General features: G+C 53.3%; 6 protein-coding genes across 6 annotated transcripts in view; 1 reads left to right on the top strand and 5 right to left on the bottom strand.

Moving 5' to 3' along the window:
* The first annotated feature begins 16,956 nt into the window (after positions 1-16,956).
* LOC126651487 (keratin, type II cytoskeletal cochleal-like) lies at positions 16,957-38,081 on the top strand. Its single transcript, XM_050337408.1, is given in 10 exon segments — positions 16,957-17,379; positions 21,362-21,570; positions 26,779-26,839; positions 29,007-29,102; positions 30,094-30,258; positions 31,295-31,420; positions 34,952-34,988; positions 34,991-35,171; positions 35,638-35,672; positions 37,681-38,081. Coding segments are annotated over 10 exon segments (1,461 nt in total). The 5' UTR covers positions 16,957-17,010; the 3' UTR covers positions 37,863-38,081.
* Positions 38,082-43,300: 5,219 nt separating this feature from the next.
* Positions 43,301-52,293, bottom strand: LOC126651495 (keratin, type II cytoskeletal 6A-like). Its single transcript, XM_050337417.1, has 9 exons — positions 51,847-52,293; positions 50,852-51,066; positions 49,448-49,508; positions 49,113-49,208; positions 47,436-47,600; positions 47,048-47,173; positions 45,217-45,437; positions 43,771-43,802; positions 43,301-43,462 (listed from the first exon to the last, which is right to left on the bottom strand). The coding sequence occupies exons 1-9, from the start codon at positions 52,291-52,293 to the stop codon at positions 43,323-43,325; spliced, it is 1,503 nt and encodes a 500-aa protein (XP_050193374.1). The 3' UTR covers positions 43,301-43,322.
* Positions 52,294-59,543: 7,250 nt separating this feature from the next.
* On the bottom strand, positions 59,544-73,158 carry LOC126651491 (keratin, type II cytoskeletal 6A-like). Its single transcript, XM_050337412.1, is given in 10 exon segments — positions 59,544-59,821; positions 60,459-60,493; positions 60,779-60,999; positions 61,748-61,873; positions 63,694-63,858; positions 66,454-66,549; positions 67,102-67,162; positions 71,704-71,918; positions 72,578-72,894; positions 72,897-73,158. Coding segments are annotated over 10 exon segments (1,776 nt in total).
* Positions 73,159-80,034: 6,876 nt separating this feature from the next.
* Positions 80,035-92,919, bottom strand: LOC126651489 (keratin, type II cytoskeletal 5-like). The gene is made up of 10 exons (XM_050337410.1): positions 92,513-92,919; positions 92,192-92,372; positions 90,493-90,713; positions 89,771-89,831; positions 88,548-88,643; positions 88,278-88,442; positions 83,866-83,991; positions 82,650-82,870; positions 82,493-82,527; positions 80,035-80,531 (listed from the first exon to the last, which is right to left on the bottom strand). The coding sequence occupies exons 1-10, from the start codon at positions 92,917-92,919 to the stop codon at positions 80,065-80,067; spliced, it is 1,980 nt and encodes a 659-aa protein (XP_050193367.1). The 3' UTR covers positions 80,035-80,064.
* Positions 92,920-100,918: 7,999 nt separating this feature from the next.
* Positions 100,919-119,763, bottom strand: LOC126651490 (keratin, type II cytoskeletal 4-like). The gene is made up of 9 exons (XM_050337411.1): positions 119,085-119,763; positions 116,196-116,410; positions 112,131-112,191; positions 110,403-110,498; positions 107,912-108,076; positions 105,108-105,233; positions 103,603-103,823; positions 102,665-102,693; positions 100,919-101,400 (listed from the first exon to the last, which is right to left on the bottom strand). The coding sequence occupies exons 1-9, from the start codon at positions 119,625-119,627 to the stop codon at positions 100,919-100,921; spliced, it is 1,938 nt and encodes a 645-aa protein (XP_050193368.1). The 5' UTR covers positions 119,628-119,763.
* Positions 119,764-135,394: 15,631 nt separating this feature from the next.
* LOC126651492 (keratin, type II cytoskeletal 4-like) overlaps positions 135,395-138,586 on the bottom strand; it is a 10,233-nt gene continuing 7,041 nt past the window's right edge. Inside the window, exons 5-9 of the mRNA XM_050337413.1 lie at positions 138,073-138,237; positions 137,855-137,980; positions 136,743-136,963; positions 136,567-136,595; positions 135,395-135,894 (exon numbers count right to left, since the gene is read on the bottom strand). Coding sequence (XP_050193370.1) covers positions 135,395-135,894; positions 136,567-136,595; positions 136,743-136,963; positions 137,855-137,980; positions 138,073-138,237 — 1,041 coding nt within the window. The remainder of the gene's footprint in view (positions 135,895-136,566; positions 136,596-136,742; positions 136,964-137,854; positions 137,981-138,072; positions 138,238-138,586) is intronic.

Raw genomic sequence — 138,586 nt, 5'->3', positions numbered from 1 at the left:
GACCTGTCCTCCCTAAAACCAGACCTGTCCCCCCCAAACGAGACCAAACACCCCTAAAACCAGACCTGCCCTCCCTAAAATCAGATTTATCCCCCCTAAACCCACACCTGTCACCCCTAAACGAGACCAAACACCCCTAAAACCAGACCTGTCCTCCCCAAAAATCAGATTTATCCTCCCTAAACCCGGACCTACCCTCTCTAAACGAGACCAAACACCCCCAAAACCAGCCCTGTCCTCCCCAAAAATCAGATTTATCCTCCCTAAACCCGCACCTGTCCCCCCTAAATGAATCATAACACCCCTAAACCCAGCCCTATCACCCCTAAACCCGCACCTGTCCCCCTTAAATGGGACCTAAAACCAGACCTGCCCTCCCTAAAATCAGATTTATCCCCCCTAAAACCAGACCTGTCCCCCCTAAACGAGACTAAACACCCCTAAAACCAGCCCTGCCCTCCCCAAAACCAGCCCTGCCCTCCCTAAAATCAGATTTATCCCCCCTAAACCCGGACCTACCCTCTATAAACGAGACCAAACACCCCTAAAACCAGCCCTGCCCTCCCCAAAAATCAGATTTATCCCCCCTAAACCCGCACCTGTCCCCCCTAAACGAGACCAAACACCCCCAAACCCAGCCCTGCCCTCCCCAAAAATCAGATTTATCCTCCCTAAAACCAGATCTACCCTCTATAAACGAGACCAAACACCCCTAAAACCAGACCTGCCCTCCCCAAAAATCAGATTTATCCTCCCTAAAATCAGATTTATCCTCCCTAAAACCAGCCCTGCCCTCCCCAAAAATCAGATTTATCCCCCCTAAACGAGACCAAACACCCCCAAAACCAGCCCTGCCCTCCCTAAAATCAGATTTATCCCCCCTAAACCCGCACCTACCCTCTCTAAACGAGACCAAACACCCCCAAACCCAGACCTGCCCTCCCCAAAATCAGATTTATCCTCCCTAAAACCAGCCCTGCCCTCCCCAAAAATCAGATTTATCCTCCCTAAAACCGGATCTACCCTCTATAAATGATATTAAACACCCCTAAAACCAGCCCTGCCCTCCCCAAAAAATCAGATTTCTCCCCCCTGAGCCCGGCCCGGCCCCGGCTCTGCCGCTCGCACCTTCTCGATGAGCGTCACGAAGTGGTTGTTGAGCTCTTTGATCTCGTCCTTCTCCCTCCGCCGCAGCTCCCGCAGCTCGGGCTCGACCTCCCGGCTCGGGGGGTCCCTCAGGAGCGACCCCAATTTAGGGGGGCTCTCGGGGGTCCCCCCAAATCCGGCCGGGTCCCGGCTCATCCCTTGGGAAGAGCTCCCCAGGGAGCCGCTGGAAAAGGCCGAGCTGGGGTTCGTCATTCCCGGGATTGGGAATGAGGGGGGGAAGGAAAATAAAAAATTAGGGGGAAAAAATAAAATAAAATAAAATTAAAATCCACCACCACCACCACAACAACAAGAAGAGAGGGATGGATTTTTGGGAGGGGAGGGAATTCCAGAGGCGGCCGAACCCCTGGGCCGGGCAAGGGCGGGGACACCCGCGGGGAGATCCCGATCCCGATCCCTCCTCCGCTCCTTCTTCCCTCCCTCCCTTCTCCCTCCTCCCCTCGGGAGCCGCTCTGGGAATGCGGAGGCTCCCAAATCCCAGCGGATCCCAGCGAATTCCAGCGGGGAGCGCGCGGGAGCTGCTGCTGCGCGTCCAGAGGGGAGGAGAGAGGGGAGGGAAGAGAGAAAAACTCCCTGCCCTGCTTTAGTCCTTTTCCTTTCCTTCCTTTTCCTTCCCTCCTCTTCTTTCCCTCCTTCTCCTTCCCTCATTTTCCTTCTCTCCTTTTCCTTTCCTTCCTTTTCCTTCCCTCCTGTTCTTTCCCTCTTTCCCCCCCCCATCTTTTCTTTCCCCTCTTTTCCTTCCCTCCTTTTCCCTCTCTCCTTTCCCCCCCTCTTTTCTTTCCCTCCTTTTCTTTCCCTCCTTTTCTTCCCCTACTTTATCTTCCCTCTTTTCCCTTCCCCTCCTTTTCTTTCCCTCCTTTTCCCCCCTCTTTTCTTTCCCTCCTTTTCCCTCCCTCCTTTTCCCCTCTCTTTTCTTTCCCTCCTTTTCCTTCCCTCCTTTTTCCCTCCTTTTCCCTCCCTCCTTTTCCCCTCTCTTTTCTTTCCCTCCTTTTCCTCCCCTCCTTTTCCTTCCCTTTTTTTCCCTCCCTCCTTTTCCCCTCTTTTCTTTCCCTCCTTTTCCTTCCCTCTTTTCCTTCCCTTCTTTTTCCCCCTCTTTTTTCCCCTCCTTTTCTTTCCCTCCTTTTTTTCCCTCCTTTTCTTCCTCCCCTTTTCTTCCCCTACTTTTCCCTCCCTCCTTTTTTCCTCCTTTTCCTTCCCTCCTTTTTTTCCCCCCTCCTTTTTTCCCTCCTTTCCCCCCCCCCTTTTTCTTTCCCTCCTTTTCTTCCCCTACTTTTCCTTCCCTCTTTTTTCCTCCCTTTCCCCCCTCTTTTCTTTCCCTCCTTTCCCTTCCCTCCTTTTCCCTTCCCTCCTTTTTTCCTCCTTTTTCTTCCCTCCTTTTCTTTCCCTACTTTTCCTTCTCTTCCTCTTCCTCCCCTCCTTTTCTTTCCCTTCCTTTTCCTCCCCTCCTTTTTCCTTCCCTTACTTTTTCCCTCCCTCCTTTTTTCCCCTCTTTTCTTTCCCTTCCCTCCTTTTCCCCCCCTCTTTTCTTCCCCTCCTTTTTTCCTTCCCTCCTTTTTTTCCTTTCCTTTTCCTCCCTCTTCTTTCTTTCCCTCTCTTTTCTTCCCCTCCTTTTCCTTCCCTCTCTTTTTCTTCCCTACTTTTCCTTCCCTCCTTTTCTTTCCCTCCTTTTCCTTCCCTCCTTTTTCCTTCCTCCTTTCTTTCCCTCCTTTTTTCCTTCCCTCCTTTTTTCCTCCTTTTTCTTCCCTTCTTTTCTTTCTCTCCTTTCCCTTCCCTCTTTTTCTTTCCCTCCTTTTCTTCCCCTCCTTTTCCTTCCCTCTTTTTTTCCTCCTTTCCCCCCCCTTTTTTTCCCCTCTTTTCTTTCCCTTCCCTCCTTTTCCCTTCCCTCCTTTTCTTTCCCTCCTTTTTTTCCTCCTTTCCCCCTTTTTTTCCTTCCCTCCTTTTTTCCTTCCCTCCTTTTTTCCTTCCCTCCTTTTTTCCTTCCCTCCTCTTTTCCTTCCCTCCTTTACCTTCCCTTCTTTTCCCCCCTCTTTTCTTTCCCTCCTTTTCTTTCCCTCTTTTTTTTCTCCTTTTCCCCTCCTTTTCTCCTCTTTTCTTTCCCTCCTTTTTTTCCCTCCTTTTCTTCCTCCCCTTTTCTTCCCCTACTCTTTCCTCTTCCTCCTTTTTCTTTCCCTCCTTTTCCTTCCCTCCTTTTTTTCCCTCCTTTTTCCTCCTCCTTTTCTTTCCCTCCTTTTCTTCCCCTACTTTTCCTTCCTTCTCCTCCTTTCCCTCTTTCTTCCCTCCTTTTCCTTCCCTCCTTTTCTTTCCCTCCTTTTTTCCTCCTTTTTCTTCCCTCCTTTTCTTTCCCTACTTTTCCTTCTCTTCCTCTTCCTCCCCTCCTTTTCTTTCCCTTCCTTTTTTTCCCCTCCTTTTCCTTCCCTTCTTTTCCTCCTCTCTTTCTTTCCCTCCTTTTCTTCCCTTCTCCTTTTCTCCCTCTTTTCCTCCCCTCCTTTTTCCCTCCTTCCTCCTCCTTTTCTCCTTTCCCCCTCTTTTCTTTTCCTCCTTTTCCTTCCCTCCTTTTCCCTTCCCTCCTTTTTTCCTCCTTTTCTTTCCCTCCTTTCCCTTCCCTCCTTTTCCTTCCCTCCTTTTCCTTCCCTCCTTTCCTTTCCCCCCCTCACAATTAAATTCCCAACACCAGATCCAACCCCTGAGGACAAAGAATTCCACCAAAGTGACCCCTCCCAGGGCAGAACATCCCAAAAAAAAATCCCCTCTCCAGGTCCTGGAATCTCCCAAGATGGAATGAATCCATCAGGATCCTCCTGTCCAACCCCCAGGAATGCTCAGATCCCTCTGGAAACCTCCCTGGGTGCCTCCTGAGTCCCCCTTCCCCTCATCCAGGCTGGATCCCAGGATCCCCCTGGGATTTTGGGAGCTGTCCCTGCCCCTGGAAAGCGGGAATGGGATGAGCTTGGAAGTCCTTTCCACACCCAAACCATTCCAGGATGGGATGTTGGATCATCCTGGCCTGGGAAGGAGCAGAAGGGCGAGGCTTTGGGGCTGAAAACTGCCTGGAATTCTGGGGGAAAAGCAGGTGGAAAACTGGGAGGGGACTGGAAAAGGGAGGACAAATCCAAATCCTGTTGGAGAAGGGAGGACAAATCCGATTCCTGCTGGAAAAGGGAGGACAAATCCAATTCCTGTTGGACAAGGGAGGACAAATCCAGCCCCTGCTGGAAAAGGGAGGACAAATCCAACCCCTGATGGAAAAGGAGGACAAATCCAACCCCTGCCCAAAAAAGGAAGACAAATCCAACCTCTCCAAAAAAGGGAGGACAAATCCAAAACCTGCTGGAAAAGAGAGGACAAATCCAATTCCTGCTGAAAAGGGGAGGACAAATCCAGCCCCTGATGGAAAAGGGAGGACAAATCCAGGCCCTGCTGGAAAAGGGAGGACAAATCCAACCCCTCCTGGAAAAGGGAGGACAAATCCAATTCCTGCTGAAAAGGGGAGGACAAATCCAGCCCCTGATGGAAAAGAGAGGACAAATCCAACACCTCCAAAAAAGGGGGAACAAATCCAACCCTTGCCCAAAAAAGGAAGACAAATCCAACCTCTCCGAAAAAGGGAGAGCAAATCCAACCCCTGCTGGAAAAGGGAAGGCAAATCCAGCCCCTACCGGAGCAGGGAGGACAAATCCAGGCGGGCCCTGCCCTGGGAGAGGCTGAGCTGACTCAGCCCTTCGTGCCTTTCCTGCTCCTCCCCTCCCAGGAATTCGGGGCCGGGCCGGGCACTTCGGGCCCTTCCTGGGTGTGCAGGCTCTGGAAAAGGCTCTGAGCTCTCCCTGGATCTTTCCCTTCTCCAGGGGAACATTCCCAGCTCTCCCAGCCTGGCTCCAGAATCCTGGAATGGGTGGGGTTGGAGGGACCTTAAATCCCATCCAGTCCCACCCTGGACCCCTCCCACCATCCCAGGGGGATCCAGCCTGGATTTGGACACTCCCAGGGATGCAGGGGCAGCCACAGCTTCTCTGGGAATTCCATCCCAGCCCCTCCCCACCCTCCCAGCCAGGATCCAGGGAGAGTTTGGGATCCCCTTCCAGTTCCTGAGGGCGCTCCAGGAGAGCTGGAGAGGGATTTGGGATTTGGGATGGAGGGACAGCACACAGGGAATGGCTTCCCGCTGGGAAAGGGGGGAGTTAGGTGGGATTTTGGGAAGGAATTCCTGGCTGGAATGGGTTTCCCAGAGAAGCTGGGGCTGCCCCTGGATCCCTGGGATGGTGGGAGTTTTTCCCTGCCCGTGGAAAGGTGGGAATGGGAGGATTTTTAACGCCCCTTCCCGCCCAAACCATTCCATAAATCCCCGATTCCCGCGTGTTCCCGGTCATCCCTCACCCCCTGGAAGCCGCAGATTCCCAATTCCCATCTGGGAGGCGCCTCCTCCTTTTATCCCAACCCTCTGGAAGGAGCCGCGTTGGGAGAATCCCGGGAGGATTTTATTGCCCAAGGCGCTTCCCGAGCCACATTCCAGCAATTCCCATCCGATCCCGGCAATTCCCGAGCCACATTCCAGCAATTCCCATTCCAGCAATTCCCACCCCGATCCCGGCAATTCCCGAGCCACATTCCAGCAATTCCCCCCCGATCCCGGCGCTTCCCGAGCCCCATTCCAGCATTCCCGATCCGCATTCCATTCATCCGGCGCTTCCCGAGCCACATTCCAGCAATCCGATCCCGGCACTTCCCGAGCCACATTCCAGCAATTCCCCGATCCGGCAATTCCACCCGATCCCGGCGCTTCCCGAGCCACATTCCAGCAATTCCCACCGATCCGGCGCTTCCCGAGCCACATTCCAGCAATTCCCCTGATCCCGCAATTCCCATCCGATCCCTGCAATTCCCATCCGATCCGGCAATTCCCGAGCCACATTCAGCAATTCCCACCCCGATCCGGCAATTCCCCCGATCCCGGCGCTTCCGAGCCCCATTCCAGCAATTCCACCCGATCCGGCGCTTCCGAGCCACATTCCAGCAATTCCCTCGATCGGCGCTTCCTGAGCCACATTCCAGCAATTCCCCCGATCCCGGCGCTCCGGAGGGGTCGCCTGGAACGAGGAGCTTTGTTTGCTCCGTGACTCATTCCGGGCTTAATGAGCTGATTAATGAGCTGATTAATGAGCTGATTAATGGGCTGATTAATGAGCTGATTAATGAGCTGCTGCCTCGTAATGAGCCGCCCCGAGGGACGGGAAAATAAAATCCCATCCCTGCCCATCCCAAATCCCATCCCTGCCCTTCCCAAATCCCATCCCAAATCCCATCCCATGCCCTTCCCAAATCCCATCCCCAAATCCCATCCCTCAGCCCATTCCTGTCCTTCCCAAATCCCATCCCTTCCCATCCCAAATCCCATCCCAAATCCCTCCCCAAATCCCTTCCCAAATCCCATCCCTGCCCTTCCCAAATCCCATCCCTCCCCAAATCCCATCCCTTCCTTCCCAATCCATCCCATCCCCAAATCCCATCCCTCCCCAAATCCCATCCCAAATCCCATCCCTGCCCTTCCCAAATCCCATCCCAAATCCCATCCTGCCCTCCCCACTGACGTCCCCGGGGGGGGGGGGCAATTAGGCTGATAATGTTAATTACCAGGGGAAATTGACAATGACAGAGTTAATTAGAGGGGGTGATTAAGAGTGATAACGTTAATTAGAAGGGGAAATTCAGACTGATAACGTTAATTTGATTGGGAGGGACCGGGCAAGGACCGGCCCCACCCGTCTGGGTCTGATCCATCGGGATTGGGATTGGGATTTGCTGATCCCAGGGCTTTGATCCCACTCTGGGATTGGGATTTGTTGATCCCAGGGCTGGGATTTGTTGATCCCAGGGCTTTAATTCCACTCTGGGATTGGGATTTGTAAATCCCAGGGCTGGGATTTGTTGATCCCAGGGCTCTGATCCCAGCCTGGGATTGGGATTTGTTGATCCCAGGGCTCTGATCCCAGCCTGGGATTGGGATTTGTTCATCCCAGGGCTGGGATTTGTTGATCCCAGGGCTCTGATTCCACTCTGGGATTGGGATTTGTTGATCCCAGGGCTCTGATCCCAGCCTGGGATTGGGATTTGTTGATCCCAGGGCTCTGATCCCAGCCTGGGATTGGGATTTGTTGATCCCAGGGCTCTGATCCCAGTCTGGGATTGGGATTTGTTGATCCCAGGGCTGGGATTTGTTGATCCCAGGGCTCTGATCCCAGCCTGGCTTTGGGATTTGCTGATCCCAGGGCTCTGATCCCAGCCTGGGATTGGGATTTGTTGATCCCAGGGCTGGGATTTTTAAATCCCAGGGCTCTGATCCCAGCCTGGGATTGGGATTTGTTGATCCCAGGGCTCTGATCCCAACCTGGGATGGGATTTATAAATCCCAGGGCTGGGATTTGTTGATCCCAGGGCTCTGATCCCACTCTGGGATTGGGATTTGCTGATCCCAGGGCTGGGATTTCTAAATCCCAGGGCTCTGATCCCTCTCTGGAATTGGGATTTGTTGATCCCAGGGCTCTGATCCCACCCTGGCTTTGGGATTTATAAATCCCAGCCCTTCCATCCCATCCTGGTCTGGGCTCTGCAATCCCAACCTTTGCTCCCCAGCTGGAAGAAGAGCAGAGGGAAGGAGGGGATTCCACCTCCCTTTTGGCTTTTTTCCCCCTCCTGATCCTCCCTCTTTGCCCTATTTGGGATCCTGCTCGGAATTCCCCCCTTCCTTTTTTGTGGGAAGGCCAAAACCGCGGATTTGGGAGCTGGGATCTGCCCATTCCTGCAGGAAAACCCTTCCCCCAGGGCTGTCTCGGCCCCAGGGAGGCAGAGGAAGGGCCCGGCCCGGGGTTACAACCCCAATAAATGCCCCGTAAAAAAAGGGAATTGTTTGCCGGGCTCTGACTCAGCGGGGTGGAGGCTCCGCCGCTCCTGCCCTTCCCTCTGGGCATTCCCTGCTCCTGCTCCTGCTCCTGCTCCTTCCCTCTGGGCATTCCCTGCTCCTTCTCCTGCTCCTGCCCTTCCCTCTGGGCATTCCCTGCTCCTTCTCCTGCTCCTGCCCTTCCCTCTGGGCATTCCCTGCTCCTGCTCCTGCTCCTTTCCTTTCCCTCTGGCCATTCCCTGCTCCTGCTCCTGCCCTTCCCTCTGGGCATTCCCCTGCTCCTGCTCCTGCTCCTTCCCTTTCCCTCTGGCCATTCCCTGCTCCTGCTCCTGCCCTTCCCTCTGGGCATTCCCTGCTCCTGCTCCTGCTCCTTTCCTTTCCCTCTGGCCATTCCCTGCTCCTGCTCCTGCCCTTCCCTCTGGGCATTCCCTGCTCCTTCTCCTGCTCCTTCTCCTTCCCTCTGGGCATTCCCTGCTCCTTTCCTTTCCCTCTGGCCATTCCCTGCTCCTGCTCCTGCCCTTCCCTCTGGGCATTCCCTGCTCTTTCCCTTCCCTCTGGGCATTCCCTGCTCCTGCTCCTGCCCTTCCCTCTGGGCATTCCCTGCTCCTTCTCCTTCTCCTGCTCCTTCCCTCTGGGCATTCCCTGCTCCTTTCCTTTCCCTCTGGCCATTCCCTGCTCCTGCTCCTGCTCCTGCCCTTCCCTCTGGGCATTCCCGTCTCCTTTCCTTCTCCTTCTCCTCCTTCTCCTTCCCTTCCCTCTGGGCCTTCCCTGCTCCTTCCTTGCTCCTTCCCTTCTCCTTCTCCTTCTCCTTCCCCCTGTGCCTTTCCTTCTCCTTCCCTGCTCATTCCCCTTCCCTGCTCCTTCCCTTCTCCTTCCCTAATCCTTCCTCTTCCCTGCTCCTTCTCCTTCCCTCTGGGCATTCCCTGCTCCTTCTCCTTCCCTGCTCCTTCCCATTCCCTCTATTCCTTCCCTCTCCTTCTCCTTCCCCTTCCCTCTATTCCTTCCCTGCTCCTTCCCTTTCCCTCTGGGCCTTCCCTTCTCCTGCTCCTTCTCCTTCCCCCTAGGCATTCCCTGCTCCTTCCCATTCCCTCTTCTCATTCCCCTTCCCTACTCCTTCCCTTCTCCTTCCCTAATCCTTCCTCTTTCCTGCTCCTTCCCTTTCCCTCTGGGCATTCCCTGCTCCTTCCTCTGCTCCTTCCCTGCTCCTTCTCCTTCTCCTGCTCTTCCCTCTGGCCATTCCCTGCTCCTTCTCCTGCTCCTTTCCTTTCCCTCTGGGCATTCCCTGCTCCTTCCTCTGCTCCTTCCTTCCTCTTTCCCCTTCCCTCTGTTCCTTTCCTGCTCCTTCCCTTTCCCTTTGGGCCTTCCCTTCTCCTTCTCCTTCTCCTTCTCCTTCTCCTTCTCCTTCTCCTTCTCCTTCTCCTTCTCCTTCTCCTTCTCCTTCTCCTTCTCCTTCTCCTTCTCCTTCTCCTTCTCCTTCTCCTTCCCCTTCCCCTTTCCCTTCCCTTTCCCTCTGTTCCTTCCCAGCTCGGAGCTGTTTTGGGGGGAGACCCTTCCAATCCTCCCCCCGCCCCCCCCTCATTTTTTACCCGTCAAAAGTCTCAAATTCCCAGAAATTTTCCACAGGAGACACCCCAGGTGAATCCACCCACCCAGGATTCCCCTCATCCTCCTGGAAACCTCTGGGAATTCTGGCAGGGCCTTTCCGGCCCTCCTGGAGCAGGAGGACAGTTCAGACCGAAAACTGGGGAGATTTTGAGGGGATCCTCTAAAAATAAATATTTATTTATTGATTGATTTATTTATTCATTCCTGCCTCTCCCCTGGTTTTTATTCCTGCCTCTCTCCAGGGTTTTATTCCCAGGGGTGGGACTGGAGGGGCAGGGAAGGAAAATTCCCAGGAATAAAACAGTGGGAAGTCGGAACTTGGACAATTCCAGGGCCATTGGAGAAGGGATTGGTTCCAGCAGGGATTTGGGATCCTTGGAAAAGCCTGGACAATCCCAAGACTTGGGAAAAGGGAGAGGCTCCAGCAGGGATTTGGAATCCTTGGAAAAGCCACCCTGGGAGGAGCTGATCCCGATCCCAGGGTAGGGGGAGGGGAAGGATCCGGATCCTCCAGATGATCCTTGAAGGTCTTCCCATCCCATCCCATCCCATCAATCCCATCCCATCAATCCCATCCCATCCCATCCCATCCCATCCCATCCCATCCCATCCCATCCCATCCCATCCCATCCCATCCCATCCCATCCCATCTATCCATCCCATCCCATCCCATCCCATCCCATCCCATCCCATCCCATCCCATCCCATCCCATCAATCCCATCCCATCAATCCCATCCCATCCCATCCCATCCCATCATCCCATCCCATCAATCCCATCCCATCATCCATCCCATCCCATCCCATCCCATCAATCCCATCCCATCCCATCCCATCCCATCCCATCCCATCCCATCCCATCCCATCCCATCCCATCAATCCCATCCCATCCCATCCCATCCCATTCCAGCATTCCCTGATTCCCACCCACCAGGGAATCACAGGATCATCCTGGGGGCCGTTCCCAGGATCGGGAAAGGGGTGGAAAACCAAATCAGGCACCAATTAAAATCAAATTAAATGCTGATTAAAGCCAAATCAGACACCAATTAACATCAAATTAAATGCTGATTAAAGCCAAATCAGGTACCAATTAAAGTCAAATCAATTAAAATCAAATTAAATACCAATTAACCAAATCAGACACCAATTAAAATCAAATCAGACACCAATTAAAACCAAATTAGACACCAATTAACCAAGTCAGACATCAATTAAAGCCAAATTAAACACCAATTAAAGCCAAATCAGGCACCAATTAAAATCAAATTAAATGCTAATTAAATCCAAATCAGACACCAATTAAAGCCAAATCAGGTACCAATTAAAGCCAAATCAGGCACAAATTAAAATCAAATTAAATGCTAATTAAATCCAAATCAGACACCAATTAACATCAAATTAAATGCTGATTAAAGCCAAATCAGGTACCAATTAAAGCCAAATCAGGCACAAATTAAAATCAAATCAGGCACCAATTAAAACTAAATCAGGCACCAATTAAAACTGAATCAGACACCAATTAAAATCAAATTAGGCACCAATTGAAACCAAATTAGCCACAAATTAAAACCAAATTAAACACCACCCAAAAATAAATCAGGCACAAATTAATATCAAATCAGGTACCAATTAAAACCAAATCAAGCACTGATTAATCAACCTAAAACCAAAAGCAGAGCCCTCCCCCCACCCCATCCAAGGGGAGCATCCCAACAAAACCCATCCCGTGGGATCCATCCCAACAAAGCCCATCCCGTGGGATCCATCCCAACAAAACCCATCCCGTGGGATCCATCCCAACAAAGCCCATCCCGTGGGATCCATCCCCACAAAGCCCATCCCGTGGGATCCATCCCAACAAAGCCCATCCCGTGGGATCCATCCCAACAAAGCCCATCCCGTGGGATCCATCCCAAAAAAACCCATCCCGTGGGATCATCCCAAAAAAACCCATCCTGTGGGATCCATCCCAACAAAGCCCATCCCGTGGGATCCATCCCAACAAAGCCCATCCCGTGGGATCTATCCCAAAAAAGCCCATCCTGTGGGATCCATCCCAAAAAAACCCATCCCAGGGGATCCATCCCAAAAAACCCATCCCGTGGGATCCATCCCAAAAAACCCATCCCGTGGGATCCATCCCAACAAAACCCATCCTGTGGGATCCATCCCAACAAAGTCCATCCCTTGGGATCCATCCCAAAAAAACCCATCCCGGGGGATCCATCCCAAAAAAACCCATCCCGTGGGATCCATCCCAACAAAGCCCATCCCGTGGGATCCATCCCAAAAAAACCCATCCCGGGGGATCCACCCCAAAAAAACCCATCCCAGGGGATCCATCCAGGAGCCAACCTTTGGAATGGGAATCAATGAAATCCCAATAAATCTCCACCTCATCCCGGGATTTCAGCATCAGGAGGGGTCTGGGACACCCTGGATGTGGGGAATTTGTGGAATGTGTGGAATATCCAGAGCTGGATCAGTGAATCCAACTCCTGCCTGGTGACATCCAGAGTTTGGGAACAAGTTCCCTCTGGAACTTCCATTCCCACGGGGAATGGATCAGGAATCACCCCCAGGGATCAAGAATCATCCCCAGGGAATGGATCAGGATCAGGAATCACCCCCAGGGAATGAATCAGGGATCAGGAATCACCCCATTATTTTATTTTATTTTATTTTATTTTATTTTATTTTATTTTATTTTATTATTTTATTTTATTTTATTTTAAATTTTATTTTATTTTATTTTATTCAATTTTATTTTACTCAATTTTATTTAACTTCATTTTATTTTATTTTATTTTACTTTATTTTATTTAACTTTATTTTATTTTATTTAACTTTATTTTATTTTATTTTATTTTATTTTACTGTATTTTTAATTTTATTTTACTTTATTTCGTCTTATTTTATTTTATTTTATTTTACTTAATTTTATTTTATTTTATTTTATTTTATTTTATTTTCCTGTATTTTATTTTATTTTCCTGTATTTTAAATTTTATTTAACTTTATTTCATTTAAATTTATTTTATTTTATTTTATTTTATTTTATTTTATTTTATTTTATTTTATTTTATTAATTTTTTCGTGTGTGTTGGGGGGCCCAATTTCCACCCGAATCCCTCCCCGTTATCCCGCGGATATCCCGGATGGATCCACGCGATTCCCACGCGCGGCATTCCAGGAATGCGCTCCCTCAGGGATCGCTCCCTCCCTCCCCGCCTTCCCAACCCCCCGCAATTCCAGCGGCTCCGCCTCTGGAATCGTCACCGCCCCGGGAACGTTTTCAGCGTTGCCAGGGAATGAAAACAACAACAACGAACCCGCGGCCACCTCCGGGGCCACGTCCGGCTCCCCTGGGAGAGGATTAAACAAAGGGAATTAAAAAAAGGGAATTAAAAAAGGGAATTAAAAAAAGGGAATTAAAAAGGAATTTAAAAGGAAATAAAAAGGGAATATTCCCTTCTCCAGGTGGCAAAGGGAGATTCTGATCCCACCCGGATCGCCCCCCAACCCCGGACCGGGGCACCAGGGTTGGGTTGGGCCTCACCCCAAATCCCCACCCCCCAAAACCCCTGACTAATTTACTGCCTGGATTCACCTGCCTAAATTTACCTGCCTAAATTTACCTGTCTGAATGTACCTGCCTGAATTTACCTACCTGAATTCACCTGCCTGAATTTACCTACCTGAATTCACCTGCCTGAATTTACCTACCTGAATTCACCTGCCTAAATTCACCTGCCTGAATTCACCTGCCTGGCTTTCCCTGCCCAGGTTTACCTGCCTGGATTTACCTGCCTGAATTTATCTGCCTGAATTTATCTGCCTGAATTTACCTGTCTGAATTTACCTGCCTGGGTTTCCCTGCCTGAATTCACCTGCCTGAATTCACCTGCCTGGTTTTCTCTGCCCAGGTTTACCTGCCTGACTTTACCTGCCCAGGTTTCCCTGCCTGGATTTACCTACCTGAATTTACCTGCCTGGTTTTACTGCCCAGGTTTACCTACCTGAATTTACCTGCCTGAATTCACCTGCCTGAATTTACCTGCCTGAATTTACCTGCTTGAATTCACCTGCCTGGCTTTCCCTGCCTGAATTTACCTGCCTGAATTTACCTGCCTGGTTTTACTGCCTGGCTTTCCCTGCCCAGGTTTACCTGCCTGAATTTACCCACCTGGTTTTACCACCTGGCTTTCCCTGCCTGGATTTACCTGGTCAGGTTTACCTGCCTGAATTTACCCACCTGGTTTTACCTGCCTGGCTTTTCCTGCCTCGATTTCCCTGCCTGCCTTTCCCTACCTGCCTTACCCTGCCTGGTTTTACCACCTGGTTTTCCCTGCCTGGATTTACCTGCCTGGTTTTCCCTGCCCAGGTTTTACCACCTGGATTTCCCTGCCTGGTTTTCCCTGCCTGGCTTTCCCTGCCTGTATTTCCCTACCTGCCTTACCCTGCCTGGTTTTACCACCTGGCTTTCCCTGCCTGGATTTCCCTGCCTGGCTTTCCCTGCCTGGTTTTCCCACCTTTCTTTCTTTCCCTGCCCGATCTGCTCCTGCTGTGCCTCTCAAACCCCCCCCCTTTGTGCCGATCCAACCCCAGGACAAGGAGGGAGCTCCTTCCTGACCCCAAATCCCCCCTCCAGCCTCGACCCCTCTTTCCTCCCGACATCCCAGAGCTGTTTCCCTGGAGCAGCTGGAATGTTCCCTCCCCCATTCCAGGATGGGATTAATCCCGTTTTTTTTGGGGGGTGTCTGTGACCACTCATTTCACACTCACAGTGGATTGGGGTGGTTTTCTTTTTAATCACAGAATAAACGAGGTCGGAAAAGAGCTCTGAGTCCAACCTGGGAGGGCGGGAGCCGAGCCAGGCACGGGGCCAGCAGGAATCCTGCAGGAATCCCGCAAGAATCCCGCAGGAATCCCGCAGGAATTCCCACCTCATCCCTCCCCCTCCGCCTCAAATTCCCCCCTTTATTTTTCCCCCCTCCTTAAAAAGCCCCTTTTTCCCCCCGGGGAACAATCGGGCTCTGCAGCTTCTCCCCCGCCCTCCAGAGCCGGATTTGTCACCAGGCTGGGGCCACTTTGGGGCCAGGAGTTTGGGTTTGGGGCCAGGAGTTTGGGTTTGGGGCCAGGAGTTCGGGTTTGGGGCCAGGAGTTTGGGTTTGGGGCCAGGAGTTTGGATTTGGGGCCAGGAGTTTGGGTTTGGGGCCCGGAGTTCGGGTTTGGGGCCAGGAGTTCAGGTTTGGGGCCAGGAGTTTGGGTTTGGGGCCAGGAGTTCGGGTTTGGGGCCAGAGTTTGGGACCAGGAGTTCGGGTTTGGGGCCAGGAGTTTGGGTTTGGGGCCAGGAGTTTGGGTTTGGGGTCAGGAGTTTGGATTTGGGGCCAGGAGTTTGAGTTTGGGGCCAGGAGTTTGGATTTGGGGCCAGGAGTTCGGGTTTGGGGCAGGGAGTTTGAGTTTGGGGCCAGGAGTTCGGGTTTGGGGCCAGGAGTTTGGATTTGGGGCCAGGAGTTCGGGTTTGGGGCCAGGAGTTTGGGTTTGGGGCCAGGAGTCCAAGTTTGGGGCCAGGAGTTCGGGTTTGGGGCCAGGAGTCCAAGTTTGGGGCCAGGAGTTCGGGTTTGGGGCCAGGAGTTCAGGTTTGGGGCAGGGAGTTTGGGTTTGGGGCCAGGAGTTTGGGTTTGGGGCCAGAGTTTGGGGCCAGGAGTTTGGGTTTGGGGCCAGGAGTTCGGGTTTGGGGTCAGGAGTTTGGGTTTGGAGCCAGGAGTTGGGTTTGGGGCCAGGAGTTCGGGTTTGGGGCCAGGAATTGGGTTTGGGGCCAGGAGTTTGGGTTTGGGGCCAGGAGTTTGGGTTTGGGGCCAGGAGTTTGGATTTGGGGCCAGGAGTTTGAGTTTGGGGCCAGGAGTTGAGTTTGGGGCCAGGAATGGGGTTTGGAGCCACTCTTATCTCCCCATCCTGCTGACGAGGAGGGGGGAGAAGCCGAAGGATGACACATCCAGGGCAGACTTTGCAATCATCTGCTGGGGAATTTACGACCTGATAGCGAGCTCTGGTTCCCCTCTCCCCTCCCTTCCCCTCCCCTCCCCTCCCCACCCCTTCCAGACTCTTTGAAAATGGACAACACCCTTAAAGCTCTTTTTTTTTTAAATTATTTCACCCCCCTCTCTGCTTTTTGTCAGAGAATTCCCCCCCAAATTCCAGCAGGAACTCAAGAATTCCAGGCAGGAATTTATTCCTGTCTCTCCCTTTTGAGCAAACTGGGGGGGGGGAAAGGGGGGGTATTCAAAATTCCCCTCTCCCCCATCGATTTTAAGGGGTTTTTTTTCAGGATTAACGAGGGGAGCGAAGGGAAAAGCCCAAAAAATAATAAAAAAAAGCAGGGCCTGGAGAGCTCCCAGGGCCGCCTAAGCCGGGTTTGGTTGATGTTAAACCAGGCTGAGGCCTCTTTATCAGCTCCCTCTGGGCCCCAGAGGAGCCGCTGGCAGAGCTGGAATAAAAAAAAAAAGAAAAATAAATCGATTGTGTTCCCTGCGTGTCCCCAACCCCCCCCTCTCGGGGCATTCCAAATGGAGCGGGGGCAGAAAAAAACCGGGAGAATCCTTGGGGAATGGGGGCAGAAAAAACCGGGAGAATCCTTGGGGAATGGGGGCAGAAAAAAACCGGGAGAATCCTTGGGGAATGGGGGTGTCACTCGGGGGGCAGGAAAAAAACGGGAGAATCCTTGGGGAATGGGGGCAGAAAAAAACCGGGAGAATCCTTGGGGAATGGGGGTGTCACTCGGGGGGCAGAAAAAAACCGGGAGAATCCTTGGGGAATGGGGGCAGAAAAAAAACGGGAGAATCCTTGGGGAATGGGGGTGTCACTGGGTGCTCGGGGGCAGAAAAACCGGGAGAATCCTTCGGGAATGGGTGGGGGGAGCCCGGAGGGGCCCAGAAAGGGCCTGTTTGGAGGAGGAACTCTGGGATCTCGCGTCCCACGCGTGTGCCACCCTGGTGCCATCCACCTGTGCCACGCACCTGGCGCCCAGGTGAGGAGCGCGGGGTGGCACCGGCGCCAGGTGTGTCCTTGTCCCCTTCCCGGAGGAGGGGGGGGAAGGTGGGAAAGGCTCGGCCGGGCACACCCAGCTCGGCCGGGCAGTAAAACGATCCCTGTCTCGTCACCCTCGGGGCCAAGCCCAGCTCTTTCTCTTCCTCCCCCTCCTCCTCCTCTGTGGCCGATAAAAGGGACACCCCGCTCGTTTCACCCCCACTTCGCTCGTGGGCAGCTCCTTCCCCCTGAGCTTATATTTTTAATTCTTTTTATTCATTATTTTTTTGGGGAGAAATTTTGGGATTTTGGAGGCGCCATGTCCCGCTCCGTGAGCTTCACCTCCCGCTCCGTGGCCGCGCCGGCCGTCACGCAGGTGCGGGTCAGCTCCGTGTCGTCCACGCGTGGCCTCGGCGGCCCCTCCGCCCGCGGGGGGGGCTTCGGCAGCTCCAGCCTCTACAACCTGGGCTCCTCCAAGAGGGTCTCGCTGGGAGGGGGCGGCTCCTTCGGCCTCCGAGCCGGCTCTGGGGGCTTGGGGGGTCCCGCGGGGATCCAGGAGGTGACGGTGAACCAGAGCCTGCTGACCCCCCTCAACCTGGAGATCGACCCCAACATCCAGAGGGTGCGGCGGGAGGAGAAGGAGCAGATCAAGAGCCTCAACAACAAGTTCGCCTCCTTCATCGACAAGGTGAGGGCCCCGCGGGGAGGGGATAATCGGACATCGGGGAGAGGGGAAAGGTGGGGCCAAAAATCTGCAACAGGTGGGGCCAAAAATCTGCAACAGGTGGGGCCAAAAATCTGCACAAAGGGGGAACCAAAATCTGCAACAGGTGGGGCCCAAAATCTGCACAAAAAGGGGACCAAAAATCTGCACAAAGGGGGGCCCAAAATCTGCAACAGGGGGGGTCCAAAATCTGCACAAAGGGGGAATCAAAATCTGCACAAAGGGGGACCCAAAATCTGCACCAGGTGGGGCCAAAATCTGCCCAGAGCTCTGGGTGGGGCAGGGGGGACCCCAAAATCTGCCCAGAGCTCTTGGGGAGCTGCTGAGCAACAGGGGGACCCCAAAATCTGCCCAGAGCTCTGGGAAGGGGGGCAGGTGGGACCCAAAATCTGCACCAGGGGGACCCAAAATCCGCTCCGAGCTCAGGGGGAGCTGCTGAGCAAGAGGTGGGACCCCAAAATCTGCACCAGGTGGGGCCAAAAATCTGCCCAGAGCTCTGGGTGGGGCAGGGGGGACCCAAAATCTGCCCAGAGCTCTGGGGAGCTGCTGAGCAACAGGGGGGACCCCAAAATCTGCACAAAGGGGGACCCAAAATCTGCACAAAGGGGACCCAAAATCTGCTCCGAGCTCGGGGGGAGCTGCTGAGCAAGAGGTGGGACCCCAAAAACCTGCTGAGAGCTCTGGGGGAGCTGCTGAAACGCCCAAATGGGACCCCAAAAATCTGCTGGGAAATCAGAAACAGGCTGGGGGTCAATCCCGGAGGACGGGGGGTAAATTCCTGAGGACGGGGTGGGGTTTGCTCTGTCCCTAAATCGGGGCAGGGACCCGGGGGTCCCTAAATCGGGGCAGGGACCCGGGGGGTGTCCCTAAATCGGGGCAGGGACCCGGGGGGTGTCCCTAAATCAGGGCAGGGACCCGGGGGGTGTCCCTAAATCAGGGCAGGGACCCGGGGGGTGCCCCCAAATCAGGGCAGGGACCCGAGGGGTGTCCCCCAGACTGGAAAAGGGACCGGGGGTTTGTCCTTTGTCCCTGAAAGTGGAAAAGGGGACTGGGCTCTGTCCCCAGACTGCCCCTGCCCTGCCCTTTTTGTACCCGGGTGCCGCCCAAAGGTGGGTTCAGCCCTTCAAAACCCCCAAATTCGGGCAGGGAGGGGCTGAGCCCCACCCGGCCCCCAAATTCGGGCAAGGGGAGGGGCTGAGCCCCCCCTGGCCCCCAAATTCCAGCAGAGGGAGGGGCTGAGCCCCCCCCCCCCCCCTAAATTCGAGCAGGGGGAGGGGCTGAGCCCTCCCCAGCCCCCAAATTCGGGCAGAGGGAGGGGCTGAACCCCCCCGGGTGGGGCCGAGCTGCCCCTGCCCCACCTCCCCCAAGGCAGATCCCGGGCAAACCCCGCTCTGGCATCCCCGAAATTCCAGGAATTCCTCCACCCCGGGGTTGGTTCGAGGTCTGGCAGGAAGGGGGGGTTTTGGTTTCTGTCGAGTGTCAGCCCTGGCAGAGGCTCCAAATCTTCAACCCCTGCTCATCTTCAGCCCCTGCAGAGCCCCAGAGACACAAACACACCCGGCCTGGAGCGGCTCCGGCCCTTCCAGCCCCCCTTGGAGCTTCCCACCAGCATCCCAATCCCTTTGGAGCTTCCCATCAGCATCCCAATCCCTTGGGAGCTTCCCACCAGCATCCCAATCCCGGGAGCTTCCCACCAGCATCCCAATCCCTTTGGAGCTTCCCACCAGCATCCCAATGCCTGGGAGCTTCCCATCAGCATCCCAATCCATTTGGAGCTTCCCATGAACCACCCAATCCCTTTGGAGCTTCCCATGAGCATCCCAATCCCTTGGAACACCCAATCCCTTTGGAGCTTCCCACCCAAACCCAAAATCCTTTGGAGCTTCCCATCAGCATCTCAAACCCTTGGGAGCTTCCCATGAGCATCCCAATCCCTTGGGACACCCAAACCCTTGGGAGCTTCCCACCCAAACCCTTTGGGACTCCCAAACCCTTTGGAGCTTCCCACCCAAACCCAAAACCCTTTGGAGCTTCCCATGAGCCACCCAATCCCTGGGGAGCTTCCCACGAGCATCCCAATCCCTGGGGAGCTTCCCACCTGCATCCCAATCCCTTTGGGACATCCAAACCCTTTGGAGCTTCCCACCCAAACCCAAAATTCCCTGGAGCTTCCCACGAGCATCCCAATCCCTTTGGAGCTTCCCAAGAGCCACCCATTCCCTTGGGAGCTTCCCATCAGCATCCCAATCCCTTTGGAGCTTCCCACCAACATCCCAATCCATTTGGAGCTTCCCACAAGCCACCCAATCCCTTTGGAGCTTCCCACCAGCATCCCAAACCCTTTGGGATACCCAAACTCTTTGGAGCTTCCCACCCAAACCCAAAACCCTTTGGAGCTTCCCACCAGCATCCCAATCCCTTTGGAGCTTCCCATGAGCATCCCAATCCCTTGGGACACCCAAACCCTTTGGAGCTTCCCACCCAAACCCTTTGGGACTCTCAATCCCTTGGGACACCCAATCCTTTGGAGCTTCCCAATACCCACCCAAACCCTTGGGAGCTTCCCACCCAAACCCTTTGGGACTCTCAATCCCTTGGAACACCCAAACCCTTTGGAGCTTCCCAGGAGCCACCCAATCCCTTGGGATACCCCATTTGGAGCTTCCCACCAGCATCCCAAACCCTTGGGAGCTTCCCAGGAGCCACCCAATCCCTGGGACACCCAAACCCTTGGGAGCTTCCTACCAACCACCCAATCCCTCAGGATATCCCCTTTGGAGCTTCCCAATGCCCACCCAATGTTCCCTTTGGAACACCCAATCCTTTGGAGCTTCCCACCCAAACCCAAATCCTTGGGAGCTTCCCATCAGCATCCCAATCCCTTTGGAGCTTCCCACGAGCCACCCAAACCCTTGGGACACCCAATCCCTTGGGACACCCCCTTTGGAGCATCCCACCAACCACCAATGCCTTGGAACATTCAAACCCTTGGGAGCTTCCCAGGAGCCACCCAATCCCTTTAAGGACTCAAACCCTCTGGGCTTCCACCAGCACCAATCCTTTGGAGCTTCCCACCGCAGCCAACCCAAAACTCCTTTGGGACACCCCACCATAGGACACCCCTTGGAGCTTCCACCACCAATCCCTTGGAGCATTCAAACCCTTGGGAGCTTCCCAGGAGCCACCCAATCCCTTTGGGACATCCAAACCCTTTGGAGCTTCCCACCCAAACCCAAAATCCTTTGGAGCTTCCCACCAGCATCCCAATCCCTTGGGAGCTTCCATGAACATCAATCCTGAGACACCTCCTTTGGACTTCCACCAGACCCAAATCTTGGAGCTTCCCATCAGCATCCCAATCCCTTTGGAGCTTCCCACCAGCATCCCAATCCCTGGGGAGCTTCCCACCTGCATCCCAATCCCTTTGGGATACCCAAACTCTTTGGAGCTTCCCACCCAAACCCAAAATCCTTTGGAGCTTCCCATGAGCCACCCAATCCCTTGGGACACCCAAACCCTTGGGAGCTTCCCCCCAAACCCAGAATCCTTTGGAGCTTCCCATGAGCCACCCAATCCCTTGGGACACCCAAATCCTTTGGAGCACCCAATCATTTGGGACACCCAATCCCTTGGGAGCTTCCCACCCAAACCCAAAATTCCCTGGAGCTTCCCACGAGCATCCCAATCCCTTTGGAGCTTCCCAATAGCCACCCAATCCCTTGGGACACCCAAACCCTTTGGAGCTTCCCACCCAAACCCTTTGGGACTCCCAATCCCTTGGGACACCCAAACCCTTTGGAGCTTCCCAATGCCCACCCAATCCCTTGGGACACCCAATCCCTTCGGAGCCACCCCCACCACACCCCATCTCCCCCAAATTCCCATCGTCTCATCCCCCCTCCCCAATAACCCTCCCCCCCGTGGGGGTCTCCCCTCCCTTTCCCAGGTGCGGTTCCTGGAGCAGCAGAACAAGATGCTGGAGACCAAGTGGGGGCTGCTGCAGGAGCAGAGGAGCCCCCGCAGCAACATCGGCCCCCTCTTCGAGTCCTACATCGGGAACCTGCGGCGCCAGCTGGACGCGCTGCTGGGGGACAAGGGGCGGCTCGAGGGCGAGCTCAAGAACATGCAGGACCTGGTGGAGGACTTCAAGAACAAGTAACGAGTCCCTCAAACACCCCAGAGCCTCACCCCGGGGTGTTTTCCCAGATGGGAATTGCTGGGGGAAGGGGGCGTGTTTTCGGGGCTGGAAGTGGAGTTTGGGGTCTCGTCGGGGTTGAAGTGGCATTTGGGGTCTCCTTGGGGTTGGAAGTGGAGTTTGGGGTTTCTCAGAGCTGGAAGTGGAATTTGGGGTCTCCTCAGGGCTGGAAAAGGAGTTTCAGGTCTCTTTGGGGTTGGAAGTGGCATTTGGGGTCTTCTCGGGGTTGGAAGTGGAACTTTGGGGCCTCTTTGGGGTTGGAAGTGGAGTTTGGGGTCTTCTCAGGGTTGGAAGTGGAGTTTGGAGTCTCCTTGGGGTTGGAAGTGGCATTTGGGGTCTCCTCAGGGATTGGAAGTGAAACTTTGGGGTCTTCTCAGGGTGGAAGTGGAGTTTGGGGTCTCCTCAGGGTTGGAAGTGGAGTTTGGGGTCTCTTTGGGGTTGGAAGTGGAGTTTGGGGTTTCCTTGGTGTTGGAAGGGGCATTTGGGTTCTCCTCGGGATTGGAAGTGGAACTTTGGGGTCTCCTCAGGGTGGAAGTGGAGTCTGGGGTCTCTCAGAGCTGGAAGTGGAGTTTGGGGTCTCCTCAGGGCTGGAAAAGGAGTTTCAGGTCTCTTTGGGGTTGGAAGTGGCATTTGGGGTCTTCTTGGTGCTGGAAGGGGTATTTGGGGTCTTCTCAGAGCTGGAAGTGGAATTTGGGGTCTGTCAGGGTTGGAACTGGAGTTTGGAGTCTCCTTGGGGTTGGAAGTGAAATTTTGGGGCCTCTTTGGGGTTGGAAGTGGCATTTGGGGTCTTCTCAGGTCTGGAAGTGGAGTTTGGGGTCTTCTCAGGGTGGAAGTGGAGTTTGGGGTCTCCTCAGGACTGGAAGGGTCGTTTGGAGCTGCAGGAGCCCTGTGGGTTCCACAGGCTGGGAGGTGATCCCTGGTTGTTCCAGGGGCAGGGAACGGAGCAGGCTGGGAGGTGATCCCAGCCCATCCCAGGTGATCCCAGCCCATTCCAGGCTATCCCAGCCCATTCCAGGTGATCCCAGACCATTCCAGGAGCAGGGAATGCAGCAGGTTGGAGGGTTATCCCAACCATTCCAGGGGCAGGGAATGCAGCAGATTGGCAGGTGATCCTGGCTCATTCCCTGATCCCACCCCGTTCCAGTCTATCCCAGCCCATCCCAGTCTATCCCAGCCCGTCCCAGTTGATCCCAGCCCGTTCCAGGGGCAGGGAATGCAGCAGGTTGGGAGGTGATCCTGGCTCATTCCCTGATCCCAGCCCATCCCAGTCTCTCCCAGCCTGTCCCAGTTGATCCCAGCCCGTTCCAGGGGCAGGGAATGGACCAGGTTGGGAGGTGATCCCAGCCCATTCCTGGTAATCCCAGCCCATTCCAGGTGATCCTGGCCCATTCCAGGAGCAGGGAATGGACCAGGTTGGCAGGTGATCCTGGCTCATTCCCTGATCCCAGCCCATTCCAGGTGATCCCAACCATTCCAGGGGCAGGGAATGCAGCAGGTTGGCAGGTGATCCTGTCTCATTCCCTGATCCCAGCCCATTCCAGGCGATCCCAGCCCGTTCCAGGCAATCCCAGCCCGTTCCAGGCAATCCCAGCCCGTTCCAGGCTATCCCAGCCCGTCCCAGGCTATCCCAGCCCATTCCAGTTGATCCCAGTCCATTCCAGGCTATCCCAGCCCATTCCAGGCTATCCCAGCCCATTCCAGGTGATCCCAGCCCATTCCAGGAGCAGGGAATGGACCAGGTTGGGAGGTGATCCTGGCTCATTCCCTGATCCCAGTCCATTCCAGGCTATCCCAGCCCATCCCAGTCTCTCCCAGCCCATCCCAGTCTCTCCCAGCCCGTCCCAGTCTCTCCCAGCCCGTCCCAGTTGATCCCAGCCCGTTCCAGGGGCAGGGAATGGAGCAGGTTGGGAGGTGATCCCAGCCCATTCCCTGATCCCACCCCGTTCCAGGCTATCCCACCCCGTTCCAGGCTATCCCAGCCCATTCCAGGCTATCCCAGCCCATCCCAGTCTCTCCCAGCCCGTCCCAGTTGATCCCAGCCCGTTCCAGGGGCAGGGAACGCAGCCCCTGCCCTGCCATTTCCCAGCCCCGGGAGGTGCCCGGGGAAGAAAAGGCCCTTTGTTCCCAGGGAACAATGGGAGGCACCGGGAGAACTGGATGGGGCAGGAACCGGGAACAAAGAGCCCCGGAAAAGCCGCGGGGCGGGGCCGGGAGCGGCGATCCCGGAGATTCCCGAAGAACCCCTCGGGAATTGGGGATTTTCCCTCGGCCCATCCACAGCCTGAGCTGTTTGGTTGTTCCCAGGGGAGTTAAATCCCAGGTTTAATCCCATTTCTCGTGGATTTGAGGTTATATCCATGGGTTTATTTACTGTATCCATGAAAAGCCAAATCCTATGGAGAAGGGAAGTGGGAATTCCTTGGGTGGGGTTTGAGGGAATTCAATGCCTGGAGATTCCCGAAGAACCCCTCGGGAATGGTGTTTTTCCCAAGTTTTTCCCAAACCCATCCACAGTCTGAGCTGTTTGGTTCAATCCCAGGGGAGTTAAATCCCAAATTTAATCCCATTTCTCGTGGATTTGAGGTTATATCCACGTGCTTGTTTATTGTATCCATGAAAAGCCAAATCCTATGGAGAAGGGAAGTGGGAATTCCTTGGGTGGGGTTGGGGGAAGTCAGTGCCCGGATTCCACAGTTCTGGAGCCAGGCTGGGAGAGCTGGGAATGTTCCCCTGGAGAAGGGAAAGATCCAGTTCCATTCTGGAGGAATTCCCTGAGGGATTTGCCCTTCCATCCTGGAGGAATTCCCTGAGGGATCTGCCCATTCCATCCTGGAGGAATTCCCTGAGGGATCTGGAGGAATTCCCTGAGGGATTTGCCCATTCCATTCTGGAGGAATTCCCTGAGGGATCTGGAGGAATTCCCTGGGGGATTTGCCCTTTTATTCTGGAGGAATTCCCTGAGGGATCTGCCCTTTCATTCTGGAGGAATTCCCTGAGGGATTTGCCCTTCTATTCTGGAGGAATTCCCTGAGGGATCTGCCCTTCCATCCTGGAGGAATTCCCTGAGGGATCTGCCAGTTCCATCCTGGAGGAATTCCCTGAGGGATCTGGAGAAATTCCCTGAGGAATCTGGAGAAATTCCCTGAGGGATCTGCCAGTTCCATCCTGGAGGAATTCCCTGAGGGATTTGCCCTTCTATTCTGGAGGAATTCCCTGAGGGATTTGCCCATTCCATTCTGGAGGAATTCCCTGAGGATTTGCCTTTTATTCTGGAGGAATTCCTGGGGATCTGGAGGAATTCCTGAGGATCTGGAGGAATTCCCTGAGGGATTTGCCCTTTTATTCTGGAGGAATTCCCTGAGAGATCTGGAGGAATTCCCTGAGGGATCTGGAGGAATTCCCTGAGGGATTTACCCTTCCATCCTGGAGGAATTCCCTGAGAGATCTGGAGGAATTCCCTGAGGGATCTGGAGGAATTCCCTGAGGGATTTGCCCTTTTATTCTGGAGGAATTCCCTGAGGGATCTGGAGGAATTCCCTGAGGGATCTGCCCTTCCATCCTGGAGGAATTCCCTGAGGGATTTACCCATTCCATCCTGGAGGAATTCCCTGGGTTTTCCCTCCCTCTCTCTGCTCATCCCTGGTCTCCAAAGGGCCACATTCCCAGGGTTGTTCCATTCCCAGGGTTGTTCCATTCCCAGGGTTTGTTCCATTCCCAGGGTTTGTTCCATTCCCAGGGTTTGTTCCATTCCCAGGATTGTTCCATTCCCGGGATTTGTTCCATTCCCAGGGATTTATTCCCTGCAGTTCCTCGACTTCCAGAGGGACAAAGCCTGGGAGAGGGAAGGGAAGGAAGGGGGAGGAGCCCTGAGGGGGAAGGAGCTCCCTTGGGAGGCAAATTCCAGGGATTGTGTAAACAAAGGGCTTTGCCCTGGAAACGGCCCTGCCAAAACAAACGGGGGAGGGAGGGAGGGGGGGAGGGAACATCTGGAGATCTTTGTGGGAACACCCCAAAATCTGTAGGGGAACATCTGGAGATCTTTATGGGAACACCCCAAAATCCGTAGGGGAACTCCTGGAGTTCTTCAGGTGAACATCTGGAGATCTTTAGGGGAACATCTGGAGATCTTTGGGGGAAAACCTGGAGATCTTTAGGGGAACACCCCAAAATCTGCAGGGGAACACCCAGAGATCTTTAGGGGAACATCCCAAAATGTTTAGGGGGACATCTGGAGATCTTTAGGGGAACACCCCAAAATTTGTAGGGGAACACCTGGAGAGCTTTAGGGGAACATCTGGAGTTCCCCAGGTGAACATCTGGAGATCTTTAGGTGAAGATCTTCAGGTGAACATCCCAAAATCTTTAGGGGAACATCTGGAGATCTTTAGGGGAACATCTGGAGATCTTTAGGGGAACATCTGGAGATCTTTGGGGGAACATTTGGGGATCTTCAGGGGAACACCTGGAGATCTTTAGGGGAACACCTGGAGATCTTCAGGGGAACATCCCAAAATCTTTAGGGGAACATCTGGAGATCTTTAGGGGAACATCTGGAGATCTTTAGGGGAACATCTGGAGATCTTTGGGGGAACACCTGGAGATGTTCAGGGGAACATCTGGAGATCTTCAGGTGAAAATCTGGAGATCTTTATGGGAACACCCCAAAATCTGTAGGGGAACACCCAGAGATCTTTAGGGGAACTCCTGGAGATCTTCAGGGGAACACCCCAAAATCCATAGGGGAACACCTGGGGATCTTTAGGGGAACATCTCGAGATCTTTAGGGGAACATCTGGAGAGCTTTAGGGGAACATCTGGAGTTCCCCAGGTGAACACCTGGAGATCTTTAGGTGAAGATCTTCAGGTGAACATCCCAAAATCTTTAGGGGAACATCTGGAGATCTTTAGGGGAACATCTGGAGATCTTTAGGGGAACATCTGGAGATCTTTGGGGAACACCTGGGGATCTTTAGGGGAACATCTCGAGATCTTTAGGGGAACATGTGGAGATCTTTAGGGGAACACCTGGAGATCTTTAGGTGGCCACCCAAAGAAGCTCCCAAAAAGGGAGAGAGAGGAGAGAACTGGGACAGCCCTTCCTGGGGACACTTTTCCCTTTGTCCAGGCTCTGATTTCATGGAAATCCCCCCCTGGTTTTTTCCTGGCAGGTACGAGGATGAGATCAACAAGCGGGCGGCGGCCGAGAACGAGTTCGTGGTGCTCAAGAAGGTGGGTCTGGGGATTTTTGGGAATGCTTTGGGTGGGAAGGGCACCTTAAAATCCCACCCCATCCCATCCCATCCCATCCCTGCCGTGGGCAGGGACACCTCCCACCATCCCAGCTCTTCCAGGGGTTGGGATTCCGATTATTCCCGATTATTCCCGATTATTCCCGATTATTCCCGATTATTCCCGGGGGTCGCAGCTCCTGCCCCCGCTCCACCTTCGCTCCCTGTCCCTATTCCCGCTTTTCTCCAGCCCTGCCGGAGCCTCCCGAGGTGCCATCCCGGGAATTCCCCGTCCCACCTGGCAGAGGAGGCTCCGAGGTGCCCTCAGGGATTGGGGGAGGGTTGGGAAGAGGGGACAGAGAATTCCCAGGGGGGATTTTGGTACCCTTGGGTGACTTTTCCCGAGGTTTCCTTGGGAACAGGGATCCAGGGGGATCCTTGGGAACAGGGATCCAGGGGGATCCCTGGGTTTGGTTTTCTCCCAGGATTTGGTTTTATCCCTGGGTTTGGTTTTATCCCTGGATTTGGTTTTATCCCTGGGTTTGGTTTTATCCCTGGATTCGGTTTTGTCCCTGGATTTGGTTTTTATCCCTGGGTTTGATTTTATCCCTGGATTTGGATTTATCCCTGGATTTGGATTTATCCCTGGATTTGGTTTTATCCCTGGGTTTGGTTTTATCCCTGGATTTGATTTTATCCCTGGGTTTGGTTTTATCCCTGGATTCAGTTTTATCCCTGGGTTTGGTTTCATCCCTGGATTTGGTTTTATCCCTGGATTTGGTTTTATCCCTGGGTTTGGTTTTTATCCCTGGGTTTGGTTTTATCCCTGGGTTTGGTTTTATCCCTGGGTTTGGTTTTATCCCTGGGTTTCGTTTCTCCCAGGGTTTGGTTTTATCCCTGGATTCAGTTTTATCCCTGGGTTTGGTTTTATCCCTGGGTTTGGTTTTATCCCTGGATTCGGTTTCTCCCAGGATTTGGTTTTATCCTTGGGTTTGTTTTATCCCTGGGTTTTGGTTTTATCCCTGGCTTTGGTTTTATCCCTGGATTTGGTTTCATCCCTGGATTTGGTTTTATCCCTGGGTTGGGTTTTATCCCTGGATTTGGTTTTATCCCTGGGTTTGGTTTTATCCCTGGCTTTGGTTTTATCCCTGGATTTGGTTTTGTCCCAGGGTTTGGTTTTATCCCTGGGTTCGGTTTCATCCCTGGATTTTGGTTTTATCCCAGGATTTGGTTTTATCCCTGGGTTCGGTTTCATCCCTGGATTTGGTTTTATCCCTGGGTTTGGTTTCTCCCAGGATTTGGTTTTATCCCTGGGTTTGGTTTTATCCCTGGGTTTGTTTTATCCCTGGGTTTTATCCCTGGTTTTGGTTTTATCCCTGGGTTTGGTTTTATCCCTGGGTTTGGTTTTATCCTTGGGTTCGGTTTTATCCCTGGATTTTGGTTTTATCCCTGGATTTGGTTTTATCCCAGGATTTGGTTTTATCCCTGGGTTTGGTTTTATCCCTGGATTTGGTTTTATCCCTGGGTTTGGTTTTATCCCTGGATTTGATTTCTCCCTGGGTTTTGGTTTTATCCCTGGGTTTGGTTTTATCCCTGGATTTGGTTTTGTCCCTGGGTTTGGTTTCATCCCTGGATTTGGTTTCTCCCAGGATTTGGTTTTATCCCTGGGTTTGGTTTTATCCCTGGGTTTGTTTTATCCCTGGGTTTTATCCCTGGTTTTGGTTTTATCCCTGGGTTTTATCCCTGGATTTGGTTTTGTCCCGGGTTTGGTTTTATCCCAGGATTTGGTTTTATCCCTGGGTTTGGTTTCATCCCTGGATTTGGTTTTATCCCTGGATTTGCTTTCATCCCTGGATTTGGTTTTCTCCCTGGGTTTGTTTTTATCCCAGGATTTGGTTTTATCCCTGGGTTTGGTTTTATCCCTGGGTTTGGTTTTATCCCTGGGTTTTATCCCTGGGTTTGGTTTTATCCCTGCTTTGGTTTTATCCCTGGATTTGTTTTATCCCTGGATTTGGTTTTATCCCTGGATTTCGTTTCTCCCTGGATTTGGTTTTATCCCTGGGTTTGGTTTTATCCCAGGATTTGGTTTTATCCCTGGATTTGCTTTCATCCCTGGGTTTGGTTTTATCCCTGGGTTTGGTTTCATCCCTGGATTTGGTTTTTCCCAGGATGTGGACGCTGCCTACATGAACAAGGTGGAGTTGGAGGCCAAGGTGGACGCCCTGACGGACGAGATCAACTTCCTGAGGGCTTTCCATGAGGCGGTGAGGAATTTGGGTGGAATTCTCCTAATTAGTGATGGTTTAGATGGAATTATCCCAATTAGTGATGATTTAGATGGAGTTCTCCTAATCAGTGACAATTTGGATGGAGTTCTCCTAATCAGTGACAATTTGGATGGAATTCTCCTAATGAGTGATGAATTAGATGGAATTCTCCTAATTACTGATGGTTTGGATGGAGTTCTCCTGATCAGTGACTATTTGGGTGGAATTCTCCTAATTAGTGATGATTTGGATGGAGTTCTCCTAATCAGTGACATTTGGGTGGAATTCTCTAATTAGTGATGGTGGAATTCTCTGATTGACTTGGATGGAATTCTCCTTATTATGGATGACTTGGGTGAAATTCTCCTAATTATTGATGACTTGGGTGGAATTCTCCTGATTATGGATGATTTTGGTTGGAATTCTCCTGATCAGTGACAATTTGGATGGAATTATCCTGATTATTGATGATTTTGGTTGGAATTCTCCTGATCAGTGATGACTAGGATGGAATTCTCCTAATCAGTGATGATTTAGATGGAATTCTCCTAATTATGGATTACTTGGGTGGAATTCTCCTGATTATTGATGACTTGGATGGAATTCTCCTTATTATGGATGACTTGGGTGAAATTCTCCTGAGGGTTGATGATTTTGGGTGGAATTCTCCTAATTATTGATGACTTGGGTGGAATTTTCCTGATGATTGCCCATTTTGGGTGGAATTCTCCTGATGATTGCTGATTTTGGGTGGAATTCTCCTGATGATTGCCCATGTTGGGTGGAATTCTCCTGATGATTGCCAATTTTGGGTGGAATCCTCCTGATGGTTGCCAATTTCATCTGGAATCCTCCCTCTCCCCCCCTTTCCCTGCTCGTCCCTCCCTCTCTCCCCGAAAAGGGCGGGATCTTTTGGCTCCCTCAGAACCCCGGCATCGAGGTGCGAACTCCTGTGTGTGTGTGAGTTGTTTTTATCCTTCCCCCACAGGAGATCAACGAGCTGCAGGCCCAGATCTCGGACACCTCGGTGGTTCTGTCCATGGACAACAACCGGAGCCTGGACCTGGACGGGATCATCGCCGAGGTGAAGGCGCAGTACGAGGACATCGCCAACCGCAGCCGCGCCGAGGCCGAGGCCTGGTACCAGAGCAAGGTGAGAGGAGGGGGACACAGCCTGGATCCTGAGGGTCCAGGGACAATTCCAGAGCACTGGAGGGGCTCCAGGAGAGCTGGAGAGGGATTTGGGATGAGGGGATGGAGGGGCGGCACACAGGGAGTGGATTCCCGCTTGCCGGAGGTGGGAGGTTAGGAGGGGGATTCCAGTTTGGGATGGATCCAGTTTGGATGATTCCAGTTTGGGGAGGGGCTGGGATGGAGTTCCCAGAGGATTCCCCATCCCTGGGAGTGCCCAAAGCCAGGCTGGAGCCCCCTGGGATGGTGGGAGGGGTCCAAGGTGGGACTGGATGGGATTTAAGGTCCCTCCCAACCCAACCCATTCCAGGATTCCACGATTCTGGATCCAGGCTGGGAGAGCTGGGAATGTCCAACCTGGAGAAGGGAAGGATCCAGGGAGAGCTCAGAGCCACTTCCAGGGCCTGGAGGGGCTCCAGGAGAGCTGGAGAGGGATTTGGGATGGAGGGATGGAGGGACAGCACACAGGGAATGGCTTCTCACTGCCAGAGGTGGGAGGTTAGGAGGGGGATTCCAGTTTGGGGAGGGAATTCCCAGAGTTGTGGCTGCCCTTGGATCCCTGGGAGTGCCCAAGGCCAGGTTGGATCCCCCTGGGATGGTGGGAGGGGTCCCTACCTGTGGAAAGGTGGGACTGGATGGGATGGGATAGGATGGGATGGGATGGGATTTAAGGTCCCTCCAACCCCACCCATTCCAGGATTCCACGATTATGCAGCCAGGTTGGGAGAGCTGGGAATGTCCAACCTGGAGAAGGGAAAGGTCCAGGGAGAGCTCAGAGCCCCTTCCAGGGCCTGAAGGGACCATTCCAGGATGGGATGGGATGGGATGGGATGGGATGGGATGGGATTTAAGATCCCTCCAACCCAAACCATTCCAGGACTCCGCAGCTCCTCCAACGTGCCCGGAGCGGGAGAGAGCTTTTAATCCCACTAATTAACCCCCTCCTGATGTTTAATTAACCCCCTCCTGATGTCCAATTAACCCCCTGCTGCCCCCAGTACGAGCAGCTCCAGCTGACGGCCGGCAAGCACGGGGACGACCTCCGGAACACCAGGAACGAGATCACCGAGATCAACCGGGCGATCCAGAGGCTCCAGGGGGAGATCGAGAGTGCCAAGGCCCAGGTGAGGAGCTGCAGGTCCTGATCCCTCTGCTGATCAGGGAAAAAAGGGCTGGAGCTGTGCCTGGGATGGGTTTTTTTAGGGGAAAAAAGGTTCTTCCCTCGGGACGGGCTCCTCGGGGTTCGGGAGCGACCCCCAAAAGATGGAGGGGTTTGGGTAAAATGCCCTCAGGAGTTGGGATTTTGGGATTTTGGGATTTGGGGGGTTTTTTTAGCCCTTGTGCAGGGTCAGGAGATGGAGATGATGGTGCTGGTGGGTTCGACCCTAATCCTGACAGGAACAACCCCAATCCTGACAGGACTGACCCCAATCCTGACAGGAAGGACCCCAATCCTGACAGGAAGGACCCCAATCCTGACAGGAACAACCCCAATCCTGTCAGGACTGACCCCAATCCTGACAGGAATCCAATCCTGACAGGAATGACCCAATCCTGACAGGAACGACCCCAATCCTGACAGGAATGACCCCAATCCTGACAGGAATGACCCCAATCCCGACAGGAACGACCCCAATCCTGACAGAACCAACCCTGATCCTGTCAGGAACGACCCCAATCCTGACAGGAACGACCCCAATCCCGACAGGAACGACCCAAATCCTGACAGGACCGACCCCAATCCTGACAGGAACGACCCCAATCCTGACAGGACCGACCCCAATCCTGACAGGAACGACCCCAATCCTGTCAGGACTGACCCCAAACCTGACAGGAACGACCCCAATCCTGACAGGAACGACCTCAATCCTGACAGGAATGATCCCAATCCTGGCAGGAAAGATCCTGACAGGAACGACCCCAATCCTGACAGGAACGACCTCGATCCTGACAGGAACGACCCCAATCCTGCCAGGAATGATCCCAATCCTGACAGGACCGACCCCAATCCTGTCAGGAATGACCCCAATCCTGACAGGAATGACCCCAATCCTGACAGGAACGACCCCAATCCTGACAGGAACGACCCCAATCCTGACAGGAACGACCCCAATCCTGACAGGAATGACCCCAGTCCTGACAGGAATGACCCTGATAGGAACGACCCCAATCCTGACAAGAATGACCCCAATCCTGACAGGACCGACCCCAATCCTGGCAGGACCGACCCCAATCCTGACAGGAATGACCCCAATCCTGACAGGAACGACCCCAAACCTGACAGAACCAACCCTGATCCCGACAGGACTGACCCCAATCCTGACAGGACCGACCCCAATCCCGACAGGAACGACCCCAATCCTGTCAGGAACAACCCCAATCCTGACAGGAATGACCCCAAACCTGACAGGAACGACCCCAATCCTGACAGGAATGACCCCAATCCTGACAGGAACGACCCCAATCCTGACAGGAATGACCCCAAACCTGTCAGGAACAACCCCAATCCTGACAGGAATGACCCCAATCCTGACAGGAACGACCCCAATCCTGACAGGAATGACCCCAATCCCGACAGGAACGACCCCAATCCCGACAGGACCGTGGGCTTGGGGGGGAGAAGGAGCAGGAATCACCCCCAGGATGGAGAACAGGGAGGATTGCAGATCCCAAGGACAGGGCTGGGGTGACCCCACAGGTTCCTCCTCTCCTCCACTTCCCTCCCCCCCCACATTTCCTGGGGCACACCCGGGAATTTCTGGTTTGGTTTTTTTTTGTGTGGGGTTTTTTTATTTATCGTTCCATCTCGGGGTTTTGGGGCCCCGCGGGTGGAACTGGAGCTGCTGGGAGGGGAGGGGAGGGCAGGGGGGTAACCTGAGCTCCCCGGAGCTCCCCCGATAAGGCCGGTGATTCATCCCCGCCTTTGTTTGGTTTCGGGGCGGGGGAACCGAACCCAGAGCGGCTCCCCCGGGGGGGACGGGGAGGGCACAAAACAAAGCTCGTGGGGAGGGGCGGGGGCACAGCCGGGGGTTCTGGCACCGCGTGGGGCCCTCGGGGGTGTTTTTGGGGTGGGTCTGTGGTGTTTGGTGGCTCCTGGTCCTCTCCAGGTCCTGCTGCCCCTCATTAAAGGTTTTTTGGTTGCCCCAGACGAGCTTTGGGGTGAATCAGGAGGTGAAGAGGCAGAGCTGGGGGTTCCAGCCCCACGTGGACCCTTTAGGGGTGTTTTTGGGGTGGGTCTGTGACATTTGGGTGGCTCCTGGTCCTGCTGCCCCTCATTAAAGGTTTTTTGGTTGCCCCAAACGAGCTCTGGGGGTGCAGGGGGTTCTGGCACCTTGTGGGGCCCCCAGGAGTGGTTTTTGGGGTGGGTCTGTGGTGTTCGGGTGGCTCCTGGTCCTCTCCAGGTCCTGCTGCCCCTCATTAAAGGTTTTTGGTTGTCCCAAAAGAGCTCTGGGGGTGCAGGGGCAGAGCTGAGGGGTCTGGAACCTTTAGGGGTGTTTTTGGGGTGGGTCTGTGATGTTTGGGTGGCTCCAGGTCCTCTCCAGGTCCTGCTGCCCCTCATTAAAGGTTTTTTGGTTGCCCCAAACGAGCTCTGGGGTGAATCAGGAGGGGCAGGGGCAGAGCTGAGGGGTCTGGCACTGCATGGACCCTTTAGGGGTGTTTTTGGGGTGGGTCTGTGACATTTGGTGGCTCCAGGTCCTGCTGCCCCTCATTAAAGGTTTTTTGGTTACCCCAAACGAGCTCTGGGGGTGCAGGGGCAGAGCTGAGGGGTCTGGCACCACGTGGGGGCCCCAGGGGTGGTTTTTGGGGTGGGTCTGTGACGTTTGGTGGCTCCTGGTCCTGCTGCCCCTCATTAAAGGTTTTTTGGTTGCCCCAAACGAGCTCTGGGGGGAATGAGGAGGGAAAACCTGAGCTCTCCCGGGGTGGGGAGGGGGGGAAGCTGAGGGAAGTTGTCCAAAAGTGCAGCCAAGTGTGGAGAAAGAGGGTCTTGCCTTTTGGGGATGGGATGGGATGGGATGGGATGGGATGGGATTGATGGGATGGGATGGGATGGGATGGGATGGGATTGATGGGATGGGATGGGATGGGATGGGATGGGATGGGATGGGATTGATGGGATAAAATTGAATGGATGGGGTAAAATGGAAGGGATGGGATGGGATGGGATGGGATGGGATGGGATGGGATGGAATAGATGGGATGGGATGGGATGGGATGGGATAAAATGGAATGGATGGGATAAAATGGAATGGATAGGATGGGATGGGACAGGATGGGATGGGACAGGATGGGATGGAATGGAATAGATGGGATAGGATGGGAAGGGATGGGACAGGACGGGATGGGAGAGATAGAATGGAGTGGATGGGATGGGATGGGATGGGATGGGATGGGATGGGATGGGATGGGATGGGATGGGATGGGATGGGATGGGATGGGCCAGGACAGGATGCCCTCCCTCCTCCCCACCCAGCCCCCCAAAACCCTCAGAGCGTGTCTGGGATCATCCCACCGACCCCCAGCGCCCCTCAAACCCCCAGAGGAAACTCCGGGCAGCCAAACCCGGGTGGTTTTTTTGTTTGTTTGTGTTTTTTATCCTTTTCCTCCCCGGTGGGAGCGGGAGGAGCCTCCCCTGACCCCCTCCCCTCTGCCCACAGCGGGCCAAGCTGGAGGCGGCCGTGGCCGAGGCGGAGGAGAGGGGGAGCTGGCCCTGAAGGACGCACGGGCCAAGCTGGCCGAGCTGGAGGACGCCCTCCAAAAAGCCAAGGCCGACATGGCCCGGCAGCTCCGCGAGTACCAGGAGCTCATGAACGTCAAGCTGGCCCTGGACATCGAGATTGCCACCTACAGGAAGCTGCTGGAGGGCGAGGAGAGCAGGTGGGGGGAAAAAAACCCCGAAAAAAAAGCCCTTTTTGTGGGTGGTTTTTGGTGCTGGAGGGGCTTTGGTGGAAGAGTCTGACTGGGAAGTTCTGGGGGGTGAAATATTGATAGTTTTTGATAGTTACATAGACCAAAAAACCCAAAAAAAGCCCTTTTTGTGGGTGGGTTTTTTGGTGCTGGAGGGGCTTTGGTGGAAGAGCCAAACTGGGAAATTCTGGATGGGGGGAAAAAATGTTGATGGTTTTGATGAAAATAAGCAAGGAAGGGAAAAGTTGTTTTCCACCACTCATGGTGTTGTGGTAGAACATTCCCAGGTGGAAATCCCTGTGGAATTTCAGGTAGAAATTCCAGGGCTCTCTCACCCCTGGTGGGAGGGGGGTTCCTCCTCCCGGGGCAGGAGCTCCCTGCCTTTGGAATGCCGGGAATGCCGAGCCTGATCCCTCCCTTTGTCTCCTCCCAACAGGTTGGCCGGGGAAGGAGTCGGCAACGTCAACATCTGTGAGTGGGGGCTGCTGCTTGGGGGGGTTTGGTTGGGTTTTTGGGGGGGTTTCTTGGTTATTTGTGGGTTTTTTGGGTTGTTTGGGGGCTTTCTTGGTTGTTTGGGGGGGTTTGTTGGTCATTTGGGGAGGGGGTTGAGTCGTTTGGGGGGTTTTGTTGGTTGTTTTGGGGGTTTGGTTCATCATTTGTGGGGTTTTGTTGGTTTTTTGGGGGGGGTTGTTGGTTGTTTGTGGGGTTTTTTTGATTGTTTGGGGGATTTTTGGTTGTTTTTGGGGTTTGTTTGTTGGGGGTTTTGTTGGTCATTTGTGGGGGTTTGAGTCGTTTGGGGGGTTTCTTGGTTATTTGTGGGTTTTGTTGGCTGTTTGGGGGGGTTTTTTGGGTTGTTTGGGGGGTTCTGTTGGTTTTTGGAGGGTTCTGTTGTTTTTTTGGGGGGGTTTGTTGGTTGTTTTTGGGGTTTGTTGTTTGTTTGGGGGTTTCTTGGGTTTTTGGGGTTTCTTGGTTGGGGGGTTTGGTTGTTCGTGGGTTTTGTTGGTCATTTGTGGGGGTTTGTTGGTTGCTTGGGGGTTTTGTTGGTCATTTGTGGGGGTTTGTTGGTTGTTTTGGGGGTTTTGTTGGTCATTTGTGGGGTTTGTTGGTTGTTTTGGGGGTTTGTTGGTTGTTTTGGGGTTTTGTTGGCCATTTGGGGGTTTGTTGGGTTTTTGGGGGTTGATGGTTTTTGTAGGGGTTTTGGGGGTTTTTGGGGGGGTTCTGTTTGTTGTTTTTGGAGTTCGTTGGTTGTTTGGGGGGTTTCTTGGTTATTTGTGGGTTTTTTTGGTTGTTTGGGGGGTTTTGTTTGTCATTTGGGGGGGGTTTGGGTTGTTTGGGGGGTTTTGTTGGTCATTTGGGGGGTTTTGTTGGTTGTTTTGGGGGGTTTCTTGGTTATTTGTGGGTTTTTATGGTTGTTTGGGGGGTTTTGTTGGTTGTTTGTGGGGTTTTGTTGGTTGTTTGGGGGGGGTTCTTGGTTATTTGTGGGGTTTGTTGGTTGTTTGTGGGGGTTTTGTTGGGGTTTTTTTTGGGGGGTTGGGTTGTTTGGGGGTTTTGGTTGTTTGTTTGACGGGTTTTGTTGGTTGTTTGTGGGGTTTTGTTGGTTGTTTTGGGGGTTTGTTGGTTGTTTTGGGGGTTTTTTTGGTTGTTTTGGGGGTTTGTTGGTTGTTTTGGGGGTTTGTTGGTTGTTTTGGGGGTTTTGTTGGTCATTGGGGGGGTTTTTTGGGTTGTTTGGGGGGTTTTGTTGGTTGTTTATGGGGGTTTTGTTGGGTTTTTTGGGGAGTTGATGGTTTTTGTAGGGGTTTTGGGGGTTGTTTATGGGGTTTTTTTGGTTGTTTGGGGGGTTTTGTTGGTTGTTTTGGGGGCTTTGTTGGGTTTGGGGGTTGATGGTTTTTGTAGGGGTTTTGGGGGTTGTTTGGGGGGTTCTGTTGGGTTTTTTGGGGGGTTTTGTTGTTTCTGGGGTTGCAAATTAAAAAAAAAAGAAAAAAAAAAGGGGGGGGAGGTTTAGGTGGGATTTGGGGAAGAATTTCCACCCTGGGAGGGTGGGGAGGGGCTGGGATGGAATTCCCAGAGGATTTCCCATCCCTGGGATGGATTTCCCATCCCTGGGATGGATTTCCCAGAGGATTTCCCAGGGATGGATTTCCCAGAGGATTTCCCATCCCTGGGATGGATTTCCCAGAGGATTTCCCATCCCTGGGATGGATTTCCCAGAGGATTTCCCATCCCTGGGATGGATTTCCCAGAGGATTCCCCATCCCTGGGATGGATTTCCCATCCCTGGGAGTGTCCAAGGATCCCCCTGGGACATCAGGAGACGTCCCTACCCACAGCCAGGTGGGGTGGGAGTGGGATAACCATTCCAGCATTCCACAGAGAACTGGGATAACCTCTGGAATTCACCCCCATTCCCATTTCCCGGGGTTTTTTTCCCATCCCAGGTTCAGAGGGAGGATCTCAGGGTGGTTTTTTTTCCCCTTCCCAGCCGTGCTCAGCTCCAGCTCCGGCTCCAGCGGCTTCTCCAGCCCCGCGGGATTCCTGGGAGGAGCCCTGGGAGGCGGGATGGGCAGCGGAGCCCTGGGATTGTCCTCGGGGGGAGGAGGCACCAAATCCTACTCCATCACCACCACCACCACCTCCAGCAGCCGCCGCAGCGTCAGGAAGTGACCCCGGCCCCGCTCCCGGGGAAAAGGAGGGAAAAGAAGGGAAAAAAAGGGAAAACCCTCGGGAAGAAACGTCCCGGTGCGTCCTCACCGGGATAAATTCCACCCTATCCCAAAAAAAAAAACACAAATAAAGAAACAAACAACGAGTTCCTGCCACGGCCACCCCCGCGCCGGGATAATCCCACCGGGAGCGGGATCCGATCCCACCGGGAGCGGGATCAGATCCACCGGGAGCGGGATCCGACCCCACCAGGAGCAGGATCAGCCCCTCCCTCTCTCCCCCCGGGGTGGGATTTTTTTGGGGGGATGAAGGAGAAGGGGGAGGGGTTACCTGCTGTTACCTCCGCCCTTGGGACCTCCCCCTTCCCAAAATCCCACATTTCTGCCCAAGGAGAGCCGGGAGTTTCTCCCCCTCCCCCCCCCCAAGCTCCACCCCCGCGTTTAATCGGGATTTTTGGGAAGTTTCCATCCCTCGGGGCTCACTTTGGAATGGTTTTTTTTTTTTATGGGAAGGAGAAAGGGGTGAAACCGCTCGGGGATTCCTTCCCATTCCCTTTGGGAATGGGCTCAGAGCTGGAATTTCGACATTTCCCCCCCGCACCTGGAGCAGTTTTTGGACCAAAAGCAGATTTTTTTTCCCCCACACCCCCCACCCTCCCCCGGGGAAGGTTTTTAGGGAATAATCCAAGGAATTCCTCGCCCCTCCCTGCTGATGCTCGGCCGTGTCCCGAGGGCGTGGGGGGGTTTTTTTTTTGGGTGGAATTCTCGTGCTTTTCGCGTCTGTCCCGAGGTTGTTAATAAAGTTTCCCTTTTTTTTTCCTGCTCCTCCCGGTCCCGACTGAGTTCTTTGTGCTTGGAATTCTCTGGGAATGTTTTCCAGAGCCTACCCCGGCTCACCTGGAGCAGGGACGGGGCGGGATTTGGGATTTGGGATTTGGTGCCTCCCCCGGGCTCGTTCCCGGCAGGATTTGGGATTTGGGATTTGGTGCCTCCCCCGGGCTCGTTTCTGATGGGATTTGGGATTTGGGATTTGGTGCCTCCCCCGGGCTCGTTCCCGGTGGGATTTGGGATTTGGGATGTGATTCCTGCTCCCTTCTGGGGGAGAGGGTGCTTCGGGGAGGGGGAATTCACCCTTAAAAAAAGGTGAATTTTGGGGTAAATTGAACTAAATTCCCTCTTCCAAAAAGGTGCATTTTAAAGTAAAATTGAACCAAATTCCCTCTTCCAAAAAGCTTCGATTTTTAGGTAAAATGAACCAAATTCATTGTTCCAAAAATTTCGGGGTAAATTGAACCAAATTCCCTCTTCCAAAAATGTGCATTTGAAGGTAAAATTGAACCAAATTCACTTCCAAAAAGCTGCAATTTTCCAAATCCCCTCTTCCAAAAACCCTTTTAGGGTCTCCAGACATTCCCAAAGGGACAAACTCCCCCCAAAACTGACCCAGCCGAGGGGGGGGAGGGGGTGGAATTCCCCTTTTTTAATGCAAATCTTCCCAAAAATTGGCTCGGAGGTCCCTCGAGAGGGAAAGGGAGAGGGAGAGGGAGACTCCTCCTCCTTTTCCAGCCCCATCGGCTGCTGCTCCTCCCCCCAGACAACTTTACCTGACTCTGCAATTCCTCAGGGCTTCAGTTCACACATTTTTGGGCTGTTTCCTCCCTCATGGGGTGATTTTGTCTCTACCTGAGTCTGCAGTTCCTCAGGGCTTCACTTCACCAATTTTTTAGGCTGTTTCCTCACTCATGGGGTGACTTTGTCTCTACTTGAGTCTTCAGTTCCTCAGGGCTTCATTTCACACATTTTTGGGCTCTTTCCTCACTCATGGGATGATTTTGTCTCTACCTGAGTCAGTAATTTCTCAGGGCTTCACTTCACCAATTTTTTAGGCTGTTTCCTCACTCAGGGGTAATTCTGTCTTTGCCTGAGTCAGCAATTCCTCGGGGCTTCACCTCTGTAGATTTTTGGGCTGTTTCCTCATCCATGGTATGACTTTGTCCTTACCTGGGTTAGTGATTTCTCAGGGCTTCACTTTTGCCTATTTTTGGGCTCTTTCCTCACTCGTGGGGTGACTTTGCCTTTACCTGAGTCTGCAGTTCCTCAGGGCTTCATTTCACAGAATTTTTGGGCTGTTTCCTCCCTCGTGGGGTGATTTTGTCTCTGCCTGAGTCTTCAATTCCTCGGGGCTTCACCTTTGCAGATTTTTGGGCTGTTTCCTCACTCATGGGGTGATTTTGTCTCTACTTGAGTCTTTAATTCCTCTTTACCTGAGTCTTTAATTCCTCAGGGCTTCAGTTCACAGATTTTTGGGCCCTTTCCTCACTCAGGGGGTGATTTTGTCACTGCCTGAGTCTGCAGTTCCTCAGGGCTTCACCTCTCCAGATTTTTGAGCTGTTTCCTCACTCAGGGGGTGATTCTGTCTCTGCCTGAGTCACCAGTTCCTCAGGGCTTCACTTTTGCCTATTTTTGGGCTCTTTCCTCACTCGTGGGGTGACTTTGTCTCTACTCGAGTCTTCAGTTCCTCAGGGTTTCATTTCACAGATTTTTGGGCTCTTTCCTCACTCATGGGATGATTTTTGCTCTACCTGAGTCAGCAATTCCTCGGGGCTTCACTTCACCAATTTTTTGGGCTGTTTCCTCACTCAAGGGGTGACTTTGCCTTTACCTGAGTCTTTAATTCCTCAGGGCTTCATTTCACAGAATTTTTGGGCTCTTTCCTCACTCGTGGGGTGACTTTGTCTCTACTTGAGTCTTCAGTTCCTCAGGGTTTCATTTCACAGATTTTTGGGCTCTTTCCTGACTCATGGTATGATTCTGTCTCTGCCTGAGTCACCAATTCCTCGGGGCTTCACCTTTGTAGATTTTTAGGCTGTTTCCTCATCCATGGTATGACTTTGTCTCTACCTGGGTTAGTGATTTCTCAGGGCCTCACTTTTGCCTATTTTTGGGCTCTTTCCTCACTCAGGGGGTGATTTTGCCTCTGCCTGACTCTGCAGTTCCTCAGGGCTTCATTTCCCAGATTTTTAGGCTGTTTCCTCATTCGTGGAGTGATCTTGTCTCTTCTTGAGCCTGTGATTTCTCAGGGCTTCATTTCCCAGATTTTTGGGGCTCTTCCCTCCCTCATGGGGTGATTTTGTCTCTACCTGAGCCTGTGATTTCTTAGGGCTTCACCTTTGTAGATTTTTGGGCTGTTTCCTCCCCTCATGGGGTGATTTTATCTCTGCCTGAGTCACCAATTCCTCCTGGAGGGGCAGGAGAAGGGCCTGGAGGAATCCCAGGAGAGCTGGGGGGGCTCAACCTGGGGGAAAAGGAGTTTTGGGAGGGACCTTTTCCCTCCCTGCCAGGAAGGAGAATCTGAGGGGGGGCTCACTCTGCTCCCAGGGGGACAGAGACAGGACAAAAAACCACCTCAAACCACGCCAGGTGGGACATCAGCAGGAATTTCCTCGTGGAAAAAGTTGTTAAAACACTGGAAGGGGCTGCCCTGGGAGGTTTGGAATCCCCCCCTCCAGCCCTGGGGGTGTCCAGGGAATGCCTGGATGTGGCACGGGGTGGGATCCACGGGCTGGGAGGGCTTTTCCAGCCTCGGGGGGGATCCCGGGATTGTCGGGTTTTGTATCCTGGTGGTTGCTGCTTCCCAGGAGCCGCACGGAGAGGACCCACAGCTGATTTTTTTTTTTTTTCCCTGGAAAACCGCTGGTGTCCAAGGAAAACCTCCACCCAGCCCGGCATTCCAGCCCTTCCCGTGTCCCAGATCCGGGAGTGTTTCCCTAAAATAAAAAAGCTCCTCGTGAGGGGGCTGGGAATGTTTCCTCCTCAATTCAGCGACGCTTCGGCTCCTCAATTAACTCAATTTTTGGCTTCTCAATTAACTCAACCTTTGGCTTCTCAATTAACTTTTGGCTCCTCAATTAACTCAACTTTTGGCTCCTCAATTAACTCAACTTTTGGCTTCTCAATTAACTTTTGGCTCCTCAATTAACTCAACTTTTGGCTTCTCAATTAACTCAACTTTTGGCTCCTCAATTAACTCAACTTTTGGCTCCTCAATTAACTCAACTTTTGGCTTCTCAATTAACTTCTCCTCGTTAGTCAGAGCCACCTCTCAAACCTCCACCCACCCACCCCTCCTCTTGGGTTCTCTGCCCAAAACGTGGAAAAAAAAAGTGGGATCTTGAAGATTTTCCATCAGTGAGAGCTTTTTCTTGGTGTTTTTTTTTTCCCCTAATTTCTCTGATTTCAGTGCAGGGGGGTTGAATTCTGGAGAGCTTTTTCTTGGTGCTTTTTTTCCCTAATTTCTCTGATTTCGGGGCAAGGGGGTTGAATTCAGGAGAGCTTTTTATTGGTGGTTTTTTTCGCCTAATTTCTCTGATTTCGGGGCAAGGGGGTTGAATTCTGGAGAGCTTTTTCTTGGTGGTTTTTTTCCTAATTTCTCTGATTTCAGGGCAGGGTGGTTGAATTCTGGAGAGCTTTTTCTTGGTGTTGATTTTTTCCTAATTCCTCTGATTTCAGGGCAGGGGGGTTGAATTCTGGAGAGCTTTTTCTTGGTGTTTTTTTCCTAATTTCTCTGATTTCAGTGCAGGGGGGTTGAATTCTGGAGAGCTTTTTCTTGGTGCTTTTTTTCCCCTAATTTCTCTGATTTCGGGGCAGGGGGTTGAATTCTGGAGAGCTTTTTCTTGGTGCTTTTTTTCCCCTAATTTCTCTGATTTCAGGGCAAGGGGGGGTTGAATTCTGGAGAGCTTTTTCTTGGTGTTTTTTTTCCTAATTTCTCTGATTTCGGGGCAAGGGGTTTGAATTCAGGAGAGCTTTTTCTTGGTGCTTTTTTTCCCCTAATTTCTCTGATTTCAGGGCAGCTCCCACTTTTCCCCCCCTCTCCTGCCTGGGGATTTCGCTCCCAGTTTTTTTATTTTTTAACCTGGAATATTGAAATTTAAGCTGAAATATTGAAAGCCCCGCTCACCGCGGGCTCTGCCCTGCCGGTGCGTCCTGGATACCGATGGAGAAATTCCCTGAAATCCCAGAGAGCAGCGAAAAAAACTCCGAGCTCTGAACCCTCCCCCCCGGGTTCAAAGCGCTCCTCGCCCTCTCATTTGCATTCTTTAATTAAAGGGCCCCGCCCCATCGAATAAATTACACGTGAGTTTCTTTCTCTTTATTATTATTATTATTATTTATTTTTTTAATTTATTTTTTTTAATTAGACGAACAGCAGAGCGAGAGGAGAGAGAGAGAGACCAACAGGACGAGGACACGTTTTATGTACAAAAAAAACCAAAAAAAGAGAAATAACCCCCACCCTGAGCTGAGCTGAACCACCAAGCGAGGAGTCCGAAAAGGGGATTTTTTTTTTAAAACACCCCCACTCCGGGAGGACGAGGCTTAGGAGCGAAATTTGGGGAGGGTTTTGTGTTTTTTGGGTGATGAAAGTGTCGATTGGAGGGAGGGGCGTGAATCGGGGTCGGGTTTAGCTCCGGTAGCTCCTTCTGGTGGAGGAGGTGGAGACGAACTTGACGCTGGAGCTGCTGCCGGAGTTGCAGATCCCCCCGGCCACGCTCAGGTTGCTCCCCGCGCCGTACCCCGACCCCACGGTCGTCCTGGTGACGGCTGCGAGGAGGAAAAGAAGAAGGGAAAAAATAAAAAAATAAGGAGAAATTAAAGGTTTTTATATTTAATTTTTTTTTAGGGACTTATAGATAATGTTTAAATTTATATTTAATTTTTTTTAGGGACTTATAGATAATGTTTAAATTTATATTTAATTTTTTTTTTTTTAGGGACTTATAGATAATGTTTAAATTTATATTTAATTTTTTTTTTAGGGACTTATAATGTTAAAATTTATATTTAAATTTTTTTTTTTAGGGACTTATAGATAATGTAAATTTATATTTAATTTTTTTTTAGGGACTTACAGATATTCACGGGGACGCCGTCTCCGGCCAGCCTGTTTGGGAAGAGGAGGGGGAAAGGGAGCACAAGGAGAGAGGATTAGAAATCTGGTGACATTTTGGGACACACACACACAAACAGGACACGTTTCCCCACACTTTTTTGGGGAGAAAACCAAAAATCACGGCACAGGTCCAGGTTGTGGATTTGGGATCTGGGGAGTGGATTTGGGATCCATGGTGTGGGATTTGGAATCTGGGGAGTGGATTTAGGATCTGGGGTGTGATTTGGGATCCAGGGTGTAGGATTTGGGATCTGGGTGTTTGATTGGGGGTCCAGGCTGTGGGATTTGGGATCTGGGGAGTGGATTTGGGACCCATGGTGATGTGATTTGGGATCTGGGGTGTAGGATTTGGGACCCAGGTCATGGGATTTAGGATCTGGGGGGTGTGATTTGGGATCTGGGGTGTAGGATTTGGGACCCAGGTCATGGGATTTAGGATCTGGGGGGTGTGATTTGGGATCTGGTGAGTGGATTTGGGACCTGGAGTGTAGGATTTGGGACCCAGTTCATGGGATTTAGGATCTGGGGTGTGATTTAGGATCTGGGGTGTGTGATTTGGGATCTGGATGTTTGATTTGGGATCTGGGTGTAGGATTTGAAATCCAGGGTGCAGGATCTGGGATCCAAGGCATGGGATTTAGGATCTGGGGGGTGTGATTTGGGACCTGGGGTGCAGGATTTGGGACCCAGGGCATGGGATTTAGGATCTGGGGTGTGTGATTTGGGACCTGGGGTGCAGGATTTGGGACCCAGGTCATGGGATTTAGGATCTGGGGTGTGTGATTTGGGATCCAGGCTGTGGGATTTGGGATCTGAGGAGTGGATTTGGGATCCAGGCTGTGTGATTTGGGATCTGGGGAGTGGATTTGGGATCCCAGGTCATGGGATTTAGGATCTGGGGGGTGTGATTTGGGATCTGGAGTGTAGGATTTGGGATCTGGGGTGTAGGATTTGAAATCCAGGGTGTAGGATCTGGGACCCAGGTCATGGGATTTAGGATCTGGATTTGGGACCTGGGGTGCAGGATTTGAAATCCAGGGTGTAGGATCTGGAATCCAGGTCATAGGATTTAGGATCTGGGGGTGTGATTTGGGACCTGGGGTGCAGGATTTGGGACCCAGGTCATGGGATTTAGGATCTGGGGGGTGTGATTTGGGACCTGGAGTGTAGGATTTGGGATCCAGGTCATGGGATTTAGGATCTGGGGGGTAGGATTTGAAATCCAGGGTGTAGGATCTGGAATCCAGGTCATGGGATTTAGGATCTGGGGGGTGTGATTTGGGACCTGGGGTGCAGGATTTGGGACCCAGGTCATGGGATTTAGGATCTGGGGGGTGTGATTCGGGGTCCGGGCTGCACCATTCGGGGTCTGGCCAGTCTGGATCGGGGCTTGTGGCCCCCCCACCTGCACTCCTCGCCCTCCAGCAGCTTCCTGTAGGTGGCAATCTCGATGTCCAGGGCCAGCTTGACGTTCATGAGCTCCTGGTACTCGCGGAGCTGCCGGGCCAGGTCAGCCTTGGCTTGTTGGAGCGCGTCCTCCAGCTCGGCCAGCTTGGCCCGCGCGTCCTTCAGGGTGAGCTCCCCCCGCTCCTCGGCGTCGGCGATGGCGGCTTTCAGGTTGGCACACTGAGGGGGCAGGGAGGGAGGGCAAATCACACACGCACGAACCACCACGTTTATCCCAGCACCCTCAGTTTTATCCCAGCACCAGCAGGTTTATTCCAGCACCCTCAGCTTTATCCTGGTACCATCTTAATCCCAGCACCATTTTAATTCCAGCACCCTCATCTTTATTCCAGCATCCTCATCTTTATTCCAGCACCCTCAGATTTATCCCAGCACCCTCAGGTTTATCCCAGCACTCTCATCTTTATTCCAGCACCACCAGGTTTATCCCAGCACCCTCAGTTTTATCCCAGCACCCTCAGTTTTATCCCAGCACCCTCAGTTTTATCCCAGAACCATTTTAGTTCCAGCACCCTCAGGTTTATCCCAGCACCCTCAGCTTTATCTCAGCACCCTCAGTTTTATTTCAGCACCCTCAGTTTTATTTCAGCATCCTCAGCTTTATCCCAGCACCACCAGATTTATTCCAGCACCCTCATCTTTATCCCAACACCCTCATCTTTATTCCAGCACCACCAGGTTTATCCCAGCACCCTCAGTTTTATCCCAGCACCACCAGGTTTATCCCAGCACCACCAGGTTTATCCCAGCACCCTCAGCTTTATCTCAGCACCCTCAGCTTTATCCCAGCACCATCTCTATCCCAGCACCAGCAGGTTTATCCCAGCACCCTCAGTTTTATCTGAAAACCCTCAGCTTTATCCCAACACCATCTTAATTCCAGCACCCTCAAGTTTATCCCAGCACCCTCAGTTTTATCCCAGCACCACCAGGTTTATCCCAGCACCATCTTAATCCCAGCACCCTCAGCTTTATTCAGCACTCTCAGATTCATCCCAGCATGCTCAGATTTATCCCAACACCCTCAGTTTTATCCCAGCACCACCAGCTTTATCCCAGCACCCTCCTCTCTATTCCAGCACCCTCAGCTTTATCCCAACACCCTCAGCTTTATCCCAGCACCCTCAGATTTATCCCAACACCCTCCCCTCTATCCCAGCACCCTCATCTTTATCCCAACACCCTCAGCTTTATCCCAACACCCTCTCTATCCCAGCACCAGCAGCTTTATCCCAGCACCCTCATCTTTATTCAGCGCCCTCAGATTTATTCCAGCACCCTCAGTTTTATCCCAGCACCACCGGGTTTATCCCAGCACCCTCAGTTTTATCCCAGTACCATCTTAATCCCAGCACCCTCCTCTCTATTCCAGCACCCTCATCTCTATCCCAGCACCCTCAGATTTATCCCAGCACCCTCCTCTCTTTCCCAGCACCCTCAGCTCTATCACAACACCCTCAGCTTTATCCCAGCACCACAAGTTTTATCCCAGCACCCTCAGCTTTATCCCAACACCCTCAGCTTTATCCCAGCACCCTCCCTCTATCCCAGCACCCTCAGATTTATCCCAACACCCTCCCCTCTATCCCAGCCCCCTCATCTCGACCGCTTTTAGCGCCACTTCTCCTTCCCAGCAAAAAAGCATCAAACCTGGAAAAACATTCCCAGGTTGGCTCCCACCTTTTCCTTCCCTTCCCCGCCGAGTCGGGGGGGGTTCAACTGGCCGAGACCTCGAGGGGGGGGGAGCTTCCCTTCCCTCCCTTCCTCACCTGCTTCTTGACGCTGTCGATCTCGGAGCGGAGCCGCTGGACGTGCCGGTTGAGCTCGGAGATCTCCTGCTTGGTGTTCCTCAGGTCGTCCCCGTGCCTGCCGGCCGTGGCCTGCAGCTCCTCGTACTGTCACGGGTGGAGGGGAAGAGAGAGGGGACGACCCGTCAGGGCCACCCCCACCCCCTTTTTGGAGCGATTTATCCCCACCCCACCCTGGGAGTGGTGAGAGTCCCGTCCCGGAGCGGCGCCGGGGCAAGACCAGACCCCCCCATCATCCCCCCCGAGGAGGGTTTTCCTTGGAAAACCCGGGCTTGGCCTATCTCTGTCCCACACGGGACGAGGAGAAACGAGCACGGGAAGCCCCCCCCGGGGTCTTCCCCCCCCTCACCTTGGTCTGGTACCAGGACTCGGCCTCGGCGCGGCTGCGGTTGGCGATGTCCTCGTACTGCGCCTTCACCTCGGCGATGATCCCGTCCAGGTCCAGGTTCCGGTTGTTGTCCATGGTCAGCACCACCGAGGTGTCCGAGATCTGCGTCTGCATCTGGGACAGCTCCTGACAAGAGCACAGGGGTGGGGGTGGGGGGTGAGATAATTCCGCCCCACACCGGGGAGATGCCTTTTCCTTTATCCCAACACCTTCAGATTTATCCCAACACCATCTTAATCCCAGCACCCTCAGGTTTATCCCAGCACCCTCAGCTTTATCCCAGCACCCTCAACTTTATCCCAGCACCCTCAGATTTGTCCCAACACCCTCAGCTTTATCTCAACACCCTCATCTCTCTCCCAGCACCCTCATCTTTATCCCAGCACCTCATCTTTATCCCAGGACCCTCGGCTTTATTCCAGCACCCTCAGATTTGTCCCAGCACCCTCATCTCTCTCCCAGCACCCTCATCTCTCTCCCAGCACCCTCATCTCTCTCCCAGCACCCTCATCTCTCTCCCAGCACCCCCATCTTTATCCCAGCACCTTCATCTCTCTCCCAGCACCCTCATCTCTCTCCCAGCACCCTCATCTTTATCTCAACACCCTCATCTCTCTCCCAGCACCCTCAGATTTATCCCAGCACCCTCAGATTTATCCCCGTACCCTCAGATTTATCCCAGCACCCTCAGCTCTCTCCCAGCACCCTCAGATTTATCCCAACACCTCATCTCTCTCCCAGCACCCTCAGATTTATCCCAGTACCCTCATCTTTATTCCAACACCCTCATCTCTCTCCCAGCACCCTCAGATTTGTCCCAGCACCCTCATCTCTCTCCCAGCACCCTCAGATTTATCCCAACACCCTCCTCTCTCTCCCAGCACCCTCAGATTTATCCCAACACCCTCCTCTCTCTCCCAGCACCCTCAGTTTTATCCCAGCACCCTCAGATTTGTCCCAGCACCCTCAACTTTATCCCAACACCCTCATCTCTCTCCCAGCACCCTCAGCTTTATCCCAGCACCCTCAGATTTATCCCCATACCCTCAGCTTTATCCCAGCACCCTCAGCTTTATCCCAACACCCTCAGATTTATCCCAACACCCTCAGATTTATCCCAGCACCCTCAGCTTTATCCCAGCACCCTCATCTTTATCCCAGCACCCTCATCTCTCTCCCAGCACCCTCATCTTTATCCCAGCACCCTCAGATTTATCCCAGCACCCTCAGATTTGTCCCAACACCCTCCTCTCTCTCCCAGCACCCTCATCTTTATCACAACACCCTCATCTTTATCCCAGTACCCTCATCTTTATCCCAGCACCCTCATCTTTATCCCAGCACCCTCAGATTTATTCCAGCACCCTCAGCTTTATCCCAGCACCCTCAGGTTTGTCCCAGCACCCTCAATTTTATCCCAGTACCCTCCCCTCTCTCCCAGCACCCTCAGCTTTCCCCCCCGAGGGAGGGGGCAGAGCTGGGAGGGGTCTGAACATCTCGGGCTCGGCCCTGCCCTGACGAGGGAGAGGATTTGGCACCACCTCGAGTGGGAGGGATGTGGAGAAACCTGAGGCTTTCGGGGGAACGAGGGGGGAGAGGGGAGCTCCTGAGGAGGGCTGGGGGTGGTTTTGGACTCACGGCCTCGTAGAGGGTTCTCAGGAAATTGATTTCTTCGGTCAGAGCGTCTGCCCTGGCTTGGAGTTCCACTTTGTTCATGTAGGACCCATCCACGTCCTGGGGGAGGGGGAGAGATAAATATATATATATTTTTTTGGGTGCTTTCAACCCCTTAGCAGCGAACCAGCAGCGGGCAGAGCTGCGGGAACAGCGCGGGGGAAGAACCAGAAAATAAATAAAAAATTTAAAATAAAAAATAAAAAATAAAAATAAAAAAAAAAAAAGGGGAGGGGCTGGAATAGGAAGGGACGGATTTGTGCCTGGGGAAGGGGTTGGGTTCTGGAAGGTTCCCTCACCTTCTTGAGCGTCACAAACTCGTTCTCCGCGATGGTCCTGCGGTTGATTTCATCCTCGTACCTGGGGAGGGGGGAGAGATGATTTTACCTGGCAGGAATGAACTTCCTCGGGAGCGATTTTCGCTCTTTTCTCCTCCACCAGAGAGGCCAGTTAAAACAAGACATCAAACCCCATCCGGGCACCTCCCTCAGTATTATTATTATTATTATTTTATTTTTCCCATCGTTTCTGGCCATTAGTCACCCTCCCGCTGCTGACTTCAGCAAACCCCGACCGCGCTGCCCCGAAACTCCCCACACTGCAGTTGTTGTTTTTCTCTCTCCCGGGAGGTAATTTAGGTTAATGAGCCTTTGATCCTGGTCTAAATTACCCTCCCCCCTTCGCTTAAAAGGCTGGTGTGTGTTTTGGGATGTTTGTCACACACGCACACCTCCAGTTACTGGGGGAAAACTCGTCCAGGAGAAAAATCCCTCCTGGAGTTTAAAAAAAACTAAAAATAATAAAAAAAAAACCCTAAAAAAAATTAAAATAAATTTAAAAAAGAAAAAAGGAAAAAGAAAACAAAAAAAAACAAACAAAAAAATCCACAAACCAACCAAAAATAAAATAAAATAAAATAATAAAAAACCACAGAAAACCCCCACAAAACAAAACAGAAAAATTAAAATAAATAAAATAAATAAATAAATAAATAAATAAAAAATAAAACTAAAAACCAAAAACAAAAAAAGAAAACAAAGGAAAAAAACCAAACAAAAAATCCACAAACCAGACCAGAACTAAACTAAGATAAGATAAAAACACATAGACTCCCCAGAGACCCCAGAAAGATAAAGATAGATAGATGGAAGATAAATAGATAGATGAAAATAAAGATAGAACCATCAAAGACCAGAAAGAGAAAAGTCCACGAATCAAACTAAGACTAAACTAAATAAGATAAAAACACACAAGAACCTCCACAAGCCGAAAATAGAAAATAGAATGGATAGATAATAAGATTAAGATAAAGATAAAGATAGATAAGACCAAAAACCAAAGACAGAACAGAAAATAAACAGAAGAATCCATAAATAGATAAAATTAAAATAAAATAAAATAAAAACACAAAAAAACCACCCACAAAACAAAACAGAAAAATAAAATAAAATAAAAAAATAAATAAATAAAGATAAAAATAAAATAAAATAAAGATAAAAATAAGAATAAAAATAAAATAAAACCCCCCACGTCCCAACTTTCACTGCTGGAAACCCCCATTTTCCTGGGGTCTCCTCTCCCCACCCCTTGAAATGATCTGAGAACGATGACATTGGGAGGCAAGACTACACCCACCCCAGATGGGGGTGGTGGGGGGCGGAGGGAAAGGAACAAAACCCCTCCCAAACCCCCTCGATATTTACTTCTTCTTGAAGTCCTCCACCAGGTACTGGGTGTTGACGAGCTCGCCCTCGAGCCGCCCCTTGTCGCCCAGCAGGCTGTTGAGCTGCGCCCGCAGGTTGTTGATGTAGCCCTCGAAAAGAGGCTCCAGGTTGTTCCTCACCGTCTTCAAACCCTGCTCCTGCAGCAGCCCCCACTTGGTCTCCAGCACCTTGTTCTGCTGCTCCAGGAACCGCACCTGGAAAAGGGAGAGGGTTGGGAAGGGAAAGGAGGGGGAAAAGGATTCTCCTTCCAGCTGCGTTTTCCCGCTGCGAACCCCGAAACCACCCCCGATTTCCTCGCCTTTCCCTCCGTGGCTTTGCTAAAAGTACGAGGATTTTATGTTAGGAGTGCGTGTAAAATCAGAGAAGGATTTGATCTTTTATTAAAATAACGTTTTGAGGCGCTTTTTTTTTTTCTTTTCCCTCCTCCTTCCCTTCATTAAGAGCTCCCCCACCCCATTAAAAGCTCCAAAATATCCTCCAGAACGAAGAGCTGCTCAGCCAGAGCAGATTTCTGGTGCATCGGTGACGATGTTGGGTCAGATTTGACCCTTTTGAGCCCAAAAAAATCAACTATTGTGGTGCTGTGGCCGTGATTTAAATGCTTCCGAGGGAATTCAAGCAGCAGAAGCTGCTTCTCCCCTTGTGCCGATTTTTTTGGGTCGTTTTGGGTTATTTTGGGTGGGTTTCTCGCGTCATCTCACTTTCACCAGCTAAAAGACCGTTCCCGAGGCTCCAGAAGGGGTGGGATTGTCCCTCTGGGGCTTTCCTTCCCCTGCGGGGCCGCCGAGCAGCGGGCGAGGAGGATTAAACGAGGTGATTCATCCACCTCGCGTGGCAGGTGCCATCCATCCCCTGGGAGTTCCCGGGGCATCTCTCAGCCTCACCCCTCTCATCTTTTCCTCCTTGAGCACGAAAAAAAACCACAAGGAATGATTTTAGGGGGAAACCCCCCCCACACCCCCCTAAGTTCTCACCTTGTCGATGAAGGAGGCGAACTTGTTGTTGAGGGTTTTGATCTGCTCCTTCTCCTCCTTGCGGATCCTCTGGATGTTGGGGTCGATCTCCAGGTTGAGGGGCTTCAGGAGGCTCTGGTTCACCGACACCTCGTGGATCCCCCCGGCCGGGAAGGCCCCGTAGCCGAAACCCAGGTTGGCCGGGACGCCAAAAACGCTCCCGGCCCCGTAAAAACTCCCACCCCGGCCGGCCACGGAGATTTTCTTGCAGCCGCCCACGCTGTAGAGGCTCTTGCTGCCGAAACCCCCCGCGCCCACCCTGGCGAAGCCGCTGCCGGCGCCGCAGCCCCCCAGGCGGGTGAGGGAGCAGGAGCTGAAGCTGGTCCTGCACGCCGTGGGAGCCGCGGCTGAGGCGGCGCTGAAACCGCTGCGGCCCCTCTGGATCCTCACGGTGGACTGGCGAGACATGGCTGGGTGGTTTTTTGGGAATTGGGGTGGATGCTGAGATAGAAACGGAGCCGGCCCGGAGCGAGGATGGGAGGGAGAGGAGTGGGGGTGAAGCTGCGCCGCGAACGGGGCTGGGGGGAGAGGGAGAGACAGAGCCCTTTTTATGCCGGGCTGGGGCTGGGATGGGATGGGATGGGATGGGTTGGCTGAGGTGGCTCCGCTCTCTGATTAATTCGGCTTGGCATGTCCGACAGCATTCTGGAGGGTGAACTCACCCCCCGCGCTCACACACGCCCTGCTGAGACAATGCGGGCAGGTTCTCGTTTGGGAATAACTGTCGGGCCCCTTCTCCTGCCTCTGGAGACATCCAGACTCGTCCCAGCCCTGGAAGGTGCCGATGAGTCACGCCGGGCACGGGGAGGAAAACACCGTTCCAAAGCGCCCGTCACTCGGCACCGCTGCCTCGGCCCGCGGGCTTCGCTCTCGTCACTCCTTTTGTTCCCAGGCAGGGCTTGGCAAGGCGCAGATCCCTCTGGGATGAGGGGCAGGGGTCGGGGGAACGCCCCACAGACAAACCCGCAGAGAGTTCCCCCTGTAAATGCACTCTGAATTCAATTCGCTCTGCACTGAATTAAATTAATTCTGCACCGAATTCAATTCACTCTGCACTGAATTCACTTCACTCTGCACTGAATTCAATTCACTCTGCACTGAATTCAATCCATTCTGCACTGAATTCAATCCATTCTGCAGTGAATTCAGTTCACTCTGCACTGAATTCCCCCTGTGGTAAATTCACTTTGCAGAGAACTCAATTCGTTCTGTGCTGAATTCCCCCTGCACTGAATTCCCCCTGCAGCGAATTCCTGCTGCAGGAAATTTACCCTGCAGTGAATTCAATCCTTCCTGTAGTGAATCCAATTCCACCCAAACATCCACTTACCCAACCATCCCCTCACCCAACCAACCACCCAACTACCCACCCACCCAACCAACCACCCAACCAACCACCCACCCACCCACCCAAACAACCACCCACCCACCCAACCAAGCAACCACCCAACCAACCACCCACCCACCCAACCACTCAACCAACCAACCAACCTCCCAACCAACCACCCAACCACTCACCCACCCACCCAACCACTCAACCAACCAACCAACGACCCAACCACTCAACCAACCACCCACCCAACCATCCACCCAACCACTCAAACAACCACCCAACCAACCACTCAATCACCGACCCAACCAACCAACCACTCAAACAACCACCCACCCAACCAAACACCCACCCAACCATCCACCCAACCACCCACTCAAACAATCACCCAACTACCCAACCAACCACCCACCCAAACAACCACCCAACCAACCACTCAAACACCCACCCAACCAACCACCCATCCAACCATCCACCCAACCACCCACTCAAACAACCACCCACCCATCCACCCAACCTACCAACCAAACACCCACCCACCCAACCACCCAAAACCCACCCAACCACTCCCCACCCACCCAACCACCCAACCAATCACCCACCCAAACAACCACTCAAACAACCATCCAACCACCCAAACACCCCACCCACCCACCTAACCACCCACCCAACCACCCAACCAATCACCCACCCAAACAACCACTCAAACAACCATCCAACCACCCAAACACCCACCCACCCACCCAACCACCCAAAACCCACCCACCCACCCAACCACCCAAAACCCACCCAACCACCCACCCACCTACCCACCCAAACACTCAAACAACAACCCAAACATCCACCCACCCACCCAACCACCCAACCAATCATCCACCCACCCACCCAAAAACCACCCACCCACCCACCTCACCCACCCAACCACCTTGCAGGCGGTTGGAGCAGCAGATTAATCAGAAATTCCAAAAAAACCCCTTTATTCTGAGGGGACTGGGAAGCGTTTCTGGATGTCCAGGAAGGGGGGGAAAAGATGACCCACATTTAATTTGTTTAAACAAATTAAAGAGGGGGGGGGGAGACTTGTAAATGTCCCCCAACTCCAGCACAGGAAGAACAAAATAATGAGGAATCCCCACCATAAAACTGAGGAATTATCACGGGGGGGAGGGGGGTGGTGGGTGGTTGGAGCAGGAGATTCCCAGAAATATTCCCTATCCCGTCGTTTCAAGGCTAGAAATTGAGGTTTTTAAATGAAAAAGGCGGGGGAATAAACAGCGATTTTAGGTTGGGTTTGGTGTTTTATTTCCAGGCTGAGCTTCCACACCCGCGGGGAGCTGGAAGGAGAGGGATTTACAAACCCCGGGGCCGCGTCCGGGAGGTGTTTTTTAATTTTTTTTTGGGGGGGAGGAAGGATTATTGACCGGTTTTGGGGTTTCCCGGTGAGGAGCTGGCAGATGACGTCAGGAGCTGAAGGCACGAGGTGGATTTTCCCACCCCCGACACAAAGAATTCCAACTGAAAGAGGGGAAAGTTATGGATGGAATCCCCCCCTGGGAGGGATTTCCCAGAGGATTCCCCATTTCTGGGAGTCCCCAAGGCCCGGTTGGAGCCCCCCTGGGGTGGTGGGAGCCCCGTGGAAAGCTGGGATGGGACGACCCTTCCCACCCAAAAAAACCCTTCCACCCCCAGATGGAATTCCCCCCTACGTGGGATCTGCTCCTCTCTCCCCCTTCCATCCACCTCACCTCACCCTGACCGCCCGAAAAGCCTTTCAAACCCCCAAATTTTCCCCACCACGCCATCCCAGCCCCCCAAAAAACGTCATTTCCCCCCCCCCCTGTACCCAGCGAGTCAGGACGTGCGAGGGCCGAAAATCCCACCCCTTTTCCAAGAGCCTGTTGAGTCAGTGCTTTCCCCTTCCCCCCCCCACCTCGGGCTCCTTTTCCACAAGAAACTTTCTCTTTTCTCTTTTCTCTTTTAATTTTATGATTATTTTTCGGCCCAACAACGCGGCGGCCGCGTCGGGCCCCGCGGTTAATTAATTAACAGTAATAACACGGCTCCTGCAGCCCCGGCGAGAGAGAGAAAGAGGAAAAAAAAGAGAGAGTGGAATTCGTTTTGCTCCCCCTCCCGTGCCCCGCTCCCTCCCCGGGGTGGAGGTGATGCGGTCGCCGCTCACCTGGAAGGAATTTCGCGGGTGATTTTTAATTACAGGGAAGGCGGCAGCGGCAGCGCCAGGAGCTGCAGCGGCAGGTCCGGGGGGATGGCGTGGTGGGAACGAGGGGAGGGGGTGGTGGGAATGAGGGGAGGCGTCCCCACCCTGCGCTCTGTTGGTCAAACAAGCCGCGTTTCCAGGTGGCTCCTCCCGCGGGGAGCTGGGCACGTCACGGGCCTGCTGCTCCGGGGAGCAGGAATTGTCTCCTTTCCCCTCTCCACGGGCCGGTCCCGAATTCTCTGATTTTCCCTCTCCATGGCCTGGTCCCGAATTGTCTCCTTTTCCTTCTCCACATGCCGGTCCCGAATTCCCTCCTGTTTCCTTTCCTTTTCCCTCTCATTTTCCCTTTCCTTTTTCCCTCTCCTGTTCCCTCTCCACGGGCCGGTCCCGAATTCTCTGATTTTCCCTCTCCATGGCCTGGCCCCAAATTGTCTCCTTTTCCCTCTCCACATGCCGGTCTCGAATTCTCTCCTTTTCCTTCTCCTTTTCCCTCTCCAGAGGCTGGTCCTGAATTGTCTCCTGTTTCCTTTCCTTTTCCCTCTCCTTTTCCCTTTCCTTTTTCCCTCTCCTGTTCCCTCTCCACGGGCTGGCCCCAATTTCTCTCCTTTTCCCTCTCCTTTCCCCTCTCCTTTTCCCTTTCCTTTTGCCTCTCCTTTTCCCTCTCCTTTTCCCTCTCCACGGACCGGTCCTGAATTGTCTCCTTTTCCCTTTCCTTTTCCCTTTCCTTTCCCCTCTCCTTTTCCCTTTCTTTTTCCCTTCTCCTTTTCCCTCTCCTTTTCCCTCTCCACAGGCCGGTCCCGAATTCTCTCCTTTTCCTTCTCCTTTTCCCTCTCCTTTTCCCTTTCCTTTTCCCTCTCCTTTTCCCTCTCCTTTTCCCTCTCCTTTTCCCTTTCCTTTTCCCTCTCCTTTTCCCTCTCCTGTTCCCTCTCCACGGGCTGGTCCCAAATTCTCTCCTCTTCACTCTCCACAGGCCGGTCCCGAATTCTCTCCTTTTCCCTCCTTTTCCCTCTCCTGTTTCCTTTCCTTTCCCCTCTCCTTTCCACTCCGTGCCTCGCGTCCCCCGCTTTTCCTCTGCTTTTCCCTCTCCTTTTCCCTCTGCTCCTTTCCACTCCTCCTTCTTCCTCTCCTTTTCCCTCTCCTTTTCCCTTTCCTTTTCCCTCTCCTTTTCCCTCTCCTGTTCCCTCTCCACGGGCTGGTCCCGAATTTTCTCCTCTTCTCTCTCCTTTTCCCTCTCCTTTTCTCTTTCCTTTCCTTTCTCTCTCCTTTTCCCTTTCCTTTTCCCTTTCCTTTTCCCTTTCCTTTCCCTCTCCTTTTCTCTCTCCTTTTCTCTTTCCTTTTCCCTTTCCTTTTCTCTCTCCTTTTCCCTTTCCTTTTCCCTTTCCTTTTCTCTCTCCTTTCCCCTCTCCACAGGCCGGCCCCGAATTCCCTCCCTCTCAACTCCCTCATAACTCTCCCCCGGCGTTCTGAAGCGAGTTCTGACCCTGCCAGGGCAACAAACGCAACTCCAGCCCCTTCGGTGACCAATCTGACCCTTTTTTTTCCCTTTTTTTTTCCTGAGTTTCGATGACCAGGGACAACTCCAGCAGCTTTTCACCGCTCCCCCTCCCAGCTCTGCTGCTCCTCTGGGAATCCTCCCCCTGCTGCAGCTCCTCGGGCACGGCAGAGGTTTCTGGGGCCGCGCCTGTGCGAGCGTTTCCTTTGCAAAAGGAAAAAAAAAAAGCGTTGTTTTCTTTGCACACAAAAAAGTGGTTTTGGGGGTTTTTTTTGGTTTTTTCTTTGCCCCGCATTTGTAAAACCAGGAGCGAGCCGAGCTCCCGGTTCACCTGCGCTGCTCAACCTCGCCTTAATTACCGGCCGAGCCGGGGCTGTAATTCAGCTTAATTGCTGTAAATTAAAGCCTTTGGGTTAAACTCGGGGCTCCTCTCGCCCGTCATTTTCGCTGTTTCATCCCCCAGCCCTGCTGGGCCGATTCCAGGGGGGACTCCCCTCTGACACCTCCCCGGGTGGGGTTGGAGCGTCCCCCGGCCCCGTTTCCCCCCCGGGGTTGGGTCGGGAGGGGCTGCTCGGCCCCTTTCCCACGGGAGGGTGTCCCGTGCCGGCTGTCCCGTTCCCGGTGGTGCCCTCAGGGCCAGCCCAGCCCCGGCTGCTGCCCGGCTTTGAAGTGGAGGCTTCAGTGACCTCCTTTCTGCTCGGAGTTGTTTGCTGGGCCGGCGCGGGCTCCGGGGAGAATTCGCAGCTGCCTCGCACGGGGAGGGGTGGGAGTGGGAGGGGATTCCTTTTGGCCGGGGTTTGGCGCGCCTTGAAGGACCCTCCGAGCTTTGGTGGGGTCTGAAACCTCCTTTATCCAGTTCTGGTTCTCCTTTATCCCCTTCTGGTTCTCCTTTATCTCCTTTTGCTGCTCCTTTATCCTTTTCTGGTGTTCCTTTATCCCCTTCTGGTGCTCCTTTATCCCATTCCTGGTGCTCCTTTATTCCATTCCTAGTGCTCCTTTATCCCCTTCTGGTTCTCCTTTATCCAGTTCTGGTTCTCCTTTATCCCATTCTGGAGCTCCTTTATCCCATTTTGATGCTCCTCTATCCCATCCTGCTGCTCCTTTATCCCATTCCTGGTTCTCCTTTATCCAGTTCTGGTTCTCCTTTATCCCTTTCTGGTGCTCCTTTATCCCATCTTGCTGCTCCTTTATCTTTTTCTGGTACTCCTTTATCCTGTTCTGCTGCTCCTTTATCCCATTGTGGTGCTCCTTTATCTCATTATGATACTCCTTTATTCCATTCTTATACTTTATCCCATTCCTGGTACTCCTTTATCCAGTTCTGGTTCTCCTTTATCCCTTTCTGGTGCTCCTTTATCCTATCCTGTTGCTCCTTTATTCCACTCTGATGTTCCTTTATCCCATTCTGGTTCCCCTTTATCCCTTTCTGCTGCTCTGTTATCCCGTTTTTATGCTCCTTTATCCCATTTTGATGCCCCTCTATCCCATCCTAGTGCTCCTTTATCCCATTCCTGGTGCTCCTTTATCCCTTTCTGCGCTTCTCTCTTTCTCTCTTTTGGTTCTCCTTTATCATTCTTTACTCCTTTATCATCCTGGTACTCTTTATCCATTCTGTTCTCCTTTATCCTTTCTGGTGCTCCTTTATCCTATCCTGTGCTCTTTATCCCACTCTGATGTTCCTTTATCCCATTCTGATCCCCTTTATCCCTTCTCCTCTGCTATCCCGTTTTCAGCTCACTATCCCACCTCGATCCCTCATCCCACCCTCTTTCCCCTCCCAGCCCAGATGCTCTCCCACCCTCTTGCCTCTTATCCCATTCTGGCTCCTTTTCCTCTGGCTACTTATCCCACCTGCTCTCCTTTACCCATTCTGGTTCTCCTTTCCAGCTCTCTTCCCATCCCATTTTGATGCTCCTTTATCCCACCTTCCATCACCCCAGCTGCTCATTCCACCCTCCTTCCCTCTCCCACCCCCCCAGGCCGAGCACAGAAGCGAACCCAGCAGGTTTTAAAAATGACCAAAATGCTCTTTTATTGGACCCTGAGGTTTCTTTGGGCCTCCGGAAGGGGTTTCAGAAAGAACCCACGAAGCAAAGCCTTTCCCACAAGAGCCTGAGCGAGCAGAGGGGCCGGGGTGGGGATGGGGGGGAGTGTGAATGGTGGTGAAAAAAATTCCCGTTGCGGAGAAAAACCTTTGGAAGTTGAAGTTGTAACACAGAGGTGGTTTTTTTGGGAGCTGTTTCCACCTCCCAGGAGCCGGGATCGTGGCTCCACGGAGCGGTCAGACCAACATAAAACCTCGTCCCAGGGTTTTCCCCTCCCCTTTAAGAGGCGAGAATCCAAAAGGGGGGGAGGAAAACGAGGAATCGAGGAGGGTCGGGACCTGCAGCTCCAAGCGCTGCCTCAGCCAAAGGCGCTCCGGATTCCGGGCTGGGGGGGTCCCGCAGCCCCCTCCCCACGCTGCCCCGGAGTGGAAGGAGGGAGGAAGGAGAGGGTTTAGCGCAGCTATTTACACCCCGGATCCGCAGGGCACGGAGGGAGGGGAGGGGAGAGAGGCGGGACCCTCTCCCGACCACCCCCGCCCCCCTCGGATTGGGGGAGGAGGGGGCCTCTCTCCGGCTTTATCTGATGGTCTTTTTGCTGGTGGTGGTCTTGGAGACGATCCTGACGCTGCCGCCCGTGCTGGAGCTCAGCCCTCGGCTGCTCCCGGAGCTGAAGGCGCTGCCCCCGCCGTAGCTGAGCCCCCCGAAGCCGCCGCTGCCCCCGCCGAAGCCGCCGCTGCCCCCGCTGCTCCCCCCGAAGGCGCCGCCGCCGCCTCCTCCGCCCATGCCGAGCCCTCCGCCCATTCCCAGGCAGCTCCCGCCGCCGAATCCCATCCCGCTGGAGCTGCTGACCACGGCTGGGGAGGGGGGAAACACAGCGGGAACAGCCGCGTTAGGGTCCCGCTGAACCCCCCGAAATTGGGGAGGGGAGGGGGTCTGCGCTGTCACCCCTGCGGGGGCGAGGAGGGAGGGAGGGGAGGGGGAGATGGGAGGTGGGAGAGGGGAGGTTGGAGGAGGGAGATGGGAGAGGGGAGGTGGAAGATGGGATGAGGGAGATGGGATGAGGAAGGTGGGAAATGGGATGAGGAAGGGGGGAGATGGGAGATGGAAGGAGGGAGATGGGAGGAGGGAGGTGGGAGATTGGAAGTTGGAGGAGGGAGATGGGAGGAGGAAGGGGGGAGATGGGAGGAGGAAGGGGGGAGATGGGAGGTGGGATGAGGGAGATGATGGGATGAGGGAGGTGGGAGATGGGAAGTTAGAGGTGGGAGATTGGAGGTTGGAGGAGGGAGATGGGAGGAGGAAGGGGGGAGATGGGAGGAGGAAAGGGGGAGATGGGAGAGGGGAGATGGGAGAGGGGAGATGGGAGGTTGGAGGAGGGAGGTGGGAGATGGGAGGGGGGAGATGGGATATGGAAGGAGGGAGATGGGAGATGGGATGAGGGAGGTGGGAGATGGGAGATGGGATGAGGGAGGAGGGAGATGAGGAAGGACTCACAGACGCTCACGGCTCCTACTCCTTCTCCGGCCAGCCTGGAGGGAGAGAGAGGAGGGGGGGGAAAGTGAGGAACGAGGGGGAAACCACCACGCCCGGGGGGACCACCCCGAGGAGGCTCCCGGGGGAGGGTCCTCCGTGTCGGGGCGGGGCTTTGGGACAGCCGGGAGGTGACACCCAGGGACAGAGCAGCACCGGGAGATGGGGAGACGAATCTTTCCCTTTGAATCTCGCGGTTTTCCAACTCCCTCCCCCCTCCCCTCTCTCTGCCCCGCGGGAAGGAGCTCTCTGAGCCCCCAGGAAAAGAGGGGGGTCCCCCCCACCTGCTCTCCTCGCCCTCCAGCAGCTTCCTGTAGGTGGCAATCTCGATGTCCAGGGCCAGCTTGACGTTCATGAGCTCCTGGTACTCGCGGAGCTGCCGGGCCAGGTCCTGCTTGGCTTTTTGGAGGGCGTCCTCCAGCTCGGCCAGCTTGGCCTTGGCGTCCTTCAGGGCCAGCTCCCCCCTCTCCTCGGCCTCGGCGATGGCAGCCTGGAGGTTGGCACACTGCGGGGGAGGAGAAGGAGGGGCCTGATGGACTCGGGGTGCCCCTAAAAGTGCTCTCCGGAGTGGGTAAAGGGGGTGCTGGGGGCGCCCGGGTTGGCCCCGAGAGCTCGGGGGGCCACGAGGAAGGGTCCTGATTTCAGCCAAAAAAAAAGCCAGGACACCCCCCCAAAAAAGGACACTCCAAAAAAAGCCAGGACACCTCCCAAAAAAAAGCCAGGACACCCCCAGAAAAAGCCAGGACATTCTATAAAAGCCAGGACACTCCCCCAGAAAAAAGCTAGGATACCCCCCCCCAAAAAAAAACAGGACACCCCCCAAAAAAACCCCAGGACCCCCCAAAAAAAGTCAGGACACCCCATAAAAGCCAGGACATTCCATAAAAGCCAGGACACCCTCCAAAAAAAAGCCAGGACACCCCAAAAAAAAGCTAGGGCACCTCCCAAAAAAAAAAAAGCCAGGACACCCCATAAAAGCCAGGACATCCCCAAAAAACCCAGGATACCCCCCCAAAAGAAGCCAGGATATTCTATAAAAGCCAGGACACCCCCAAAAACAGCCAGGACACCCCATAAAAAAAACCAGGACACCCCAAAAAATCCACACCCCACGCCTGAGAGTCCAAAGAGCTCCTCGAGCTCTGCCAGGCTCGGGCCCCGCTGCCCTGGACGGGGGGGTGGGGGTGGCTCTTCCCACCCTGCCCGACCTCCCCACCCTCCCCAGCCCTCCCCACCCTCCTGCCCCTCCCCACCTGCTTCTTGACGCTGTCGATCTCGTTGCGCAGCCGCTGCACCATCCTGTTGATCTCCGAGATCTCCAGCTTGGTGTTCCTCAGGTCGTCCCCGTGGCGCCCGGCCGAGACCTGCAGCTCCTCGTACTGGTGGGGTGGGGGAGGCAAGGAGAGGGATGGTTGTACCCCTGGGGGGCTCAGGGTGGTGCCAGGGGGGCTGCAGGGGCACCAGGAGGGGGTGAAGGGACGGGGGGCACACAACGATCCGCTGTGGGAAGGGGGGGTGGCACCTCCAGCAGCCTTGGGAGGGCGGGGGTCCCACACCAGACCCACCACCCCCTGGACCCCAGGATTCACCCCCAGGGGTGCCCAGGGCGGTGCCAGGGGGGCTGCAGGGGCACCAGGAGGGGGTGAAGGGGCGGGGGGACACAACGATCCGCGGGGTTCGCCCCTGGGGTGGCACCTCCAGCAGCCTTGGGAGGGCGGGGGTCCCACGCCAGACCCACCAGCCAGGGCATGGACACCCCCTGGACCCCCGGGAATCACCCCCAGGGCAGTGCCAGGGGGGCTGCAGGGGCACCAGGAGGGGGTGAAGGGACGGGGGGACACAACGATCCGCTGTGGGAAGGGGGGGTGGCACCTCCAGCAGCCTTGGGAGGGCGGGGGTCCCACACCAGACCCACCAGCCAGGGCATGGACACCCCCTGGACCCCCAGGAATCACCCCCAGGGGTGCCCAGGGCAGTGCCAGGGGGGCTGCAGGGGCACCAGGAGGGGGTGAAGGGACACAACAATTCACAATCCCACCCACCCCAACGTGGGGGGGTTAACTCTGTTAACTCTGTGATGGAAGGGTTAACTCTGGTCGTAAAAACGCGTGTGAGGGAGGCAAAACCTTCTGGTTGTAATGAAACGAGATAAAAGTTTCGCAGGCAGCTTGCTAATCGGGCAAAGTGTCAGCGAAAATGATCGCAGGCGTCTTGCTGAGCAAACAGGTATCGGTACGGGTGGGATTTACAACTGGTAAGGACCGCGGATTTCCATCTCTGACAAATCCCAGGTGGCCACCCAGCAGCGAGCCACGAGCTCAAGCCACAAAGGAGATTTGCATTCAAAACCTGGGGCTTCAAAACGTGCGAAAAGGGGCATTTTACTTCATTAAAGGGACATTTTACTTCATTTTCAGCGCGTGTGTCTCGGGTGGGGCACTTGTTCCCCCTCCTCTCCCCCCACAAGGCCACCTAGTCTTTTTTTTTTTAATTTTAATTTTATATTTATTTAATTTATTATCGCTCGCCTAATAAATTGATCGATGTTTAATTGGAATCGAGCTGTCTAAAATTCTTAGGCTGACCTATAACAGCGAGGGCGGAGTTTGCCCCTGGGGGTCGTCCCAAAACTCCCTCCAGCATCCTCGGGAAGGGAGGGGTGGGGTGGGGCGTAGGAGAGAATTAAGAGACCTTTTTTTTTTTGGGGAGGGGTTCCAAAGCTGATTCCCAGCTTTTTGGTTTCCCAGATGGGGAATTCCTCATTCCCTGATGGGAATTTGAGGAGTCTCAAGGAGTGAGTGTTTGGAGAGCTGTCCTGACAAGCGTTTTGAGAACTGGGGGGAAGGAAGGAGGATGGGAGGCTGAGCTGGACCTGCCCCAAGGAGGCTCGTAAATAAAGTCCTGTGGTTAGATTTAGGAGGGAGGAGGATTTAGAAATTAAGATACGCTGGCTAGCCAAGAATAATCATGAGAACAGTGTGTGTGTGACCAGTAATAAGCAGTCAAATATGTGGCAGTTATCGAACTGTATAAAAATAAAGAATAATTTCTAATAAAGTGGAAGCCTCCAAACCATCAACACCGGCTCTGGCACGCGGTTACAGCTGGGTATCCCCACACCAGACCCCTCAGCCAAGCACCGACACCCCCTGGACCCCCAGGAATCACCCCCGGGGGTGCCCCCCCGATCTCCCCTCACCTTGTTCTGGTACCAGGCCTCGGCCTCGGCGCGGCTGCGGTTGGCGATGTCCTCGTACTGCGCCTTCACCTCGGCGATGATGCTGTCCAGGTCCAGGCTCCGGTTGTTGTCCATGGAAAGCACCACCGAGGTGTCCGACACCTGCTGCTGCATCTGGGACAGCTCCTGCGGGGCGAGGCGCCGGTGTTAATTAACGCTGTTAATGACCCCCCGGTTAATGGTGTGAATGGTCTCGTTAATGGTGTGAATGGTCTCGTTAATGGTGTCAATGGCCCCGGGGTTTTGGGGTCGCCCTCCTTGAGTTTCCACCTGTTCTGTCCGTAATTTCCGCCTCATTCCTGCTCTGCCCTTCCCGAAAGGACGGGATCGCCCTCCCCTGCAGCTGCACGGCCCCAGGCACGGCTCCCGGAGCCCTGGGATGGGGGATCCATGGGGAAGGAGCTCTCCCAGGGGAATTTGGGGTCCCAGAGCTCTGGGATGGGGGGATCCATAGGGAAGGAGCTCCCCCAGGGGAATTTTGGGTCCCAGAGCTCTGGGATGGAGGATCCATAGGGAAGGAACTCCCCCAAGGGAATCTGGGGTTCCAGAGCTTTGGGATGGGGGATCCATAGGGAAGGAGCTCCCCCAAGGGAATTTTGGGTGCCAGAGCTCTGGGATGGAGGGATCCATAGGGAAGGAGCTCCCCCAAGGGAATTTTGGGTCCCAGAGCTCTGGGATGGGGGATCCATAGGGAAGGAGCTCTCCCAGGGGAATTTTGGGTCCCAGAGCTCTGGGATGGGGGATCCATAGGGAAGGAGCTCTCCCAGGGGAATTTTGGGTCCCAGAGCTCTGGGATGGGGGGATCCATAGGGAAGGAGCTCTCCCAGGGGAATTTTGGGTCCCAGAGCTCTGGGATGGGGGGATCCATAGGGAAGGATCCATGAGGATGCTCTCCAGGGAAGGTTGAATCCCAGAGCCGTGGGATGGAGGATCCATAGGGAAGGAGCTCTCCCAGGGGAATTTTGGGTCCCAGAGTTCTGGGATGGGGGGATCCATAGGGAAGGAGCCAAGAGGATGCTCCCAGGGGAATTTGGGGTCCCAGAGCTCTGGGATGGGAGATCCACAGGGAAGGAGCTCTCCCGGGAATTTTGGGTCCCAGAGCTCTGGGACTGGGGGGATCCACAGGGAAGGAGCTCTCCCAAGGGAATTTTGGGTCCCAGAGCTCTGGGATGGAGGATCCATAGGGAAGGAGCCAAGAGGATGCTCTCCAGGGAAGGTTGAATCCCAGAACCCTGGGACAGTGAGATCCATAGGGAAGGAGCCATTGAGGATGCTCTCCCAAGGGAATTTTGGGTCCCAGAGCTCTGGGATGGAGGATCCATAGGGAAGGAGCTCTCCCAGGGGAATTTTGGGTCCCAGAGCTCTGGGATGGGGGATCCATAGGGAAGGAGCTCTCCCAGGGGAATTTGGGGTCCCAGAGCTCTGGGATGGGGGGATCCATAGGGAAGGAGCTCTCCAGGGGAATTTTGGGGTCCCAGAGCTCTGGGATGGAGGATCCATAGGGAAGGAGACATGAGGATGCTCTCCAGGGGAATTTTTGGTTCTGGGGATGGAGGATCCATAGGGAAGGAGCCAAGAGGATGCTCCCAGGGGAATTTTGGGTCCCAGAACTCAGGGGTGGGGGGATCCATAGGGAAGGAGTTGTCCCACAGGAATTTTGGGTCCCAGAGCTCTGGGATGGGGGATCCATAGGAGAAGGAGCCAAGTGGATGCTCTCCAGGGGAATTTGGGGTCCCAGAGCTCTGGGATGGGAGATCCACAGGGAAGGAGCTCTCCCAGGGGAATTTGGGGTCCCAGAGCTCTGGGATGGAGGATCCATAGGGAAGGAACTTCCCCAAGGGAATTTTGGGTCCCAGAGCTCTGGGATGGAGGATCCATAGGGAAGGAGCCATTGAGGATGCTCTCCCAAGGGAATTTTGGATGCCAGAGCTCTGGGATGGAGGATCCACAGGGAAGGAGCTCCCCCAAGGGAATTTTGGGGTCCCAGAGCTCTGGGATGGGAGATCCACAGGGAAGGAGCTCTCCAGGGGAATTTGGGGTCCCAGAGCTCTGGGGATGGAGGATCCATAGGGAAGGAACTCCCCCAAGGGAATTTGGGGTTCCAGAGCTCTGGGATGGAGGATCCATAGGGAAGGAACTCCCCCAAGGGAATTTGGGGTTCCAGAGCTTTGGAACAGTGAGATCCATAGGGAAGGTGCCAAGAGGATGCTCCCCAGGGGAATTTTTGGTTCTGAGGATGGAGGATCCATAGGGAATGATCCCTGAGGATGCTCTCCAGGGAAGGTTGAATCCCAGAGCCCTGGGATGGAGGATCCATAGGGAAGGCTCCATGAGGATGCTCCCAAGGGAATTTTGGGTCCCAGAGCTCTGGGATGGGAGGATCCATAGGGAAGGAGCTCTCCCAGGGGAATTTGGGGTCCCAGAGCTCTGGGATGGAGGGATCCATAGGGAAGGAGCTCTCCCAGGGGAATTTGGGGTCCCAGAGCCCTGGGATGGGAGATCCACAGGGAAGGAGCTCTCCCAAGGGAATTTTGGATCCCAGAGCTCTGGGATGGAGGGATCCACAGGGAAGGAGCTCTCCCAGGGGAATTTTGGATCCCAGAGCCCTGGGATGGGAGATCCACAGGGAAGGAGCTCTCCAGGGGAATTTTGGGTCCCAGAGCTCTGGGATGGGGGTATCCATAGGGAAGGAGCTCTCCCAGGGGAATTTTGGGTCCTCACCGCCTCGTAGAGCGCCCTCAGGAAGTTGATCTCGTCTGCCAGCGAGTCTGCCTTGCCCTGCAGCTCCACCTTGTTCATGTAAGCACCATCCACGTCCTAAGGGAAGGAAAACAGGGATTTCTGGTGGAAAACCAGGAGCCAGGACACCAATGGCTCTGCTTCCAGCTCTGTTATTCGTGGAATTGTGGAATCGTGGGATGGTTTGGGTTGGAAGAGACCGTAAATCCCATCTCATTCCAACCATGCCACGGGCAGGGACAACCCCCCCACTATCCCAGGGGGATCCAGCCTGGCCTTGGACACTCCCAGGGATCCAGGGGCACCCTCTGGGAAATCCATTCCAGGGCTTCACCTCCCTCCTAGCGAGGGATTCCTTCCCAGCATCCCATCCAGCCGCTCTGGGATTCCCTCTGTGCTCCGTCCCCTCATCCCCAAATCCCCTCTCCAGCTCTCCCTGCAGCCCCTCCAGGCCCTGGGAGCTGCTCCGAGGTCTCCCTGCATCCCTTTCCCTTCTCCTCCCACCCTCGGGAGAAGGTCGGGCCCATCCTGGGGTGTCCCAAAATCACATCCCGACCCCGCCCGTCCGTTCGGGGCGAGGGGTGGGACAATTCCCTTCCCACTCCCACAATTCCCAGCCCTTTTCCACACCTTTTTGAGGACCACGAACTCGTTCTCGGCCCCGGTGCGCCGGTTGATCTCATCTTCGTACCTGCGAAGGGGATGAAGAGGGGAGAGGGAGGGTTTGGGTGGGAACATCCCCTCCCCTCCCCTCCCCGAGGCGGAGCCGCCCCCGTTTCCCCCCTCACAGCCCTCAGTTGTGGCTCTCGGGGCGGGTTCCACCCTCCCACCAGGCTCGCCCGCAGCAGATGTTGCTGCCTTTGAAATCCCCCGGCCCGCCCGGCGTGAATTAAAATGTTTTTATGGCCCTAAAAAAAGCCCCAAACGCGCCCGCCCCCAGCGGCGGCTCCTCCAGGTGACCTCCGGTCCCAGCAGAGATCCAAATCATCCCCCCACAAAGGCGTTAATTAAGGAGCCATTTGATATCTGAGGTGCTAATGAGGGTAATGGCTGTGAGGAAATTAATTAAACGCGACAAAAAGCCGGGCCAAGGGGAGGATCGTCAGCCCCGGCTCCCAAAGGGGCCTTCTGGGGAGCTTTTCGTGGCTCTGAGCGATGTCCTGACATCAGAGGAGCAGGGCAGGGCTCTCTCTGAGGCCGCTTTGGAGGGCAGGTTCGTGCCAGCCCTCAGAGCAGCGCTGGCTGAGGGCGCCCTGAAATCGGGGAGAGCCCGGGAGGAGCCGCTGCACGGGGAGCTCTGGGCTTGAGGAACTCCAGACCGGGCATAAAATACATAAAAAAAACACATAAAATGTGTTCTCCCTTCCCAGGTGGCAGCTCTGAAAGATGGGAACTGATTCTAGACCTGAAATAAAATCTGTTCCCTTTCCCAGGTGGAAGCTGGGAACCAAACCTAGACCTGAAATCCAAGCTGTTCCCTCTTCTCTCCTTCCCAGGTGGTAACTTTGAAATGTGGGAACCAACCCTAGACCCGAAATCCAAGCTGTTCCTCTTCCTTCCTTCCCACATGGCAGCTCTGAAACTTGGGAACCAACCCTAGACCCGAAATTTAAGGTGTTCCCTTTCCCAAATGGCAGCTCTGAAATGTGGGAACTGATTCTAGACCTGAAATCCAAGCTGTTCCCTCTTCCCTCCTTCCCAAGTGGCAGCTCTGAAAGCTGGGAACCAACCCTAGACCCAAAATAAAAGGTGTTCCCTTTCCCAGGTGGCAGCTCAGAAACCAACCCTAGACCTGAAATCCAAGCTGTTCCCTCTTCCCTCCTTCCCAAAGAGCAGCTCAGAAACCTGGGAACCAACCCTAGACCCAAAACGTGTTCCCTTTCCCAAATGGCAGCTCTGAAAGATGGGAACTGATTCTAGACCTGAAATCCAAGCTGTTCCCTCTTCCCTCCTTCCCAGGTGGCAGCTCTGAAAGCTGGGAACCAACCCTAGACCTGAAATTTAAGATGTTCCCTTTCCCAAATGGCAGCTCTGAAATGTGAGAACTGACTCTAGACATGAAATCCAAGCTGATCCCTCTTTCTTCCTTCCCAAATGGCAGCTCTGAAACCAACCCTACACCCAAAATAAAAGGTGTTCCCTTTCCCAAATGGCAGCTCTGAAAGCTGGGAACTGATTCTAGACCTGAAATCCAAACTGTTCCCTCTTCCCCCCTTCCCAAATGGCAGCTCTGGAACCTGAGAACCAATCCTAGACCCGAAATTTAAGATGTTCCCTTTCCCAAATGACAACTCTGAAAGATGGGAACTGATTCTAGACCTGAAATCCAAACTGTTCCCTCTTCCCTCCTTCCCAAATGGCAGCTCTGAAAGCTGGGAACCAACCCTAGACTCGAAATTCAAACTGTTCCTCTTCCCTCCTTCCCAAATGGCAGCTCTGAAACCAGGGAACCAACCCTAGACCCGAAATAAAAGGTGTTCCCTTTCCCAAATGGCAGCTCTGAAAGCTGGGAACTGATTCTAGACCTGAAATCCAAACTGTTCCCTCTTCCCTCCTTCCCAAATGGCAGCTCTGAAACCAACCCTAGACCCAAAATAAAATCTGTTCCCTTTCCCAGGTGGCAGCTCTGGAACTTGGGAACCAATCCTAGACCCTAAATCCAAGCTGTTCCCTCTTCCCTCCTTCCCAAATGGCAGCTCTGAAACTTGGGAAGTGACTCTGGACCCAAAACAAAAGGTGTTCCCTTTCCCAAATGGCAGCTCTGAAAGATGGGAACTGATTCTAGACCTGAAATCCAAGCTGTTCCCTCTTCCCTCCTTCCCAAATGGCAGCTCTGAAACTTGGGAAGTGACTCTGGACCCAAAACAAAAGGTGTTCCCTTTCCCAAATGGCAGCTCTGAAAGATGGGAACTGATTCTAGACCTGAAATCCAAACTGTTCCTTCTTCCCTCCTTCCCAAATGGGAGCTCTGAAACCTGAGAACCGACCCTACACCCAAAATAAAAGGTGTTCCTTCTTTCCTCCTTCCCAAATGGCAGCTCTGGAACTTGGGAACCAACCCTAGACCCAAAATAAAAGGTGTTCCCTTTCCCAGGTGGCAGCTCAGAAACCAACCCTAGACCTAAAATCCAAGCTGTTCCCTCTTCCTTCCTTCCCACATGGCAGCTCAGAAACCAGGGAACCAACTCTAGACCTGAAATCCAAACTCTTCCCTCTTCCCTCCTTCCCAAATGGCAGCTCTGAAACCAACCCTACACCCAAAATAAAAGGTGTTCCCTTTCCCAAATGGCAGCTCAGAAAGCTGGGAACCAACCCTAGACCCGAAATAAAAGTGTTCCCTTTCCCAAATGGCAGCTCTGAAATGTGGGAACTGATTCTAGACCTGAAATCCAAGCTGTTCCCTCTTCCCTCCTTCCCAAATGGCAGCTCTGAAAGCTGGGAACCAACCCTAGACCCAAAATAAAAGGTGTTCCTTCTTCCCTCCTTCCCAAATGGGAGCTCTGGAACTTGGGAACCAACCCTAGACCCGAAATTTAAGGTGTTCCCTTTCCCAAATGACAACTCTGAAAGATGGGAACTGATTCTAGACCCAAAATCCAAGCTGTTCCTTCTTCCCTCCTTCCCAGGTGGTAACTTTGAAATGTGGGAACCAACCCTAGACCCGAAATAAAAGGTGTTCCCTTTCCCAGGTGGTAGCTGGGAACCAACCCTAGACGTGAAATCCAAGCTGTTCCCTCCTCCCTCCTTCCCAGGTGCCAGCTCTGCAACCCACACCATCTGATGAGTCATTTTTTGAGGGGTTCTGATCCGTGTTTCTGAGAGCCCAAAGCACATTCCGAGGCCCCAAACTCGCCCCAAACCGCACCGGGAGCCGCTTCGGTGCCTCCTGTGGGATGAAAGCTCCTCACACCACCCCCCCCTCCCAAAAATCTGTCTCTTCACAGCCCTAATTACCCGGTATTAACAAATTTCAGCCCTCGGGGGTGACTCTCAAACCCTCACTTGGCCGGCTCTGGTTCAAAGACAACTTAAAAAAAAGAAAAAAACAACGACGGCCCCGCCTAAAAAACCCACCCAAAAACCCCAAAAAATCACACCTACACAAAGAAAAAAAAATAAAAATCCCTTTCAGGTGCCAACCGGTGTGTCCTGAAAGGGGTGAATTCCCTCCCCAGGGCAATAAAATGCTGACCATCCCTCTCGGGGGGGTGGGAGCTGAGCACTCAGAACTCTGGAAAAGCTGGAATTCCCTTCAGGGAGCGAGGAAGGGGAGGATTTGGGAGCTGAGCACTCAGAGCTCCCTCTGGAAAAGCTGGAATTCCCTTCACAAAGCGAGGGAGGATTTGGGAGCTGAGCACTCAGAGCTCCCTCTGGAAAAGCTGGAATTCCCCTCAGGGAGCGAGGAAGGGGAGGATTTGGGAGCTGAGCACTCAGAGCTCTGGAAAAGCTGGAATTCCCTTCAGGGAGCGAGGAAGGGGAGGATTTGGGAGCTGAGCACTCAGAGCTCTGGAAAAGGTGGAATTCCCTTCAGGGAGCGAGGGAGGGGAGGATTTGGGAGCTGGGCACTCAGAGCTCCCTCTGGAAAAGCTGGAATTCCCTTCACAAAGCGAGGGAGGATTTGGGAGCTGAGCACTCAGAGCTCTGGAAAAGGTGGAATTCCCTTCAGGGAGCGAGGAAGGGGAGGATTTGGGAGCTGAGCACTCACAGCTCCCTCTGGAAAAGGTGGAATTCCCTCAGGGAGTGAGGAAGGATTTGGGAGCTGAGCACTCAGAGCTCCCTCTGGAAAAGGTGGAATTCCCTTCAGGGAGCGGGGAAGGGGAGGATTTGGGAGCTGAGCGCTCAGAGCTCCCTCTGGAAAAGCTGGAATTCCCTCAGGGAGCGAGGAAGGGGAGGATTTGGGAGCTGGAAGTTCACGGCTCCGTCTCATTCCCTGCCTGCCCACCCATCACCCTCTGGATTTCCTCGTTTCTCCGAGTCCAGGGGATATTTTTTGGGACACAGCAGCGTTTTCCCAGCAGTTTTTCCCTGGAATCCGTGCCAGGCACTGACCTCGCACTTGACAAACCCGACCCAGCCCGAGGTAACTCCGAGACCGAGACCGGGCTTTGCTTTTCGGGCAGGGAAGAGGAAAAACCCGGGGCGGAGCCGAGATGTGAACCCACCAATTCTCGGCAGCACCTGGATTTTCCCACTTATTGGGGGTTGTTCCCGCTGCAGGAAACGATCCCTTACTTGTTCTTGAAGTCCTCCACCATGTCCTGCATGTTCCTGAGCTCGGAGTCGAGCCGGCCCCGCTCGCCCAGCAGGCTGTCGAGCTGCCGGCGCAGGTTGTTGATGTAGGACTCGAAAAGGGGCTCCAGGGATTTCCTGGTGACGGTGTGACCCTGCTCCTGCAGGAGGCTCCACTTGGTCTCCAGCACTTTGTTCTGCTGCTCCAAGAAGCGCACCTGAAAAAGGACACAAAAAAAAAAAACCAAAAAACCCCCCCAAAAAACAAAGATCTGTTAAAACCCACGGGAACGAGCAAAAATTCCCTCTCCTGACTGCCGGGAAAAAGTGGGGCCATCAACACCTCTCCATCAACACCTCTGTTGATCAAGGTCAAGGGACAGGGGACAATCCAGCCAAAATTATTGGGAATATCCTTCTTTCGGCGCCAGAAGCGTCTGGACACGCTCAGAGGGAGCTTTCCCAGAGTTTGGATCGGGTCACACCCCTGAATTTGTCACTTTGGGTGCCTTTTCCCCCCCCACCCCACTGGATGCTCAGCCCACCTCGCTGGTCCAGGCTGCTGTCACCCCACGGGAGACCCGCCGTGATTCCACGCGGCTGGAATTTTACAGCCAGGAGAGGACCCATCCAACCCCCGGGACGTGTTTTTTTTTTACAAGGACTAGGTGTGTGGGGATTTACTGTGCCAAAAAAAAGGCACTGAGAGCTCATCCTGGCGGAGAGGAAACATCAAAGGGGGTTTTATTTCCCAAGCCAAGCCGGGATCCGTCCAGGGCAAGTCCCCCACGATCCAAGCGAAGCTTCTTCCCGAAGTTTCGCGTGTTTTTTTTTCCCCCCCTCTCGAGGCAGCCAAAAACCAACCCCTTTTTTTTACCTTGTCGATGAAGGAGGCGAACTTGTTGTTGAGGGTCTTGATCTGCTCCCGCTCCTGCGTGCGCACCTTCTGGATCTCGGGGTCGATGTCGAGCTTCAGCGGGGCCAGCAGGCTCTGGTTCACCGTCACCTCGTGGATCCCTCCCGGGGGGCACGCGGGGAACCCTCCCCGGACTCCAAACCCGGCGCCCCCCAGCCCGAATCCTCCTCCGACACCTCCGACACCTCCTCCGACACCTCCCAGCCCGAAAGCGCCGCCGGCGCCGGCTCCTCCGAAGCCGAAAGCGGCTCCTCCCAGCCCGAAGCCGCTGCCGCGGAGCCCCCCCCGATGGCCGAGGAGCCGTAGGAGATCCTTTTGCTCCCCCCGAGGTTGTAGAGGCTCCTGCTGCCGAAGCCCCCGCCGGCCCCGAAGCCTCCGGAGCCGCCTCCGGCTCGTCCTGCCCCGACCCTGGAGACGGAGATGGAGCTGAAGCTGCTGCGGGTGCCTCCTCCTCCTCCTCCTCCTCCTGCCACGATGGCAGAGCCCGAGCTGAAGCCCCTCATGCCCCCTCCGGTGGATGATCGGAAAGAGATCCGGCTCATGGTCGGTGCGAGAAGAGATGAAGATGAAGACGAAATAAAAATAAAGAGCTGAAGAATCGAAGCCGAGCTGGGCGAGGGGGGGAAGATAAAAAAAGGAGCGGCGAGGGCGAAAGAGAGAAACCCCCGTGATGGGAGAAGCTCCGGGAGCGTCTCCCTTTTTATCTGCTTGGGAAAGGGGAAAAAAAAAAACCAACCAAAAAAAAAAAAACCAACGAAAACTTGGCACGGGAATCGGGAGGGGAGAACTTGACGTGCCTTGCAGCGACTTGTCCTGTGCCCAACACACCTCGGCAGGCGCCGAAAAATGCATTGTTTGCAGGCAGGGAAGTAACGGGAAGAGGAGCTCCCTCCCCACCCCCACTCCCAACCCCAAATCCCCCTCGGGCGCCTCTGAGTCATGGGAGGAGAATTGAGCGGGATCAGCGGGGCAGGATCCAACACGAGTCCCGATTCCCGGGACCCTTCGGGAGCCGCTCCCCCCGCGGGGCTCGCTGGGTTGAGCAAGAGCGCTCATTCCATCCTGGAATCCATCAATCCCATCCCATCCCAAATATCCCATTCCATCCATCCCATCCCAAATATCCCATCCCATCCCATCCCATCAATCCCATCCCATCCCATCCCATCCCATCCCATCAATCCCATCCCATCCCATCCCATCAATCCCATCCCATCCCATCCCATCAATCCCATCCCATCCCATCCCATCAATCCCATCCCATCAATCCCATCCCATCCCATCCCATCCCATCAATCATCCCATCCCATCCCATCCCATCCCATCCCATATCCCATCCCATCCCATCCCATCCCATCCCATCCCATCCCATCAATCCATCCCATCATCCCATCCCATCCCATCCCATCAATCCCATCCCATCAATCCCATCAATCCCATCCCATCCCATCCCATCCCATCAATCCCATCCCATTCCATCCCATCCCATCCCATCCCATCAATCCCATCCCATCAATCCCATCCCATCCCATCCCATCCCATCCCATCCCATCCATCCCATCCCATCAATCCCATCCCATCCCATCCCATCCCATCCCATCCCATCAATCCCATCCCATCCCATCCCATCCCCATCCCATCCCATCCCATCCCAAATCCCATCCCATCCCATCCCATCCCATCCCATATCCCATCCCATCCCATCCCATCCCATCCCATCAATCCCATCCCATCCCATCCCATCAATCCCATCCCATCCCATCCCATCCCATCCATCCATCCCATCCCATCCATCCCATCCCATCCATCCATCCCATCCCATCCATCCCATCCCATCCCATCAATCCCATCCCATCCCATCCCATCCCATCCCATCCCATCCCATCAATCCCATCCCATCCCATCCCATCCCATCAATCCCATCCCATCCCATCCATCCCATCCCATCAATCCCATCCCATCCCATCCCATCCCATCCCACCCCCCCCGGGAAAGGTTTGGAGGGTTGGGGTTTTTGGGGTTTTTTTTTAGGGTTTGAGGAGTTTCGTAAGTGGCAAAAATCGGATTTTTTTTCCCAGGTTTGCAGCTTTCCAAGGGGATTGGACGTGGTTCGGGGGAGTTGGGTCTGAGGGTGGTTTGGGCGATCAGAGCAGATGTTTTGATTTTTTTTATTATTTTCTTTTTTTTTCCTTTTATTTTCTTTTTTCTTTTTCCCCCCCTTTTTTCTTTTTTTTCTTTTTTTTTCTTTTTTTCCCTTTTTTTCTTTTTTTTCTTTTTTTTTCCTTTTAATCAAATTTAAAAATCAAATTTTAATTTAATTTTTTTTTTTGGATCCAGGTGATCACGGGCTCGAGGGGACGAGCCGAGTGGAATTCTCCTCATGGCACTATTTTTTTGGGATCTTACCAAAAACTCATCTCCCCACCCTTTGCAGGGCTAGCTGAGGTTTTCCAAGTTGGGTTTTAGGGTTTAACAAGTTTCATAAGTGGCAAAAATCGGGTTTTTTTCTACAGTTTCTAGCTCGGGGACTGGACATGGTTTGGGGGAGTTGGGTCTGAGGGTGGTTTGGGTGATCAGAGCAGATGTTTCGATTTTTTTCCCCCTTTTTTTTTTCCTTTTTCTTTTTCCTTTTTTTTTTCCTTTTTTTTTCTTTAATCAAATTTAAAAATCCAATTTATTTTTCTTTTTTTCTTTTAATCAAATTTTAAAATCCAATTTATTTTTCTTTTTTTTCTTTTTTTTCTTTTTTTTCTTTGAATCAAATTTAAAAATCCAATTTTTTTTGATTTTTTCTCTTTTTTTCCTTTTTTTTTCTTTTAATCAAATTTAAAAATCAAATTTATTTTGATTTTTTCTTCCTTTTTCCTTTTTTTCTTCTTTTAATCAAATTTAAAAATCAAATTTTTTTCCTTTTTTTTCTTTTAATCAAATTTAAAAATCAAAATTTTTTCCCTTTTTTTTTCCTTTAATCAAATTTAAAAATCAAATTTTTTTCTCCTTTTTTTCTTTTAATCAAATTTAAAAATCAATTTTTTTTCCTTTTTTTCCCTTTTAATCAAATTTAAAAATCAAATTTATTTTGATTTTTTCTTTTTTTTTTTCCTTTTTTTTTCCTTTTAATCAAATTTAAAAATCTTTTTTTTTTTAATTTTAGGGACGAGCCGAGTGGAATTCTCCTCATGGCACTATTTCCCTGGATTTTACCCCCAAAAATCACACCCCCCCATCCTCATTTCTCCCTCTAAAGTGGAATTTTAGGGCTTTTTTTCCCCCCCTCCACACACAAAGGGTTTATCCAACATTTCCCACGTCATTCCTGGCTCTCCCAGGCAAATCCACCCACTTTGCTGAGACAGGAAAATCAAATTAAAAAAAAAAATTGTTTCTAAAACAGGTTTTTTTTTTAAGTCTTTTGATCTCGGCCCGGGGTGAACCCTCGTGGGTTTGGGGGGTTTTTATTACTCATCAACGTGAGGAATAAAATAAAATAAAATAAAATAAAATAAAATAAAACACTCCCTAATTCAGCAATGTGAGCGATAAAATAAAATAAAATGAAATAAAATAAAATAAAATAAAATAAAATGAAACCCTCCCAAATTCACCGACGTGAGTAATAAAATAAAATAAAATAAAATAAAACCCTTCCAAATTCACCAATGTGAGCAATAAAATAAAATAAAACCCTCCCAAATTCACCAGCGTGAGCAATAAAATAAATTAAAATAAAACCCCTCCCAAGTTCACCAGCGTGAGCAATAAAATAAAATAAAATAAAATAAAATAAACCCCTCCCTAATTCACCAATATGAGCAATAAAATAAACCCCTCCCAAATTCAGCAACGTGAGGAATAAAATAAAATAAAATAAAATAAAATAAACCCCTCCCTAATTCAGCAATGTGAGCAATAAAATAAAATAAAATAAAATAAAATAAAACCCTCCCAAATTCACCGACGTGAGCAATAAAATTAAAAAAAACACACCCCTCCCAAATTCACCTGAGGAATAAAATAAAATGAAATAAAATAAAATAAAATAAACCCTCCCAAATTCACCTAAGTGAGGAATAAAATAAAACTCTCCCAACTTCACCAGCGTAATAAAATAAAATAAAATAAAATAAAATAAAACCCTCCCAAAATCACCTACGTGAGCAATACAATTAAAAAAAAACCCCCCCCAAATTCACCTGAGTGAGGAATAAAATAAAATAAAAAGAAACCCCTCCCAAATTCACCGACGTGAGCAATAAAACAAAAGAACCCCTCCTAAATTCAGCAATAAAATAAAATTTAAAAACCCTCCTAAATTCACCTACTTGGGCAATAAAATAATAATGAAAAAAGTCTCCCAAATTCACCTACGTGAGCAACAAGAAAAACACAAAAACCCCTCCGAAATTCGCCGGCACGAGCATTAAAATGAAATAAATAAAACCTCCTAAAAAATCACCTACGTGAGCAGATAAAGTAAAAAAAAAATCATAAAATCACCTACGTGAGCAATAAAGTAAAACAAAACAAAACAAAAACAAAAAACCTCCCAAAAATCACCTACGTGAGCAATAAAATAATAACGAAAAACACCCTCCGAAATATCACCTACTTGGGCAACAAGAAAAACACAAAAACCCCTCCGAAATTCGCCGGCACGAGCATTAAAATGAAATAAAACCTCCTAAAAAATCACCTACGTGAGCCATAAAGTTAAAAAAAAAATCCTAAAATCACCTACGTGAGTAATAAAATAATTAAAAAAAAAACCCTCCCAAAAATCACGTACGTGAGCAATAAAATAATTAAAAAAACACCCTCCGAAATTCACCTACGTGAGCAATAAGAGCGGCCAAAAAAGGAGCAGCTCGAGGGGATCGTTTGTGTTGACGTCTTTCCAACTTTATTTTATTTTTTTTTTTATTATTATTTTCCAGTCTGGGGAACTTGAAAGGGCCTGAAAAGCAGAAAAAGGGGTTGGGCCGGTTCTTTTTTTTTTTTGGTTTGGTTTGTTTTTCTTCTCTTCTTGTCGGGTTTTGCCCGGCCGCGATCGCGAAACGCTCCCTCAAAATAAAAAAAAAACACAAAATAATAATCCCGATTGCCAGGGATGAATCACCCGGGCTGGAAAAAAAAAACCCAAACACCCAAAAAATCGGTAGGAAGGGGGTGCTCTCGCCCCGAAAATGGAAATTTGGGAACACTCCTGGCTGCTCTGAGGGAAAAAAAACCACCCGAAAGTCGCGACCACCTCAAAAATTCCACGAAAAAACGGAGATGTTGATGGTGAAAGGAGAAAAATTCGGCAGCCCGGGGGGGTTTTTGCTCGCCGTGGACGTGGATTGGAGCATCCCCCGTGGGTTTGGGGGGGCCAGGTGAGAAAAAAAAACCCCCCCGGGAAGCCGAGCAGGGCACGGGGAGGGGTTAATTAAGGGAAAAAGGGGTTAATTAAGGCAGGGAAAAAAGGGTTTAATTAAGGCAGGGAAAAGGATCCTTCACCACCTCTCCCTCCCCGTGGCTCTTCCAGGAGAGGCTGTGGATGCAGGGGGGGTAAATCAGGTGGGATATCACAGAGGGATTGGGAGAAATCTGATTTTTTTCGGTTTTTTTCCCCCCCCCGGGGTTGGAATTTCGATGTTCAGAGCTCTCCAGGTTGGGGCGTTCTGAGCTGCCCTAAATCCCCACACCCACCCTGGGCGGTTCCCACAGAAATTCAGGGCGCTCCTGGGTTTTTAATCTCTTGTTTTTTAACCTTCCCTGCTTTTTTTTTTGGTCTGTCTGGGACCAAACAGGGCAGCCAAGGGTGACAAAGTTGACTGTGAGGTGGCAGCGATGTCCTGGAGCCAGGAGGGCCGTGGGATCCTGGGATTCTTCGGGAAAAAAACGTGGCCAGCAGGTCGGGGAGAGGATCCTGACCCTTTTTCCACATGTGGGGTGTGGGTGTTCAGCTCCGGCCTGCACAGGTTCAGAAAGGACAAGGACGCTCCTGGGGAGGGTCCAGAAGAGGCCACGAGGATGAGGAGGGGTCTGGAATGTTTCTCTTACGGGGAGAGAGACTGGAGGGACCTGGGCCTGGTTTGTCTGGGGAAGAAAAGGCTGGGAGGGGACCTCAACAGTCCTCCTTCTCCTCCTTCTTTTACTTCTCCTCCTTCTTCTTCTCCTTCTCCTCCTTCTCCTTCTCCTTCTCCTCCCTCTCCTCCTTCTCCTCCCTCTTCTCCTTCTCCTTCTCCTCCTTCTCCTTCTCCTTCTCTTCTCCTGCTTTTCCTCCTTCTCCTCCTTCTCCTTTTCCTTCTTCTCCTTCTCCTCCTTTTCCTTCTCCTTTTCCTTCTCCTCCCCCTTTTCCTCCTTCTCCTCCTCCTTCTCTTCTCCTGCTTTTCCTCCTTCTCCTCCTTCTCCTTTTCCTTCTTTTCCTTCTCCTCCTCCTTCTCCTCCTTCTCCTTTTCCTTCTACTCCTCCTCCTTCTCCTCCTTTTCCTTCTTCTTTTCCTTCTCCTTTTCCTCTCCCTCCTCCTTTTCCTCCTCCTCCTCCTCCTTCTCCTTCTCCTCCTCTCTCCTCCTCCTCCTCCTTCTTCTCCTTCTCCCTCTGTCTCCAACTCCTCCATTTATTTGGGGACAACCCATTTCGAGCTTTCCACCAGGATTTTTATCCGTTAGGATTTTATCTCAGAAAGGGTGACCCTCCAGCTCACCCCTGCTTGAAGGTTGGGAACTTTTCAGGCTGCTGGTTCTGAACATAAAAAAAAGGCAAATTAACAAAAAAAAAGGCAAATAAAAACAATAAATAAATTACAATTTTTACTGGACACGTTCCAAAAAAAAAAAAATAAAAAGGGGGGGGAGAGAGAGGACCTTGCTTTCGAGGGACTCTCAGCCCCACACGTCATCCAGTACTTTTTTAATCCTGTAATTTAGAAAACCAGCCCCCTTTTCCCTTAATTTTTAAAGCTGAACCCTCTGATGAAACACCCACGGGGAAGGAAAAGAAGGGGAAGGACAGGAACGGGAGAGAAACGTGGAAAAAAAACCTTTGGAAAAGCTCGTGGCAAGTTGAATCCACCCCCTCCACCCCCAAGGGTGGCACCCCAGGCTGCTTCCCTGATTTTATCCCTCCAAACCCTCGTGGTCCTGAGGGATCCCGGTTTCCCAACACCCCCTGGCTGTGTGAAGGGTTGGAAAAAGGAGGGATTTTTCCATCCCATCCCATCCCATCCCCCTGGAGCTGGCTCCCAGCGGGGCTCCGAAAGTGCTCTGGATGATCAGAGCAGACGTTTCGATTTATTTTTTTGGGATGTTTCTTTTTCTGAATAAAATTTAAAAATCAATTTTTAATATTTTTTTTGGAGGGGGGGATCCAAGCAATCACGGGGGAGGGAAGAGCAGGAGAAGGGGGGCAGGAGCAGGACAGGGTGGTGACGTGGGAAGGGCCTGGGTTTGGTGTTTGGTTTTTTTTTTTCACTCAGGCTCCTTCAGGCTCTGGCTCTTGATGCTCTTCTTGCTGGAGGAGGTTTTGGAGACGATTTTCACCCCGGGGTTGGCGCCTTTCGCACTCCCGGAGCTGAAATTCCCTCCGCTGGTGCTCAGGCTGCTGCTGCCGCCTCCACCCCCGAGTCCGAGTCCTCCTCCTCCGCCTCCAAAGCTTCCTCCTCCTCCTCCTCCTCCTCCTCCTCCTCCGAGACCGAGACCGAAACCGCTCCCTCCGCCTCCTCCGAGGCCGAAGCTGCTTCCACCTCCTCCTCCCCCGAGGCCAAATCCGCTTCCAGCTCCTCCTCCAAGGCCAAATCCGCTCCCTCCTCCTCCTCCTCCGAGGCCAAATCCGCTCCCTCCTCCTCCTCCTCCGAGGCCGAAGCCGCTCCCACCTCCCCCGCTCAGGCTCAGCCCCCCAAATCCTCCTCCCGCGCCGGAGCTGGAGCTGATCACGGCTGCAAGGAAAAAGCCAAACCAGAGGGCTTGGAAATCTGGGATCCTGGGATGGGGTTGGGATTGGAGGGGATCTTAAAAAGCCCGTCCAGTTCCAGCCCCTGCCAAGGGCAGAAGGGACCGGCGGGTTCCTCTTCCCGGTCAATAAATCAGGGAATTGTGGGATGGTTTGGGGTGGAGGGACCTTAAAAAGCTCATCCAGGGACACCTTTCCACGGGTAGGGATGCTTCCCACCATCCCAGGGGGATCCAGCCTGGCCTTTGGACACTCCCAGGGATGGGAAATCCTCTGGGAAATCCCTTCCAGGGCCTCCCCACCCTCCCAGCCGGGAATTCCTTCCCAAAATCCCACCTAACTCCCCCCCTTTCCCAGTGGGAAGCCATTCCCTGTGTGCTGTCCCTCCATCCCAAATCCCAAATCCCTCTCCAGCTCTCCTGGAGCTCCTTCAGGCCCTGGAAGGCTCTCCAAGCTCTCCCTGGAGCCTTCCCTTCTCCAGGGGAACACAGACTCATCCCATCCCACCTTTCCCCGGGCAGGGACCCCTCCCACCATCCCAACCTGCCCCTGGACCCTCCCAGGAGCCTCAACTTCCCTGGGCAATCCCCAATTTCCAGGAGGCACCACCGGCAGGACCCTCACCCCCCTTGGGACCTGATCCCAACTTCCATCCCCAGTCCTGTCAGGGGCAACCCCTCCCTCGTCCCCAAGGACCCTCCCAACCCATCCCTTGTCCCCGAGGTCCCTGTCTTGTCCCCGAGGTCCCTCCCTTGTCCCCAGGGTCCCTCTCACCCCCTCCCTTGTCCCCAAGGACCCTGTCTTGTCCCCAAGGTCCCTCCCTTGTCCCCAAGGACCCTCCCAACCCCTCCCTCATCCCCAAGGTCCCTCCCACCTCTCCCTTGTCCCCAAGGTCCCTCCCTTGTCCCCGAGGTCCCTCCCACCCTCCCTTTGTCCCCGAGGTCCCTCTCTTGTCCCTAAGGTCCTTCCCTTGTCCCTGAGGTCCCTCAAGGTCCCTCCCTTGTCCCCAAGGACCCTCCCAACCCCTCCCTCGTCCCCAAGGTCCCTCCCACCCCTCCCTTGTCCCCAAGGTCCCTCCCTTGTCCCCAAGGTCCCTCCCTTGTCCCCAAGGTCCTTCCCTTGTCCCCAAGGTCCCTCAAGGTCCCTCCCTTCTCCCCAAGGACCCTCCCAACCCCATCCCTTGTCCCCAAGGTCCCTCCCTTGTCCCTGAGGTCCCTCCCAACCCCTCCCTTGTCCCTGAGGTCCCTCTCACCCCCTCCCTTGTCCCTGAGGTCCCTCTCACCCCCTCCCTTGTCCCTGAGGTCCCTCTCACTCCCTCCCTTGTCCCCAAGGTCCCTCTCACCCCCTCCCTTGTCCCTGAGGTCCCTCTCACCCCTCTCCTTGTCCCTGAGGTCCCTCTCACTCCCTCCCTTGTCCCCAAGGTCCCTCCCTTGTCCCCGAGGTCCCTCCCACCCCTCCCTTGTCCCCAAGGTCTCTCCCTTGTCCCCAAGGTCCCTCCCTTGTCCCCAAGGTCCCTCTCACTCCCTCCCTTGTCCCCCAGGTCCCTTCCTTGTCCCCAAGGTCTCTCCCTTATCCCCAAGGTCCCTCTCTTATCCCCAAGGTCCCTCTCTTGTCCCCAAGGTCCCTGTCTTGTCCCCGAGGTCCCTCCCAACCCCTCCCTTGTCCCCAAGGTCTCTCCCTTGTCCCCAAGGTCCCTCCCACACCCTCCCATGTCCCCAAGGACCCTCCCAACCCATCCCTTGTCCCCAAGGTCCCTTCCTTGTCCCTGAGGTCCCTCCCACCTCCTCCCTTATCCCCCAGGTCCTCTCCTTTAACCCAAGGACCCTCCCATCCATCCCTTGTCCCCAAGGTCCCTCCCTTGTCCCCAAGGACCCTTTCTTGTCCCCGGGGTCCCTCCCCCCCTCTCCCCGGTCAGGACGGTGCCACCAAGCCCCCCGTGGCACTCACAGTAGCTGATGGGGTTCAGTCCCTCCCCGCTGAGCCTGTGGTGGGGGCAGAGGGAGAGCAGATCAGAAGATCAGAGCCAGATGAAGGACGGGATTTGGGGGGCAGAGGAAAGGGGAGGGGAAAAACTGAGAGGGGAATCCCACCCTGCCACCCCCACCTGCTCTCCTCGCCCTCCAGCAGCTTCCTGTAGGTGGCAATCTCGATGTCCAGGGCCAGCTTGACGTTCATGAGCTCCTGGTACTCGCGGAGCTGCCGGGCCATGTCGGCCTTGGCTTTCTGGAGGGCGTCCTCCAGCTCCATCACCTTGGCCTTGGCGTCCTTGAGGGCCAGCTCGCCCCGCTCCTCCGAGTCGCCGATGGCCGTCTGGAGGGTGGCACACTGGGGAGGGGAAAGGAGGAGGGGGGTTGGGGTGCCAAAACTGCTTTGCTTTTTTATGTTTGGTTGGGTTTTCTTTTTTTTTTCTTATTTTTTTGCCTTTTTTTTGCCTTTTTATGTTTTTTGCCCTTTTTGCAGTTTTTGCCTTTTTTTCTTTTTTTTTCTTATTTTTTTGCCTTTTTTTTTTGCTTTTTTTGCCTTTTTTTGCAGGTTTTTTTGCCTTTTTTTCTTTCTTTTCCTTTATTTCCTTTTTTTTGCCTTTTTTGCCCTTTTTTTCTTTTTTTTCCTTTTTTTGATTTTTTTTGTTTTTTCCTTTTTTTTCTTTTTTTTTGCCTTTTTTTGCCTTTTTTTTCCTTTTTTTGCCCTTTTTTTGCTTTTTCTTGCTTTTTTCCCTTTTCATTGATTTTTTTTGCCTTTTTTTACTTTTTTTTGCTTTTTGCCTTTTTTTGCTTTTTTGGGGTTTCTTTGCCTTTTTTTCCTTTTTTTTGCCTTTTTTTCCTGTTTTTTTGCTGGTTTGCCTTTTTTTGCAGTTTTTTTTGCTTTTTTCTTTTTTTTCTTTTTTTTTGCCTTTTTTTGCCTTTTTTCCTTTTTTTTCTTTTTTCTTTTTTTTGCTTTTGCCTTTTTTCTTTTTTTTTTGCTTTTTTACCTTTTTTTCCTTTTTTTCCCTTTTTTTTTCTCTTTTTTTTTTTCTTTTTTTTTCTTTTTTTTTCCTTTTTTTTCCTTTTTTTTTCTTTTTTTTTTGCCTTTTTTGCCTTTTTTTTTCCTCTTTTTTTTCCTTTTTTTCCCTTCTTTTTCCCTTTTTTTTTTATTTTTTTCTACTTTTACCACCCCGAGGCAGACAAAAACCCCAGTTCTACTTTATTTTTCAGGGCACATTTCTTTGCGTTCCTTCCCCCACGCCCGAGATCCCTCACCCAGCGTGCCAGGAAGAGCTGGATGATCCAACAAAACAACCTGGAGCCTTTTCCAGGGGGGAATTTGGGGCTCCCCGGGCTCACCTGGTTGCGGGTGTTCTCGATCTCGGAGCGGATCCTCTGGATCAGCCGGGTGAGCTCCGAGATCTCCCCCTTGGTGGTGCGCAGGTCGTCCCCGTGGCGGCCGGCGGTGGCCTGGAGCTCCTCAAACTGAGGGGGAAAAGGAAATGTGAACCCTCTGGATCATCCCAAGGGACTGGAGCTCCTCAAACTGAGGGGGAAAGGAAATGTGAACCCTCTGGATCATCCCAAGGGACTGGAGCTCCTCAAACTGGGGGGGAAAGGAGATATGAAACCTTCTGGGGTGTCCCAAGGGCCTGGAGCTCCTCAAACTGAGGGGGAAAAGGAGATATGAACCCTCTGGATCATCCCAAGGGAATGAAACCCCTCAAATTCAAGGACACAAAAACCACTGGGGGTCCCAATGTCCTGGAGCTCCTCGAACTGAGGGGGAAAGGAGATATGAAACCTTCTGGGGGGTCCCAAGGGACTGGAGCTCCTCAAACTGAGGGGGAAAGGAAATGTGAACCCTCTGGATCATCCCAATGGACTGGAGCTCCTCAAACTGGGGGGGAAAGGAGATATGAAACCTTCTGGGGGGTCCCAATGGCCTGGAGCTCCTCGAACTGAGGGGGAAAGGAGATATGAAACCTTCTGGGGGGTCCCAAGGGACTGGAGCTCCTCAAACTGAGGGGGAAGAATGTGAACCCTCTGGATCATCCCAAGGGACTGGAGCTCCTCAAACTGAGGGGGAAAGGAAATATGAACCTTCTGGGGGGTCCCAAGGGACTGAAACCACTCAAATTCAGAGGTAGAAGGGAGAATCAACACTCTGGGGTGTCCCAATGGCCTGGAGCTCCTCAAACTGAGGGGGAAAAGGAAATATGAACCTTCTGGGGGGTCCTAAGGGAACTGCAGCTCCTCGGACTGAGGGGGAGAAGGAAATATGAACCCTCTAGGGGGTCCCAAGGAACTGAAACCCCTCAAATTCAGGGGCAGGAGGGACAGGGAATCCTCTGGGGTGTCCCAATGGCCTGGAGCTCCTCGAACTGAGGGGGGAAAGGAAATGTGAACCTTCTGGGAGGTCCCAAGGGACTGGAGCTCCTCAAACTGAGGGGAAAGGAAATGTGAACCCTCTGGATCATCCCAATGGCCTGGAGCTCCTCAAACTGGGGGGGAAAGGAGATGTGAATCCTCTGGATCATCCCAATGGCCTGGAGCTCCTCAAACTGAGGGGGAAAGGAGATATGAAACCTTCTGGGGTGTCCCAAGGGACTGAAACCACTCAAATTCAGGGGCAGAAGGGACAGGAACCCTCTGGATCATCCCAATGGCCTGGAGCTCCTCAAACTGAGGGGGGGAAAGGAAATGTGAACCTTCTGGATCATCCCAAGGGACTGGAGCTCCTCAAACTGAGGGGGAAAGGAGATATGAAACTCCTGGGGGGTCCCAATGGCCTGGAGCTCCTCAAACTGAGGGGGAAAAGGAAATGTGAACCTTCTGGGGGGTCCCAAGGGACTGAAACCACTCAAATTCAGGGGCAGGAGGGACAGGGAACACTCTGGGGTGTCCCAATGGCCTGGAGCTCCTCAACCTGAGGGGGAAAGGGAAATATGAAACCTTCTGGGGGGTCCCAAAGGATTGGAACCCCTCAAATTCAGGGGCAGGAGGGACAGGGAACCCTCTGGGGGGTCCCAAGGGACTGAAACCCCTCAAATTCAGGGACACAAAACCACTGGGGTGTCCCAAGGGACTGGAGCTCCTCAAACTGGGGGGGGAAAGGAAATGTGAACCCTCTGGGGCGTCCCAAGGGACTGGAGCTCCTCAAACTCAGGGGCAGAAGGAGATATGAACACTCTGGGGTGTCCCAATGGCCTGGAGCTCCTCAAACTGAGGGGGAAAGGAAATGTGAACCCTCTGGATCATCCCAAGGGACTGGAGCTCCTCAAACTGGGGGGGAAAGGAATGTGAACCCTCTGGATCATCCCAAGGGACTGGAGCTCCTCAAACTGGGGGGAAAAGGAAATGTGAACCCTCTGGATCATCCCAATGGCCTGGAGCTCCTCAAACTGAGGGGGAAAGGAGATATGAAACCTTCTGGGGGGTCCCAAGGGACTGAAACCCCTCAAATTCAGGGGCAGGAGGGACAGGGAACACTCTGGGGTGTCCCAAGGGACTGGAGCTCCTCAAACTGAGGGGGAAAGGAGATATGAACCCTCTGGATCATCCCAATGGCCTGGAGCTCCTCCAACTGAGGGGGAAAAGGGAGAGTGAACCTTCTGGGGGGTCCCAAGGGACTGAAACCACTCAAATTCAGGGACACAAAAACCACTGGGGTGTCCCAAGGGACTGCAGCTCCTCAAACTGGGGGGGAAAGGAAATGTGAACCCTCTGGGTCATCCCAAGGGACTGGAGCTCCTCAAACTGGGGGGAAAAGGAGATATGAAACCTTCTGGGGTGTCCCAAGGGCCTGGAGCTCCTCAAACTGAGGGGGAAAAGGAAATGTGAACCTTCTGGGGGGTCCCAAGGGACTGAAACCCCTCAAATTCAGGGACACAAAAACCACTGGGGTGTCCCAAGAGACTGGAGCTCCTCAAACTGAGGGGCAGGGGGGACACCGAACACTCTGGGAGGTCCCAAAGGATTGAAACCCCTCAAACTGAGGGGGAGAGGGGAGAATGAACCCTCTGGGGGGTCCCAAGGGACTGAAACCCCTCAAAATGAGGTGTAGAAGGAAAAGTGAACCCTCTGGGGGTCCCAATGGCCTGGAGCTCCTCAAACTGAGGGGCAGAAGGGACAGTGAACCCCCTGGGTCATCCCAAGGGACTGAAACCCCTCAAACTGAGGGGTAGAAGGAAAAGTGAACCCTCTGGGGTGTCCCAGTGCACTGAAATCCCTCGAACTGAGGGGCAGGAGGGAGAACGAACCCTCTGGGGTGTCCCAATGTCCTGGAGCTCCTCGAACTGAGGGGTAGAAGGAAAAGTGAACCCTCTGGGTCATCCCAAGGGACTGAAACCCCTCAAACTGATGGACAGAAGGCAGAATGAACTCCCTGGGGTGTCCCAAGGGACTGAAACCCCTCAAACTGAGGGGCAGGGGGGAGAATGAACCCCCTGGGGTGTCTCAACGGACTAAAACCCCTCAAACTGAGGGGGAGAGGGGAGAATGAACCCTCTGGGGGGTCCCAAGGGACTGAAACCCCTCGAAGTGAGGGGCAGAAGGGACAGTGAACCCTTTGGGGTGTCCCAATGGCCTGGAGCTCCTCAAACTGAGGGGCAGAAGGAGAAGTGAACCCTTTGGGGTGTCCCAATGCCCTGGAGCTCCCCAAACTGAGGGGCAGGGGGGAGAATGAACCCTCTAGGGGGTCCCAAGGGACTGAAACCCCTCAAACTGAGGGGGAAAAGAAAATGTGAACCCTCTGGGTCATCCCAATGTCCTGGAGCTCCTCAAACTCAGGGGCAGGGGGGAGAATGAACCCTCTGGGGTGTCCCAAGGGACTGGAGCTCCCCAAATTCAGGGGCAGAAGGCAATATGAACCCCCTGGGTCATCCCAATGTCCTGGAGCTCCTCAAACTGAGGGGCAGGAGGCAGAATGAACCCCCTGGGTCATCCCAAGGGACTGAAACCCCTCAAATTCAGGGCCAGAAGGGAGAATGAACCCTCTGAGTGTCCCAATGCAGTGAAACCCCTCAAACTCAGGGGCAGGGGGGAGAATGAACCCCCTGGGGTGTCCCAAGGGACTGAAACCCCTCAAACTGAGGGGCAGAAGGGACAACAAACCCTCTGGGGCATCCCAAGGGACTGAAACCCCTCAAACTGAGGGGGAGAAGGAAAAGTGAACCCCCTGGTTCATCCCAATGGCCTGGAGCTCCTCAAACTCAGGGGCAGGAGGGACACTGAACGCTCTGGCTCATCCGAAGGAACTGAAACCCCTCAAACTGAAGGGCAGAACCAAAAGTGAACTCTGTCATCCAGGGAAAAGTGAACCCTCTGGGGTGTCCCAATGTCCTGGAGCTCCTCAAAGTCAGGGGCAGGAAGGAGAATGAATCCTCTGGGGTGTCTGAACGGACTGAAACCCCTCAAACTGAGGGGCAGAAGGGACAACATGAACCCTCTGGGTCATCCCAAGGGACTGAAACCCCTCAAACTGAGGGGCAGGAGGAACAGTGAACCCTCTGGGTCATCCCAAGGGAAAAGTGAACCCTCTGGGGTGATCCCAAGGGACTGGAACCCCTCAAACTGAGGGGCAGAAGGAAATATGAACCCCTGGGTCATCCCAATGTCCTGGAGCTCCTCAAACTGAGGGGCAGGAGGCAGAACGAACCCCCTGGGTCACACCATCATCCCCCAGCTCCCCCTCCCGGAGGCGCCACAGGCAGAACAAACCCCCATGGAGGGGGGTGGGTTTTTTGGGGGTCCCCTCCCCCTCCCCTCACCTTGTTCTGGTACCAGGCCTCGGCCTCGGCGCGGCTGCGGTTGGCGATGTCCTCGTACTGCGCCTTCACCTCGGCGATGATCCCGCCCAGGTCCAGCTCGCGGTTGTTGTCCATGCTCAGGATGACGGCCGTGTCCGACGCCTGGGCGCTGAGCTGGGCCAGCTCCTGGGGGGAGAAACACCCCGGGGGGGTCACTGCCATCCTTCCCCAGGGTTGGGGAGGGGGGCAGTGCCCGCTCTGGGGGGTGGCAGGGTGGGATGGGGCGGGTACCGCGTCGTAGAGGGCGCGTAGGAAGTGGAGCTCGTCGCTCAGCGCGTCCACCTTGGCCTCCAGCTCCACCTTGCTCATGTAGGCGGCGTCCACGTCCTGAAAAGGAGGGTGCCACGAGGCTCTTCTCAGCCCCAAAAGGCCCAAAAGGCCCTAAAAAGGCCCTAAAAAGGCCCTAAAAAGGCCCTAAAAAGGCCCTAAAAAGGCCGTCTTGGGACGGGTGGGGCGGGATGTGCTCGGCGCAATCATCTCCCTGCCACCGGCACAGCACCCCTCAAACCCCTCACTTTGAGGGGTTCCAGTCCCTTTGGGACACCCCAGACGGTTCACTGTTCCCTCCTGCCCCAGAATTTGAGGGGTTTGAACCCCTTGGGACACCCCAGAGGGTTCATTCTCCTTCCTGCTCCTCACTTTGAGGGGTTCCAGTCCCTTGGGACACCCCAGAGGGTTCACTTTTCCCTCCTGCCCCTGAATTTGAGGGGTTTCAATCCTTTGGGACACCCCAGAGGATTCATTCTCCTTTCTGCCCCTCACTTTGAGGGGTTCCAGTCCCTTGGGACACCCCAGAGGGTTCAGTTTTCCCTCCTCTCCCTGAATTTGAGGGGTTTCAGTCCTTTTGGGACACCCCAGAGGGTTCATTCTCCTTTCTGCCCCTCACTTTGAGGGGTTCCAGTCCCTTGGGACACTCCAAAGGGTTCACTGTTCCCTCCTCTCCCTGAATTTGAGGGGTTTCAGTCCCTTTGGGACACCCCAGAGGGTTCACTGTTCCCTCCTGCCCCTGAATTGGAGGGGTTTCAATCCCTTGGGACACCCCAGAGGGTTCATTCTCCTTCCTGCCCCTCACTTTGAGGAGTTCCAGTCCTTGGGGCACCCTGGGGTGGGGGTTGGAGGGGCAGCTCTTGCCCTTCCCTCAACCCCCCACCAAAAAAAAAGTGATTTGGAAGGGGATGAGGAGAGAAATCCCAGCTGTTTGGCCTTGGCACCTGGAATTCCTGGCACTTCTGACCCCCCCCTGGGGTCTGTTCTGCCCTGGGTGTGTCTTGGGGACGGGAGTTGGGGGGAGATTTTCGTGGAGTCCGCTCCTTTTTCCCCCCCCTCCAAACCCCACCATCCAAAAGCGGGGTTGAAAGCCCTTCTGAAAGACCAGGAAGCAGCTCCATGAGATTTCCCACCCTTTGGGAGGTTCCTAGGGCTGGGTAACCCCACCCTTTCCCCATCTCACCCACCTTTTTGAGCACCACGAAGTCGTTCTCGGCCGCCGTGCGCCGGTTGATCTCCTCCTCATACCTGTGGTGGGGGAAAGAATTGCTCAAATCCCACCCTTGGGGAGCAGAAGAGGTGCCCAGGGAGGGCTGAGAGGGGATTTGGGTGCCCCCAAATCAACCTGCAGGCTCAGAGGTGTGAAAATCCCTTTTTCTCCAAGGGTATTTTCGATTTGAGGCTGGAGGGACAAGGAGGGTGAAGGAGGTTTGGGGGGGGGATTTAGGGGGGGATTTCCATCTGCAGGTGCCTCCACAGGGTGTTGTGTCCTTTTTCTGGTGGGAAAAACGTCCTTGGACCCCTTTCTGGGGGTGCTGCAGGGGCAGAAACCTCGGAGCAGTGGAGATTTGGAGGGATTGATGAGCACAAACTGGAGATGCTTTTCCCCCTTTCCCACAGAAAATTCCATGATTATCTCAACATTTACCTTCCAGAAATGTACATTTTTGGGATCAACCACAGAATCACAGAGAGGAGAAAAAAAAACCAACCCAAATCTGCTGAGTTGGAAAGGAGGACCACCCAACCCAACCCTTTGTGCCCCCAAAAATCCCATTAATCCCCAAAAATCCCAACCCCTGAGGGCGGGTGCTCCAAACAGGGGCAAGGGGGGTTGGGACCAAACCCCTTTCCACCCTCTTTTGGGGCTCCAAACTCCTGCATCCCGAAGCCATCCCCCACAACTCACTTGTTCTTGAAATCCTCCACCAGGTCCTGCACGTTCCTCAGCTCGCCCTCCAGGCGGCCCCGCTCGCCCAGCAGGTTGCCCAGCTGCCTCCTCAGGTTGCCCACGTAGGCCTCGAACAGGGGCTCGAGGCTGCCCTTCCCCGAGCTGCCCTTCTGGCCCTGCTCCTGCAGGAGGGCCCACTTGGTCTCCAGCACCTTGTTCTGCTGCTCCAGGAACCGCACCTGGGGCGGTGGGGGGAGAGGTTCGGGTGATTGTCGGGTCAATCCCCGGGGATAAAGGGGTTAAATCCAGGCGGGAACACCCCCTGGATCAGCCAGGGCTGTGTCGGCTCCTCCTGCCCCTGAACGACCCCACCCTCGGGGGGCGGATCTCTGAATTTGGGGAGCCAACGAGCAGTGATTACAAAATGAGGGTTCAGCTCTTTCCCCACTGGTTTTCCTTTAATATCCATAAAAAATGAGGGTCCAGCTCTTTCCCCACTGCCTTTCCTTCAACACCCTTAGAAAACGAGGGTTTCCCCACTGTTTTTTCTTTAACATCCTTAGAAAATGAGGGTTCAGCTCCTTCCCCACTGGCTGTCCTTTAACAGAAAACAAGGGCTCAACTTTCCCCACTGGTTTTCCTTTAATATCCATAAAAAATGAGGGTCCAGCTCTTTCCCCACTGTTTTTTCTTTAACACCCTTAGAAAATGAAGGTTCAGTTCTTTCCCCACTGGCTGTTCTTTAACAGAAAATGAGGGTCCAGCTCTTTCCTCACTATTTTTTCTTTAACATCCTTAGAAAATGAGGGTTCAGCTCCTTCCCCACTGCCTTTCCTTCAACACCCTTAGAAAACGAAGGTTCAGTTCTTTCCCCACTGTTTTTTCTTCAACATCCCTAGAAAATGAGGGTCCAGCTCTTTCCCCGCTGGTTTTCCTTTAATATCCATAAAAAATGAGGGTTCAGCTCTTTCCTCATTGGCTGTTCTTTAACAGAAAACAAGGGTTCAGCTCTTTCCTCACTATTTTTCCTTTAATATCCATAAAAAACGAGGGTTCAGCTCTTTCCCCACTGTTTTTTCTTAAACATCCTTAGAAAATGAGGGTCCAGCTCTTTCCCCACTGGTTTTCCTTTAATATCCATAAAAAATGAGGGTTCAGCTCTTTCCTCGCTGGTTTCCCTTTAACATCCTTCGGGTTTTGTTTTTTGGTTTTTTGTTTTTGGGGTTTTTTTTCCTCCCGGGAAGATTTTTATTTTCCTTCCCCAGAGCCAAGAGCCCGAGCGCTACAGCGAGAAGATTCCCTGCCTTCCCCTTTGCTCCCACGTGCTCCAGGTTTATCCAGTGAAACGCCAAGGGAAGGGCTCAAGCCGAGCCCTAATATAAAAGGATCTGATCCTGCAACAAGACCAACCCCTCCTGATTCCCCTACAGAAAGAGACGCTCGCACCCGGCCCTAAAACTGCCTTTATCCCGTCTAAATTCACCCGTGCCGTTTCTCAGGCACAAAAACCCGGCTCTAACCCCGCTCCTGCGAGCCTCAAACCTCGTTTTCTGCCTCGCAGCCTTTCAGAAAATACTTTATTTTCTGAAAATACTTTTATTTTCTGAGGGCTTTAACCGAGACCCGCAGGCAGGAGAAGGGTGGAGCTGCGTGGGGTTGGATTTTTGCGCCCACAGGGCTCGTTCTCGCCCTCCCCCGACCCCCAGGGGGGCCTCACCTTGTCGATGAAGGAGGCGAACTTGTTGTTGAGGGTCTTGATCTGCTCCTTCTCGTCCTTGCGCACCTGGTGGATGCTGGGGTCGATCTCCAGGTTGAGGGGGGCCAGCAGGCTCTGGTTCACCGTCACCTCCTGGATGGTGCCCACCCCGGAGGGGCCGCCGGCGAACCCCGCCGGGCCCCTGCCCGCCCCCAGCCCCGCGGGGAACCCCCCGAGACCCCCAAAACCGAAACCCCTCCTGCTCCTGGTCCTCCTGCGTGCCCGCCCCCAAAACCCAAAGCAGAGAAGCCGAACCCGCCTCCTGCTCCGCCGAGCCCGAGCCCCAGCCCGGTACCGACCCCTCCTCCTCCTCCTCCTCCTCCTGCTGCTCCTCCACCAAGCCCCATCCCCATCCCAGCCCCACCTCCAAAAGCAGCCCTGAAGCTGCTCCCCACCCCGATGGAAATCCTCTTGCTGCCCCCCAGGTTGTAGAGGCTCCTGCTGCCGAAACCTCCCCCTCCTCCCGCACCTCCAGCTGCCCCCACGAGCCTCCCAAAGCCTCCCCCCATTCCCGCTCCTCCTCCTCCTCCTCCTCCTCCTCCTCCTCCTCCTCCTCCTCCTCCTCGAGCCAGGGACGCGGAGCCGAACCCAGCCCTGCTGATGCTGCCGCTGCTGCTGGGCACGATGGCCGAGGCAGCGCTGTAGGAGCGGCCCCCGGGCCCTGCCCTCACGCTGAAGGTTCTGTTCATGGCACCGAGGAGGGGAACAAACACCCAGGCCCCTCTGAGGGGCAGAGAGAGCGGCCCCGACCTTTTTATCCCAAACCCGGCGGCGGCGGAGCTTGGGCTGGGCCGCCTGGGAAGTGCAGCGATCAACTCGCTGCCTTCATGGTTTTGACGTGCCCTCCCCCTCCCCACCGTCACCCCCGCTTCCCCCGGGGGGCCAGGTGTCTCCCTGAAACTCGGGCACGCCCGTGGGGATGGATGTGCTCGGCTGGAAGGGGTTACCTAACGCCGGGAGTTTGGGGCGGGCAGAGCTCCCCCAGCCCCGGGGCAGAACCCCGGCAGGGACGGCAGGGTTTGGGGGTGGGGTGGTTTGTGCACAACCCTGGAAGGGCTCAGGTTCCAGGTTGGAGCGGGGTGGGAGGGTGGAAGGTGTGCCTGGTCCAGTGGAAGGTGTCTCTTGTCCTATAAAAGGTGTTCCTGGGTCCTAGGGAAGGTGTCCCTGGTCCTATAAAAGGTGTTCCTGATCCAATAAAAGGTGTCCCTGATCCAATAAAAGGTGTTCCTGATCCAATAAAAGGTGTCCCTGATCCAATAAAAGGTGTTCCTGGTCCAATAAAAGGTGTCCCTGGTCCAGTGGAAGATGTCCCTTGTCCAATAAAAGGTGTCCCTGGTCCTATAAAAGGTGTCCCTGGTCCAGTGGAAGTTGTGCCTGGTCCAATAAAAGGTGTTCCTGGGTCTAGGGAAGGTGTCCCTGGTCCTATAAAAGGTGTCCCTGGTCCTATAAAAGGTGTTCCTGGTCCTATAAAAGGTGTCCCTGGTCCTATAAAAGGTGTCCCTGGTCCTATAAAAGGTGTTCCTGATCCAATAAAAGGTGTCCCTGGTCCTATAAAAGGTGTTCCTGATCCAACAGAAGGTGTCCCTGGTCCAGTAGAAGGTGTTCCAAGTCCAATGGAAGGTGTTCCAGGTTCAAGGGAAGGTGTCCCTGGTCCAACAGAAGGTGCCCCTGGTCCAGGGAAAGGAGTCCCTGATCCAACAAAAGGTGTCCCTGATCCAATACAAGGAGTCCCTGGTACAATAGAAGGTGTCCTGGCCTAGGGAAGGTGTCCCTGGTCCTACAAAAGGTGTCCCTGTTCCAGTGGAAGATGTCTCTTGTCCTATAAAAGGTGTTCCTGATCCAATGGAAAGTGTCCCTGGTCCAATGGAAGGTATCCTGGTCTAGGGAAGGTGTCCCTGATCCAATAAAAGGAGTCCTTGGTACAATAGAAGGTGCCCCTGGTCTAGGGAAGGTGTCCCTGATCCAATAAAAGGTGTCTCTGATCCAACAGAAAGTGTCCCTGATCCAGTAAATGTCCCTGGCCTAGGGAAGGTGTCCCTGATCCAATGGAAGTGTCCCTGGTCCAATAGAAGATGTCCCTGCTCCAATAGGAGGTGTCCCTGGCCTAGGGAAGTTGTCCCAATTATCCAGGGAGGATAATTGATTGTCCTGTGAGATATCTGATTATCCAGGGGGATATCTGATTATCCCGAGGGGATATCTGATTATCCAGGGGGATATTTGATTATCCAGGGGGATATTTGATTATCCCAGGGGGATATCTGAGTATCCAGGGGGGATATCTGATTATCCGGGGGGATATCTGATCATCCAGGGGGGATAATTGATTATCCTGTGAGATATCTGATTATCCAGGGGGGATATTTGATTATCCAGTGGGATATTTGAGTATCCAGGAGGGATATCTGATTATCCAGGGGGATATTTGATTATCCCGAGGGGACATTTGATTATCCAATGGGATATTTGATTACCTAGGGGAATATTTTAATATCCAGGAGGGATATCCGATTATTCAGGGGAATTTCTGATTATCCCAGGGGGATATTTGATTATCCAGGGGGTTATTTGATTATCCAGAGGGAATATCTGATTATTCCGAGGGGACATTTGATTATCCAGTGGGAATACCCGATTATCCAATGGGATATTTCATTTTCCCGAGGGGATATTTGATTATCCAAGAGGGAAAAACGCTGCCAGGGAGGCTCCAACAGCCCCGACAGCGAATCTCCCTCTGCAGGGCAGGGATTATTCCCGGTTTTGGGAATTCCCGGTGTTCCCCTACCCGGGATCGCCGCTGGGAATTCCCGAGGAGCCTCCGCCTTGGGGGGTGGGGTGGATTTTTCTCCCAAGGGGCCCCCTGGGAAAAGCAGGGTTTGTCTTTCACGGTTCTTTGAGCTCCGGGGAAGGGAAAAATCGGCCTTGAAGCTGAAAAACGAGTTGGGAGCGGCTGAGGGAGCTGAGCGAACGTGATGGGATTAAAGGTGGGGCTGCCAAAAAAAGGGGGGGAAACGTCAAATTGTCACTCGGGGCTGGCCAGGAGGGGTGAGAGCCACACAAAGGCCGAGGGAGGGGGGAAAAAAACACCCCCTTGTCCCTCCTGGGGTGGTTTGTGGAGTGGAGGAAAGGAGGGTTGGGGGCAGGGGGAGATTGGGGGGGTTCCATCTGTCCCAGTAGGATCAGCCCTGCAGGACTGGGGAGACTGGGGGGGGTTCCATCTGTCCCAGTAGGATCAGCCCTGCAGGACTGGGGAGACTGGGGGGGTTCCATCTGTCCCAGTGGGATCAGCCCTGCAGGACTGGGGAGACTGGGGAGACTGGGGGGGTTTCCATCTGTCCCAGTGGGATCAGCCCTGCAGGACTGGGGAGACTGGGGGGGTTCCATCTGTCCCAGTAGGATCAGCCCTGCAGGACTGGGGAGACTGGGGGGTTCCATCTGTCCCAGTAGGATCAGCCCTGCAGGACTGGGGAGACTGGGGAGACTGGGGGGTTCCATCTATCCCAGTAAGATCAGCCCTGCAGGACTGGGAAGACTGGGGTGGTTTCCATCTGTCCCAGTAAGATCAGCCCTGCAGGACTGGGGAGACTGGGGGGGGTTCCATCTGTCCCAGTGGGATCAGCCCTGCAGGACTGGGGAGACTGGGGGGGTTTTCATCTGTCCCACTGGGATCAGCCCTGCCGGACTTCCCGTTTTCCAGGTGGAAAAATGGGGGTTTGGGAGCCAAAGGGACGGAATAAATTCCTCCCCCGGGAGGGTGGGGAGGTCCTGGCGTGGATTTGCAGAAGGATTTCCATGCCTGGAAGTGTCCAAGGGCAGGTTGGAGCGAGCTGGGACAGGAGGGAGGTGGAACTGGACGGGTTTTAAGGTCCCTCCCAACGCAACCATTCCAAGGATTCCACCAATCCAGGCTCCGCCAGGCGATAAAAGGAGAGATTTCCAGAGCGGATTTGGCCTCAAAACTCCACCCCTGGATTTTTTTCTCTCCAAAACACCTCGATCCGCTGGGAGGACTGAGGGAGACTGGGGCTGTCCCATCAGTCCCTGTGGAGACCTCCCTGGAACATTGCAGGACCTCAGGGGAGACTGCGGGGGGCTCTGCATCCAGAACTGCAGCGCCAGCACGGGATAATGAGGGTTCAAAGGGAAACAGGGGGATTGAGAGTTAAATATACAGAGTAAATTCCTCCCGGGGAAGGTCCTGGGATGGATTTCCCAGAGAAGCTCTCCGGATCCCTGGAAGTGTCAAGGCTGGGTTTGGAGCGACCTGGGCAGGTGGGAGGTGGAACTGACCGTGCGGAGATCCGACTGGATGAGGTTTCAGGTCCCTGCCACGTGGAAGGTGGGACTGGCATGGGTTCAAGGTCCTGCCCGGATTTGGTTCAAAGCACCTGCCGTGGGAAGGTGGGACTGATGGGTCCTAGGTCCGCTGGGAAGGCTGGGACTGGATGGGTTCTAGGTCCCTGCCCGTGGGAAGGTGGGACTGGATGGGCTCTGCATCCAGAACTGCAGCGCCAGCACGGGATAATGAGGGTTCAAAGGGAAACAGGGGGGGGAATTGAAGTTAAATATACAGAATAAATTCCTCCCGGGAAGGCCCTGGGATGGATTTCCCAGAGAAGCTCCCCCCGGATCCCTGGAAGCGTCCAAGGCTGGGTTTGGAGCGACCTGGGCTGGTGGGAGGTGTCCCTGCCCGTGGGGAAGGTGGGACTGGATGGGTTTTAAGGTCCCTGCCCGTGGGGAAGGTGGGAAGGTGGGACTGGATGGGTTTTAAGGTCCCTGCCCGTGGGACTGGATGGGTTTTAAGGTCCCTGCCCGTGGGGAAGGTGGGAAGAAGGGACTGGATGGGTTTTAAGGTCCCTGCCCGTGGGAAGGTTGGGACTGGATGGGTTTTAAGGTCCCTGCCCCTGGGAAAGATGGGACTGGATGGGTTTTAAGGTCCCTGCCCGTGGGAAAGGTGGGACTGGATGACTTTTAAGGTCCCTTCCCACCCGATCCCACAATTCCGGGCTCTTGTCGACCTGCAAAGGGGGCACACCCAGAGCTCTGCCCCGTGCAGGGTTTGGGGCCTCCGATCTGCCCCCCAAAACCGCACTCCCGGCCTTTTTGTGTCTCTCCAAAGCTCCGTGATCTACATGAACAATCCCCCCCCGGGGCAGGCGGCAGCGATCCCAGGGTTTCCCAACAGCGGGGAGTGGAGGACGGCGATGATTAAAGGTTTTTCTCCCCGAAAAGGCAAGAGCTGCCGGGCTGCTTCGGTGCCCTGGGGGCCTGGCTGGGTGCTTGGAGGAAGGAACGCCTGGCAGGGAGATGATCAGCGTGAATTACGAGCCGTCGGGGCACCTGGAGCTTCTCGTCTGGGCGTTTCTGCTGCTTTATTTACATGGAAATGAGGCCGAAAAACCACGGGAGAGAAAAGGAGTTCAAAAAAAACAAACAACAAAACATCTGCAGGTTGGGTGAGTTTTTTGCCTCCTCGCCAAGGGTTGGTCCGCGTGGTTTTCACCACCCCCACCCAGCCCGGGCATCGCTGCAGTTGTTGAGGGCTCGTTATTGATCTGTTCCCACACTGATCTCGGTGATCAATCAGCGGGGAGGCACTGGCTGGGGGTGGGAGCGCGAAGGAAACGCGCTCCGTGACGGGGCAGGACCGGGGGTGGGGTCATCAGCACAGAACCAGAAAATCAGAGAGTCAGAGAGTCAGAGAATCATGGAATTAGAGAATCACAGAGTCATGGAATCACAGAATCAGAGAGTCAGAGAATCGTGGAATTAGAGAATCACAGAGTCATGGAATCACAGAATCAGAGAGTCAGAGAATCACAAGAGTTGTGGAATCAGGGAATCACAAAATCAGAGAATCAGAGAATCGCAGAATAAGAAAGAGAATCAGAGAATCACAAAATCCTAGAATCACAAAATCAGAGAATCACACAATGAGAGAAACAGAGAATCAGAAAGTCAGAGAGTCAGAATCAGAGAGAGAATCAGAGAATCACAAAATCAGAGAATCACAGAATCATAGAATTATAGGATCATGGAATCCCAGAATCATGGAATCCTAGAATCACAAAACCAGAGAATCAGAGAATCACAGGATCAGGGGATCATGGAATCCCAGAATCATGGAACCAGAGAATCATGGAATCATAGAATTGTAGGATCACAGAATCAGAGAATCAGCGGGGTTGGAAAAGCCCTCTGAGCCCGTCCAGTCCGACCCTCGCTCTGACCCCGCCGTGGTTCCCAACCCGTGGCGCTGAGGCCACATCCAGCCTGTCCTTCCACCCCTCCAGGGACAGGGAATCCACCCCCTCCTCTGGAATCAGACATTCCAGGGGCTGAGTGAAGAATTCCCTCCCGATATCCAACCCCAAACCTCCCCTGGCACAGCCTGGAGACCTTTCCTGTCCCGCTGCCGCTTCCTGGAGCAGAGCCCGACCCCAACCCGGCTCCATCCTCCTGTCAGGGGGTTGTGGAGAGCGCTGAGTCCTCCCCTGAGCCTCCTCCTCCTCCTCCCCCAGCCCCCTTCCCGGTGGGAATTGCGCTCCAAACCCTTCCCTGTCCCTGTTCCAGCCCCTCCCGAGCTGAGGGTGGCCCAGAACACCCAGGGGTGACCTCACCGAGCCCGGCAGGAGGGTTGGGCGCGTCCTCCAGCCCTGCGAAGAAGCGCTGAGTCAGCAGGGACGGCCGGGAGGCCAAGCCGGGGGGAATAAATGACCGTGAATTAGCGCCGTGAATTAATTAGCGCCGGGCTCGGGGGGGTTTGGGGGGGGAATAAATGACCGTGAATTAGCGCCGTGAATTAGTGGCGGGCTCGGGTTTGGGAATAAATGACCGTGAATTAGCGCCGTGAATTAATTAGCGCCGGGCTCGGGGGGGTGGTGGGGGAATAAATGACCGTGAATTAGCGCCGTGAATTAATTAGCGCCGGGTGAACCTTTCCCCTGGGGGGGGGAAACGAAGCTGCCCCCGCCCTGTTGCTGCTCCCAGACCTCCCAACCCGGGGCGTGGGGGGCGTGGGGGGCGTGGATGGCTCCGAAGGGCGGCTCAGAGAGGGGAGGGGGGCTCGGCTCAGGATTTAGGGAGCCGTGGGAAGGGAGAAGCCGCGGGGCCGGTTGGTTTTCCAGCTGTGTCACCCTGAGTGTCACCCTGAGTGTCACCCGGCTTTGTTGTAGGGTCAGAGGGGCGCTGGGAACCGGGGGGGGATTTTTGGGGTGTCCTGGGCAGGGCCAGGACGCTTGGACTGGATGATCCTGGTGGGTCCCTGCCCACTCAGGATATTCCCTGGTATTGTTGTGGGTGGGTTCACACGGTTTTTTTGGGTTATTTCGCCCGTTTTTGGGGTGGGTTCACACGTTTTAGGGTGAGTTCACACATTTTTGGGTGGATTCATACATTTTAGGGAGGGTTCACCCGTTTTTGGGTTGTTTCACCCGTTTTTAGGTGATTTCACACGTTTTAGGGTAAGTTCACCCGTTTTAGGGTGAGTTCACACATTTTAGGGTGAGTTCACACGTTTTGGGGTGGGTTCACACGTTTTAGGGTGGATTCACACATTTTAGGGTTGTTTCACCCGTTTTAGGGTGAGTTCACACGTTTTAGGGTTGTTTCACCCGTTTTTGGGTGGGTTCCTACGTTTTAAGGTGGATTCACACATTTTAGGGTTGTTTCACCCGTTCTAGGGTAAGTTCACCCGTTTTAGGGTGAGTTCCACATTTTAGGGTGAGTTCACACGTTTTTTGGTGAGTTCACACATTTCAGGGTGGCTTCACAGACACCGTGGGAGATCCCAGGAGCCCCTCACACCCCAAACCCTCTGTCCGAACTCTTCTCGAAGCTCCAACCCCCACCCCGCCCCCTTTTAAAATCCGTCTCCCAAATCCTCCCGAGGAAATCTGCGGTCCCCAGGGAGGGAAATCAAAACCCGGCGTGTGAATGATGCGTTCGGTTTATTGAAGGTACAGCTGAAAGGCGGAGAAGGGCGATCGACCCCGCTCGTTTAACACATGAAAAAAAAAAAAAGCTTTTTAAACCCGTCTGGGAAAGAACAAACAAACCAGCTCATGCATTATTAACCCACAGGAACGTAAGGTGCTCTCGCCGGGCCGTAATTAAAACTCTGCTCTGCCCAAACCCGGTGTAGCAACTCGGACCGATTTACATGGAAAGTGTTCCCGACCCTCCGGGAAATAGGGAAAAAAAAAAAATAATTGCCTTTTCTGCTTGTTCATTAAAGGAGCTTAAATTACAGCTTCGCCTCGGACAATTAAACCGCGGCTTTTCTCTCTCTGTCTCTCTCTGTCTGTGAAGTCGGGATGACCCAAAAAAATAAATTTCTCATCCTTTTGCAAGAAGGGGTTGAAGGGGGAAGGGAGGAAAATCCCTGCCGGGAAGGGGTGAGGGCAGGGAAGGGCCACTCGGGACGCGTGGAGAGAGGGATGGGCTGTGAAATGAAAACCTCGCCTGGCTGAGGGCGCGGGAGGGGAAGGTTCGGGAGGGGGAGAGGGAGGAGGACGCGACGGGGAGGGCGGGTTTTGGTCACGAGAAGAAGAAGAAGAAAAGAGTTCGTGGCAGAGCGTGGTTGTGATGCCTGGAGCTGTCTTGGGGTGGGGAGATCGGGGAAAGGGGGGGGGGACACAAAACACTGATTTATTTATTTATTTTTAACGATGCCGGTCCTTTTCTCTACCGGCTCGTCCTGACCACGCGCACGGCCGTGCCGAACCTGCCCGCCGCCCCGCACAGCCCCGCGCCGGGGATCAGCACCGCGCCCGGCCCGCACTGCTCCACGCCGCCGCCGCCGCCGCACACCAGGTTGCCCACGGCGCCCCCCAGGTTGCCCACGGCGCCCCCCAGGTTGCCCACGGGCGGCCCGCACTGCACCCCTCCGTCCACCACGCCCGGCATCACCTCGCGGCCCACGCAGCCCACGGAGCTGCGGGCGCCGAAGCCGCCGCCGCCGCCGCCCACCTTGGGCAGGCAGTCCACGCTGCGGGCGCTGAACCCCGCGGCGTGGGCGCCGAACCCCGCGGCGTGGGCGCCGAACGGCGAGCCCAAAGCCAGCCCCAGGCCGGCCCCAGCCCCGCCCGCCTTCACCGAGCATTTGGTGCCGCCCAGCCCCGACAGGGAGCGGCACTCGCCGACGGTGCCGCCGCCGCTCACCACGGCTGCGAGGGGAGAGGAAATAAAATAAATAAAATAAATTAAAAAAAAGGAATTAAACAAAATAATTAAAAAAAAAACACAAAAAACCCCCCAAAGAATAAATTAAAATTAAATTAAATTTAAAAAAAAGAAATTAAACAAAATAATAATAAAAAAAAAAAACACAAAAAAACCCCCCAAAGAATAAATTAAAATTAAATTAAATTAAAAAAAAAGAAATTAAACAAAATAATTTAAAAAAAAACCCACAAAAAACCCCCCAAAAAATAAATTAAAATTAAATTAAATTTAAAAAAAAATTAAACAAAATAATTAAAAAAAAACCACAAAAACCCCAAAGAATAAATTAAAATTAAATTAAATTTAAAAAAAAATTAAGCAAAATAATTAAAAAAAACACAAAAAAAACCCCAAAGAATAAATTAAAATTAAATTAAATTTTAAAAAAAATTAAGCAAAATAATTTAAAAAAAACATTAAAAACCCCAAAGAACAAAAAAAAAAAAAAAAAACAAAAACCACCACACAAAACCAAAACGCGCACACACACAAAAACAAAACAAAAAAACCCAAAACAAAAGCTACAAAAAATCCCCACACAAAAAAACCAACCAAAAAAACCCAAAAACAAGCCACAAAAAACCCACACACGCAAAAAAAAAAAAAAAAAACCAAGCCACGAAAAAAACACACACGCAAAAAAAACACCCAAAAAACCCCCCCCCCAAAAAAGCAAAAACAAAAAACCCCAAACAAACAAACAACAACAAAAAAAACAAGCCACAAAAAACACACACACGCAAAAAAAAAAAAAAAACCCACGAAAATAAAAAAAACCCACACATAAAAAACCTCCCCCAAAACCAAACCAAACAAAACGCCCAAAACAAAGAGAACAAAAAAAACCAAACAAAAAACCAAAAAAACCCCAAACCGAAACAAAAAAATGCCCACAAAAACCCCCCAAAATCACCAAAAAAACCCCGAAAAATAATAATAAAAAAGCAAACAAACAAAAAAAACCAAAAAATACCCACAAAAAACCCCCCCCCACACACAAAAAAAAACCCCAAAACACAAAAAACCTCAAACCCAAAGCAAAAACCCCACAAACAAACAAATAAAAAAAAACAAGGCTCGGTCACTCGCAGGAAGGGCAAAAACCCCGCTCGGTTCGGGGGAGGGGGATTTAAATCGGGGTTTAAGCGGTGGGATTTGGGATTTGGGGATTCGAGGGAAATGAAGAGGGCGTGGGATTCCACTCACCTACGCTGACGGGGTTGCCGGTGCATATCCTGTGGAGAGGGGGGAAAAAAAGACGTCTCAAGGGAAATATTCACCAAATAGGGGGATGTTCAGAGCGAATCGAGGTCCTTCAGCACCTTCGGGGCTGGTTCGGATGGCCCGGACAGGGGGTGGGGTCCCAAAATGTCGCGGACATCCCGAGCATCCCACGTTCCTTTTGGATGGGGGGTTAAAGTGTTTGGGGTGGGGGGTCTGAGTGCAGAGGGAGTGGAGCTCGGGGAGGAGGAGGAGGAGGAGGAGGAGGAGGGAAGGGGGTCGATGGTCCCCTCTGCACCCACAGGGTGAGAAAAGGGATGAAAATACACCCAACTCTGCACCCAGGGGGTGAGAAAAGGGGACAATGCACCCCTCTGCACCCCAGGGTGGGAAAAGGGATAAAAATACACTCAACTCTGCACCCACGGGGTGAGAAAAGGGGACCCTGCTCCCCTCTGCACCCATGGAGAGAGAAAAGGGACCCTGCTCCCCTCTGCACCAACAGGGAGAGAAAAGGGATAAAAATACACCCAGCTCTGCACCCATGGGTGAGAAAAGGGATAAAAATACACCCAACTCTGCACCCATGGGGTGAGAAAAGGGACCCTGCACCCATAGGGTGAGAAAGGGGACCCTGCTCCCCTCTGCACCAACAGGGTGAGAAAAGGGATGAAAATACACCCAACTCTGCACCCATGGGGTGAGAAAAGGGGACCCTGCTCCCTCTGCACCCATGGAGAGAGAACAGGGATAAAAAATACACCCAACTCTGCACCCAGGGGGTGAGAAAAGGGACCCTGCACCCACAGGATGAGAAAAGGCACCCTGCTCCCCCTCTTGCACCCCCGAGGTTCATCCTTTCCCCCCTTTCCCGCGGGGTTTTTCCCATCCACCCTCACCAGGCGTATCCCGACCGCTCCCACCTGCTCTCCTCTCCCTCCAGCAGCGTCCTGTACGTGGCGATCTCGATGTCCAGGGCCAGCTTGACGTTGAGCAGCTCCTGGTAGTCCCTGAGCAGGCAGGCCATCTTGTCCTTGGCCTGCTGCAGGGCGGTCTGCAGGTCCACGTGCTTCTGCCGCGCGTCCTTCAGCGCGCAGTCCCCGCGCTGCTCGGCGTCGCAGATGGCCGTCTGCAGGGCCGAGATCTGGGGGTGCAGGGATAGGGGGGACAGAGTTCCGGGTCAGAAGGCACCTCCAAGCCCCTCTGATCCCACCCCCAGCGTTTTCTGAGGCGGTTTCAAGCCACGTCCAAACCGGCCTTGGGGGGCGTCAATGGGGATGTCCACGGGGTTGTTCCTCTACTCCTCATTTCTCAGTGAGGAAGTGCCAGGGAGCCTGGATTTTGGATGGATTGGTGGTGGCCAGTGGGGATATCAACAGGGACCTCCACAGGGTTGCTGCTGTAACCCCTCATTTCTCAACTAGAAAGTGCCAGAGAGCCGGGATTTTGGATGGATTGGTGGTGGCCAGGGGGGATGTCAACAAGGATCTCCACAGGTTTGCTCCTTCACCCCTCATTTCTCAGCCAGAAAGTGCCAGGAAGCCAAGATTTAGGCTGGATTGGTGGTGGCCAGAGGACATCAACAGGATCTCCACGGGGTTGCTCCTCTACTCCTCATTTCTCAGATAGAACTACCAGGGAACCTGGATTTTGGATGGATTGGTGGTGGCCAGTGGTGATATTGAGGTATCTCCACAGGGTTGCTGCTGTAACCCCTCATTTCTCAACTAGAAAGTGCCAGGGAGCCAAGATTGGTGGTGGCCAAGGGGGATATCAACAAGGATCTCCACAGGTTTGCTCCTTCACCCCTCATTTCTCAGCCAGAAAGTGCCAGGGAGCCCAAATTTCAGCTGGATTTGGGGTGGCCAAGCAGTTTGAGAAATAAATCTGCGTTTTCGTGTGTCTTTGAAGCATTTTCGTGTGCATTTGAAGGCATTTTTGTGTGCATTTTGCGTCTTTGAAAGTCTTTTTTTGTGCATTTTTTGTGCATCTGAAGCGGTTTTGTGCACATTTGAAGCGTTTTTTTGTGCATTCTGCGCGTCTTTGAACCCTTTTGTGTGCATTTTGGGTGCATTTGAAGCGTTTTTGTGTGCGTTTTATGTGTCTTTGAACCATTTCCTGTGCACTTGGAGTGCATTTGAAGCGTTTCTGTGCATTTTGTGTGCATTTTTGTGCATTTTGTGTGTCTCTGAACCCTTTTGTGTGCATTTTGTGTGCATTTGAAGCTCCTTTTTGTGCATTTTGTGTGCATTTGAAGCATTTTTGTGTGCATTCTGTGTGCCTTTGAAGCCACAAACACTCAGTCTGCAGGCAGGGGGGTCGGTGAGGACGGGTGGGACCCGGTGATGACGAAACCCCTTTGATGGAGGAGTTTTCCCACCTCCCACCCCACCCTCCCCCGTGGGACCCAAGCCCTTTTTGTCCCTACCTGCTTCTTGACGTTGTCAGACTCGCACTGCAGCTTCTGGATCATCCTGTTGAGCTCGGCGATCTCGCTCTGGTTGTTCCTCAGGTCGTCACAGAACTTGCCCCGGCTGCTGTGCAGCTCCTCCAGCTGTTCAGGACGATGGGAACGTGCCCAAATTGTCCCCTTTCCAGGGCCATCCTCCACCCCACCTCACCCACCGTCCCTCCCAGGGATTCCGGGCACAACCTCGACCTCAAACCGCCTCGAGATGTCGGGTTTGGGGGGGCTTTTTGGGGTTGTTGTTTTTTGGGTTTTTTTTGGCCAGGGTTTTCTTCAGGTGACACTGAGGGGGTCCAAGGTGTGACCCTGAAAGGTCCAAGGTGTGACCCTGAAAGGTCCAAGGTGTGACACTGAGGGAGTCCAAGGTGTGACCCTGAGGGGGTCCAAGGTGTGACCCTGAGGGGTCCAAGGTGTGACCCTGAGGGGATCCAAGGTGTGACACTGAGGGAGTCCAAGGTGTGACCCTGAGGGGTCCAAGGTGTGACATTGAGGGGTTCAAGGTGTGACACTGAGGGGTCCAAGGTGTGACATTGAGGGGTTCAAGGTGTGACACTGAGGGGTCCAAGGTGTGACCCTGAAAGGTCCAAGGTGTGACTCTGAGGGGTCCAAGATGTGACCTCACAGCTCTGTGTGACACCAGTGGGTCCAAGGTGTGACCCTGAGGGGTCCAAAGTATGACACTGAGGGGTCCAAGGTGTGACACCAGTGGGTCCAAAGTGTGACCCTGAGGGGACCAAGATGTGACCCTGAGGGGGTCCAAGGTGTGACCCTGAGGGGTCCAAGGTGTGACCCTGAGGGGTCCAGGATGTGACCCTTAGGGGTCCAAGGTGTGACCCTGAGGGGTCCAAGATGTGACCCCACAGCTCTGTGTGACACCAATGGATCCAAGGTGTGACTCTGAGGGGTCCAAGGTGTGACCCTGAGGGGTCCAAGATGTGACACTGAGGGGTTCAAGATGTGACCCCAAGGGGGTCCAAGGTGTGACCTTGAGGGGTCCAAAGTATGACACTGAGGGGGTCCAGGATGTGACCCTGAAAGGTCCAAGGTGTGACCCCACAGCTCTGTGTGACACCAATGGGTCCAAGGTGTGACACCAGTGGGTCCAAGGTGTGACCCCACAGCTCTGTGTGACACCAGTGGGTCCAAGGTGTGACATTGAGGGGTCCAAGGTGTGACCCCACAGCTCTGTGTGACACCAGTGGATCCAAGGTGTGACACCAGTGGGTCCAAGGTGTGACCCCACAGCTCTGTGTGACACCAGTGGGTCCAAGGTGTGACCCCACAGCTCTGTGTGACCCCAGTGGGTCCAAGGTGTGACCCCAGTGGGTCCAAGGTGTGACCTCACAGCTCTGTGTGACACCAAGGGGGTCCAAGATGTGACCCTGAGGGGTCCAAGGTGTGACCCTGAGGGGTCCAAGGCGTGACACCAATGGAGTCCAAGGTGTGACCCCCCAGCTCTGTGTGACACCAGTGGGTCCAAGGTGTGACCCTGAGGGGTCCAAGACATGACCCCCCAGCTCTGTGTGACACCAGTGGGTCCAAGGTGTGACCCTGAGGGGTCCAAGGTGTGACCCCACAGCTCTGTGTGACCCCAGTGGGTCCAAGGTGTGACACCAGGGGGTCCAAGGTGTGACCCTGAGGGATCCAAGACATGACCCCCCAGCTCTGTGTGATACCAGTGGATCCAAGGTGTGACCCTGAGGGGTCCAAGATGTGACACCAGTGGATCCAAGACGTGACCCCCCAGCTCTGTGTGACACCAATGGGTCCAAGGTGTGACACCAGGGGGTCCAAGGTGTGACACCAGTGGGTCCAAGGTGTGACACTGAGGGGTCCAAGACATGACCCCACAGCTCTGTGTGACACCAATAGATCCAAGGTGTGACCTCCCAGGTCTGTATGACACCAGTGGGTCCAAGATGTGACCCCACAGCTCTGTGTGACACCAGTGGGTCCAAGGTGTGACATTGAGGGGTCCAAGGTGTGACCCCCCAGCTCTGTGTGACACCAGTGGGTCCAAGGTGTGACATTGAGGGGTTCAAGATGTGACCCCAGTCAGTGTGACCCAGGGGTCCAAGGTGTGACACTGAGTGGGTCCAGGATGTGACATTGAGGTCTAGTGTGACCCAGTCAGTGTGACCCACTCAAGGTGTGACACCAGTGTGTGACTCCAGTGGGTCCAGTATGACCTAGTCGTGTGACCCAGGGGTCCAAGTGTGACACAGGGGTCAAGATGGACCCTGAGGGGCCAAGGTGACACTCATAGCCATGTGACACCAGTGGGTCCAAGGTGTGACATCGAGGTCAGATGTGACCCAGGGGTCCAGTGTGACACCAGTGGATCCAGGTGTGACCCTGAGGGGCCAAGGTGTGACACTGAGGGGTCCAAGGTGTGACCCCCAGCTCTGTGTGACACCAGAGGGTCCAAGGTGTGACCCCCCAGCTCTGTGTGACACCAGTGGGTCCAAGGTGTGACATTGAGGGGTCCAAGGCATGACCCCCCAGCTCTGTGTGACACCAATGGATCCAAGGTGTGACTCTGAGGGGTCCAAGGTGTGACCCCACAGCTCTGTGTGACACCAATGGGTCCAAGGTGTGACCCCAGTGGGTCCAAGGTGTGACCCCACAGCTCTGTGTGACACCAATGGGTCCAAGGTGTGACCCCCCAGCTCCAAACCGCAGCGTGGGGAGCGCCAGAGCCGCTTTGGGGGCGGGGGCGTCCCCAAAGCTTTGCTAACTCTATCTGGGAGGTGGAGCTCACTCACCCTGGTCTGGTAGAAAGCCTCCACCTCGGCCTTGCTCTTCTGGGCGATCTCCTCGTAGCAGCACTCCACGCTCTTGATGATGCCCTCCATGTCCAGGTCGCGGCTGTTGTCCATTTGCACGATGACAGAGGTGTCACACAGCTGGCAGTCCAGCTGGGCCCTCTCCTGGGGGGGGAACACGGGGGGGGGGGCGTCAGTGCTGGCCCTGGGCACCCAGTAACCCCAGTAATCCCAGTACCCCAGTAATCCCATCCCTGACACCCCCAGTACCCCCAGTCCCATCCCTGACACCTCCAGTACCCCCAGCACCCCCAGCACCTCCAGCCCCATCCCTGACACCCCCAGTACCCCCAGCACCATCCCTGACACCCCAGTACCCCCAGTACCCCCAGTAATCCCATCCTGGCCCTAGTACTCCAATAACCCCATCCTGACACCCCCAGTACCCCCAGCCCCATCTCTGACACCCCCAGTACCCCAAATAACCCCATCCCTGACACCCCCAGTACCCCAGCCTCCATCCCTGACACCCCAGTACCTCCAGCTGGTACCCCATCCCCAGACATCCCTCAGCACCTCCAGCTACCTCCCAGTACCCCCAGCCCTGGCAGCCTCAGCACCTCCAGCACCCCAGTACCCCATCCCCATCCTGACACCAGCACCCCAGTAACCCCATCCTGACACCCCAGTACCCCCGCACCCCCATCCCTGCACCCAGTACCCCCAGTACCCCAGTACCCCATCCCTGACACCCCCAGCACCCCAGTACCCCCAGTACTCCATCACGACACCCCAGTATCCTCGGCACCCCGGTACCCCAGCCCACCCTTGACACCTCCAGCACCCCAGCCCTGGCACCCATCCCCCAGCCCTCGGCAACCCCAGTAATCCCATCCCTGACACCCCAGCACCCCAGTACCCCAGTACCCCCATCCCTGACACCCCCAGTATCCCCAGCACCCGGGTACCCCATAGCCCAGCCCTTGGCACCCCCAGCACCTCCAGCCCCTGACACCCCAGTATCCCTCAGCCCCAGCACCCCACTGACCCCCAGTACCCCCAGCCCCATCCCTGACACCCCAGTACCCCAGTCCCCCAGCAATCCCTCCTATACCCCAGCACCCCGGTACCCCCAACCAGCCCTTGGCACCTCCAGCACGTCCAGCACCTTGGCACCTCAGTACCCCCAGCCCTCGGCAGCCCCAGCACCCCCATCCCTGACACCCCAGCACCCCCAGTACCCACAGTAACCCCATCCCTGACACCCCCAGTATCCCCAGCACCCCGGGTACCCCAAAACCCAGCCCTTGGCACCTCCAGCACCTCCAGCCCTGACACCACCAGTATCCCCAGTTAACCCCAGTCCTGGTCCTTGGTACCCCAGCACCCCTCAGTACCCCCAGTAGCCCCAGCACCCCCATCCCTGACACCCCCAGTACCCCTAGCACCCCAGCCCCGACCCTTAGCACCCCCAGCACCTCCAGTACCCCCATCCCTGACACCTCCAGTACCCCCAGTACCCCAAGGACCCCCATTCCTGACACCTCCAGCACCCCCAGTACCCCAGCCCTCGGCATCCCCAGCACCCCCAGTACCTCCAAGCACCCCCAGTACCCCCAGCTCTGGCACCCCAGCACCCTCAGTACCCCCGGTACCCCCAGCACCCCAGTACCCCATCCCTCGGCACCCCCAGCACCCCCAGTATCTCAAGCACCCCAGTACCCCCAGTTCTGGCACCCCAGCACCCTCAATACCCTCAGCACCCCAGTATCCCCAGTACCCCCAGCCCTGGCACCCCCAGCACCCTCAGCACCCCCAGCACCCCCAGTACCCCCAAACCCCAGCCCTCGGCACCCCAGCCCTGGCCCTTGGCACCTCCAGTACCCCCAGTACCCCAAGGACCCCCATCCCTGACACCTCCAGCACCCCCAGTACCCCCATCCCTGGCACCCTCAGCCCTGGCCCTCAGCACCCCCAGCACCTCCAGTACCCCCAGTCCCGGCTCTTGGCACCCCCAGCACCTCCAGTACCCCCAGTACCCTCAGCACCTCCAGTAATGTAAAAAAATATTTAGAAAGTAAAAAAAAAAAAAAAAGGAAAAAACAGTAAAAAAATGTAATGTAAAAAAAGTAAAAAAATAGTAAAAAAGTGTAATGTAAAAAATATTTAAAGAGTGAAAAATAATTAAAAAGTGTAATGTAATAAAATGTTTAAGAAGTAAAAAAAGAGTAAAAAGTAGTAAAAATGTAGTGTAAAGAGTATATTAAAAAAGTAAAAAAAGGTTAAAAAAGTTAAAAAAGTAAAAAATACGTAATGTAAAAAATATTTTAAAAGTAAAAAAAAAGGAAAAAAATAGTAAAACGGAATTTTAAAAGCAAAAAAAAAAGTAAAAAAATTTAAAAAAATGTATTAAAAGAGCAAAAATAAATTCAACGTTAAAAAAAAGGGACGATGCGGATTCGAATTCGGGAGCGGAGCCCGCAGCTCTTACCTCGGCGTAGATGCACTTGAGGAACTCGAGCTGCTGCCGCAGGAGCCCCACCCGCACCTCCAGCTCCTCCTTGGTCAGGTACAGACAATCCACGTCCTGCCGAGACATCGGGAACCCCCCGTCAGAGGGGCTGGGGGCAACCCCCGGCTTTCCTGATCGACCCGAGGGGAAAAAACTCCCCATTTCCACCCCTACGGGGATTTGTGTTTTAAAAAAACCCAAAACTTCCCAATTTCCAACCCATCAGGGATTTGTGTTTGAAAAAAACCCAAAAACCTCCCCATTTCCAACCCATCAGGGATTTGTGTTTGAAAAAATCCCAAAAACGTCCCCATTTCCAACCCCCCGGGGGATTTGTGTTTGAAAAAATCCCAAAAACTTCCCCATTTCCAACCCCTCGGGGATTTGTGTTTTAAAAAAACCCAAAACTTCCCACTTTCCAACCCCCCGAGGGATTTGTGTTTAAAAAAACCCCAAAAACCTCCCCATTTCCAACCCCCCAGGGATTTGTGTTTAAAAAAACCCCAAAAACCTCCCCATTTCCAACCCCCCGGGGTATTTGTGTTTAAAAAAACCCAAAAACCTCCCCATTTCCAACCCCCCGGGGGATTTGTGTTTAAAAAAAAACCCCAAAACCTCCCCATTTCCAACCCCCTGGGGGATTTGTGTTTGAAAAAACCCCCCAAAAACCTCCCCATTTCCAACCCCCCGGCGGATTTGTGTTTAAAAAAAAACCCCGGGGGATTTTATGTTTTAAAAAACCCCCAAAACCTCCCCATTTCAACCCCCCCAAGGAATTTCTGTTTAATAAAACCCCAAAAACCTCCCCATTTCCAACCCCGGAAATTTGCGTTTAAAACCCCGGGGGATTTGATGTTTTAAAAAACCCCAAAACCTCCCCATTTCAACCCCCGAGGGATTTCTGTTTAATAAAACCCCAAAAACCTCCCCATTTCCAACCCAAAAAACCCCAAAAACCTCCCCATTTCCAACCCCCCGGGGGATTTGTGTTTAAAAAAACCCCAAAATTTCCCAATTTCCAACCCCCCGGGGGATTTGTGTTTAAAAAACCCCCAAAACCTCCCCATTTCCAACCCCCTCAGGGGATTTGTGTTTAAAAAAACCCCCAAAAACCTCCCCATTTCCAACCCAAAAACCCCCAAAACCTCCCCATTTCCAACCCCCCAGGGGATTTGTGTTTAAAAAAACCCCAAAACCTCCCCATTTCCAACCCCCGGGGATTTGTGTTTAAAAAAACCCCAAAAACCTCCCCATTTCCAACCCCCCAAGGAATTTCTGTTTAATAAAACCCCAAAAACCTCCCCATTTCCAACCCCTCAGGGATTTGTGTTTAAAAAAACCCCAAAAACCTCCCCATTTCCAACCCCCCGGGGGAATTTGTGTTTAAAAAAAACCCCAAAAACCTCCCCATTTCCAACCCCCCCGGGGGATTTGTGTTTGAAAAAATCCCAAAAACCTCCCCATTTCCAACCCCCCCAGGGATTTGTGTTTGAAAAAATCCCAAAACCTCCCCATTTCCAACCCCCCGGGGGATTTTATGTTTAAAAAACCCCAAAATCCTCACGGGGGGGTCTCCGGATTGCGGGAGTCGCCTCATTTTTGGGGCTGCCCGGGTGAGGTTTTGCCCAAATCTCTCCTGGCCCTTTTTTTTCCCCCTGGATTTTCCCTCTCCCCTCTTTTATCCTCTCCCCCAGGTCGGGGTTTCACCTTTTTGAGCACCACGAACTCGTTCTCGGCCGCCGTGCGCTTGTTGATCTCGTCCTCGTACCTGCAGGGGGGAGGAGAGAGAAAATAAGGGGGGTCCTGAGCCCTGGAGGGGGTCCCACCTCCATCCCCCACGGGAAGTGAGATTTGGCTTGGCACCTCTTTTTTATTTTTATTTTTATTTTATTTATTTTTATTTTTATTTTTATTCTTGTTTTTATTTTATTTTTAATTTTTATTTTTATTTTTATTTTTATTTTTATTTCCATTATTATGATGATTTAATAATTATTATTATCACTTTTATTTTTATTTTTATTCTTGTTTTTATTTTTATTTTTATTTTTATTTTTATTTCCATTATTATGATGATTTAATTATTATTATTATCATTTTTATTTTTATTTTTATCTTTATTTTTATTTCCATTATTATTATGATTTAATTATTATTATTTATATTATTATTTTTAGTTTTATTTGATTATTATTTCTATTATTATTTATTTATTTATTATTATTTCTATTATTATTTTTTTGTTTAATTTGATTATTATTTCTATTATTATTTTTGTTTTATTTAATTATTATTCTTTCTATTATTATTATTTTAGTTTTATTTGATTATCATTAGTTCTATTATTATTATTATTGTTTTATTTAATTATTATTATTTCTATTATTATTCTTTTTAGTTTTATTTGATTATTATTTATATTATTATTTTTAGTTTTATTTAATTTCTATTTATTATTATTATTATTTCCATTATTATTATGATTTTATTATTATTATCATTTTTATTTTTATTTTTATCTTTATTTCCATTATTATTATGATTTAATTATTGTTATTTCTATTATTATTTTTTAGTTTTATTTAATTATTATTATTTCTATTATTATTATTTTTTAGTTTTATTTGATTATTATTTCTATTATTATTAGTTTTATTTGATTATTATTATTTCTATTATTATTATTTTTAGTTTTATTTAATTTTTTAATTTATATTATTATTAAATTTTTTTTTTATTTTTTTTTTTTGCTTTGTCACCGTTTTTTTTTCCCCTCCACACTTTTCACTCAGCAATTTTAAACGTTCCACACCAACGCTCGGACCGCTGGAGGGAGGGGCTGGTTTGGAGTCACAAAGGGCACAAAAATCCGCCCAAACCACGAGAATTCCAAAGGCCCCGTCCCGGGCTGGAGGCTTGGGCTGGGCTCTGCTTTGTGAGGTGTCCTTCTGAAGGACTCTGCTCGCTCAGAGGGTTTTTTTTGGGGGGTGGCCAAAACACCCCGGGAGGAAGGAGAGGGGAAAAGGGGTCAGTCAGGGGATTGAGCAAGCCCTGAAACACCCGGGGCAGGGCGAGGAAGGTCAGGCAGCGATGAATCGGTCACTGGGACCTGTCAGAGATCCCCCAGGACCAGCTGGACCTTTTTTGGGGGGATGGATCGGTAGGAAAAGGGCTGTCAAAACTGGAGTTTTTTTTTTGGGATTGGCTCAGCAGAAAAAGGGCTGTCAAAGCTGGACCTTTTTTGAGTTTGGTTCGGTAGGAAAAGGGCTGTCAAAGCTGGAAGTTTTTTTTTTGGGGTGGGGGTTGGCTCGGCAGAAAAAGGGCTCTCAAAGCTGGAGGTTTTTTGGGTTTAGCTCGGTAGGAAAAGGGCTGTCAAAGCTGGAGCTTTTTTGGGTTTGACTCGGCAGGAAAAGGGTTGTCAAAGCTGGACCTTTTTTGGGTTTGGCTCTTTAGGAAAAGGGCTGTCAAACCTGGACCTTTTTTGGGTTTGGCTCGGTAGGAAAAGGGCTGTCAAAGCTGGAGCTTTGTTTTTTGAGGGGTGGCTCGGTAGGAAAAGGGCTGTCAAAGCTGGACCTTTTTTGGGTTTGGCTCGGTAGGAAAAGGGCTGTCAAAGCTGGACCTTTTTTAGCGGGGGGGTGGCTCGGCAGGAAAAGGGCTGTCAAAGCTGGACCTTTTTTGGGTTTGGCTCGGCAGGAAAAGGGCTGTCAAAGCTGGACCTTTTTTGGGTTTGGCTCTTTAGGAAAAGGGCTGCCAAAGCTGGACCTTTTTTGGGTTTGGCTCGATAGGAAAAGGGCTGTCAAAGCTGGACCTTTTTTGGGTTTGACTCGGCAGGAAAAGAGCTGTCAAAGCTGGACTTTTTTTTGGGGGGGGTGGCTCGGTAGGAAAAGGGCTGTCAAAGCTGGACCTTTTTTTTGGGGTGGGGGTGACTCGGCAAGAAAAAGGCTGCCAAAGCTGGACCTTTTTTGGGTTTGGCTCGGTAGGAAAAGGGCTGTCAAAGCTGGACCTTTTTTGGGTTTGGCTCGGCAGGAAAAGGGCTGTCAAAGCTGGACCTTTTTTGGGTTTGGCTCGGTAGGAAAAAGAGCTGTCAAAGCTGGACCTTTTTTGGGTTTGGCTCGGCAGGAAAAGGGCTGTCAAAGCTGGACCTTTTTTGGGTTTGGCTCGGCAGGAAAAGGGCTGTCAAAACTGGACCTTTTTATTTGGGGCGTGGCTCGTTAGGAAAAGGGCTGTCAAAGCTGGACCTTTCTTAGGTTTGGCTCGTTAGGAAAAGGGCTGTCAAAGCTGGACCTTTTTTTTTGAGGGGGGTTGGCTCGGCAGGAAAAGGGCTGTCAAAGCTGGACCTTTTTTGGGTTTGGCTCGGTAGGAAAAGGGCTGTCAAAGCTGGACCTTTTTTGGGTTTGGCTCGGTAGGAAAAGGGCTGTCAAAGCTGGACCTTTTTTGGGTTTGACTCGTTGGGAAAAGGGCTGTCAAAGCTGGACCTTTTTTGGGTTTGGCTCGGTAGGAAAAGGGCTGTCAAAGCTGGACCTTTTTTGGGTTTGGCTCTTTAGGAAAAGGGCTGTCAAAGCTGGACCCTTTTTGGGTTTGGCTCGGTAGGAAAAGGGCTGACAAAGCTGGACCTTTTTTTTTGAGTTTGGGTGACTCGGTAGGAAAAGGGCTGTCAAAGCTGGACCCTTTTGGGTTTGGCTCGGTAGGAAAAGGGCTGACAAAGCTGGACCTTTTTGGGTTTGGCTCGGCAGGAAAAGGGCTATCAAAGCTGGACCCTTTTTGGGTTTGGCTCGGTAGGAAAAGGGCTGACAAAACTGGACCTTTTTTGGGTTTGGCTCGGCAGGAAAAGGGCTGTCAAAGCTGGACCTTTTTTGGGTTTGGCTCGGTAGGAAAAGGGCTGTCAAAGCTGGACCTTTTTTGGGTTTGGCTCGGTAGGAAAAGGGCTGTCAAAGCTGGACCTTTTTTCGGGGGGGTGGCTCGGTAGGAAAAGGGCTGTCAAAGCTGCAGCTTTTTTGGGTTTGGCTCGGCAGGAAAAGGGCTGTCAAAGCTGGAGCTTTTTTGGGTTTGGCTCGGCAGGAAAAGGGCTGTCAAAACTGGAGTTTTTTTGGGGGGATGGATCGGTAGGAAAAGGGCTGTCCAAACTGGACCTTTTTTGGGTTTGGCTCGGCAGGAAAAGGGCTGTCAAAGCTGGACCTTTTTTGGGTTTGGCTCGGTAGGAAAAGGACTGTCAAAGCTGGAGTTTTTTTGGGGTGGGGGTGGCTCGGTAGGAAAAGGGCTGTCAAAGCTGGACCTTTTTTGGGTTTGGCTGGGCAGGAAAAGGGCTGTCAAAGCTGGAGGTTTTTTGGGTTTGGCTCGGCAGAAAAGGGCTGTCAAACCCCCCTGGAGAAAGGGCTGTCGGGGTGGCCTTGGCTGCGGCATCCAGGGTGCCAAACCCACTCCCACTCCCACGTTCCCCCCCGGGAAAGGGGGATCGGACCCCCCAGCACCGCGTGGGGTGGAGATGAGGGGGCTGAGGGTGTTGTGGGGCGGGAGAGCCCGGGGGGATCCACAGGGGAGGGAGATGTGACGTGGGAGGGAGGGGAAAAAACAGCTCCCTGCTCCTCTTTCCCAAGGAAACCGCAGCTGAGGAGCGATCCCGCTCCACCTCCAGCGCTTGTGGGGGCAGTGCCGGGACCCCAACACAAGAAACCAGCCCGGTGTCCCGGATTTTGGACACTCCCAGTGCCACCTCCTGGGATTTCCCCCCCATCCCCTCTCGGGAGCTCAGGTTCCCCTCTGGCCGGGACCTACTTGCACTTGAACTCCTGGACCAGGTCCCGGAGGCAGCGCTCCTCGTTCTCCAGCCTCTCCCTCTCCCCCATCACGCACTCCAGCTGCTTCCTGAGGTTGCAGATGAAGTTCTCGAAGACGGGCTCGAGGTTCCTGCGGGAGGCTGGCAGGACGTACTGCTGCAGCAGCTCCCACTTGGTGGTCAGCACCTTGTTCTGCTGCTCCAGCAGCCTCACCTGGAGGTGGGGGGAGGTCGGGAGAAGGTTGGGAAAGGGCAGAAAACCCCCCTTGGGGTTTTTTTTCCACTTGGAAAAGTGGGGGGGAGGAAAAAAACCCAATCGGAATTGCAAATGGTTCAGCGCAGGGAGAGCGGGACCGGCACCCACCCACCCACCCACCCACCCAGGACTCGAATCACAGGCTGAGCAACATCAAAATCCGTGACCAGACAACCTCCCCTCCTCTTGGAGAGGATCCGCGGCCCCCCTCGGCGGGCCCAGGGCACAAAGGAACCTCTCCTGAGCACCCAAATCTCCGTCCCGGATCTGGTTTGGGTGTAGCTGATCTGAGCTCCAAACCGCGGGCACTTTAATCGTGCATTTTGAAGATTAAAGGCTCTCTCTCCCGGGTCATGAATAAGTCATTTCTCCGGCGGGAAGCTGCTCCTCCCGGGCCGGTTTGGTTTTTCCAGCTGCTCTCTGAGCGGATCAGACGCAGCAAATTTGCTTTGGAAAAAAAAAAAAAATCGTCTCCCAGAACAGGTCCCCGAACAGGCAAACCCTTAAATTTAGCCAAGGGAACAATGTTAAATTACGTGGGGTTTTTTTTAAAGAAATCATTCCCAGAGCGGAGGGACAGAGAAATTAAAATTATTCCCTTGATTTTGGCTAAATCTGCCCTTCCCCGTCTCGAAGGGGCACAGATTTAAGAATGCAAAATTACAGGTTTGGGGTTACACTCGGAATTAAAACTTCCTGGTTTTTCCTCTTTACATTCCCCCTGCCTCCATCCCTTCTCCCACGGCTCTGGATTTGCTGTATCCCTGGAGCTGCTCCTGGTGGAGCATCCCAAGGCACAGCCCTGGTGGTGCAAGGCTTAAATCCAGAGTGTCCCCAGGTCCATCAGAAGGGTTGGGGTGTGAGGCTGCCAGGAGAAAAATCTCCCAGGGAATCTCTGGATCATCTCCAGAGTCCGTTCCAACCCACCATTCCATGATTCCATGACCTTTCCCACTGGAAGGGGTCCCTGTCCGTGGCAGGGGGGTTGGAACTGGATCATCTTTACAGTCCTTCCAACCCAACCATGATTCCATGACCTTTCCCAGTGGGAATTGTCCCATGGCAAGGGGTGGAACTGGATCAACTTTATGGTCCTTTCCAACCCAAACCATTCCACTATTCCATGACCTTTCCCAGTGGGAATTGTCCCATAGCAGGGGGTTGGAACAGGATCGTCTTTAAGATCCTTCCCAACCCAAACCATTCCACAATTCCATGAGCTTTCCTTAATGGAAGGTGTTCCACGGCAGGGGTTGGAACTGGACCATGTTTAACATTCTTCCCAACCCAAACCACTCCAGGATTCCATGACCTTTCCTAGAGGGAAGTGTCCTTGTCCATGGAAGGGGTTGGAACTGGATCATGTTTAAAATCCTTCCCAACCCAAACCAAACCATTCCACGATTCCATGACCTTTCCTACTGGAAGGTGTCCCATGGCAGGGGTTGGAATGGGATCATGTTTAACATCCTTCCCAACCCAAACCATTCCATAATTCCATGATCTCTTCAAATGGAAGGTGTCCCAGAGCAGGGGGTTGGAACAGGATCATGTTTAAGATCCTTCCCAACCCAAGCCATTCCACGATTCCATGACCTTTCCCAGTGGGAATTGTCCCACGGCAGGGGTTGGAGCTGGACCATGTTTAACATCCTTCCCAATCCAAACCATTCCAGGATTCCATGATCTTTCCTAGAGGAAAGTGTCCTTGTCCATGGGAAGGGTTGAAATTGGATCATGTTTAAGATCCTTCCCAACCCAAACTGTTCCATAATTCCATGACCTTTCCAAGTAGGAACTGTCCCACAGCAGGGGTTGGAACAGGATCACGTTTAAAATCCTTCCCAACCCAAAAACCATTCCACAATTCCATGACCTTTCCTAATGGAAGGTGTCCCAACTGGCAGAGGTTGGAACAGGATCATGTTTGAGATCCTTCCCAACCCAAACCATTCCACTATTCCATGACCTTTGCCAGTGGGAATTGTCCCACAGCAGGGGTTGGAACAGGATCATGTTTAAGATCCTTCCCAACCCAAACCAAACCATTCCATGATTCCATGACCTTTGCCAGTGGAAATTGTCCCATGGCAAGGGGTGGAACTGGATCACATTGAAGATCCTTCCCAACCCAAAAAACTCCATAACTCCATGACCTTTCCTAATGGAAGGTGTCCCCACTGCAGGGATTGGAACAGGATCATGTTGAAGATCCTTCCCAACCCAAACCATTCCACGATTCCCTGACCTTTCCAAGTAGGAATTGTCCCACAGCCAGTGGAAATTGTCCTATGAGTAGCAGTGGAACTGGACTACTGAAGACCCTTCCCAGACCCAAAAAACTCCATAACTCCACGACCTTTCCTAATGGAAGGTGTCCCCACTGCAGTGGGTTGGAGCAGGATCATGTTGAAGAATCCTTCTCCCACCCAAACCATCTCCACCCATTCCATGACCTTTGCCAGTGGGAATTGTCCCACAGCAGGGGTTGGAACAGGATCACATTGAAGACCCTTCCCAAAGCAAACCATTCCATGATTCCATGACCTTTCCCCCTCCGGCAGGAGCCCCCCCGGGGGACACCCCACCCCCCGTCAGCGTGGCGGGGAGCCAGGAAAAGCCGTGCCCTCACCTTGTCGATGAAGCAGGCGAACTGGTTGTTGAGGTTCTTGATCTGCTCCTTCTCGTGGGTCCTCACTTGGCACTCCTCGGGGTCCACGCCCACGCACAGCGGCTTCAGCAGCTCGGGGTGGATGCTGACGCCGCGGATCCCCTCGGACCTGCCCACGCCGAACCCCCCGGCGGCCGCGCCGTCGCCCAGCCCGCCGCGGAAGCCGCCCAGGCCGCCGAAGGCGCCGCCGCCGCCGCCGCCGCAGACGCCGCCGCCGAAGCCCACCACGCCGAAGCGGCCCCCGCCGAAGGCCACCCCGCAGCGCCCCACGGCCGGCCCGGCCAGGAGCTGCCCGCGGCAGCTGCCCCCGAACGAGATGCGCTGCCCGCGGCCCAGGTTGCAGACGCTGCGGCTGCTGAAGCCGCCCAGGCCGCAGCGCCGGCCCGAGGGCTGGCACGCCGAGGCCGAGCTGGCGTTGGCGCGGCCCAGCCCGCACACGGCGGAGGCCGAGGAGAAGCCTCGGCGGCCCAGGATGGAGCTGGAGGTGTAGCACTGCCGGCTCATGGCGGCGCCGAGAACCTTCGGGGCGAGCGCGGAGACGTTCGGAGGAGCGAGGCGGGCAGAGCGAGGATCTCCCGTTGTGGCTCCTCTGGGGCACGGCCCTCCTTCCCCTTTTTATACCTTTCAGGAGGTGCCTGAGATGCAAAAAAAAAAAGAAATTAATTTACCCCCTCCGCTGGGTTTGGCCTGCCTGGCAGCCGGGAGCGGCTTCCAACATTCCCAACCCGCAGCGAAAACGCTCCCGTAGCTCATATGCGAAATAATGTGGAAATTAAAATAAACTGCTTTGCTTGCAAGCTTCGGTCTCAGGACTTGTATTTTACTTAATTAATCTGCTTCCTTATTGTGTAATTACAGCCCAGCGGAATAATTCAAGGGGTTTTTATTCATGGCTTGTTTACGGCCGGGTTTCACCACAGCATTTTAATTACAAACGAGCCGGGGGGAGGGGGATGTGGCGGTGCCGCCTCTCCCAGGGTCCCTGGGCAGCCTGGGGCGGGCTCTGGAGGGGTGACCAGGGCAGGGGGAAGGCGGATCCACCCCCTGGAGCTGTTGGGATCCCTTTTTTCCTCCGTGGATCCCACAGGGAATGCCGGTTCGTGGTGCTGGGAATGGGGTCGGCGGTTTCTGTGTCTGTCAATGGAGGTTGAACCGAGGACCCAGTTTGGTCATGGGGAGGCTGCTCTGGGAAACTGGGAGTGGGAGAGTGGTGGGACGGTGGAGAATTGTGGAGTTGGGTTGGAAGGGACCTTGGGGATGGTCCAAGTTCCGGACCGTGGGCAGGGGCAGCTTCCTCTAGGAAAGATCATGGAATTATGGAATGGTTTGGGGTTGGAAGAACCCTGAAGATGATCCCATCCAAAACCCTGATGTGGGCAGGGACCCCTTTCACTAGGAAAGGTCATGGAATTATGGAATGGTTTGGGTTGGAAGAACCTTAAAGATGATCCAGTTCCAAATCCCTGCTCCCTGGACAGGGACCCCTTCCAGTAGGAAAGGTCATGGAATTATGGAATGGTTTGGGGTTGGAAGAACCCTAAAGATGATCCAGTTCCAAATCCCTGCCATGGGCAGGGGCACCTTCCTTTAGGAAAGGTCGTGGAATTATGGAATGGTTTGGGGTTGGAAGAACCTTGAAGATGATCCCATCCAACCCCCTGATGTGGGCAGGGACCCATTTCACTAGGAAAGATCATTGGATCCTGGAACGGTTTGGGTTGGAAGAACCTTAAAGATGATCCAGTTCCAAATCCCTGCCATGGGCAGGGGCACCTTCCTCTAGGAAAGGTCATGGAACCATGGAATGGTTTGGGTTGGAAGATCCTGCACACCGTGAAGGTGCCAGATTTGGTGTCTGGGTGTGATGTGAATTTTGGAATTTGCTTGGGAAACAAATAAAAGCCCCTTTTTACTGCTTGTTTTGCTGCTTTTTTCCCCCTTTTTTTTTCCTTAACAAAGGGGTCCAATCACACAATCACGAGGGATTGCAGAGCTTGCCCTCCCTGAGAAATCTTTGATTGGGGCAAAAATCACCTGGTTCTGGAAGGATCCTTGAATTAAAAGTGATGCCAAAGAAAGGGGATGTTTAGAACATTTGTGGGGTCTCTCCTGGGAGGGTCTTACCTTTTTTTTTTTGTTTTTGGTGGACAGGTCTCATAATGGGCTGAAATGAAGGATCTAAAACTCTGTGTGATCACAACCAAGCGGCAGCTCCTCTGCCCTGAGAGTGTCGGGGTGAATTGTCACAAAATCAGGGAATTTTGGGGTCGGAAGGGACCTCAGAGCTCATCCCACCCCACGGGACACCTTCCCTGGATGGGGTTCCTCCCCTTTGCAGGGCGGTTGGAGAGGCCAGAGGAGCTTTTGGGAGTCCTGTCACTCTTTCCCCGAGGCAATCCCGGCCCTGGGACCTCTTTCCTGCGAGTGAAAGGGGAGATATTTTGGGAATGAGCCGCGTTTTGTGCCGGGAGGACACGGAGAGGGAAGGGTGGGGTGTGGTCTGAGGTGTGGCAGAGCTTGGGGACATTGGGGACAGGGCGTTCACAGCGGGGATGATGAAGCTTCACTCGGCCCCGGGTAGGGCCAGGAGTGACTTCCTTGCATATTTTTTTTTTTTTAGGTTGGCACCACCTGAAAATGGAGAATCCCGGCTCTAATCCTGCTTTCCCTGTGCCTGAGCCCTGCTCTGGACAGGGGGACGGGGACCAGGAGCAGCCACAACCCCCAACTCCCCTGCCCAGCAACACCAGGAGGACACTCCAGCTCCTTTCCAGGGCAGGAAAACCCACGGCCCTTCATCCCTTGGGGGTGGGGAGGGGAGGACTGGCCGGTTTTTCCAGAATTCTGGATTTGGTTGGGATCAGCTCCCTGTCACCCTCCACCCCCCTCCTCCCCCCCACATTTGGGAGCTGCAGACCCGCCAAGCCCTCAATTTTGGTTGGAAAACAGGGGGAAAAAGCCGCTCAGGGCACAACCCCCCCACCCCCTCCTCCTCCCCGGGACGGTCCCTCCTCCCCGCGAGGAGCTCTTGGGTTTTTTGGGGTTTTTTTGCTGTGTTTTTTTTTTTCCTCCCCCACCCCAAACCTGCCCTTCAACCTCCTCCAGCCCCTCCTCTCGAATCCCTAAGAAGTGGCTTTTCCGGGTGCCCAGCCTTGCACTTCAGAAGGGCCAGGGCAGCGCCTGTGGCTTTTTGTTGTTGTTTTTTTGGTTTTTTTTAGCTGCTGAGCTTTCACAAAGCCGCTTTTTGGGACCTCGTGGAAGGGGGAACCCCGAGAGCTCCTTCCCCAGCAGCTCCCACGGGATCCCGGGCTTTGCAAGGCAGGATCCAGGACTGGTTTTGTTTCCACTGGCTGTGCTCGGCTCTCCACGTCGTTCCTGGCTGGCTGAGGGGCAGAAGGTGTTGAAGAAAAAAGGGGGGTCAAGCTCCTCCTTCTCCTTTTCGGGCCCCACCAGAGCTTTAAAGCCACAGCTTTACACCCAGACCTGCAAGGGGAAAATCCCCCGAGTTCCTGGGCCCCGAAATCGTGAGATTTACACCTCTGGGATTCACATCTGCCCAGGTGAATTAATCCTGCTTGAGGAACCTGCCTGAACCACCGGGACCTGCCGAGCCACCGATGGGGAGAGAGAGAGAGAGAGAGAGAGCCTGGAGGGGTTTTTTCAACCTCCTGGTTGGAACAACCACCCAAGGGGCCACCCCAGCCTGCCCTTTCCCAGTGGAAAAGCTGCTTTTTGGAGCCCCTCTCCCTGGAGAAGGGGGGGTTGGGGGTGCTGCTCCCCCTCCCTCCCCGCAGGCCGGGTGGTTGTTGTGGCTCGGCGTGAAAAGGGACAGCGAAGCCACCCCATTAAAAAAAGGGTTAATGAGGCCCCTGGGACATCTCCCTCTGCTTTTGTGGGCCCTGCTCTCCCGAGGTGTCTCTGAAGGCACCCTGATGCTGCTCCCACATCAAAGCAGGTGGTGTGGATTGGTGGGGACCAGGATAGAGAAGATGGTCCGGGCTCCTCCCGTGGCTCCTGGGCCGCTCCTCACCCTCAGCCCGGGGTCACCCCCAGCCACCTGTGCTGCTCAGGGGTGAAAGGATGGACAGGATCATTCCTTAGGGGCTGTTCTGTGGTCACTGCCCCCTCTGCATCACCTGAATTTGAGCTGATTCCAGGTGAGACCTTCCCAAAAACCTTTCCCTCCCTTCTGCTGGGGAGGTTTTGGGGGACACCCCACATGGTGTCGATGGGCAGGGGTGGTTGCAGGGGGGTCAGGCACTTTGCTGAGCAGGAGGAATGAAGGGAAATGAGCCACCAGAGGTGCTCTGGTAGCCAGGAGGGCCACCCCATGTCCTGGGGGGCAGCAGGGAAAGCATCACTGGCCGGGCCGGGCAGGGGATTTTTGTCCCGCCCTGCTCCGAGCTGGGGTGGCCTCACCTCGAGTCCTGGGGGAGGGGCAGTTTGGGCACCACGAGGTGAAAAAAAAAGTCTAAAGCTGTTGGAAAGTGCCCACAGGAGGGACAGGGGGATGGGGGAGGACCTGGAGGAGCAGCTGAGGGCGCTGGGGTTGTTCAGCTGAGAGAACATTCCTTGGGGTCTGCAGCTCCTCCCGAGGGGCAGCTCCGATTTCTGCTCCCTGGGAGCAGGGACAGGGCCCAGGGAAGGGCTGGAGCTGTGCCAGGGGAGGGTTTTGGGATGGATTTTGGGGAAAGGTTCTTCCCCCAGAGGGTGGTGGTTGGGCACTGAAAAGGCTCCCCGGGGTTTGGTCACGACCCCAAAGCTGCCAGAGCTCCAGGAGGGTTTGGACAACTCCCACAGGAGTTGGGATTTTGGGGGACCAGGGGGATTTTTTTGGTTGTCTGTGCAGGGCCAGGAGTTGGACTCGATGATCCTGTGGATCCTTTCCAGCTCAGGACACTCCACAATCCCACAATTCCATCAACTCTCCCTCCCCGGGGTGGGATCTCCCACGAGGAACCCTCAGAGCCGCCTTTCCCAAAGGGAAAGGTCTCACCACCAACCACCCCAAAGTGTCCCCCCCGACCCTTTGGGATGTTCCCCCCCTTTGCACAGGAATTTGGGAGGCCCTCGAGCATCAACCCCACCGGATTTTTGAGCCTCGGGGCTCTGAGCAGGGTGGGGGGACCGGGGTCGGGATGAAAGCACGAGGAGTGAGCACGAGCCTTCCACTGGAAGTGGGGTTTTTGGGGGGAAAAGTGGGGGAAAAAAACCGTAAAAACAAAAAATAAAACCAAACAAAAAACCCGAAGCAAACAAAAACCAAAAACCAAACCAAACCAACAAACAAACAAAACAAAAACCAAAAGAAAAAACCCAAGCCAAATAAAAAACTGAACAAAAAACAAACAAATAAACAAAAAACACACACACACACACAAAAAACCCCACCCACCCACACACACACAAAAAACCAAACCAACAAACAAGACCAAAAAAAAGAAAAAAAAAGAAAAAAGAAAAAAAAAAAGAAAAAAAGAAGAAAAAAAAAAGCCAACCCAGGGGATTCCGAGGTGGGAAAAGAGTTTTGAACCAAAAAACCTGTTCCTTCACGCCCGGGAGCCCAGCGGGGACGGCAGGGATGCCCTCCGGGCAGCCCAGGGGAACGGGAGAGGGAGAGAGGAGTTGTGGGAGGAGGGAAATTCAGCCCCGGGATCTCAACGCGTTCCCACCGACGGGTCTGTAACTCTGTGTGTGTGTTTTTTACACCCCATCCAGGGCGAAAACCACCACGGGAGCCGCTCAGAGCGTCCCTAACGCGACAGAATTAATTCTGCAAACTCGGAGAGAGGTTTTGAGGCGGTGAACAAAGGTTTGGCGGCGGGGCAGAGAAAATAAAGAGGTTTTATCAGCAGCGCGATCTCCGCCGGTGAGGTTGAGGTTTAAAAAAGCCTCGCTGGTGAATTTTCAAAAGCCTCTCGCTCTGGGGAGAGGGACGAGGGAGAGGTGCGTTAAAAAAATAAAAATAATAATTAAAAAAAATAAAACCCAACGCGGCAGGTGAGACGGATAAATAAATAACACACACCCCACCCCCTCTGGCGTGGGAGTCCTCCCACCTAAAAATCCAGCTTCCTAAAACGCCCCGTGGCCGGGACCGAGGGCAGGGACGTGAATGGTCCACGGGAAAGAGCTTGGGATCATCAAAGGGAAAAAAAAATATATATATATATAAAAAAGTTGTTTTGCAAAGCGCCCGGAGCAGGAGAACCTGGAGACGGGGGAGTCACGCTCTGCAGGGCCGGGAGGGGAGGGGAGCAGAGCTCGTTTTTTTGCCCCACAGCGCGATAAAAAAACCCCACGGGACCTGTGGGTGGTGGGTGGAGGGGGCAGCGCCCACTCCTCGACCCCAGGGAGGTGACCCCAGGCCGGGCTCCCGCGGGATGCGCCTCGAACGAGCGGCTGGAGCGGCTTTTTGTGACTCACCCCGGCCACCACCACGCAGGAAAAGCCTCCCGGTGTGTCACGGCGCGGGGGGCAGCTTGGCGTGGGCCCCACCTTTCACCCCGTGCTGGTGGTTTAGGTGATAAAGGCGGGGTTTTGCCCCAGGGGGAGTCGGTAATTTGTGACATCCCAGCCCTCAGAGCCCCTGGATCGGCTGTTCCAGCATTCCCAGAGCCCTGGAGAGCGGCCAGGACTCCACACTCCTCATTCCCAGGGAGCCTGGGGGGGATGGGGGGTTTGGAACCTCCAATCCCAGCAGATCAAAATCCCCTGGATCGGCTGTTCCAGCATTCCCAGAGCCCTGGAGAGCGGCCAGGACTCCACACTCCTCATTCCCAGGGAGCCTGGAGGGGATGGGGGGTTTGGAACCTCCAATCCTGGAGATCAGAATCCCCTGGATGGCCACAAAACCCACGCGAGGGAGATAAAGGGATCGTGACACCTCCGGGTTGGTGATCCCTCCTCCAGCCAGGAGGGGCAGGGAGTCAGGGATTCATGGAATGGGATGGAAGGGATGACGTTAAAGGTCATCTCATTCCAACCCCTGCCACTTCCCGCCATCCCAGGGGGATCCAGCCCTGCCTTGGACACTCCCAGGGATCCAGAGGCAGCCACAGCTCCTCTGGGGAATCCATTCCCCGCCCTCTCTGGGAATTCCTTCCCAATATCCCACCTAACCCTCCCCTTTTCCGGTGGGAAGCCGTTCCCTATGCACTGCCCCTCCATCCTCAGTGTCCCAAATCCCTCTCCAGCTCTCCTGGAGCTGCTGGAGCGAGTCCAGAGGAGGCGCCAAGATCAGAGGGATGAGGAAATGCTGACGGAGTGGGGATTGTGACCTAATTGTGGCCCTTCAGCGCCCGCAGGAGCTGCGAGAAACACGGAGAGAGTTTACAAGTGCCAGGACTGGGGAGGGGAATTGGCTTTGAACTAAAAAAGGAGGTTTAGATTAAACATCAGGAAAAGAAATTCCTCCCTGTGAGGGCGGGCAGGGCCCGGCATGGATTTCCCAGAGGAGCTGTGGCTGCCCCTGGATCCCCTGGAAGCGTCCACGGATCCACCTGGGACGGTGGGAGGGAGGTGGCAGGGAGTGGAACCGGCTCGTCTTTGAGGTGCCTCCCAACCCCCAAACCATGCCGTGTTTCTGTGTTTTCTGCCACCGGGACTCCCTGGCCGGGAGCAAAAACACGGCACGAGGTGAGCCTGCAGCTTCCAGGGGGAGCTGCCCCGAGTGGGACCTAAAAAAAAACCCCAAATCCCTTCACCAGCTCCGCCCCTGGGTGACCCCGAGGGGACCAGAACCACCCCCCACCCCACCCGTGTTCTCCCCGTGGGGCTGCCCTGGCTGAGGAGGCTCCCCCGGGGGAATTCCTGGCAGCCACATCCCGCCCTCTCCTTTTGTGTTATTCCCCTTTTGTTCCTGCTATTGATTTGGGCGGTTGGGGTTTTGTTTTTTCTCTCCCCGAACATCCCACGGGGCGGGGTTGGGAATTTCCACCTGCCGGGTTCTCCCCCCGCACCCCACCCGTGATGCCGGGCGGGGTCAGGCGCTGCCTCTCCCGTTCCCCACGCGGGAACCTCCGTGATCCAAAGCCGGCCTGGGGCTCGAGGCACTCCCATAATTTGCACCCTCGGCCTCCCGAGCTCCTCCTCGGCTTCACCTGCCGAGCGTTCCGCCTGTGTTTATTTTATTTTATTTTATTTTATTTTATTTTTATTTTATTTTCTTTAATTTTATTTAATTTAATTTTATTTATTTTATTTTATTTTATTTTATTTTATCTTTATTTTATCTTTATTTTTATTTTATTTTATCTATTCTTTAATCTTACTTTAACTTTATCTTACTTTATTTTATTCTTATTATCTTATTTTATCTTATCTTTATCTTATCTTTATCTTTATCTTCATCTTTATCTCATTCCATCTCATTTCATTTCATTTCACTCCATCTTTATCTTTATTTTTATCTTTATTCATCTTATTGTATCTTTATCTTTATCTTTATCTTTAATTTATTGTATTCTTATCTTTTAATTTTATTTTAACTTTAATCAATTTAACTTAACTCAAACTTAATCTTTACATTTTATCTTTATCTTTATCTTTAACTTCTTGTACTTTTATTTCATCTTTAATTCTAACCTTATTGTATTTTATTTTATTTTTAATTTTATTTTAATTTAATTATTTTATTTTATTTTAATTTAACTTATTGTATTTTATTTTAATTTTTTAGTATTATTTTTATTTAATTATTTTATTTTATTTTATTTTATTTTATTTTATTTTATTTTATTTTATTTTATTTTATTTTATTTTATTTCATTTCATTTTTTTTCCTCCTCCCGGGCGTTTCTGCAACGCCTGCCCGGCCTCCACACCCCATTTTCCCCCGCGCGATGGTGTCTGCAGACAGCGCAGACGGGGTGGCTTCACTTTCCCTTTAATTACCCAGCGTGACGGCTGCGGCTTCCCCTGGCCTGGTTTCACCAAGAAAGGGCTGACAAAACCCCCCGGGGCGCTCTGTCCCCAAAACGTCACTCATTTCCCCCCCTCCCTCCTTTGAGCCGCTCCTTTCAAGTCTCTCCAAAGAGTTTTATGATAAAGGGAAGCGGCGAGGTGGCTGCTGGGCCTGGCTTAATTACCTCTTGCTCCACGGGAGGGTTTTTGGCACCTCCTGTCCCACCCAAACCCGTCCCGAGCAGGGCAAGCTCGGGGGCTTCTCTCTGAATCCTCCTCCTCCTCCTCTGACCCCAAAACCCAACGAGAACCTTGAAATCTGGAAGGGTTTTTTTAATCCTTTCCTTCGAAACTTCCTTTTTTAGCCGCGTGATGATCGTTTTATTTCCAGTTCTGTTGGACGAAGTCACCAGGGCAGAGCTGGGGAAGCTCCTTTTTAACTCCTCACTCCAGAGATCCTTTTTAATTTCTCATCCCAGAGATCCTTTTTAACTCCTCGTCCCAAAGGTCCTTTTTAACTCCTCATCCCAAAGATCCCTTTTAAATCCTCATCCCAAAGGTCCTTTTTAACTCCTCATCCCAAAGGTCCTTTTTAACTCCTCATCCAGAGATCCTTTTTAATTCCTCATCCCAGAGATCCTTTTTGATTTCTCATCCCAAAGATCCCTTTTAATTTCTCATCCCAGAGATCCTTTTTAATTTCTCATCCCAAAGATCCCTTTTAATTTCTCATCCCAGAGATCCTTTTTAATTCCTCATCCCAAAGATCCTTTTTAACTCCTCATCCCAAAGGTCCTTTTTAACTCCTCACCCCAGAGGTCTTGCCCAATTCCTCATCCCGGGTCAACCTCTGGGCTCCTCCAGAGCTGGAATTTGTTCTCGAGCGATGATTTTCAGCCGCTGATTCCTCCTCCACTGACAGTCCAAAACCCTGATCCCTGCTCGGTGCTGGGATTCCCGATATTCCACCCCCAAAAAACTACCCTTTGCTCAGCTGCTGCCTAAAGGTTACCAAAAAAAAACCCCAAAACCCCCAACCAAACAAAAAAACCCTCCCCAAACAGCCGCGTTTCGGAGCGATCGCCCCTCATTTGCATCACTTTTGGGGCTAATTGTCTAATGGGTCCCGCAGCCACCGCCCGGCCCGCAGTGATTCAGCACCCAGGGAGACACCAAAGCCTCCTTTCATCCCCGGGGATGGGTAATATTGGATAATAAATTCCACCCACCGGGCTGGAGCGCGGCCAGCGAGCTCTGGAGGGCGAAGATCTGAACCCCGCCTGAACCCCAGAGAAGTTTTTGGGGCGTGGAGGGATGGATTTTCGCTCCCTCGTGAGCGCAAACCCCGCTGGGCAAACACAAACCGGGCCGTGGGGAAAAAAAAACCCAAAAAAATAATAAAAAAAAAGGAAACACGACCTGCATTTCCCCGCGGACAGAGAGGGGAGGGGTCGGTGCCTCCTCAAACCCCCCCCGATCGGCAGTTCCAGCAGCCCCGCCCGGCCCAGCCCGCCCTGCCCGCGGGGCTGTCGCGGCACGGAGGGACCGGCGGAGGCTCCGGGGACCCCCCCGGGGGTTTTTTGGGGTCGGGCCGGGCCGAGGTTCCCTCCCCGCGCTCCTCCGGACGCTCCTGGAGGGAGCTGGGTGAGGTTGGAGCTGTCCCCGAGGCACCCCAGCGGCACAGAGGGTGGAAAAGGGGGAGAGGAGAGATCGGAGAATCGCGGGATCAGGGGGTGTGCTGGGACCCGCGAGGATCAGGGGATGTTCTGGGACCACGAGTCCGAGCAGTGGATCAGGGTGTCCGGGACCCGCGAGGATCAGGGGATGTTCTGGGACCCACGAGGATCCCAAATCACAGGATATTCTGGGACCCACAGGGATCACAGGATCACTGGATGTTCTGGGATCCACAAGGATCACGGGATCACAGACTGGGACCCCCAAGGATCCCAAATCACAGGATATTCTGGGACCCACAAGGATCACAGACTGGGACCCACAAGGATCCCAAATCACTGGATGTTCTGGGACCCACAAGGATCACAGACTGGGACCCTCAAGGATCCCAAATCACAGAATGTTCTGGGACTCACAAGGACCAAAGACTGGGACCCACAAGATCACAGACTGGGATCCACAAGGATCCCAAATCACAGGATGTTCCAGGACCCCCAAGGATCACAGGATACTCTGGGACCCACGAGGATCCCAAATCACAGGATATTCTGGGACCCACAGGGATCACAGGATCACTGGATGTTCTGGGATCCACAAGGATCCCAAATCACAGGATGTTCCAGGACCCCCAAGGATCACAGGATACTCTGGGACCCACGAGGATCCCGAATCACAGGATATTCTGGGACCCACAGGGATCACAGGATCACTGGATGTTCTGGGATCCACAAGGATCACGGGATCACAGACTGGGACCCACAAGGATCCCAAATCACAGGATGTTCTGGGACCCACAAGGATCACAGACTGGGACCCCCAAGGATCCCAAATCACAGAATGTTCTGGGACCCACAAGGATCACAGACTGGGACCCACAAGGATCCCAAATCACAGGATGTTCCGGGACCCCCAAGGATCACAGGATATTCTGGGACCCACGAGGATCCCAAATCACAGGATATTCTGGGACCCACAAGGATCCCAAGTCACAGGATGTTCTGGGATCCACAGGGATCATAGAATCATATAAATATATAGATATTTATGTCAGATCTTCTGAGTTGCAAGGGACCCACAAAGACCATCGAGCCCAACTCTCACAAAGATGAATCTGCTGGTCTGTGCTTTGGGAAGATGCAGAAATTCCATGTCCTTCATGGATGTAAATCCTTCATCCTTCTATGTCTTTCATGGTTGTAAATCAATCATCCTTCTATGTCCTTCATGGATCTGGATCCTTCACCTTCTGCCTCCTTCATGGATGTGGATCCTTCATCCTCCTACGTCCTTCATGGCTGTAGAAGAGACCCCATGAACCCCCTAAAATCAGGTCAGAATTTACCCAGATGTTTGGTTTGGCCTCCAGAGGTGAAGGCCCAGCCTTCCCCTTGTGGAGCACCCAAAGAAAATTGGGCTTAAAAGCGAAAAAAAAACCACCTTAAAAGCGAAGTCAGGGGACAGACCCAGCGCTGTCCCACACTGCTGTGCCCAGGGAGGTGGGGAATCCTCCCACCAGCCCAGGATCTCTTAAATCCCGCCCTGATCCAGCCCTTTTTCCAGCTCAGATCCCCGAGTAAAACCTCCCCCTCCCTCCCGGTAATCCCTGGACCGCATCTCAGGCCGCCACTTGCGCTGGGACCTCCCCCGGAGCACGAGGGACTAATTAGGGACTAATTTATCCCCTGTCCTAACCCACGGGTCTTCTTTGTTCCCAATCCCCGTCCCGGGGCCGCAGGGCTCGGGAAATCCCAACAGATCCGCCGCCCCCCCTCAGTCTCAGGAGCTTGTGGAGGGGAGGCAGCAGGAAGCCCCCAAAAATTTCAGGAGTTCCCTGAAGGACGGGGAGGCAGCGGGGCCAGGGTTGGGAGCAGCAAAACCCCCCCAAAATTTCAGGAGTTCCCTGAAGGACGGGGAGGCAGCGGGGCCAGGGCTGGGAGCAGCAAAACCCCCCAAAATTTCAGGAGTTCCCTGAAGGACGGGGAGGCAGCGGGGCAGGAGGGGGCTGGGAGGAGCAAAACCCCCCAAAATTTTGGGAGTTCCCTGAAGGACAGGGAGGCAGCGGGGCAGGGCTGGGAGCAGCAAACCCCCCAAAAATTTCGGGAGTTCCCTGAAGGACGAGGAGGCAGCGGAGCAGGAGGGAGCTGGACCGTCCTTTTGAGCTCAAAAAGGGGCGGTCAAACTGCTGGGACTTCCCAGGGGAGCGGGAAAAAGGGGCTGGGAGTTGGATATCAGAAGGAAAAACGAGCTCAGAACCCCCCCGCGCTGTCCCCGATGATCGATCCCCCAATTAACGGCGAAAGGTGAAACAAATCGGCATCCACCTCGCCGAAATCCCTGAGGCTGGAAAAGCCCTCCAGGGTCTGGGATTGATCTTGGCTCCCAACCCAGAGCCCCCAGTGCCACGTCCAGCGGTTCCTGGGACACCTCCAGGAGTGGGGACCGGCCAGGAGTTTCCCCCAGGGAATCCCGAATCATTTAAATTGTTTTTTTTATTATTATTATTATTTACACCTCGAATAAGAGGCTGGAATTGCACGAGCTGATCTGGTTTCAGGTGGGATACCCCAAACCAAATGGTGTCCTGTTTTTTGGCTAGGATAAAGTTCTTTTTTTTTTCCTTTTTTTCCTTTTTTTTTTTTTTTTTTTTAATTAATCAACCCAGACCAAAGCGTTTCTTAGAATTAAAATGCTGGAACGGTATTTTTTAATTATTAAATTATTATAATTTTTTTCTTTTTCTTTTTTTTTTTACTGAAAGAACTGCGTTCAGACGTCCCTCAAACACCCGAATATTTCCTCTGGTTATTTTGGCCCGGCAGAAAAACCAGTTCCCCAACTTTCAAACGTCTGCTGGAGCTCGTTGCTCTTAGAAAGAAGAGAAGGGGGAAGGGGGTGAAAAAAATCGTCAAAACACTCCTTAATATTTAGAAATAATAATAATAATAATAATAAAGGCAAAACAATCCTCAAGATTCAAATACAAAATGAATAAAGGGGAATAAAACCAGCGAGGTTGTTGGGGGTTTTTTTGGTGCTTGTTTTACAGGCTTTAAGGGGGATGAACCACCCTTTTTATTTTTAGGAAAATCCGACGAAAAGGGGGCCTGGGAACAAAGCCCAGCCCATCCCAGGCTGTGAAGGGGCGGCTGAGCCTCCTCAGGCTCACAAGGAAGAGCCAAATCCGGAGCCAAATCCGGAGCCTCGGGCGTTCCTGGACACCCCACCCGTGGCCCACCCATCCTGGGCTCTCCTCCTTCCCAAATTCCACCCTCGGGGCGCTGGGCAGCTCCCAAAAATCCCCCCCAGTTCGTGTTTGGAAGGGCAAAAAAACCCCACCCTTGGTTTTGTTTCTGCACCCACTTCGGCCCGAGGAGCCGAACCCCACGGGACGAGGCCAGGGACGTTTGGAGGGGACATTTTTTCCACTCTCAGCATGGAAATGACCCCGCCCCGCCCTGCCCTGCCCCAAAAGTGCCGATCCCCCCCTCCCCGCCCCTTTAATCGTCCTTTAATCGTCCCCATTTCTTTGTTTTGTTGTTGTTGTTGGTTTTTTTCCGGGCTGCAATTACTGAGAGCCGGGGAGGGGGGAGGTTAAAAGTGGGGTGGTGTGACCTGTAATTCCTCCCGCGCTGGAGACAGGGCGAGATTTCCCGGGATAACGACTGTCTGGGGATCCAGCAGGTGAGAGGGAAGGAGGATTCCTTGCTGGAAATGCGGGGTTTGGGCTCATCCCAGGAGGGATCCCCGTGGTGCCTGAGGGGCCCCGGCCTAAATTAGGGAACCCCCGTGCTTGGCCAGAGGAATCACCTCGTGGAAATGTTGGGGGTTTTTTTCCATGGAATAAACCCCCAGCAAGGCGATCCCGTGGTGAGATCTGGGACAAAGTCCACCCCACCCCATTAAAACCTGGAGATCTCGGTGCCAAAATCGATCCCACCCCATTAAAACAGAGAGATCTCGGTGCCAGAGTCGATCCCACCTCGTTAAAGCCGGGAGATCTTGATGGCAAAGTTGATCCCATCCCATTAAAACCGGGAGACCTCGGTGCCCTAAGTTGATCCCACCCTATTAGGGCCAAGAGATCTCGGTTCCTTTTAAGTCCCATGGGGCAAACGGCACTTTGTCAGCCCTAAGTTGATCCCATCCCATTAAAACCAGGAGATCCCAGTGCCAAAGTCGATCCCATCCCATTGTGGTCAAGAGATCTCGGTGCCAGAATTGATCCCACCCTATTAAAACAGAGAGATCTCAGTGGCAAAGTCAATCCCACCCCATTAAAGACAAGAGATCTCGGTGCCAAAGTCGATCCCACCCCATTAAAACAGAGAGATCTCGCTGCCTTTGAAGTCCCACTGGGAAAGGACACTTTTGTCACCTTTAATTTCACCAAAGCAGAGCTTTTTAAACCCGGAACGGGGATGGCTCCGGCCGGACACGGCCCCATCCACCACCCCTCCCTCCCTCCCTCCCTTTCCCTGAAGGGGTGTGGTGGTTTTGTTGGTGGTTTCTTTTGTTGGTTTTGGGTTTTTTTTTCCACCTCTTTTCGTCGCTTCTTTAAAGAGTGAAAAGCCCAAACGCGTCCTGTCAAAGCGGTTTTATTGAGCGGGAAGTGGGAGCAGCCGGTGACAAACAAAACGGTGACAAAACCGCGACAAAACCGCGACAAAACCGCGACAAAACGGTGACAAAACGGCGACAAAACGGTGACAAAACGGTGACAAAACAGCTCCGTCCGCGCCGGTGCGAGGGGTTGACAACGCGATCCACGCACCGGGAACTTCCCTCGGCATTTCGGGGGAAAAAGAGGGGAAAAAATAAAAAGGGAAGGGGCGGGGAGGAAGGAGGGGGAGGGTGGGGGGTGATCTCTGCCAAAAAAATCAGCACGCCCTGAACCAGCCACCCCTAAACATGCAGAAGCGACGGGGGCCACTACGCGTTCGTCTGGAATTCCAGGCGACGGAGCAAAAGCTGCGGAGGAACCGGGAAGGTGCTTTGGAACCGCCTCCCTTTCGGATTTCAGCTTAACATTTTGGCAGCTCGGGGTTTTTTTGTGTGTTTTTGTGGTTTTTTTGTGGTTTCTATTTTTTTGTTTTGGGGTTTTTTTGGGTTTTTTTGTTGGTGGATTTTTTGTGTGATTTTTTTAATTTATTTTTGGGGGGTTTTTTTGCGGTTTTTTTTGGATCGGAAAAAAAATAAAATAAAAATGGGAAGGATAAAAATAAAAGGGAGCCTGCGCTTTGCGGTGTCTGCTGGGAAAGTGAAACGCTTAAATCCTCGCTCGCTTTTTCTGAAATGCTTTGGGGAGGAGCTGGAAGGAGGAAAAAAAAAACAACCAAAAAAACACAAAAGGGGGTGTGTTGGAAGGAGGAAGGTTGTTAATTAATCCGGGGAAGCAGCGCCGCGAGCAAACCCGTTAAAGCCGTGATGACCTACAGCGTGAACTCGGGGATAAATACTGAGGTGGGAGAAGCTTCTAGAGGTTGTGTGGAGGGGGAGGGGTGGGCTCTGAAAACGGGGGGTGCGAGGGGGTGTGGTGGGAAAATCTGGTGCTGATAAATGCGGGAATGGGTTCGGGAAGGGGGTTTTTGGGATTATCCCGCGTCATCCCGGGGTGGGAACGGCGGCTCCAGCCCCCACACGGGGCGGGGGGGGGGGTGGTGGTGGGGGATGTCCTGGACACCCCCCCGGCCCTACGGGACCACGCAGGGGTCTCTGACCACGCCGAAGTTGCCCCCCACCACGCCGGGGTTGCACCCCACGACCTCGGGGCTGCTGGACACGACCACGGGCGGCCCGGCCAGCTGCCTGATGACGCAGCCCTGGTTGCCGAAGCTGAGCACCCCCCCGGCCTGCACGGCCGCCCCCACCCTGGCGCTGAGACCCCCGGGGCGGGCGGGGTAACCCCCGCTGCGGGAGCTGAACCCCCCGGCCTTGCAGGGGACCCCCCCGGGCTGGCAGAAAACCTCTGGGGCCACCACGCACGGCTTGGCCCCGGCGCTCATCACACGCTTGGGGTGGATGCCGGCGCTGCGGGAGCTGAATCCTCCTCCTCCTCCTCCTCCTCCTCCGCCTCCTCCTCCTCCTCCTCCTCCTGCTGCGGGCGAGCTGTGCCTGCCCGAGCGCCGGCCCAGGGAGCCGTAACCACACGGCCCGCAGTCGTCCGGGATGGCGAAACCGCTGCTCACCACGGCTGCAAAACAGCCCCGAGGGGAAGGGGGGGGTTATTTGGGGAGGGGGAACCCGCAGAAACACAAAATCAACCCCCACTCCCCGGTCCTGCTCTGGGAGAGACTTCCCTTCAACCCCGGGTAGGTTGTGCCTTGAGCGACCCCGGAGCGCGGTCCCTTTGTCTGACTGAGCCCTCCCCCAACCCCGTTCCTTCCAGCTCCTCCCCAGCGTGTCCCCGACACGTGTCCCGTCCCCACGGACCCTCCCTGTCCCCCTCCCACCCCCACGGACCCGCCCCTGTCCCCCCCAAGGACCCGCCCCATGTCCCCCCACCCCGTGTCTGCTCCAGGTGCTGCCACCTTCCCTCCCAGGTCCCAGTGCCTGTCCTGGGCATCTTCAGTGTGGCCTCAGAGGGGAGAAAAGGGGCGTGAATTTGACCTCCCCACTTTTCCCCTCCATCCAAAACCTGATTATTTGGTTTGTTTTTTGTGGTTTTTTTTTAAATTTTAAATTATTTGAGGTTTCTGGGGTTGAAACCCCCTCAAATTTCTGGGGTTAAACCTCGCTGGGGTGGCACGGGGAGGCAGAGGGAGGGGTCAGACAGACAGACAGACAGACAGACAGTGATGCTCCCTAAAAGTGCCTTTCCTAAAAACAAACCCCCTGACGACTGAAAAACCCCGGGGGTACTCACAGACGCTCACAGGGTTCCCCACGCAGATCCTGTTGAGGGAGAGAGAGACAATCCAGGTAAATCCCAACTCCCAGCCCTCGTGACATCACCTGGGAAGCTCCCAGAGCTGCAAAAACTCATGTTGGGGGGAGCCAGCACCCGAAATACGGCGACGGGGACGAAGCCGCGCCACCCACCTGCTCTCCTCGCCCTCCAGGAGGGTCTTGTAGGTGGCAATCTCGATGTCCAGGGCCAGCTTGACGTTGAGCAGCTCCTGGTAGTCCCTGAGCATGCAGGCCAGCTCGTCCTTGGCCTTCTGCAGGGCGCTCTGCAGCTCCACGTGCTTCTCCCGCGCGTCCTTCAGCGCGCAGTCCCCGCGCTGCTCCACGTCGCAGATGGAGGTCTGCAGGCAGGACACCTGCCAGGAAAAGGGGTGGGGGGGACACACACAGCAGTGAAGGGGTCTTATCTACCCCTACAAGGTTTGGATTCCTCGTTCCCGGGTGTCCCGGTTTGGGGTAAATCCAAATTGCCGCTCCCGCCCCGCTTTTTGGTTTTTGGGATTCCCAGAGGGTGATCCGTCGTGTCTGAGCTGTCCAACCTCCCTGGGATTGTCACCTTGGGCCTCTCCTACCTGTTTCTTGTCCTCCTAAAGGTCAGGGTGTCACCTTTCCCCATATCTGAGCTGTCCAGCATTGCTGGGATCATCACCTCTCCTTACCTGCCTCTTGACCTCCTAAAGGGCAGGGTGTCACTTTTCCCTCTTTCTGAGCTGTCCAGCCAAACTGGGATCATCACCTCTCCTACCTGCTTCTCCTAAAGGTCAGGGTGTCACCTTCCCTGTTTCTGAGCTGTCCAACCTCCCTAGAATCATCACCTTTCCTTACCTGCCTCTTGTCCTCCTAAAGGGCAGGGTGTCACCTTTCCCCAAATCTGAGCTGTCCAACCAAACTGGGATCATCACCCTGGGCCTCTCCTACCTGTTTCTTGACCTCCTAAAGGTCAGGGTGTCACCTTTCCCTGTTTCTGAGCTGTCTAGCATTGCTGGGATCATCACCTCTCCCACCTGTTTCACGGCTTCCTAAAGGGCAGTGTGTCACCTTTCCCCAAATCTGAGCTGTCCAACCAAACTGGGATCATCACCTCTCCTACCTGCTTCTCCTAAAGGTCAGTGTGTCACTCTTTCCCTGTTTCTGAGCTGTCCAACCTCCCTAGAATCATCTCTCCTACCTGTTCCTTGTCCTCCTAAAGGGCAGGGTGTCACCTGTCCCTGCTTCTGATCCTCCCAGGGATCCTCCCCTCTCCTCACCTGCTTCTTGACGCTCTCCAGCTCGCACTGCAGCTTCTGGATCATCCTGGTCAGCTCTGAGATCTCGCACTTGTTGCTCTGCAGGTCGTCACAGTACTTCCCTCTCTTGTCCTGGAGCTCCTGGAACTGGGAAAAACAAGGGAGGATGTCACTTTTTGGGGCAGGGATTAGGATCAGGGTCAGGAATTAGGGGTTAAGGGTGGGTCTACCAAGCCTACCCTGGTTTGGTAGAAAGCATCCACTTCCTCCTTGCTCTTCTGGGCGATCTCCTGGTACCAACACTCCACGTTCTTGATGATGCTCTCCATGTCCAGGTCCCGGTTGTTGTCCATCTTGACGATGACCGAGGTGTCGCAGAGCTGCCGATCCACCTGAGCTCGTTCCTGCAGGGCAAGGGGGGAGGGGGGGGTTGGGAAAGGCTTTGTCAGCTCCCAAAACCCGACCCGGCCAGGGAGGGAACGAGCCGTGAATTGTCCCCCTCTGGGCTGGGGGAGGAGATGGCTCAGCAGAAAATCCCGGGGATTGATGGATGAGTCGTTGCTTCTGACCCGCTTGGGGACCCGGAGCAATCCCGCCCACATCAAGGGCCGGGAATTTTGTGTCCTGTCATCTGCAGACGCTTCAGGGAGTGGGGTGCTAATGACAGGACAGAGTTCCTTCGGCTCTTCATCTGGAAATCCGGAGGAACCGGACGGGACCCATCTGGTTCCCCCCCTTCCCCCCGAGGGGCAG

Source organism: Myiozetetes cayanensis, unplaced genomic scaffold (assembly GCF_022539395.1).
Source record: "Myiozetetes cayanensis isolate MyiCay16 unplaced genomic scaffold, myiCay2020 scf63, whole genome shotgun sequence".
NCBI classification, from domain to species: Eukaryota; Metazoa; Chordata; class Aves; order Passeriformes; family Tyrannidae; genus Myiozetetes; species Myiozetetes cayanensis.
The sequence above is the reverse complement of the archived record's forward strand: the minus strand, read 5'-3'. Positions and strand labels throughout refer to the sequence as shown.

What these genes read in the sequence shown, in the direction of transcription:
- LOC126651495 (XM_050337417.1), bottom strand. Translation starts at nt 52,293, where the DNA reads ATGTCTCGCCAGTCCACCGTGAGGATCCAGAGGGGCCGCAGCGGTTTC. An exon ending in GTGGAGGACTTCAAGAAGAA is followed by an intron (nt 49,509 to 50,851) that starts GTAAATATCGAG and finishes CCCCCTCCCCAG; the next exon opens with GTACGAGGATGAAATCAACC. An exon ending in AGTCCTGGTACCAGACCAAG is followed by an intron (nt 47,174 to 47,435) that starts GTGAGGGGGGGG and finishes CACCCGTGACAG; the next exon opens with TACGAGGAGCTGCAGGCCAC.
- LOC126651489 (XM_050337410.1), bottom strand. Translation starts at nt 92,919, where the DNA reads ATGAACAGAACCTTCAGCGTGAGGGCAGGGCCCGGGGGCCGCTCCTAC. An exon ending in GGGGTCGGTACCGGGCTGGG is followed by an intron (nt 92,373 to 92,512) that starts GCTCGGGCTCGG and finishes GGGGGCGGGCAG; the next exon opens with GGGCCCGGCGGGGTTCGCCG. An exon ending in TCGCCTCCTTCATCGACAAG is followed by an intron (nt 90,714 to 92,191) that starts GTGAGGCCCCCC and finishes CCACCGCCCCAG; the next exon opens with GTGCGGTTCCTGGAGCAGCA.
- LOC126651490 (XM_050337411.1), bottom strand. Translation starts at nt 119,627, where the DNA reads ATGAGCCGGCAGTGCTACACCTCCAGCTCCATCCTGGGCCGCCGAGGC. An exon ending in CTGGAGGGAGAGGAGAGCAG is followed by an intron (nt 102,694 to 103,602) that starts GTGGGAGCGGTC and finishes CCCTCTCCACAG; the next exon opens with GATATGCACCGGCAACCCCG. An exon ending in CGGCAACCCCGTCAGCGTAG is followed by an intron (nt 101,401 to 102,664) that starts GTGAGTGGAATC and finishes CTCCCCTCGCAG; the next exon opens with CCGTGGTGAGCGGCGGCGGC.